General features: G+C 40.3%; 2 protein-coding genes across 6 annotated transcripts; both read right to left on the bottom strand.

The window, feature by feature from the left end:
* Window positions 1–4984: 4984 nt before the first annotated feature.
* Window positions 4985–18080, bottom strand: SH2D1A (SH2 domain containing 1A). Its single transcript, XM_051630296.1, has 4 exons — window positions 17944–18080; window positions 7008–7071; window positions 5363–5498; window positions 4985–5088 (listed from the first exon to the last, which is right to left on the bottom strand). Exons 1-4 carry the CDS (start codon window positions 18078–18080, stop codon window positions 5048–5050), a joined length of 378 nt encoding a protein of 125 aa, XP_051486256.1. The 3' UTR covers window positions 4985–5047.
* A 46443-nt stretch (window positions 18081–64523) lies between these two features.
* STAG2 (stromal antigen 2) lies at window positions 64524–140952 on the bottom strand. 5 transcript variants are annotated; one of them, XM_051630048.1, is made up of 34 exons: window positions 140752–140952; window positions 102146–102290; window positions 100230–100308; window positions 98968–99129; window positions 96998–97094; window positions 95777–95853; window positions 94361–94565; window positions 92131–92282; window positions 91334–91407; window positions 91097–91220; window positions 89882–89980; window positions 89704–89783; window positions 89074–89181; window positions 88180–88291; window positions 87672–87789; window positions 86867–86970; window positions 85899–85991; window positions 85620–85709; window positions 84379–84582; window positions 82558–82628; window positions 82118–82205; window positions 81934–82014; window positions 79065–79157; window positions 77150–77324; window positions 76618–76757; window positions 75514–75615; window positions 72986–73134; window positions 72322–72450; window positions 71896–72101; window positions 71325–71514; window positions 71126–71239; window positions 69713–69839; window positions 69297–69374; window positions 64524–68033 (listed from the first exon to the last, which is right to left on the bottom strand). In XM_051630048.1, the coding sequence occupies exons 2-34, from the start codon at window positions 102187–102189 to the stop codon at window positions 68022–68024; spliced, it is 3777 nt and encodes a 1258-aa protein (XP_051486008.1). In that variant the 5' UTR covers window positions 102190–102290; window positions 140752–140952; the 3' UTR covers window positions 64524–68021. The 5 variants fall into 5 exon arrangements, with proteins under 5 accessions (XP_051486008.1, XP_051486010.1, XP_051486007.1 ...); XM_051630050.1 differs by having other exon boundaries at window positions 64524–68021; XM_051630047.1 differs by having other exon boundaries at window positions 64524–66433.
* Between the last annotated feature and the right edge of the window lie 3227 nt (window positions 140953–144179).

Raw genomic sequence — 144179 nt, 5'->3', positions numbered from 1 at the left:
ACTATAGGAAACTAAAAAAAGATTTTGTTTTGAGATGATGGTGCTAAAGTGTTAAGTTATTGCTGAAAGAGCACTGGAGACTGAAGTTGTAGCTACACATGGGCCAGGCAGCAGTGATGCTTGAGAACTATCACAAATAGCTTTGGACCATCTTGTTTGTGAACAACCTCAGATGAAGGCAGGGAATATTTCCGAGTCATGAGCCCAATTTCTCACTGTTAATTTTCTGGTCTTCTTTTTTCTTGTCCTTTTTTTTTAATTTTGCACTATAGCCTAGAGACCCAAATGAGAAAAGAGAAAAAAAAAATAAAAGTAACTACATGGAAATTTTTACTGTTATTTAGGTCAGTTAATTTGATGGTAGTGTTCTGCACTGCAAACAAGGTTTTGAAAGCAGAAAAAATAAAATACAAAATTAAATTAAATATTAAAATAAAATATAAAATTAAAATTACTATTGCACACTATCCTCTTGCAGAGTACGTACCATGAGAAATGCGTGCTATATTTTTTATGACAGCCAAACAAATAGTGTGTACAAGTAATGTCTCCTTTGCTTTTATATTTATTTAGCAAATCTAGAACATTTCAGAGGTATAAATATATATATATAGATATCTATGTAGAACATAGCCAAATAAATATATATGAACTGATCAATGTGCAACTTGGTATACACAGCCCAGCTGGTTGGTTTGCGCTCTGGAATGTCCTCTCAGCTGCACACTAGTAGGTAGAGGTGGCCTCTCCATGGCCCCGAGCTCCCCAGCCCACCGAGCCCCGGCTCAGCCGGGGCTGGGCTCACCTAGCAGCAGCCTTTCCAAGGTGACCATCGGCCACTGGTGCTGCTGGAAGCCCAGGGACAGGTCTGAAGGTGAGGGCAGTTTAGGCAGAGGAGCTCCTGGCTGAGCCAGAGCCAAAGGAGACGGGCAGATCCCTGACAGGCATTCGCTTGCTCCGGGGGATTCGCTGTGCGTGGCTGATCCGACGCGGCCACGCTCCGCTCCGGCTGCCACCGACAGCCATGAGGGTTTTCCCTGTCAAACACTGACTGTTATTTAAACCCATCCTTGATACAAAACATCACCTGGTGGAAAGCATCCTGACTGTCAGAGGAATCAATTCTTGGCAGAAACCAGGAATGGTGGAGTCGGACTCACTGTGGATTTGTCCGGGCATTTCTCACCTACCATTATTTGTCTAAGGAAATGTGTTTGACAGTTTCCAGTTTTTCCTTAGATCTCGTGGTGGACTTTAGCCTTTTAATAAATGTTAGTATATCAGATCGTGTCCTTGACAGTATTTTACTTGTATGAACCATGGTAACACATTAAAAGCTTCATACTCTTCAGGCAGAAGTGTCAATAAATGAGAAAGAGACGCATAGCATACGATATATGTCAAAGTAATGTTCTTTTTTAGCTTTCTCATCAACAGTAAAAATGTTTACAATGTATGCCAAGATCTTCAGTTTCTGTCTAACACCAGTTAGAGGTTCTGATCTTACAGAAATTGTGTTATAATGGCCTCAGCCTCGTTGCTAGGAAACAATAGATCCCAATTTTTTTATTCCTGCTCTAACTCCTGTGCTGAATAGTGACTGGATACTGTACAGGTTTATGTTATATGGCTGCAGTTAAATGGTCTGAAGCATTTTGCTCTGGGTTTCAGACCAGAAGCATGCATTTTCTACAAGAACATCCCAGCAACACGCTGTAAATATTAAAAGTTAATATATTATGTGTCGATATTTGCAAAAGAAAGTACTTTGACTATTTCATTTTTTAAAAATAAAGGTGCAAACTGATGAGGTGTGATATTGTGTTTGTTTACACCAGGTATTTGGGGTATTCCAGGTGTGTCAGTAAAAGGTACTTCCATACAGCTAAATGAGGGCTTCAGGCAATATTGGTTGTTTCAAATTTGTGGGACAGGGTGTTGCGAGCAAGATATAATTTTGCTTCTGATTCACCAAAGTTCATGTATATAACTCTGCAGGTTTAATTGTGGGTGAAGTCCCAGGTAGCTTCTGTGCACAGATTATGACATTTCATGAGAAGAAATATGAGAGAGAAAAATAAAAAAAACCCCAAACCTCTGCTAAATGCCTTTGCACTCCCAAGAACTGAGTGGGTGAAGTCAATGGTGGTGTAAAAGAGAAGGAGCAAAGTTTAAGTACCTGCATATTCTGGAGAGCTGACTCAAACAGAGGATGATGAACGACTCTGTGTATCATAAGTGCATATGAAGAGAAATAAAAAGCCTAGCACATGCAGCAGGGAATAGGAGATAATGAACCAGAGGGGCAGGAGTGTTTAAGGCTAAAGGAAAGGTGATGTGGTGAACAATAGGTGGGAGTAGCTGGGCAATAACCAGCATGAGGGCTGGGGCTGCAAGGGCCGTGTTGGCTGGATGAGGAGGAAGTGAGGCCAAAGGGACATTCCATGAGAAAAGGGAAGGAACCCATCCTGGGAGTTGGAATTGATTACGTGCTGTGGGATGTCTGTCACGGGCAGCTGGGCAGGACTCAGTGGAGGCAAAACCAGAGCTGAGGCAGGATTAGTTCCTGCTGGGGAGAAGGCGGAGCAGGGAGGGCCTGACCAAGGATCTGAGTCCTGCAGCAAGCTGCCAAGTCAGCTGTGGGAGCTGGGGCTGCCACACACAGAGGAAGGGGGGGCAGGAAGGTTGTGGGGCAACAAGGCAGAGAAGACACAGCAGTGAGGGGTTGCAGATCAGTGTGGCTGCAGCAGTGGTGGGAAGGAAGCAGCAGGTGATAGACATTACCTGGGAAGTCATGCCCAGAAAACACAGCTACTCCCCTCTGAAAGGATCTATAGCTCCTCACACTTAAGTCAATGCATCAAATCTATACAATTTCCATATGACTATTCCTGTAACCAAACATCGACTCCTTGCCCCACAGGTTTCATAAGCTTCTCTTTGTTTCGACCTTGTTGAAACTTAGAGAAAGTCCAGAGCCTTGGGCACCCCCGACAGAAACAACACAAACAAGCCTCTGCCTTAATAATTTACATCAGAAACTGAAACAACATTCTCAGCTTTAACCAAAAATGGCATCCCCTCACCTATTTTATGGTGTTGTTTTGTTTGTTTGTTTTTGTTGTGTTGTGGGGTTTTTTTAGAACAGTAGTACAATTCTGGAGTCAATCATAGTGACCCCCAGTTATCCTCAGCTCACTTCACTGCTCCAAGTCAATAGAACATTTCCGTAGGAACCAGACCTTGGGCCATCTCCATCTACATTTATCCCCACCACAGGTACAATCATCCTCCAGGGACCATTTCCAAGAACACCCTCTCCTGCTCCCAGGAGAGTCCAGCTAAACCAGGAGCTTACTCCATGCTAGCGGTAGGCAACTCAGTGCTTCCATGGCTGATCTTTGCTGACTGATATAACAACTGAGAGGGAACCAAAATAAACAAAGAACAAAACAACAACAACAGCAAAAGCAAAAACAAACAAAAAAAGGTTTTAAGGTATTTTACCAAAAAAAGTACATTATGCTGGATCTGCCACCGTCTGGCACTGTATTAAGATAAAACCCTTGTTTCCACCAACAAGCATATATAACGAGGCACAGAGCAACACATGCACATACATAGTGTGAAATATGATGTGACTGGTCAGGACAGGACATTTCACCACAAATGAACCTTGCCCAAAATCAAGAAGTGAATTGAAATTGTCACAGCTTTCCAGAGTTCTTGGTTCCTGTTACCATGGGGCTATTTATTGCATTTATTCCCATTGCTGGGCTACAAGAAACATCTTGGGCTTCACAGGAAAATGTTTTATTGCTTACACTCTCTCTCTCTCTCTCTCTCTCTCTCTCTCACACACACACACACACACACACACACACACACACACACACACACTTTCTCTCTCACCCTAGATAATCCTTCCAGGTGTATCAAATGCATAACATTGCTGAATCCTTCACGTGCAGCATTGCCCATTAGCTCTGCCACTGTTCATATCCAGTTTGCCTTCAGTGAGGAGAAAAAAACAATCTGGGAGACCAACAATTAAGTAGGCTAAGGGTGGAGGAGTTTTGAACATACGGGGAAAGGAGGCTACAAGCAGGAGATAGATATATATCTATCTCTACTACCAACCCTACACAGCTGCCACGCCTGTCTCCCTGCCCTACAGTTTGGCCATGTCTAGTGGAATTTGGGTTGGTTGAAGCACAACTAACAGTGGCCCTAACCTACCAGCCAGACCAGATGCTTCCCTCTCCCAGCCAGAGCTCACACAAACAAGGCTGGACCAGGACCGGGGTTCCCCTCGCACCTCACAGGATCTCAGGCAAGCCTGCCCAGCAGAAATCCACACAAAGGGAGCCCAGCCCATGTCTACCAACCTTTAACTGTGGTGCAGACATGGTATGATGCTGGAGGACAGCCAAGCTGTTCAAAAGTATTTCCTACTGTCTACCAGCTCAGGCAGGACAGTGTGGTCATGGTTGTTCGCCCCTGCGTGTAAAAGCCCCGTACGCTGCGTTCACCAGGAACCACATGCTAACCCTGCACAGCTGAGGAGCTCTGTAGATACAAACCTCAAGAGCCCAGCAGCTTAGAAACAAACCGATAGCTAAAGAAAAGCAGAGAACCTGTCATGCAAAAATAATTTATTTATATTTTTTAACGGTATGCTAGGATATGTCAATTACAGAGAATATCTAAAAGCAATAACTGTTTCCACTGCACTGGGTGTTCTCACTTACTCAGGGCATTGCTTAAGTTTTTGGTCATTCATGCAAACCACAGCTTTTGTACGACCAGGCAGTGGTGACCAATTTTGCCAAGAAAATAAAAAAAACTCCCTCTAAATTCAAAACATTCAAAACTCAAAATTTCCTCCAAATTTTGAGTTAGAAATTCTAGAAAATACACATTTCTGCAAAATGTTACAAGAAAACTCATGGAGTTGTATTAACTATCATATAAATTGTTCTGTTCTAGAGCATGGACTAGAGGAGACACTGGCAGATCTGGTTATGGCATTCTTGGAGAAACAGCTTCATGACGGCTGCAGGTGGAAGTCATGGTCTTCAGCTCTCCCTGAGAAAAATAATCACAAAGATATCAAAGGGTGAACACTGCAAGAAAATGGACCGATAAGAAGGTTTGTACCTACATGAGCAAGGGCAAGATAGCACTCAGGAATACATAATCAAAATCTATTTTCTCCTCACACTGACAGACCCTGTCCCCAGTGAGCACCCAAGTGCCAGCATAGGCCACATTTTTGGCAATGTCACCCTGCTGGCTAGTTCAGGTCAGAGATGCCAATAAGCCTCCATCCCAGCTGAAGCTCCCTCCACCCCACCGGTACCTGTTGGGTATTTGGCTTTCGCGTGGTTGACAACTGGGTGCTGCAGGGGTGTTACGATGCCTTGGTTGGGTTTCTGGAAGGCTGAAATAAGGTTGTGCACTTTCCGAAAGAGTCTCCGGTGGACCCCGGGCGCTGTCTGTGAAGCAAAGAGGTGAGGGGTGAGAGGGGTGCTGAGCATCTGTGCCGGGGTTGGGGAGCTAGCACAGAAGCCTCATCCTCAGAAATGCACACAGCTCCAGGGAAGGAACCAGCTGTTCACTTGGACCCCCTGATGTGCCAACTTCAAATGAGTCACCGAGCTGTACCGCCCTCCTCCTTCCCCAGGGCACTGTGGCCTCCCCAGCTAACAGCCATAACCAGCACTGTGCTGATAAAAGGCTGGAAGAGGGAGGAGTTCTGAATCACTACACAAGAAACCCAGAGCCCACCGTGATAATTAGACAATTCCCAAGTGACCTTTCACTATTTCTGACCCTGATTTATTGCAGCCAGTGATTTAACCTCCAGCCTGCGGTTTTGCTTTTCCCAGGGCTCATACATAGGAAACCAGTGGAAGTCATGGGGGAGGAGTTGTAGCATGTCTGTGTAACAGCAGAAAAACCTCACTGCAGATGCTGACGTTACCTGGGGCCAAAACAGGCTGCAGCTTCACTAAGGGAATTATCCTCCACGGGGTGGAGGTCCCTGGAGGTTCCGGCATCCTCCCTGAGACACCAGTGCTTATCCTAGCATGCCAGGTGCACTGCCAACACCCACCCCATCCCAAAAACCCATCTGCTTGGGCAATGCACATCTTCAGTGTGCTTCTGATGCCTCACAGCAACAACTGAGTGAATTCTTCCTGAGTACTGTTCCCGAGAGTGACAGATAATTTACTCCTCAGTAATATGAGTCACTTTTACTCCCCCATCTGCTTCTGAGTCACCCCAGGAATCAGTCTTCTCTTCCAGAGCACTGCAACCACTTCTAATATAACAATAGTCAAAGAATTATGCCTGTCTATAAGTGATTTAATTTAATCAATCACTAACATGCAAATAGAAAGCTAATTATTAGTTAATACACAGGGTACATCCATAGAACAAGACTTTCATAAAAGAAATACAGACTAGTATCCCAATTCCATCAACCCAAATAGTTGCCCGTATTGCAAATGGTGTTATTCTACACTTGAATTACCAGTTTCTTATCAAATGGGTGAGAATATATTTTTGTATTAAGTTTTGGTTCCCCTATATATGTTTTGCACCAATGATAAATTAACCTGGATATAAATTAATTTTAAACCACTGAACATTGAAAATAATTTCCTTAAATATTCTGACATTTATGGTATATGGAATAGGAGGGAACTGATTGTGCTTGTCTAATTATAAAAACACAATATTTTTACATTTAAAATGATGCAAAATAATGCACTATTGAATTATGCAACAGCTGAAATGTAACAGGGAATTAATTTATGAATTCAAGACTGTCAGAAGTGGCACCAAGACATCCTAGTGATGGACGCATTCAAGATCGATTACCTTTGATGAAAAACAGACTATGCAGAAACATGAATAATTTTAATATATTTCATTAAATCAATACAAACATCAAACAGAATGTAGACATTTTCAGAAGAGAAAAGAGAAATACACACCTCAGCACTCCAGGACCCAGATTCTGTCTTGGACACGCGGTAGGTATAAATGTAACCCTGATGCCTGTTGGGGGGGGGAAATTTAACAGAAAAATCAACAGGTATTTTTTGCTCATTTCTACTGTCAGGTTTCACAAGAGGCACACTCTGTTATGGGGGAGTCAGTTCATCTGCTAACCTTTCTTTAAAAATATATTCACCCATAAAGCCTCTAGGTAGATAAAAAAGCCTGAAGCTCAGGTCAGATGCAGTTCAACCTACTAGGTTCCTTTTGGATGAGAGGACTCAGTCTGACTCAGACCTAGTTTAGCAATGACCACACACACCTCAATCATCTTTTCCTTGGAAAAAGAAGTGTATTATTGGCAGGCAACATTGCTGAATAGTGATTTATTTAAATGCAGATGTTCCCAAAAGCACAAGTATAATTTATTTGGAAATCTAGACCCACAAAAGCAAGGCAAATTACTCTTTGCCTCTCCTGTATATTCCTAATTCTCAAATACTGATAAAGGAGACTTATCAGAGCGTAGAAACTTTAACCTTTTTAAATCTGAGTCATTTAAATCTAATAAGGAGTCATACACTAATAACACAAGACATACTCATTTCCAGATTCAGTCTTGCTCCTCTTACAAACCCAACGCATGGAATGATTTACATGGTAGATTATCATACCAATATCCAAAATGTAACTCAGAAGCAGAGACAACTAATCGTAGTTCCCTGGGTGCAACGTTAGTTTAGACGGTATCAGATAAAACGGATTGTATTTCATAGCACATAGCTTTACATGAAACCACAGCAGGATTTTAAAGACCATTCTCTATTTCAGCATCAATTCTTACTCTTAAGAAAGCAGAAAAATACTGTATTTCTTTCCAATAATACATGGTGTTACAGTAGTTAGTACAAAATACCAGAAACCATCAATGACACAGATACCATATGATTGCAATTACTTACACTCCGTGTCATGGCTTCTGGATAAATTCTAGTTAAAAAGTCATTACTGCACCCTTTGCAGAGCAGTGTCTGATATAATTTACCCAAGCAGGAAGTCGTTAACAGTTGTCACACTGCTACAACCCCACGGAGCAGGAACATAAACGCCTATTGTGATTTGTGAGCTCTCTCCCCCGCACTCAACTCCCAGTGTGATTAAATGCGAGGGCAGGAGACATGACACCGTTCCCTCCCATCAGGGCTGCTGGGACAAACCCCCTGGGCTGCACCTGAGGCACTACCCTTCTCCTTGGTTGTGGGAACACACCTCACTGAGTCTCACGATCCCACCATGACTTCATCCATCTCTTCCTGTGGATTTCACAGGTGTGTATATATATATATATACACATCTGTGTATTGGGAAACACCAGAGAGATCCTGGCATTTTGTCCACTCTCTTTGAAGTGGGTATCTGACCATCCCCACAGTGATTTTTTTTTTTTTTTCAAGCCTCAAAACCAACAGAATCAGTATATAATAATCTAAAACTCACTCTCTTGCCTCCTGTTTTTAATAATACACAGTGCATATTGTTCTTGGTTGTCCCAAAGCATTCTGACTGCTTCAGTTCCCTTTAAAAATCTGATTTTTCCACAAGTGGTTCAGTTGTCTGGAAAGGGACCATCTGTTGTTTCTTTCATCGTTTTCTCTACCCAAGTGATTGCATGACATGAAATGGTTGAGGGGTTGGGGTGCTGCCCTGACTCTGAAATATCTGATGGCTTTCAGCACTCTGCCAAAAGGGTTTGCTAAGCCGGACAAATTGAAAAATAGAGGTCAGATGAAGTAATATTCAGGGCCAAAGCAGGGTGCGGTATAACACAGACACCAAAAACTTCCACTGTAAGATATTTCAACTGATCCCAGAGAAAGAACAAAGGATATCTCAGATTAAAAACCCATGAGATACAGAAAAAGGATGAAGAATTCGGGAGCATAGACTCTTTGAGCACAGAGCCGAGAATGGGAGGAGTATGACATCACTGTCACAGCATTGCAAGGGACAAGTAAGAAACACCTAGGAAATGTAAATGTTTTTCCCAGAGGAGGGAAAACTGAAAAGCCTGAAGGGATTCACTGTGCATATGCTGAAAAACACCATTTAATCATCTGGTTTTGGCTCTGAAGCCATCAGTAAACACAGCCACTCTGTCGATGGCAGATGGCCCAAGACCACCACACCTGCTGCTTCAAAGGAAATGCACACAGGAAAGAGGACATATTTTGTTAAGAAGGTGAACAGATAGATCTTCCCATCTAGCTGCTTTCCACTGGGATCTTTGTTTCCACAAAAATGAATTACAGCTCTTCTGATAATTACTCTCCCAACGAATGTGATCTTATCAAAACTTTCTGTTAAGCAGCAGGAACTCACTTCATTACCACTTCAAGGAGCTTTTTACCTTCCATGTACAAGTGACATGATTTTGATGAGCCAAGTTCTCTTTACTTCTTTGTACATGGGCACAGCCTCCTGTGAGAAAGATTTTTATGATTTTTAAAGTACCCAACATGAACTGAGAACAGTGTGGACCGAAGGAAGATCAAGGTGTTCTTAAAACAAAAAAATGCTGGTAGTCAGTTGGGGCCTCTCACACACATTATGCTTTGAAGCCATTCCTTGGTGACATGCAGACCAAATCCACCTCCAAGTGACCTGAACTCCACTGTCTGATGGACAAAACCAACAGGAGAGGGATACAGGTCACTGAGAGAAGGATTTCAGAGAGCACTCTTACAGTGACACTGGCATACCGGCCCATCCTGGAGGAGGATCAGCTTTCAACACCTGGGCCAAGACCCAACAAAGGGCTTCCCCATCCCTTTGTCTGGCCTGAGGATGGCCACAAGCCCCAGTCGTGATTACAAAGCTCCTCTTTTATGCCAGTGAAACTCAAGGGACAGGAGTAATAATGAATTAAGAGCTTGATGAATGAGGGCCTATAAATTTTTTATCAAAGGCAAAAAATGCCACCATGCTGATGAAAGGAAGCAGAAAACAGTCATTCCCATAAGGACAGTATTGGAGAGCACTTACAAAAGTGTGGTTTGGTCACGACTGATGATATTTTTATGTCATCTCACTTATTTTTTCATCTCCATAACAAAGGGTGCATTATACCACCTGGGAACTGCACTAGCACAGCCTCTACTGCAAGACCACCATTGAGAAAACTTTGTCAAGGGAAAAATCAAGAAAAATTTGCTGTTAGAGTCCACGTTATAGCTAGATAATTCCTCCCAAAGTACTTCAAAGGCATCATTCAGAGATGACATATTGAGACAGCATCTGTCTACCTGTCCTCTCTACTCCTCCTTTTCAACTGTGATCAGACTTGTTAAAGCCACATTTACTTTAGCAGGTGAACAATCTTCTGCACCACTGAAATAGCCAGAGGATATTAGCTGCATGCTGCAGATTGAAATTAACCATGACATTTCAGCTGCATGTCATATTTTAAAATAATTTCCAAATACTTTGCATCTCAGCTGGGAAATTTTATTAAACTATTTTGTATTCATTTCTGGGTCCAAAATGGAAAAAAAATATATATAAAGGGAGAAAGACAGAGAGACGGGAAAATCATATCAGCAATAAATGACATTACTTTATTTCTCTTTATATAGCTTTCTTTTCTGACGTCTTTGCACTATGTCAATCAGCTCTTCTTACCAGGTATATTTGTATTCTGACCTTATATATTCTGACCAATATTGCTTAAGAACCAGAGAGTGGTGTGGACCACAAACAGTGGTCCTGAACATATCCACTGCCTGTACTCAGTTTCCTATAGCTTTGCTACATATCAGCCTTTCAGACTCAAATTTTATTTTTTCAGGTGTTTGCTTCAAGCTGCAGTAGTGCCAAAAAAAGGGGACATTGTAGGCAAATGATTTTTTTTCCTATGTTTAAAAAAAATGTATTTCAATCACTGGTTTTTTTTCCCCAGTTTTTAGGGTAAGATGTAAGATTTGTTTGAAGGGAGATAAAGCATAAAGCAGTGGTGGCTGTCTAGGCTGCAAGAGAGGTGTTCTCTAAAAACTGTTAGCAATTGTAGCTGCACCGTGCCTGGGGTAGCTTTACCAGGGGCACTCAGCTCAGCAGCGTCCACCATCTCAAGCCACGAGCAATGTATGGATATTGCCTGGCCTGGATTAGTGGGGGGGGGGGGGGGAAAAACAGAAGGTAATTTAGATTAGGCATCTTGAAAAGGAAGATTGGGACTGAGTGGGGGGTATGCAGAAGGGAAGAAAAAGGGACCCATGTCTATCAAAACTGGGCAAGGAAACAGCTGTGAAAATTGAACCCCTGGGAGACAATAAGACTAAATGAGTAAAGAAGGGGATATACAAAGGTGAAGTATAAGGGGGCTTGAACTGGCAGCAGCGCAGAATGCTGAAGGGCTGAAGAAGCCACGACTAGAAGATGGGTGGTTTGGAAGCAGAAAATGTATGAAAGGCTGTACAGAAACACAGGGTTGTCTGAAAATCCATTCCCATGCCCCTCACATTGGGTACTGCAGACCTGAGCCTCCTTTCTCTCATCTGAAAAGGAGTTAAACTCTTCATCTCACAAACTGAGATAATGCTTAGAAACCACTTAATAGTATGGAGATGCGTACTCCTAATGCTATGGAGATGAGAACTACAGGAGCTCTGAGTACTCTCCAGCTCATGCGGAGTGGGGGGTCAAGGATCACATAATGAGGTTGAGAGGTCAGGCTGCAGCCAATTCTGCCTTATCCAGAGGTGTCTGATGCAGGCTGAGGATCTGCTCCTGAATGTCCTTTCAGAGGGACCAACTTCAGGCAACCCTAGACCAGGAATGTGGATACTGGCATGGGCACCACAGTAGCTACAGAAATGGGAGATGGCAACCAGAGAGCCAAAACTGGTGAGCTCAGGAGAATCCACAGCAGTGCTTGGGAACCTGCACATCCCACATGTATGCTCATCAAGGTCTCCCCTGCCCAGGGTACCCCTGAGCTGCATGGCCTCCCCCATGTCACAGCAGTGACAGCTGCCAAAATGATGCAAATGGCCAGTCCAGCTGTCCACTTCAACTTCTTTATTTTTCTTGCTTTTTCTTTTTAATTGCTATATTTCTGCTTGGTTAATTAATCACAGAAAGCCCAAAAAGTCTTGTTATTTAATGTAGGAGAAAATCCTATTTAAGCTTCAAGCTCCTCAGTCTGTCCTGGAATTTACATTTTCTGGTTGACAAGCAGCCTGTTTTCTGCCTTATTTAGATCTCAGACATACAATCAAGGTACAGAAATTTAGCAATTACCACCCATCAGCTAACCCAAGCTGAAGAAATAGTATTCACATTGAGATGATGTGCAAGATAGAAGCTCTATGTCAGCAAGTGTGAATAAAATAGTTTAAATCAGTGTTTGCAACAGCTGAAAAGCCCCACAGAGTTACTGTAGCAGCACTCTATACACATCCACTAGAGTTTACACTTCTGTACTGATTCCCCTACCAACACTTCTTGTGGCAAAAATTTCCCCATGATAGTGAGTCAATAACTAGTATTAGCTTGCTGTGATGCTGGAGCAGTATAAAGCAAATGCATTATCTTGATTTTCTCTTCCGAAATTAACAAAAGCTTGGAAGATCAAGTCAAATCTTGTGAAATTACTCTGAATTTATGCACAGATTTCTGTGGAAGATTGTCAGCATCTTCACCCCTTGAACACTCCTGTCCATCAACAGGAATGCCACTGATTTACCTACAGAGTATTGTGTAGCCTTTCTGAGCAGGATTTATGTTGGTCTGGTACAAGGTGATGCCAGCCAAAAGCAAGGCTCAAAGGGAAGTTACTTTACATTTGGCGAAAAAAAAAAGAAAAAAAGAAAAAAAAGAAAAAAATATATAATTTATTCAAACCTGAGGTGCTAAATAGAAGGAAGTTAATTTGGGTAGGCCAGCAACTAAGCTTCACAAATCACCATGCCCTCCAGACAGGCCTCACAAAGGCAAAACCTCATGAAACAAGGTTAGCTGGTGAAATTTGTTTCATCACTTTGGGCAAAACCCACAAGAACTGCAATAGATAAAACACTGTCAACAGCCTTGTACGTTACTCTTCCATATTGCTGTGAAACATTTCTTGCTTTGTTTGGGAATAATCAGTGTGGTTAATTTTCAGATTTCTTGTTTCTCTTTGAGCAAGGGAGGCACAGTCTGACCATAAAATCCCTGAACCTGAAATCGGTGCTTCAACTAAAAACTCAAAGCTTAAGCCTACAAAACCAGGATAGAGTTAATCTAGGCTCTGTTAGCTAATGGTTGTAACCATTCTGTCATCTATAGATTCATTAGTGTAGCAGTTACCCACTAGTGAGACTGTTTACCTTCCCAAAATCTTTCCAGGAAAACCCACTGGAATATCTGAAGGCCATTAGCCAAGTTATTCTCAGCAAAGATGAAGATCACTCTGATTAGCAAGGAGCTGAAATATTCACCTCAGAGAGTTTACTTTTGTGCTGTAGAAGACTTCTTTTAAAGCATAAAATAGTGCCTGATATTTACAACAGGAATCTTGAATTGAGGGGCTCCTCCTCAGACAGACGCTTTTGTTCCAAATTACATTTAAAACACTGATGCTGTGCAGTGTTTTAATAAATGCAATTACTCGCTATTCCCATCACAGATATTACATGGGAAACAAAAGAAATGCTAAGCTGAAGCCAGCTCATGATCCTGTGTCATACCCTTATGCTGCACAGCTGATACCTCTGCCGCATCAGAACGTTTCAGCACGTTGCCTGAACTTGTGCACTGTGCTTATGGTGACAGAAAAAAATAGCACACATAAAACCTGATAGGACTGCAGGCTATCCCTGTTGCCATTACTGTTGCTTCAAGAGCTCTGAACAGCTTTCTATTCCAGCTTTTGATTATTCCCCACAAATTGAATGCAGCAGAGTATATGAATGGCTGGTTTCAAACAAATAATCTGAACAAGCAGTTTGACAAGTATGTCATGCTTAGCCTACTTAAAGGTCTGAAACAACTACTAACATTCCAGATATTTTCATGCATATAAATTTTAAGACCCAAACTACAAATGCTTTATCTTTGCCAACGAGCTGCTTGTTTCTGCATGTGTATGTCTATATCTGTGGCGGAAAGCAGTGCTTTTGGCACTACCAGGCATTTTTTTAATGCATTTTTCAGGCACAGTTTAAGAGGCTGGTTCTCAAACCAGGCACTGGCATTGTATCCTGCACCCCCCCCTTGGGTTCATCAGGAGCAATGTGCACTGAGGATTTCTGAGGGTGCTAAAAACATTAAATGGGATACTGAACAAAGAGGAAAGCAGGCCAGTAAAGAAAGCTCCCTGGGACAATCAGGCATTGGTACTAAAATCTTGGCATACTGCATGTAGTGTCTAACGTTCACAGGTAAAACATGTACTTCGTTTGAAGCTTATCCACTTCTTCTAGCCCAGTTTTCAGAAACAAGGAAAATCTTCTGGCTTTTCAATGTAACCCTAAAATTTCCAGGAAAAGATTGTGCTGTTCTGTTGACACGTTCAAAACTTGATGAACAACCTCCTTGAAGATTTATTACCAATTTAACAATTAAGACCTTGGGAGCATCTGATATTAAAAATCTTTGCCAAAATCTGCAGGCAGCACCTCTGTTTGCAAGAGCCCACAGGACAGTGTTGCAGATCAAAATCTTGGTACTCTTCAGTGCATAGTTAAATCCTGGTCTTAAAACATATGTGAAAGCTGGTGCTTTGTGCTTTGCCACAGCCACACCACAAACATTCTGTCTTTGCAGGCACACCATGTGCACACTGTGACTTCAGACAGCAGGAAGGGGCATTCAGGGAAGATAAAGCAATACTTCAGGAGAAACAAAGAAGAAAGAAAGCAGAGTTTTCTAGCCAAATACTAGAGGCTTGCACCCAGGGCTCGCCTGTCGCAGTTACCCATCTCTGTAGGTCAGGTTTTATGCTACTACCTGTCTCTTTTATGCTTGCCCTGTAAAATCAGTGTCAGTCACAAGGGATTCATGAAGTCTTTGACTCTTCCTTTTTAAAGGTCAGGGCTCCACTTTTTAATTGGAAAAGCAGAAGGTGAATGAGTCTGACTGTGAACGCTGCTGCCCTTATTATGTGCCTTAGGAGGTTCAAACTCTGGCCAAATATATTAGGGCTTCTTGGGGGTGTCCAGAGGGGAAGGAAAGGGGGGTGGCATTACAAACCTATGCAGTTTGTTGGAAAATAGGAGGTGGTGGATGAGCCTAAGGGAGGGGAAAACAAACAAACAAACAAAAACCCTAAGAAGGCTTGGAGCTGGGGATCTGGACAGTTTTAGGTTTGTTCAATTTTAATTCTTCAAGGAGCTACAGGCAGAGGGGAAAGGAGACAGACTGAACATGCTTTGATTTTGGAAAACTTCACTATTTTCTCTTTTTCTTTTCTAAGAGCAGTAAAAACATCACTGGCAGTATGAAACAGCTTCACTTCTGTTAGTAATTGTCATTGGAGAGATGCAGTGAATGCAAACAGTGCATATTTCTCTTTTAGTTTTTACCAAAGCTCTCATGCACACACATGCTTGCCACCTGTTTCATCTCTGTGCATGATGTTCAGACTGGAATTTGGGGGCAGGGGTGGGTCCATTGGCTTATTTTGCCCAAGCCAGACTTTAGCAAGCAAAGGTTTACCAGAGCAGAGCACTTGGAGGAGCAAGGGTGGAAGGCATGAGAGACATAGATACGGATTCAGTGGAGGATGCTGTGCCAAAGTGCTTCTCCAGTTTATGGGTCACATTTCTTTAAAGTGCTGTCTTCAGTGTGAGACTGTTTCCTGGTATGTTTATGATAACTGTCTCCAAAGTTATTGTGTGGTATGTTGTTTACTGTATCTGCTGTTCCTTACATAATGTTCTGAATTGAAATATTACGAAATATTGGAACCAAGGTTTAGCTCCAGCATTTTTCAGTCACCTTTCTGTCTACATCAGATCATGCTCATCATAACATTTTTCACTAATTTTTTAATCTAGATTCATTGAAGATGCTATTGAATACTTCCCTTATAAAAGAAAACTTGGAGATCTGTATTTTACAAGAAGCCTGCATAACATTCACTAGTAATATTTTTTCCTTTTACCCCTTTGCTTATCATATATATGTTTGAATGCAACATAACTTGAAGACAAGAATGGCCCCTAATTTCCAGAAACAATTAGGTAGGGTTCTGTTTCTTACTGAAGTCTCTTTTCTTTTCTTTCAAAGACTGCAGAACTTCATAGCTAGCGATCTTTTCTGTTCTTTTTATTTTCATTTTATATATTTTATTTCCTTCATGAAATTTCTTCTGAAGGATGTAAATTACCACTAATACAGCAAAAAATCCAAACTGATTGTGTGAAGACAAAAAACCTTGTTATCTCTCCACCCTGGTTTAGATTAATGGTGGACTAATTTTAGGATTCTCTATTTTGTTCAGCATTGTAACATTCTGCCTAACCCCTTCTCTAAAGTCTTAAGTGTTTCAGCTGCACTGAATGACTTCTGAGTGTTAAGGAGATATATCACCATTTCCTCTGATGGTTATTTAAAAGAGATTCTGCTTTTATTGCCTATTCCTATCACAGGAATCATAGCACTGCTTACCTCTTGCTATGTCTATTCCATTTTCATTTAACTCAAGATGTTTCTTATTTCCCATTTTTCAACTAGCTGTTAAGGTGTTTGTTAGCAGTGGTGAATATCTTGGTTCACCTTCTGATTTCATGAGAGAAGGAAAAATACATCTTCTGCCACAAAGATCTTCCCTGGAAAGAAGGTTGTGTATTTCTGGATTGCCTATAACCTTCTTGCATGCCTCCACTTACCGCTCTACAACGGGGAATAATAATGCTCACCCGGGGCTTCATTACATACTGTTGGAAATGTATTCAAGACATTTGGGGAAAACCTGTCTCAGAACTCTTCTTCCTCTCAATTTTTTTTTTTTTTTTTTTTTTTTTTTGCCAGGTGCCTAAGTACCCTCTGTTCACTAATTTCTTGCTGGCCCTAAAATGGTTTCTCTTGTATTTTTTCCTAAGGAAGTAAGGCACAAGTGTTTGTTTAGCCTTGGTAGACACACCTTTGTTCTTTCAATATGATAGTACTTCATTGTGCAGCTTCTCTCTCAGGACTTCTGATACTTATGCTTTTAGCAAAAGCAGGGTAATTAAATTGCCTCATTAAGACAAGGTCCTATGACTATCAAGTCCCCCAGCCCTCTCAAGGAAATCTCCCTACTCTGTCTCTGACAGACCTTTCCATCAGATCTTTCCTTTCACCCTATTTGATGAAACATTACCACTTACTCATTACCCATCAGCATTTTGAGTACTTTACAGGTAGTTCACTCCAATTCTGACAACCTGTGGAACACACAGCCTGACCGAGAGTGTCCTGAAGCAAAGGCACATCTTGGATGGCCACAATGCCATGCTTCCCTTCCTGACGTCAGGGGACAATGTGGATGTTGCTAAACACACTCATGAGTGCATTAGAGAAGCAGAAGACAGTGGAGGGAAAGCAAGAGGACTATCCAGCACAAAGAGGCAGTGCACACCATCCTGAGTCAAGTTGCCTGTCTCTTTTCGATGACACCTCGCTCATCCTTTCATCATACTCCAGGCCCACCTACTCTTTTTGTGGGTTCTGCAAGGCCAAACCTGCTCCTCTTTGCTCTGCAAAGGACCCCACACCCTTATGCACCCCTCTGCCTTAAGGTGAAGGAGGCAAAAGTCTTGCATGTGTCTGCAAATTGTAATAGTAGGACATACTCTGTCACTGTCATGCGGGAACACTCCATACTGTGGATGCAAAGGTTGGAAACCAACCAGCAGCCGCCCAGCCCTTCCCGTGCCCTGCTCCCAGCCCGTGCCCCGGGCCCACACTCACAGCACGCAGAGGCAGTAGACGCCCGGGATGCTCTCGCTGTCCCGCAGGAGGTAGCTGCCGTCCCTGCCCGCCGCCAGCAGCAGCTTCTCTCCGGCTTCACGGCTGATGCCCCCATGGTAGATGGGCAGCGCTTCCATGCCGGGGCCGTCTCCCTGCCCACAGCAGCTCTCCCTCCGCACGGCGCTGCCTCCAGCTGCTCCTCAGCCGTGTGCTCCCCTCAGCACCTCGGTCTCGGGGACAGATGTAAACAGGATGTGTTCACACCTCTGAAGCCTCCGTATGGGGTGAGAGAGCACTGAGGGAAGAGTGAGGAACGAACACAGCTTTTCAGTGTTGGTGTTTGTTTTTTTTCCTTTGCCCCTTTTTGTTCTCCTTTTTTGTAGGCTGCGACGTCCTCGCAGCACGGCAGCTGCACACAGAGGTGACATTTCACAGCCCTCCCTCGCTCGTGTGGCTTCCCGCTTGGAGGGACATGACAAGGTGCATGACCATGGGGCTGATGGCTGCCTTTGGTCAGTGCAGGGAGGCCACTGCCATGGCACCACTGCCAGGGGTTGCCACCAGGCACTTGCCTCAGGTCAGGGGCTTGGAGCACAACCCCACCTCTGTGGTGGCTGGTGAAGCACCCAGAGACAACTGGACCCAGATGATTTACTTCAGGAATTGTTATTTGCATAGGCTCTGGTGGTGTTTAACCACTGTTAGCATCAGAGAGCTCATTATGTCTGCTTGGAGGCAGGCAAGAGCCTTAGCACAAGCAAGGAGGCCCCTCACATCCTTCCTGACACCATGGGTGTCACTGCTGCCTTTCTGTGATGCTCAAGTGGGCAGCCAAGATGCACAGACATGTCTGAAAAGCCATTTCTCTCACCTGCTGTGGTCACAGACATTTCCTCATGTGCTTGTCACTCAAAAGCTCCCATGAGCACATGCTGGCAAACCAGTCTGCAAACAAGCTGAAAATATGCTTTTATACCCCCAGATATATATTTTCACCCATAGGAAAACTGACCATGTTTTCTGGAGCTGAGTGGCATGGCACAGCAGTGACAAGGTGACACTGTCCCTGCGACTATGGCCACTGGCCCAGCCCCTCCGTGCTGCAGTGAAATCAGGGCTGAATTCATCCCTGATGTGAGACCACTGCTCTCCCGTGACAATACACCCCAATGTGGGTGTACGAGGAGTAACTCACTAAAACATAGTGCTAAGTACAGGTTGTGCTTGTGATTGATTCATTTTAAATTGAGCTTGCCAGCAGGGCAGGGCAAAAGAAAATAACCTCATCCAGGTGTTCACAGAATGCTGTATCCTGGCTGAAGTTGAGGATGGGTGAAAAAATAGCTCTCTAGATGCACACATTTCAGAAACAAAAATTAAACTAAAAAAATCACCAAAAAGAAGTGCTGTTCTTTTTAAGTTTCAATCAATCAGAACGTTTTCTCTTGACCATTTCACAGTGCATGTCTTTCAGTTCTGACCTTTCATATAGTTTTTCCTTGAAAATACATTTTTTAAATTGCTTTAGCTTTTTATTTTGAGGGACAAGCTGTTCTGACCAGCAAAGTCACAGGGCAGCTCATGCCTGAGGCACTGCACCAAAATCTTTGATGGCAAAGCTGCAGCTTTTGGAGGCACCATGAACCTCTTGCCCTACAGCAAGACCCTGCCTCCCTGCCCAGCTCCTGGAGGGCTGAGAAAGCTTCAGAAAAACCTCAGTTGAAGAGAGACTGAAAACTTCCAGCACCATGTTTATGGCTTTCCTACCTTGTCATGCTGGTGTTCATTACCCAGTTTGCACCACTCTGAGGAGCAGCCCATCATACTCATTTTTTTAAAACCAGGTGTTAAAGTATTTGCACAAAGATTTGCTGCCTACTGCAAATGTGATTAATGTGGATGTCAACAAGGTGTAAGCAAAGCACTATTCCCTTGCAAAGCTGCTGCCTATTTCTTCTCCTTTTCCAAACTACTTGTATTCCTGGGGATTTTGTCTAACTTTCCCGTTCCTTAACTTATTCTCAATGTTAACAGATGATTTCAGAAAAAAAAAACAATGTGTGTAGTTAGCCGGAGAGGAAAAACAACCAGAATCTTTGAATTCTGCAGATTTCATTGCTCCACTCATCAGATTTCAACTAAAACCAGGCTAGCCTGCACACTCCCAGCACTTTGCTGAAACAGAGTCTATTACTGTAGAAGTGCTGTAATCACCCAATTTTGCCATAAAACTCCAGCTACTAGCCTCCAAAGCCCAGGCTTCCATATAAATCCCTTTATGGCCACTTTGACAAGGCAATACGCAGCTTTTAACAAGTAATGGAAATGCTGGATTTTGGAACAAGGAACACTAAGCAAGCACTGAAGCTCCAAGCAGGATAAACCAAACCAAAGGACACTGGTGCCACTTGAGAGAAACCACAACACTGCTGGCACATCTCTGCCCCACATCACTGAGGCTGGAGAGATCCTCCCTTCTCCCAGACAAACCAGCTCCACTGCAGCTTTGCACTGCTGGCACCCAGTCAGACTCACACCAACTCCTCCATTTTTTATCCTTTGATAAAAAAATGTTTAAAGTACATTTAAATTGTTGTTTCCCATCCTATTTTGTACTGCTGCATATGTGCAGCCCGGCTAAGAAGGTCAACTGCAGCCTAGAGAAGGAGGCTCAGGAGAGTAGCAGAAACAACACAGAAACAAGCCTCAAAAGAGTGCTGCTCCTGTTTGGACCTAGTCCCCATTGCTTTCCACTTAAATGTGTGATTTCTTGAAGTCAAAACAGTGATTTAGCCTAAGCCTTGCTCTAAAGGATTCTGGACACTTCTCTTTGCTGTTTGCTTTTTGGGTTGTGGGTTTTTTTGAGAGTATTCTGGACACCACGGTTCTGTGCCTTCCCTAAAACAACAGAGCTAGCAGTCCCTGCAGTACACTATGAAAAATTTATCTAAAAACACATGAAGGAAAGGAAGCACTTGAAAGTGCTCTGAAATATTTGGTCACAAAAAACAGGCTTAGAAAGATAGGCCTGCAGAGACATCTTGCTTTGTCAAGTCTACTTCCCTGCTATCTTAGCCAAACACATCAGAAACTCATTATACACCATCGTAAAAGTAGCTTGGGGTTGTTTTTTTGTTGTTGTTGTTTTCACTGTTCTTTCATTGGAAGGCAATTGCAGAATATTGCTACTCTCTTGTTTGGAAACCTGCTTTCAATTTTCATCCTAAATTTATTCATGACGAATTTATACTCATTTGTTCTTGTGCCAGTGTTTTCCTTTAGTTTAAGCAGACGCCTTTCTCTTCCTTGAGCTTATGCCCATGCAATATTTATGGAGGCCTCCCTCAGTCTTCCTTTCGCCAAATTCCTCTCACACTTGGGCTCTCTCTTTCCATGGTCACTCTAATCGTCTTTCTCAGTAGCTTCCTGAAAATGAAGTGAATCACTTGTTGCGGGTCTAACACGACAACAAAGAACTAGACATGTGGCCACTCACTAAACTACCCCCTCCCACACACTCTGAGATGAGGACAAAGGCCAATTAGAAGCTCATGGGTCGAGACAAAGGACAAGGAGGGTTCTTCACGGATTGAGGTCACAGGCAAAACAGACTCAACTTGGGGAAAAATAGTAATTTAATTTCACAATAATCAAGTGCACACAGGACACAGACAACACAGAGAGCAGTGCTTGCATATGTTACCCCATCCCTCCCTCCTTCCTGGGCCCAAATCACTTTGTTCCCTCCTTCCCCAGAGCAGCACAGGGGGATGGGGATGGGGTTTAGAGTCAGTTCACTGGCTGGTGGTTCCTGCTGCTCCTTTCTCCTCAGGAAGATAATTCTTTACAGTCCTCCCCTCTCCCATGGGAGAGAGTCCTCCACAAACCTCTCCTTCATGAGTCCTTCCTAGAAGGTACATCCTCAGGAGCAAGCTGCTCCAGCATTAGATTCTCATAGAGTCATGGGCTGCTCCAGGAACAGTCACAGCCCCTGGCATGGGGTCTTCTACAGCTGCATAATCCGAGTCCACTGGTAGCAAATCCACACTCACTCCTCCTGGCACCTTCAGGGAATGTTCCACCACGTTCCTCCATGAATGCAAGGGGACAGCTGCCATCTCACCATAGGTTGCAGGGAAACTTCTTTCCCTTCTTCCTTACCAACCTCAGGATCTCCACCCCAGCACTGCTTTCACCTCTCCAGCTCAGCTCTTTTCTAACTGCTCGCTCTGCTCAGTCCTTTTGTATGTGCCTCGTACACCTTTACCAGCATTTCATTACCTGGTGAAAATATCTTGCTTTATATGTTCTGTTCTTTTTACATGTGAGTAGAAACCTGGTTAACAAGATCCAGATGCAAGCATCTGCACTCAAACACTTCTGAATTTCATCCAATTTATCCCATCCTGGTCCTCAAGGTCATTCAGTTCTTCCTGAATGATTGTTTTGTTCATCTCTGCAGTGACAGTACCTCCCTCCCTTATGCCACTGGTAAATTCCATTAGCACAAGTATATTTTTTATGGGATCATCATTAATAAAAAATGTTAAATAAAACCAGGCCCAAGACTGGTGCTGGTAAGCTCTACTACCTCACCTCAGTACTGATCTTCTCCTCCTACTATTCACTTTCTTATTCACTTTTCAATTTCTATACTAATCTCCCATTTTAGATAATAATTTCCCACATGGCACTGTACCAAATGCTGTACTTAAGTTTAGATAATTAGCTGTAAGAACTTACTTGGTCTAGAAAAATCAATGAGGATGATATTTCAGGCAGCAGAACTTGTAGAAGTACCTGAGAAGTGCAGGTAGGGGAGACAAAATGAAATTACCTTAAGTTCTTTGAACACCTGCAAAGATTTAGGCTGATTTTCATTTTCAGATGAGCTGCTTCATTCATCCTTAGCAATGACATTTTCATACATTGGTGAATTTTATAACAATTCTGAATATTATATCACTAATACAAGAGCATCATTAAAATTCTTGGCTATTGTTATTTGACTAAAAATAAGAATGACCTCCAGGACCTTTATGAAATTAATGCTGCTGGAGGACTGTTATAGGAAGGACTTGTATAAAGGGCTATAAAGCCAGATAAAAAGTAAAATACCTGTGTTGGTAGTTTTGCTGATACAGCAGTAGTATCCTAAATGCCACCCCCATACAAGTACTGAAAAAGCAGCTTGGAAATCAGCAGCTATAGCAACGTTTTAAAAAATATTTAATTGGCAAAATGCCACATTAAAACACAGCTAACTTTAAATATGATTTTCATTATTTCGTGTCACTTTCATTTTTAGTGTAAACTAATAAAATATTCAGAGCAACTGTATAGAATAGTATCTGCAAACAGAGACTTGCTATTCATACAAAGCAATGCTGAGATTCAGTAAAACATTGTTTAGGCTACAGAGTACCTGCAGAGTCATCATCATCATGCTTCCTTTTTGAGCTGAAATAAGAGGTTAGAAAAAGCAGGCTATAGTTAGCAGAGGTGCAATTAGCTGTATGGTTCTCAGTGTCAATACAGGAGAATCCAAATAAATTTTATCTTAAAGAATCCAAATAAATTTTATCTTAAAGTTCATAGATTAGCTTATACTTTTACATCCTCCATGTTAGTCATGATATTCCATGTAAGTTGTTTGGGAAGAAAAAGGAAAGAAAATGGAAGGTGATTATAAGTAAAGTTTGGATGCAGATGTGGGTTCCACCTTTATACTGCAGGGTACACACATTGTTCAGATCTCATTCTCTTTCAGAAAGGCCAACCTGTAAGACTGGGATAGTCACAGAACTGCTTAAATGTTTGGGTAGTTGTGAGGGTGGTTGCAGATGCAAGCTTTTGCCTGTTCAGATTAAACATATAGCCCAGGGAAAATCTCCTTACTTCAGAATATTAAGTCCTCAGGTGGCACATCAGCTACTGCGAGGGTTTCTGTGCACTGCTCAGAACCTGAAAAAATGCACTTTCTCATCACCTAGAAATGGGGATTTTGGTGCCATCGGTCAGAGTTGATTCTGGGGGAGGACTGAGAATCCGAAAGGTTATGGAGCTTTATGAATGAAACTCTTTAACCTTATCAACATTTATCTTCTAAGCACAGGTAAATACACACATACCATAAATGACGACATTTCACTGAACTTTAACAATATTATTTCCTCTGTGTGGTCTCACTGCTTACCTGTGCAGTTGTTTTGAATGCTTTGCGAGCGAGGTAACACTAAAATTGAAAGCTACATGATATGGTGAAATTCATAATAAAAGTTATCTGTGTTTTAATGCGGTTTCTTTTACCAGTTAATATTTTGTACTTCTTTCTCCAGAAGCCGTGAGACAGCTGGCTATTTTGCAGGTGCATGTGCATTACCAAGCAGAGATGCCATTTGCGATAATGTCAGCATAAGCAAAATTACCCATCAAAATTTGCACTTTTTATTTTCTGCTGTTACTCTTTCAACAACTCTTTCCTGTAAAATTTGGCAGTGCGTGGGTAATTATAAGCATCAGGTACCCAGCTGCTTTGGGGACCAGGACATCCATGTCTTTATTATTTAACTGAATCAACTTCAAAGTGGACAGGGTTAAATCATACTATATCGGGTAGAGAAGATCAGGAGTGAAGCTGAGCCCAGAAAGAAGGGAGAGGTGGGGGGACAGTGTTTCAAGATTTGGTTTTATTATCTCTGATTTGGTTGGTAATAAATTAAACTAATTTCCCCAAGCTGACTCTGTTTTGCCCATGATGATAATTAGTGAATGGTCTCTCCCAGTCCTTATCGCAATCCATGCGCCTTTCCTTATATTTTCTCCTCCCTATCCCGCTGAGGAAGGGAGTGATAAGAGAAGCTTCAGTGGGCACCTGGTGTCCAGCCTTGGTCAACACACCACACATATAATGACACTCTCAGAGAGGAGTAAATGTCCATTCTGGAGCTCTTCATGGATCCATTCCTGTGCAAGCAAGTTTGGAGTTGAATTTAAGCTTTAGAAACTAGATTTCCACGCAGCACATGTACATGGTTAAACTTGATTTGCTGACATCCCATCTGAGTTCCTAACAGATATTTATCTGAATTACAACAGCACCATGTAATTAGGCATAAATAAGGGCCTTTGTTCTGAAGGAGAGGAAAGTTTATCAATTCAGAACCTTATGCAATTGCGTGTCTAATCTCTGACTGCAATTATTTCAAATGCACATCCAGAAGACAGTATTTGTATTCATTCAGAGATTCAGTGAGTTTCAGGCCAGAAGGGATCATTATACCATCTGGCCTGACCTCCTGGATATCACAGGCCATTACATTTCCCCAATTACCTCTATATCGAGCCCTGTAACATGTGTTTGACTAAAGCATAACTGCTTTTGACTAAAGCTTATCTCCCAGAAAGGCATCTAGTCTTGATTCAAAGCCATCAAGAGGAGAGAACCACTACTTTGTGGGCACTTTATTTCAATGGCTAATCACACTCACTATTAAAAATGTAGGTCATGTTTCCAATTTGAATTTGTCTGGCTCCAGATTCCATCCACTAGATCTCATTACACTTTTCAGAGTTAAGTTTAAAAGCCCATTGGTACCCATTATTTTTCTCCCTGGAGTTGAGTGGCCTCTCAAATATTTTCTTTTGGGTTTTGTTTTGTTTTTTTTTCTAATAGACTTCACTGACTTCTGAAAACTCACAGGGTAAAGGATTTTCTCCGGTACTTCCTGTCTGTGTATTTTTATTTACCTGGTATATACTTCAGCAGTGCCCAGCCCCTTCTTCTGGTGCCAATGATGCGCTCCAGGGGACAGGGTTCTCCATTGCTCTGGAAGCACACACTGCATTGTTTTCCTGTTTAGAAACCTCTGGTCTGTAAAAACTACTCTCCTTTCCGGTACACAGCTGTACATGAGGCAAACTACACTGTGCTGAAGTTTCATAAATACAGAGTTCAGTGTGTACCATCTGATCCCAATGGAACCAGTTTATTGTATAATCCAGGTTTCTTTTATGGCTGCCCTCATTTCATCATCCTACACCATCAATTTGTGATGATGCACAAACTGCTTCACCTGAAACCAAACATTGCTCAAGGCAAAAGAAAAATGTACCGTGTGCACATTCCTGTTTTCAGCTGGAGCTTCTAATATTTTGAGATTCCAATCATAAATCTACCTGTAACAGCACAAAGGGAAAATATACAGAGGGGTTTTTTTTAATGTTTAGGTTTTAGATGGTTTATTAACCTGGTATAAACTAAATGTTAGAGCTAATAGTTCAGTACAGCCCTGCATGTATTCTCTCATCATACTAAGGAGAGATTTTTCATTTAATAAATCATTCAAAATCTATTATTGTGTTGTTTCATTGGTCTCAGTACAGACACACATACAGACACTTCCACTCTGAGTGTTTCGTACAATGAGCAAACTGGCAGTGGAAACATAGAATCATGGAATCCCAGAATGGTTTTGGTTGGAAGGGACCTTAAAGATCATCTAGTTCCAGCCCCCTTGCCAAGGGCAGGGCCACCTCCCACTAGAGCAGGTGCTCAACTCCACTGCTTGCTCATTTCACAAGCCAGGATGTCAGCAAATCAGACACAATCTCAAGATGGAAAAAATAACCTATTCTGGTTATACTTTGAAAGTTTTGCCCTAGTATTTTGGGCACAGATTGCTTTTCTGGCCTGTATCACAGACTGCAGCAAGAAAAAAATACATTTTTTTCCTAAAAAAATACCAGAACTGAAGTATTTGTGCTGCTTATGTATTTTAAAATACAGGTGCATATTACATTTCTTTCTTTTTCCTGACAGATCCTGAAAAATGTCCTCATTAAGCTTTATCTTTTCCCACTGCTGAAGGACTGCAGTAGAGCTCCTTTGCTTCAGCATGGGAAACAAAGCTTGCACTGGACTCCAAGCCAGGCTGTACCATAAGCTACACTGATAGTAAGATGATGAGCACTTCTCAACCTGTTCTGACTGCAATCAACAGCAGCACTGTCCTGCCTGTAGCATGAGCAGGTGAAGTGCCTCTCGGCAGACAACAGGAAGCTTGTGTTTTCGGAGAGCAGCAATCTCTGGGCAAGGACTACCCAGCCTTCACCTCCTGGCTGGCCCCTTACCACACTGCAGGGCATGGAGCACAGAGGAGCAGAACACTGCAGATCTGGCATCTCTGAGTAGCACCGTGGAAGTCTGTGGGTGGACTAAACCCCGGTCCTTTTCATTTCACTATCAATTGCAGACTAAATCAAATACAGAGAGAGAAAAGAGCAAATTAAATTGAGCTGGCCAAGACAACAACATTTACATGCCAAGAGAAGCTCTTACTCTTCATAGCACTGTCATGGCTCTGTGCATTTAAGGCCATTCCCTAAGGCAGACGTGGGTTTTCCAAAGGTTAGAAGCTAAGCAGATGAAGTCTGGGTGATGCAGAGGATCCACGTAATCCTGGGTCACTGCTTTCAATCCATACCAGATGGGTGCCCTCTGAGAGCCAGCACTCTCATGCAAGTGCCTGCAGAGAACCATTTCCGCCTGGGCTGGCTTCTTTGGCAGTCCTATTGGTTGGGAAGCCATGTCCCAAGCATGGCTGAACTCTCCATGTCAGGGTCAAGGTGAGTCAGAAGGACAAGATGAGAAAGGCTGCATGTGGTGGCTTGCCATTCTATTTTAAGATAAATAAAAATGCCTCAGGCACCAAGGCATAATGTTTACAAGGCTGAAAGGGAAGCCTTTGCCTTCTCTCCCTGGATGGGTCTCTTGGCTCATGAGCTACACCCAAGTTGATGTGTCAGTGGCCAGTGGGGAGAAGGAGAAAGCTTAAGGCACCACAGATGTCATCCTCCCTAATGGAGATGAAACTTGCTGCTTGACTTGCCATAACACACCCAAGAAAGGTTGCTAGGTTGCTAGCAGGTCTACATGAGGTGGATCCCAAGTTCCAGCTAGGATAAAGAGCTCTCTGCAAGGCTTCTGCCCCTGTGGGATTGGGTCCTAAAAACCAGCTGTGAAGTAATTCACAATTGAGTCTTGTTTTGTTTTACTTGTATATAGTCATCATGGTTTCCATGGGAATGATGTCTAAGCACCCTGATGGTGTTTGGGGACAGCATCCTCATCCTGACCTCCTTGCCTGGGTGAGATCATTCTCTTCTCTCCCTGGGACCTCATATTTACAGGTTCCAACAGTCCTTTTTCTGCGAAAACTACCCTCTAAAATATAACTGAAAGCCCTCACTTCTAGTGGTACAAGAAAAATGCTTATGAAAAAATGAGAGACCAGATTGGTTAAATACAATTTTTTCCCAGTGCTTATCAGAAATCCCCTTACAGCAAAAATGTTACCTGTGTCTGAACAATTTGTACTCAGGCTTTCCAACCTGTAGTTCAAAAAATGTAAACATTGGGCCATTAAGATTTAATTGCTTTTTATATTGTCAGTGGAAGCTTTTACTATGAACTATTCATAAGCACGCTCAGGCTGTCCAAAAAATGCATCAGGGCTTTTCTTACAGAGGAATGTGCTCAGGAACATTTTCAGGAACCAGGTTGCAGTAACCTGCCTGCCAGAGGGACCCCAGCCCTCTGGATAGACCCCAGCTCTCCAGAGAGAGCCCCTGAGTGAGAAAACAAAAAGCAAATGAAAGTACAAGAAATGAGATAATGATAGATAGCATGTTTCATTTAACAGAAAAAGGAAACAGTCACCAAAAAAAAAGAAAACCAACAGAACATGCAGTTTTCTCTTGACCAAGCCATGTACAGACTATAAGCCAGAGAAATGTTACTCTTAACTTCCAGACACTTGAGGTCAGATAACTTCACGGAGTAACACATTTCTAGCCCACTCCTTTTTTATCGGTTGTGTCCACTTGAACAAGTCATGTCTTTCTTTTGTAAGGTTGTAAAAATGCCCCCCAGTTTGACCAAGGTGAAAGTAGTAACAATACAATCCTAGACATGAAACCCCTTCCAATTCAGCATCTAACACACTCATCTGCCTTCATCTGCAAGAAGAAAGGACCAATGCTTTAAAAAAGTCCTCATGTTTCTAATAAATCACAACAAGGTTAAAGTAACTTTTATGGAGATAAGATTATGTGCTTCCTTTACATGAGTTTAAATGTCATTCTTCACTTCCAATGGCAAAGCTAGGCAGGGACAAAGTATTTGTAGTTCCACCATTTAAAAAGTATCATGATGTATTTGTTCTACACAGTTGGTGCTCTCTGAATGCCACATACTCACTGCTGCCTTGATTGGTGGAAATCTAATAACAGGAAATTAGATCACTGATTTTTTACTTCTTACTTCTCAGATTCCTTCAAGGGATAAAGAGCTGTCTTACTGAATACTTTCTAAATTACATTCACTGAAAATTATGCAGTAAAACTCATTCAGAAGATTATTTCTTTATAGAGAAAATGTGAAATTACCTAAGCCTAGAGCAGCATCGGGAACAACATAATGAGCCTTTAGTACTGCAAGCCAGATCATCTGCTAGGAGATATTACCATTTCTCCAGAAGATAGCACCCACTAGTACATCATGTGCATCCACCTTTGTACCACCCAGAAGTAAGTTTTGTTTCCTTCCCTTCAGCTCATTTTCCCTGTTAGCACAAGCTGCTGCTCCTCTGTCTCTCTTCCCCTCACTGAACGTTACCTCCCACACTTTCACTGGGCTGTCCTCAGCTTCACAGAAACAGAAACGTCCAGACAGCCATAAGAAATAAAGTCAATCATCCAGGAATAGCTCCTGGTCTACCTGCAGTGGTGGCATCAGTGTATTTTCTCACTGCATTTAACTTCCCTGGCACTTCCCCCACAACAGGCAACGTGTCCTCTTCCACGGTGACGCACTGCAGCCAGGCTGAACCAGCACAGAGGTAGAAGAAGGTGAGCAGAGCTGAGGCACTGTCGTTTCCTCTAGCCCTACCTATTTATCAAAGTACTGTTATGGTCCCTGTCCAAGCAGTATCTAAGCACTACAGGCAATTAAATGTTGGCTCTACAGGAGAAGGATTTAATTTTGCAAGAGGACAAGTAGAAAGTTGAAACCTCTCACAGATTAAAACAACCAACCGAGCCAATGCTGGGCATATGTCCCTCACCTTCCTGATCATATTTTGTACAATTGGACAAAACAGAGATCCAAACTTCATGCAGGCCAATGGGTGAAGGCTGCTGTATCACCACCAACTGCAGAAGGAACAAGCTTTGGGTAAAACAATTCTGAGAAATATGTGTTTGTGAAATAATTTAAGAATGCTCCATGTAAGATGCAACACATACAACAATTTCTAAATAACCTGTATTTCATATAGTGATTTCAGTTGTCACACAGCACTCCTTTACAGCATGCATTTCTATACAGGAGTCTGTGGCATTTTTCTTTTGCTACAGGTACTCCAGAGTCACAAGCTCAGCCTGATTTTACAAACTGATCTGTAATATTCTCTCTGCAAACCACATAATTTCATATGATGACTAAGAAATTATTTCAGCTATGAAACATCTTGCTGGAACCATTCTTTTGTTTCATTTCTTCAGCTTCCCCTGAAATAGTCTTTTGGTCCTTTTTGTGTGCAGGTCTTCTATAAAAATGCAATTAAACACGAAGTTGAATCTCAAATACATAAGACTTGTCTGGTCTGGCTGCTGGGAGATGTTCATCTGCAACATCCTCTTGATTGCCTGGGCAGAATATGTGAGAAGAGGGGGATCTAAGGTTCCAGATCAAGTACCAAAAATTGAATAGCAGCCCAATTACTATCCAAAAATTGGAAAGGTCAACAGCCCTGCCCTAAATGTGCTATTTTTTTTTTTCTTGAAGCAGCAGTTCAGGACATAATTTGCCGACTATCATAACCATAATGTTATTTAAATTGAGTTCCTTCTAAATGTAGTTTACTGCCAAAGTTTATTGAACTTATTTTAACACCATAGAGGGAGATTAAAAATTAAACTATCATTTTAACTATTTTTATAAAGGTTACATTAGTACATTTCATTTCTTTATTGCTTTACTGAATGTCAAGGTGCAGAGCACTCAGTGAAGCCTGACAGTGACTAAGAGATATAAAGGTCATGTCGTGTACATTTGCTTCAAAAGTTCAACCTTTGTTTTACCTAGAAAATTATTCACAAATTACTGCCTACAACAAAATTAATAAAAAGAAGAGGTCATCCACACCAAGAGCATATGAGACACCACCAGAAATTCTGACATGGGGAAACTCACCAGTCCTCAGGGCTGTCATTCCATTTTCATGTCAGTGGTGGTCTGAATTCACACACAAAGCTCACCTCTGCCTGCATGGAGCAACATGATCACGCAGCAAGGCACTTCGCTGGAGCATGAGGAGTTTGTCAATGCTTCCTTTGATCTTCAGAGTCCTGGAATTCTTTTGAGGACCAGAGCAAAACTTAATATTAACATGCAAAGTAAGTATTAACCATAATAAAATACATGACATATAATACCACAATAGGTGAAAACAATAATAAATTCTCATTGAAGAATGTGTCAGCCCTAGTCTTGCCCTGAGCACCCCCAAACACATCTTTTCTTTATCATTAGTGTATCTTAAGATAAAGCTTTAAAAATGAAATTAAAATATGCATCATCAGTTGAAAGTATTTTTTGGTCACTTCGAAAGACTAAATTTGTCATAGCAAGGTTTAAATTAAATTAAGAAATGAAGTATTTGGTTAACAGGGCACTTGACTTTTATTACAGATTAGTATATCACTGTTATTACAGTTTTAATCTTCTCAGGGTTTTTTTCTGGAGCAGCTCTGAAGTCATTAGTACTTGGGGATGTTTTAAAATTCAGGATGTGAGTAGAAGCAGGGCAGGGGCTCATTTCTAACAGGACAGGGAAATAAGTGTTATGAGGTGCATCCACAGCCAGCTTGGCTTTCCCCACACCAGTGGCAGCACTTGGGCTGTTGGCTTTCACTGGTGAGGCTCTGCTATGAGCTGTGCAAGCCAAGCTGCTCACCACTGCATCAAGCAGCACCATAGGGTCTGGCATGGAGCTTCACATGAAGGAAGGAGTCATCTGTAGTGGCTGCAGAAACAAGTCTTCTGTCAAGAGAAAGAGCATGGTCAACATGGGCAGGGAAACACCATCTGCCTCTTTTTCTCCAGCCTTTCTGCCCTCCCCACCGAGTCCTGCATCTTCAAGTCCCCTACCCCAGTGTGAGCAGCTGAGGTATCAGGGCTGTCTTGCAGCTCCACTCCCTTTGGCACCCACCTGCTGAAGGCACAAGGATGGTTGCTTGCAGGCAGCCCTCCTGCAAACCCCAAGAGCAGAGGAGCCATTGCTGCCAGTGAGCTGCCCTTTACATGGGGCATCGCAAGGCCCTGGACAACACCACGTGCCTGCAGCACCTTGAGCAACCAAAGCAATAGCCCTCAAACAGATCTTCTCAAGCCCTGATTTTAAAAAACAAGAGGGTTTAGCGATAGTGTTCACATCGTGGAAGCTGAACAGGGAGGAGACCCACTGGCACTCCTGGTAGGATGAGCTTTTCAGTCACTTCTCCCATGGTACCATCACTGGGGAGTAATGGAAAGCAGAAACCAGAACCCATGTGAATTCTGTGCAACTGGCTGAGGAAACAATTTAGCAAGATGTAAAAAAACATCCGCCTGCAGGGCCAGGTGGCATTTCAGCTGTGCACTGTGGTTGCCTGTCCATTGCCCATTACGTGCTGAGTGGTCTCACACCTTGCTCTTCACGTGGTGTGGTTTATGTTAGTTTACTTTTAATTCTGTTGACATGAGGATTGACACAAGGGCAAAGATGATCAACTGAAAACCAGCACATCCTAACGATGGGGCTTGCAGAGGTTAGGCCCTGTGAAAACCAGGGTGCTGCAAGCTCTTAGCGCGTTCTGCAGAAGATGACACAGGATCTTCTCTGAATGCACCGAGCCTTGCCTTCAGCTAAACCAAAAATTTGTTGCTCTTGTAATTTGAAATGGGGTTTTTCTCAAGTGAGGAGGAGGGAATATGTTGTTTTTATTTCTTATGATGCCTTTTTTTGGTCTCATTTCTTTAGATAACTGGCTTATCTTCCTATTTTTCCTGTCTAGCCTTCTACGTAAGCTTCCTAGGGCCCTAGACATCTCTACGTTATCAGATTCAATGGCCTGCTACTCTTGAATGTGCTTAAACTTCAGAAGTTGTTCTCAGTTGACATCCCAAGTAAATCAAGATAATGTTTAGATCGAGAAGCTTTTCTTTTTGAATTTCAAATATATAAAAGTCCTACCAGTGAAACCCACTGGCCTCATAGAAATGCACAAGGCATAAAGCTGAAATTCAGTAGGTGCTTTTTCTCCTGTACAATTTGTTCTTCATTACAACAATGTAAAATGCTGGAAATAAAAATGAAGAAGAAAAATCAGAGTCTGGTTAGCAAGGGGGATATAAGCTAATACGAGCCACTATTATACTTCTGTTTGCTGCTCAATGAATCAGTGCTGGAAGGAAAAAAAGATTGCTGCAGCCTGAGGCACTTAATAACAGCGTGTAACTGAACATGCATTTCCCTTTAGGTGTCACTTTTAAAAGTTGGTATGTACAATTTCTAGTTCTAACATAATGAGAGCAGAGGCTGATGCTGTCAAGATAAGAAATTTTGGCAGCCCATGCATCAGGCAGCCAGACAAGCCATCCAGGCACAGTGCTGGGGGCAGGATGGGTGACCCAAGGCTCTATGCTTGTCAGTGAGGGCAGGAGTATCCTCCCCACTGTGGGCAACACCAGAGATCTGCTGCTACCACCAGCCAAAGAGATGTCGGACTGGTTTAGAAATGAGGCCATGAGCTGCTCACGCAAGACATAACTGAAAGCAGGCATCAACTGCTCCCATCAGAGCCTGCACAGCCTGGAAACAAGAAGAGAATGAACATTAATAAAATGCAGTGCATGGAAATGGTTAGCAGAGATGCTGCAGGTGCTGCACAGCACAATTCTTAGCATCCACCTGAGAAAAACCTGAATATTGGCCCCATCATTATGAAATATCACAACTGACATATTCCTCCCACTGTGGGAATTTTGACTTTTCCTTGGCCTCCACCTGGCAGCTTGCCCTGGACAAATTCAGCACCGTGTTGATGGTGCGATCACCTCTGAGGTGCCATCATTCCTCTCCATCTGTGGCTGCCTCCTGTATGCCTGGATGTGCTCTCCAAAGCATCCTCTTTGGTATGTACAGCCTGTGATCAGCAGTGAAATACTTCAGGATTCATTTCAGTGAAGGATGTATTATATTGTCTGGTAATTAATACTAAGAAGAGATCCTGTACAGTGTAACAATAGCTATAAAATTGCTTCAACTACATGGAATGCAGAGAGAATAAATGACACAACATGATCATTATTATTATTTTTGGGTTTTTTTACTTCTGCTCTGCTAATCTTGCAACATCCTTCATGAACTTACTTTCTATCAAAATGACTTCTTGCCAGAAAATGGAACTAAATCGCTAAACAGGATATCACTTAATTTCAGAGTGAGTCAAGGTCAGCCAGTTCAGTTTTGATCTACAAAACTCCTAACTGCTCCCTGCTAGCCAGGGAGAAGCTGCCTGTGCTGCTCAGGCTGCCAGATGCCAAGTCTGTGCAAAGATGGAAAATCAACAGGAGCAAGACGAAGAGTGCAACAGAGCACCAGAAACCCCAAGTGACCTGGTGCTGTGGGAGGATCTGGTTAAAGACTAATTTCTCATGAGCTGCAGTCAGAGAATCTTAATAATATTGGGGTGGCAGAGGAGCAATGCCCGGCCACAAATCTCCTGCGCTCTTTCAAATACCAGTTCCACGGTGGCAATAACAGCAGCCGCTGGTTTGTGTCCTTTGACTAAGAGCCAGTTTATACAATTAATAACACATCTCTGCCCAATCAACAGAACAATCCGTCCTTGCCCCCAGGTCCTAATCATGTGTCAAGATAATTAATTGCAGCGATGTACCATGTGAGGAAGGTTGCCCTCATTGTAAAATGTGGCGATTTTTCTGAAGGGCCCAAGGCAACAATTGTCTGAATATCCTCCCTCACAGTAACACTACCCTCTCTAAATGAGACAGGAGAACTTAGTCAACTTGAGACCTAAAAACAAACCTTCCTTTGGATTCAAGCCCATGAGATTCAGAGCACCCTGCCACCTCCCACTAAACCAGATCTTCAGCAAAGGTTACAATTTTCCATTTAAATTGGATCAAAAGTCTCCTGATGGCTAAATTTACAATCTGATCACCACAAAGGATCTTTAAGAAGATTATTTTTTTTCCTTACACTGACAAGAAGCATTTTCCTTACAGAAGCTTGGTTCTGCACCAGGGAAGGCTGGCCATTGATTTTCACAGAAAGATGATCAGACCTTCCATCTTGCTAGGTGTGTAATTGAGTGCAGATGAGGGGGGCTAGTGAGGAGCTTGAGGACACAGATTTTGGGCAGAAAATGAGCCAATATGCCAAGACACTCTTTGTTTCACTTTATCTTCTCTTCCTCTTCCCAAACTGAGAGGTGAAAAACAGACTGGGTCTGCCCAAGGAGGGCAGAGCTGCCTCCAGTGACCTCCTCCCCACCTCAATCTTCCAACATTTGCTTCTTGCCCTGCTCTGTCCCACACACCATGGCAGTGGGACATCCCCTCTCAGGTGTGCCAGGCAACTCATACAGTTGTGATTTGACAAGGAGCACCTTTGACCAATCTGCAACAGGGACTACCTGGTTGTTGGCTGGATCCCTCCTTTGGGGTGGGAAACAGCCCTAGCAGCAAGAACCAGGGCAGAGGGCTTAGTGACCGAAGAGCTGCTGTCTCACCACTGCCTCATCTTGTATTTTGATTTTTCACTTTGACTCATGGTTCCCAGTCATCCCTGTTACAAATCACAACAGATGCTGGGGGCTGGGACACATTTTAAAAATACATATGCTTAATCATCCTGATATCTGAGAGGAGCCTTGTAGAAAAGAAGGACTGTTATCTCCATTTTGCAGAGGCAATGTGAACCCTCCAGGGCTGCACAGGATGACTGCAACCACACAAGGCACCAGCAGCAGCAGGTAGACATCCCATGGTGCAAAACCGAGGGAAGAAAAGCCCTTCCAGTGCTGCAAGGGGTGGGCTTAACCTCACACATTGCTCCAGGACCTGGTCAGTCCCACCACTACTGTAGTTTCAACCATTCCTCACTTTGTCATACCTCTCTTTGGCTCATCCCCACCAGCAAAGACACTGTTGGCCTTCTTCACTGCTTTGGTTCATGCTATTGCCAGTCAGACCCTGCCTGTAAAGCGCAGTTCTCCTCCTTGTCCCACCGTGAAAGGCCACCTGTTCCCTAGTCATCACGTTCTTTCACATACAACAAATTGTACTCATAATGGGAGAGCCCAGGCAGAATTCCCCTGAGGGTCTGAAATGACTTTTTTCAGAATCCAACATAAAACACCACTTGTGCTCTGCCTCTCATCTGTTCACCCTTTCTGTTAAGAGTTCACCCCATGCATTAGAGAAATGAGTCATCTTTACCTTCTCTCATGCACTCGTATTGTCAGTACCTTACCTTAATCTTCAGCTTTTCACTATCACCTGAAATATATGCTCCTTAATCTCTAATATTACTTTATGGGGGAAAACCACAAAAAATAAATCACAGTTATAATGAGAAGCTTCCAAAGACTCTAATCCTAAAATGCACTCCCATAATAACACAGGAGAACCTCCACACTCCGTATTGAAAGGATAATTTTTCAGTGCATCCCCAGCTTCACAGACGCACACAGCTCTGAAAATGACTCCATAGATTAACAGAGAGACAAAACTCAATCAAGCATGTCTGTCATTGTGATTATGGCCTGGCTGTAAAGCAATTTCACAGAATGGGAGAGGACCATGATATACCTATCACAGCTTAAAAGCCTTCCTCATCATGCCAGATTTACATAACTTCATTCAGTGCTGTAGATTAAAGGTTCAAAAAAATCATGTTTGCCTGCAGGGATGGGAAATGAACAAAGTGTAGATGTTGGAGATAGTTAATAATTTGAATTGAGTCTTGCACCTGCAGAACTCCCCTCTTTCTATTTGGTAATACTTGTAGCTTGCACAGCCCTGGTGACTGTAAGGGACTATTTGTGTATTTGTATCTTCTATCAAAGAAAAAATAAAATGAAGTTGGGAAGACTGAATTAGAGACCCTGGTATTCCAGTCTGACTCAGGCTTTGTAGTTCAGAGGGAAAAATGTAGCCCTTAACTCTCTTGCAAAAATAAAGCAAGATCCATGCACTTCTCTTCACCGAAAGACCTTCCAGAGTGACTTCAGCACACTTTCCAAAATCCCCCACAATGGGAATTTTAAAGCCTTTTCTAGCAATGCAGGTTACCAAGAACAACCATTTTCACATACTGACATCCTCTCAAATCCTAAATCTGACTTAAGAAATTTTCAAGCATTTTCTGATAGTTTAAGCTAGGAACTTTGACTTTTAAAATAAAAACTTCAATTCTCATTTGTATGAAAACACTAAATGAGTTGACATCTCAGTCATCGTGGCTCTAGAATGAGAGTTCATTCTTATTTTACTAGGAAATTTCCAGATGTGAAAAAGCTCCTGCGAATGCTGCAGAGCTGATGCAGCTGCATGAAATAAAACACTCCTTCAGTCACAAAAACCTGCCCCAGCCCCTGCAGAGCTGCTGGCTTTGGACTGTTCATGCCCAGGCAGAACAGGTTGGGCAATGCTACACCCAAAAGAAAAAAGAGAACAGGGCACGAGTCACAACATGAGACTCTCCACACTGGCAAATGGAATGTTTTCCCAAAACAGCCAGCCCAGATTTGATCAAATTAATGCAGCTGAAGGCAGTGTAGAGACTTTCAAAAAGCATATAATACTTTATGAGGAACGGCTTAACCATGCCATTTACAGAGAGAAAGCCCCAACAGTTCTTGGTAGTGTGTAGCTCGTTCCCATGAAGGCACAGGAAAAACCCTGGGACAGGGCTGCCTCTCCACTGGAGCTGCTCCGAGGTGCTGCTTTTTGTTCCTTATGAGAACTTATTTTTGCCCTCTTCAATAAAAGATGGAAAACTGATGCTCTTTCATTTTCCAGGATCCTGATTTTGCAAGGCTAAAGCAGAGCTTCCTTGAATGAACCATGTTCATAAGTACTTTGTTGAATCAGGCCCCCTTAAACTACACGGAGGAAGATATTCAAGCTTTCTAATCCAGCAGCACAGCAGGGAAACTGCTCGTCTCTGTGTGATCGTGTAATTGCTTTTCAAAGAGAGGAGTGAGTTTCTCTATCCATGTAGCACTGATAAACCTCAGGAGTCACTTTGGTCTCCTAGTCTAACTTTCAGGATTATTTGTTATGGATAAAAGGAAAGACACTTCCATTTCCATAGCTGACAAGCTTTGCTTCAGGGCATGCATTTATTTTCCATGCTGTTGATCTCTTCCTCCCTGTATCAGGCTAATTCATCATATTAATAAAGGACGATTTTGCTTCCTGCAGGGTGTTATTGATCTCTCAGGGAACGTGGCAGTTGTTTGCTATGCCACCTTTCCCCCGAGCAAAGAGGATGATTTTTAAATATTTCTAATGCTTGAAGCCTGCAGCTGGCTCTCACCAAGCAACTACGGATGAGCAAAAGGCACCAGCAAAGGGGGAAATGCAAAATGTAACACCTCAGTCCCTCTGCTTTCTCCCTCTCTGTTCTCACCGGTGTGCGTGGAGCACATGGAGCCACAGCCAGGATGTGGGACCTTTACCAAAGCTCCCTTTCCATATGCCTCTTCAGGGCACCTCTGCAAGGCATGAGGAGCCTGGTCGTGTTCGGGCCCAGGGCAGGGCCCAGGACACCAACTATGCCAAGCACCTCACACGCCCCTCATCCACTCCCATGGCCAGCCATTCACAACAGTGGCCACGTGGCTCCTTCCCTCTCTGCCAGTCAGAAACCACAACACCTGGTGCCCTCCCACCTCCTCTAACCACCTTCCACAGCAGCAGTGGTTTTCTTAACAGACCAGAAGCGGACACATTTCAGAAACATCCGTGTCATCCAACACAGAAACAGCAGTATCTCCTTCCCAGTGCTGCAGTAACCCTCTTTATTCGACCAAAACAATTCCTTTATCTTTAGGATACAGTGCTGGATGAGGAGCATTACTTCAGCATTATCTTACAGTCACTCCCTGGCTCCCTGCTTGTCTGGGCAGAAATCCCTGCCCTGCAAACACAGCGTGGCTCCTGGCTTCCAAGACGCAGGGCTTGATGTTTGACCTTATTAAGAAAGAAACACTGTTTATTTGTGCGTAGCTGCAAAGCCCAAATGCTCAGCCTCAGTGACTGGCTACCTCATTCTTCACCCTTCTTCTGGTTTACTGTCATCTGTGAATGTCCCATTTTCACCCCAAAACCACTGACAGATACATTAAACCATGAAAGAGCAAGCCCTGAGCCCCACCAGAGCTGGGTGGTCACAAGCTCACTTGGTCACCTTTGCAGCTGTGTTGCAAGGCTTGAAATCCACTCCATGTGTACTATATTAATTTAATATAATTCTAATTCCTTAATCAATAGCTTTGAAGACTCAAATATCTCTAAATTACAACAGCATTATTACCTTTAGCAGTCTAATTTGCAATCTCATTAAAAAGGTATCAAGTTCTTTTCTGTAACCCTCCAGTGATCCTTCACTAGTACCCTAGCGTGTTTGTCTAGGACTAGTGTCAAGCTGGGCCAGCCCCAGCTGGTTTTCAAATCATGGCACAGCAGGATTTTGCTTTCATTGTTGCCCAACCATGATGACCCAAGTGCCACTGAAGATCAGTAAGACCAGTTCAGAAAGTACAGAGCAGTTAACAGTGAGTGGTCCCTTAGACCTCTTGGTGCACTGGTGGCCCCAGACCATGGGACTCTCTCCCACAGTATGACCACAGCTGGGACTTGTTTTGCCCAAGCATGACACATTCACTGAACATTTCTGCATGCATCGAGTGCCTTCCCCGCATTATCAGGGGCTTTTCTGCAATTTAGCAGACCAAACAAATTACTTTTCTTCCCAATATCTTCTTAAAATTACTGATCTCTGCTTGTATTATTTTCCTTCCCATACAAAAGGAAAACCCATTTTCTTGAATGGAGAAGAGTTTCTGAGCCAGAATTAGACAAGAAAATGTTTCAAGACAAGGCATTGAGGACTGTTTTTTTCCCAGCAGCCGGGACTGGCCAGCAATCTGGGCAAAGTGGATGATTAAAGACTGGACCCACCTTAGGAAGCTGCCCCACAGTTTCCAGTCCCACTTAATAAGACTGTGTTTATTTATCTAGCTTTTGGTATGACAAAAAAAAGCTATGCCAATTTCAGTCCATAAATCCCAGTATGCAGAGTGGATGGGCCAAGATAATAAAGGACAAAAATGAAGGGTCTTAAAACTTATTTGCTCCCAGGGTAGACCTTGATGTTCTGCTTCTATAAGTGGGTTATCATTGTTCTCACAAATGCAAAATGTCATGCAAACATATCTGTCATGTCTTGCTGCCTCCAGTTTTATTTGCCTTTTTCCTAGTTTGCTTTTTTTTCCCCTTACCCTGGAGTTTCCCAGGAGTTGATAAGAAGCGTTTGTCCTGCATACAAGACCAGGGAGGAAGAGAGTAGAAAACAAAAATACCCTGCATTCTACCTCTTCTGACAGGTACAAGTTTCCTGATGGTTTATGTCTACATCATGAGACAAAGGGATTTGTTTCTGCCCTTGAAGACAACATACATTCTTCCTTGACAATTTTTCACTGGGTTTGGGAAATACAGAGAGTTTATAGTAGGCCAATGTCCTTCCTACTGTGAGAGCTTTGCTGTCCCACGTGGTTTGGAGCATGCAGGACTTACCAGAACTGCCAAAAGGTCTTCCCCAAACCCAGAGCAATTGCAGCATGAAAACCAGCAATGCTCTCCTACAGGAAGGAAAATATAAGGTGGGGCTTTTTCCCCCAACTCACAGCTATGTGTTATCTTTAGGGGCCCCAAAACAAGATTGCACCCAAGCTGAACCTCCATTCAAAAATCATGGAATTTGTGCCTAGAGGCTGATCTGACAAATTTGTCCCTAATGAGGGAGCAGAGGAGCCTTGGCAAGAAGGCAGAGGAGCCCTGTGCCAGGCTCCTCTCCCCACTCAGGGGGATTTTCCCCCATGGTGGGTGGGTGCAAGGGGGGTCCCCAGGTTGATCTCTGCCTTGCAAGGGCAGCTGGTGCTCAGGCTACCTCGGGGAAATGCACGAGCAGCCCTGTGGGAAGTGTCTGCTGCTCCTAATTAAGCAGCAAGAGATCCATTCCTGCTCATCAGGCTGATGGCAATAAGCCCTTCTCCTGCCTCGGGTGCTGGAATTAATGCTGCTGTGAGACAACATAAATTGCAACTCAAAACCAGCAGATCAGGCATACACTTGCTGCCATTAAGAAGGCTTTAAATTGGTTTAGAATTGAAAAAGAAGAAAAAAATCTACCAGAAAAGATCCAGATATGGCTGTGAAGGGCTGAAGGCAAACAGCAGAGGGAAGCTGGCTAAAGATGCAGGTGCTTTAGCACTTTGTGATGCACACCCACAACACTGGCCCTCAGCAAAGGATGCAGAGCTTAGCAGCTGAGTTTTAAAGCAGTGTCAAATTAAGAAACCTGGCTTTTAAACACTGGGTGTCTCTTGACCAACTTTAAGCCCATTTTTTTTTAATGTAAGATCAAAGTATCTACAGCTTTAGGCCAGGTTCAAACTGCAGAAATTTTGGACACCCTACACCAAGAAGGATCTAAGATCTGTGCTGTTAGTAATTATTAATACACGAGTAAACTGTTACATGACAGCACAGTGGATATTCTACACCCATATTTTTATATTTTTCTGAAGATCCTAAAGTTCAGTCTACACTAACAATACTTCTGTTTCAAAACCACCAAATAGGCATTGGTTAAAAATCTGCAAATAATCTTGACTTAGAAGTCAGAGCCCAGATTGCCATTCTTCCAGGGCAGCCTGAGCCCACCAGCCAGGTGGCCAGCCCCTCCCAATCGAATGAAACTCCTCCTGCCACTGACTGTGATGGCTTAGATTGTTCATTTGCTCATGGCCAGAGGAGCCCAGAGCCTGACAGCAAGGGACATCTCCAAAGACTGCAGATGTGGAACTGAATAATCTTGGGCAGGAGTATATAATTGATGCTGGGTGTCTCACCCCTGTTATAAACACTGGCTCATCACTCATGGGGGTGACAGACCAGTCTGACCTCCTCAGTCTTTCAAAGAAGTGCTGTACCCTGCACTGTGGTTTTACCCAATTTGTCTGGGAGATATACACTTTTTTGGCTATTTTGCACTTTGTGAACCCTTTTTAATATCTTCCAGCTGAAGAATAGACCAGCTTAAAGTGAACAAAACCCAAATGACCATTGATTTGCTCTCCTACTTCCCTTTCACGGAAGGGTGGGATGAGAAGGCAGTGCAGGGAACTTAAGGCAGCAGGGTGACGGAAGTCTGGAACAAGATGCTGAAGCCTCCAGCTCTTTCTGCTGCCATGAAGAAAGGTCGTTCAGTCCCTCAGAATTCTGAGTCAGTACTAGGGATCTTCTCACATGGTGGCCATGCCACCAGCTTTCCTCATAACGCTGCAAAATACATCCTAGGGAGGATGGGATTCGCCTTGGGGAGCACTGCAGGAATAGCTGTATTTTACTACAGAAACAGGAAGCAAAAGAGAACAACCAGGAAAAACCATGAGACATCAAGGGAGAGAAACAACAGCATTACAGTCCCAGTCCAGCACCCATTAGCCGGATGCTGGCATAACAGAGACTAAACAATTCTCATATAACATTTTCTTCTGAAACATTAGCTGCAGACTAAGATCTTCCTCTGTATGAATTATGAAGTATTATTTCATGTTTAATTGCATTGATTTGCATTGAAAGCTTTAAACATCAGCCTAATAATTATCTTAAACCAATTTGTCATCCAGAATACAATAAACCATTATCTACGCTAGTGCTTACAAGATGATGCTCCTGCATCAGAGGAGCTGGAAGAAAATAAAAAGAAACCTTTAAAATGCCAGAGCGTGCATCCAGGTTGCTGCATTTAGGGGAAAAAATGGTCAGAATGATTGCCATTAAAGGTGATGGCAGAAAAAAACCTTCAGAGCCAAGAATGGAGCTTAATTATGGATAAATGTCCAAATGGTGGTCAGGGCTGGCACTTGCTGGCAACAAGATGCCCTGGCTGGAGACACAGGCCACTTTGCTGCCCTTATACCTGCTGTGGAACTCTCCTGCAAAGCCACAGGGAGACTTGTGTCCCAAATCCTCCTCTCTGGAGCTGAAACCCACCCCAAGAAGGGTGGGTGCATGACAGCTGTGTTGCTGCTGGTGGCATCAAGACCGGCTGCCTTCCTGCCTCCGCATTCCCCTTCCCTCCAGCACTGACCAAGATGATGCTTCTGCTAACAGAGAGAATGTTAGCAAATAGTTTTAATATGGAACTTCACACTGCTCCAAACCCTGCTCTTAGAAAAGGTCCAACTATTTAAAACCAACACTAAAAAGTCTGGCTAGAGGTATGAAAAAAATATTGGACAAAGCAATTATAGTATCAGTAGGTACAAATACCACAAGGGAAGAGCAACACGAGACACGTTACAGGGAGAGCTGTTGGGCCTGGGTTAGGGAACAGGGCTCCCACCCAGCCCAGCTTTGCCAGGGGTGAACAGGCTACTAGTCCCCGCAGCCTGGAGAGGGGGTGAAATTCCCAAAAATTCCTGCCAGAGTGAGAAGGATGAAGCAAAGGAGAGCTATAACAGGATTTGAATATTTCAAATTGCTTTGACAGCCATGCACTGTAACACATTTTATCTGTGTGAGATCTTGCAGCAATTGAGCACTTTACAGCTCCTGTCCCAGGGAGCACACATTATGCAGGGCTCAGCTTGCAGCATGGTGCCAAATTTTACTACCACTGCAAAAATTCCCCCCTCCCTGCACAACAAGAAGTTTCAGCGTAATGGTCTTTCTTTTACACAGAGTGATCTTGAAACAAAATGTGGTGGTTTTGAGAAGCAGGATGAAAGCCTGCTGTGACTCACCATGGTGTTCTCCAGGGTGTTTCCAGGGCTCCCCTCCAGGAAAAGGCAAGTCACAGAGCTGCGGGCTGGAGAGGCAGTGCCCCAGGACCCACCAGCTTCACTTGCCGCAGGCATGTGGGTGCTCAGCCAGGGGACAGGACACACACCAGCTGTGACAGCCCCTGCCCTGGCCATTTTCACCCTGTGCTGCAGGTCTGAACTCTCACACGGTGTTTCTTCCCTGGCTGGGAAGTTCTTTCATTGCACAAATCCATCACTGTCTCAGGATTTTTTTATCTGATTTTCTTGAGGCATAGCCTGGCTGGAGGCATCACCAGGCTGGGCAGCAGGGCCATGCCACAGGATAACTGGGGTGGAAGCAGCAGCACAGGAACATCTTCCCCTGGGTTGGGTCTCTTCACCACTTCATTCCAGTCTATAGACCTTCCTGTAAAGTTTCATCAAATAATTTACAGTAGGTGTCAGCTGCAACCTACAGCCAAAGAGAAGCTTTATTTAAGATACCATGTGGATTATCATACAAGATCCTGATGGATTATTCCTATCTGAGAATTTACAGATACTGCAGGAGCATGGCCAACAATTTGGATTAGTTTAGATTAAACTCCGACTGGGCTGGCTTTTCTCCCTTAGGAAATCTCAACACTAGGTCTACAGGTTTTTTTTAAAGGAAAGATATAGACAAAAACAACTTTCACGCTTTCTAGCAGGCACCTGAAGTGCTTTTCCCTTCAGTCACCTCTGATATACGGAGGCAGAAATGTGAGTTATTTCATTAAGAGCACTCACACATAACTGGGTACATTTACATATTAATCAGACAGCTGAGCTGCTAATCTTTCTATCTTACAAGCATCTATAACCATTAGTCAAAGCTGAAGTGCTGTTAAATGCTCTGGGTACCACCAAGTGCTCTAAAATCAAGACAAGTGCAGGTGACAGGGGAAGGCTCATATTTCCAATGGTCCTGGAGAGCTGAGCACTGTCAGCTCTGCAATGCTCATATAAATACATATATCTGACACCAGGAACTTTAATCCAGCAGGAACGCTAAGCAAGGCGAGGCACTCCCAGCACAAGACCCTGGGAGGTGCTGTGCTCGGGGGGGTCCCTACAGGCACCAAGAACTAATGGAGCAGCTGATGGGGGTTTCAACCAAATGTGCTGCATGCACACAGGGGCTTATGACAAATTGAAAGGTGCCGGTTTAGGGATGTTTCTCTGTTTCCCACCTTCCCCGTGTTTCGGAAATACTGTTCTGTGAAACTCACCTGTGTGTAATGATGGTGAGGGTGGCTGCACAGCACTGCTCACCCACTATTGCTTAGTTTTTTTACTTTACCTGTTCTCTTGCCAGTCCAGGAGCTGCAGATCTGGGTCCTCAGCTCCCCGGCTCCCTTCTTCCTCCACCTCTCACATAGCTCTTGACCTGACATGTAATAATCACCTTTGCTGAGGAGGTGATCTGTGGTATCACTTCCTCTTTGCAAAACTGTCACAGTTTATGTTTCCTAGCTTTAATTAAACAAAAGAAAAAGAATGTGGGTGGCTGCAGCGATAACATAGGCCTTGCAGAGCACTCTGATGTTCCCTGCTATGGGACTTCAAGTTTTCATTTGCCACTTTCTCTGGATTAAATGGCTTGCAAGGTTAGCCAAACCCTGAAAAATGGCTTTTGTCATGAGGTATCACCTGGGTTATCTGCAGTTGTCTGATGCTTGATACAGGGTTGGGCTGGCTTTGTTGCCCATCAGGCTAAGTAACCCAGCTGCACTGGCCACACAGTCACCCACCCCTCAGCACCGCTGCCACCCAGACACCTCTGCCCCGACCCTTGATCACCAGCACCGAGCTCTGCACTGCCCTGCCCACCCCCAGCCCACACAGCCAGGAGGGTGCTGAGGGGCCTGGGGATGCTTTGGAGACTATGGGCCTCTGCACAGGCTCAGTCATCGTTCTGGGCCCACAACCAAGAGGTTTTGCAAAGGGTTTTGGTTCCTACATGAGAACTTGGATGCCCCACTGATGCCATAATAGGCCTACACACCCCACCCCAGCAGCTGGAGATATGAAACCCTCCTATTCCTCACCCCGTAAGAACAGGTGAATTTTGGAAACCACTAGCAATTCACATTCCTCATCCAGAAAGGGTGTCAGTGGTGGTTTACAGCCCATGGATCTCTCCTCCATTCTCCAACGCTTTATAAAAAGTTTTATTGATTTGTTTTGTCGAACTGTTTTATTGATTGGAAGTATTTCCAACCTCTGCACTCTGGACATAAATATTTAAGAGGAGATGAGGGAACACAGGCTTTATGATGGAGCCCTGGCTCAGCCTGGTCGGGCTGGAAGCCCAGTCCCAGCCCAGAGGCCTTGATTGGTCAAGACCCAGAAGTGGGAGGAAGAAGCTGGGACACAAAAATATCCATACCCATGTTTCTACCTGTGGCTGGGGGTCCTGGCAGGTGCCTGGGCAGTGGCAGTGTGAGGCCACAGCCAGAAAAAAATAACCAACCCAACCTGCTCCCTCTAGAAAGGTATGGGGAGTTGCTCTGTCAGCAGCACATCTCACAAGCCCAGGCTCATCCCCTCTCACCAAAGGTTTTTCTACCATAAGCTATTTAATCGATGTTTTTATCTATGGGCTCCCCACATCCCCCCCTCCTCACTTCCACTGCCCCTTGCCAGCACAGGCAGAGCAGGCCCTCACACAGCCCGGGAAGCCATCACCTCCCCATGACACCAGGGACACAGAACTGGAAACACGGCGAGGTTACTGTCTGAAATGCCACCCTGACATCTTACCCTTAGCACACCCTTCACCCCCACCATCTCCTGTCCTCACCACAACGGCAGACGGGTGTTCTACCTGCTCACATGGCCACTGCCTCATTACCCCCCAGTCACTGGCCTTGCTTGAACATCCCCGTCAGCGCCAAGGGTGACACGGTGCTCGGTTAGCCATGAAGGGCTCATGTTGGTCTCCACTCTGGGATGCAGCCCAGTAAAGCCTAGTTTGTCTGGCTGAAAACCAAGAGGCACATATCATGCAGCTCATTTTATTTATTCCTCACATTGTTTTTACAAAGTAGCTTTTCAGTTTTGCTTTGACTTCTGGCGTTTGCCTCTTCTAAGAGCGTGTGAAACAGAAAAACCTCAACAAATGCAATAGGGCAAAACCTTCAGCCCCTGCAACACCAAAGATGGACTCCCAAAAGATGGACACATTTATCACATTAACACAGGGAAGAATATCTCTGTTCCTTCCAGAGCCACAGCAGTAGGCATCACCATGAGGAACACCTGGCTAGACCAGAGAAGCATGCATGATGTCCCATTTCATACATAAACCATCAACAAATACACAAAACAGACCATAAAAAAAAGCACGACTGCACCACTGTCTCATGCAAACCCCTAGCTAGAAGGTTTTAGCTTTGCTGTGATTTAGTTGTTTGGTTTAAGCAGTAGAAATAACCTGTGTTAAGATGAGCCCATGCCTCTGGCTGCTGCTTCATGCTAACAGCTTATGCTGATATTTCCCTATAAAACCAAGCTCACACAAGCAAGTCATGAGTTTTACTGTGGGTAAGCTCAGCACAGTCAGCCACAGGGAGCAGCTGGCCCTTAGTTGCCTGTCTCATGGGAAAACTATGCAGCTTGTTTCCACCTGGATCCTACAGCAGAGATCTGGTGGCCTTTTCCACCCCACAGCAGAAACCTCCATCTCCTGCAGGACAGCAAAGCTGAGACCTTTGCTCTTATCACGGAAACTCCGGTACCTGAAGGAGCTACAAGAAAGCTGGAGAGGGATTTTTTACAAGGGCACGTAGCAATAGGACAAGGGGCAATGACTTCAAACTGAAAGAGGGTAGATATAAGTTAGATATTAGGAAGAAATCCTTTACTGTGAGGGTGGTGAGACACTAGCACAGATTGCCCAGGAAGCTGTGGATGCCCCATCCCTGGAAGTGTTCAAGGTTGGATGGGGCTCGGAGCAACCTGGTCTAGTGGGAGGTATGCCTGCCCATGGCAGGGGGGTTGAAACTAGAGGATCATTAAGGTCCCTTCCACACCCAAACCCAAATTTCCATTTCATTGGCTCTTCCCAGCCACAGGGATCAGTTCCCTCCTCCACCTGCCCACAAGCCCTAGCAGTGCTGCAGAGGGAAGGAAAGGTCCAACCCTCATTTGCAGGAAGCACATGGGAGGGTTTTTTTAAATAATTGTTAAATGCAGCTATCTAATAGCTTCCAAAAGCCCTTAAGCTCCGATTTTACTCCTGCCCCTGTCAAATTAAATTTACACCAGCCACTGCTGGAAAGGGTGAATGAAGATCTTTTTCTTATTTGTATCAGGAAAGAACATACAGCCAGAAAATGTAGTGGCAAAGCCAGCTGTCCTTTAGGCAGCTGATTTCACAGATAAGTTACTCCGCAGCTGTGCACAGTATGGATCTGATCTTGCAAGTGGCCCCATGGGGACATGTCCCGCAGGCTCCTATGGGGAGCAGGGCCAGTACAAGACAAATCAACGCAGTGCTAGGGTGAACAAAACTCATCTTAACACACACAGTTTTTAGCCTTGATTGAGCCTCTTGAAATCAGTGGAAATATTTCCTTTGCCAGGTGTGTCTGCATCACACTGATCCCACAGCCTGTGGGGCCTTCCCCTTTGGGCTGCACAAAGCCCCCCCTGCTATTTAGCAGCACACAGGGGGGCCCAAAAGGCCCAAAGCTGGATATTGCCTCCACAGTGGGTAGCAGAGTTGCTTTCTTGACCAGCTCCTTTCTTTCACCTTTTCCACTTATTTATTTAAAGCTTCCTGGGGCTCTACCAAACCGTGACTTTATCCATGGGGAAAGCAGACACAGCTGCTCCCCTTCCCGCTCCAGCATCTGGCTGTGCCCATGAGAGACCCAAAGCAGAGGGAAAATGGCTCTGGATGTTCCTGAGGGCTGTGGGTGCCCGGAAGGGTCCTGGGATGGTCGGGAGCCTGGGGGCTAGGTCTTAGCTCCAGGAATACACAAGAATGCAGATTTGGTAAGTTTTTCTCCATACTAAGCTAAGGTGAACTATACTGCATTAGTGCATGTTACTTCACTTGTTTTATGTAAATAATAAAAACCTAAACATTCCCCCTAAAAGGAAGCTCCTTTTGCTACCTTTAATTTCTCAGCAGAACCAAAAGCTTCAAGCCCTGACACAGTGTGGGCAAACCAGACCTTTCCACGAGTTCACAGCCAGCCCAAACACACATGGGACTGCCCCGGAAAGCACGAGGACCATAACCCAAGCTGCATCCTTGGTCAGGTTTCAGCAGAGTAAGAACTACGTTGTGACATACAGAAAAGTGTGATTTTTCTGTAAGGTGCAGGAATCAAAGAGGAAGCAGTGGCTTTCTTCTCAGCAGCAGACCAGGGAACGGCTGGATATGGGAAACTTCCCTCTGTCCCTCATGCAGCTCCTTGAAGGGTGAACACGAAAGGACTGAGCTGAACCTGCTATGGGAAAGCCCTGCTTGGAGCAGGGAAATAAACAGAAGGATGAAGAAGAGTTGAGCTGTTTTTTCTCTCCATCATTCTTGCACTCCAAACGTAAGTTAAAGATGCTAATAGACTTCAGTGCTTACAAACACCTTCAGAAAGTGAACAGTTTTGGGAAAGGATCGCACAGCTGATGTGCTGCTCTGGGCAGAGGGCTCAGAGTTGCTGCTGCTGTGCCCAGACCCTTCGTGCTCCCCTGTGCAAGCTTTGATGGTAACTGATGTTGCACTGCTCCTAAAATATTTTTAATGGCCCAGACACCCCAAATGCCTTTGCAAGGAACAAGGGGCTCACAGCACTGCAGACAGATCACGCTGCTATTTCTGGGCTGTGCTATAAACACCCTGTTTCTCTGGAAACAGCAGCTCTGAGGTGCAACCTCTTCCCAGCACGTGATCTCTCCTCTTTGGAGCCAGTCCCTCTGCTTCCCTAGAAAATCCCATCCTGGATTAAAAGCTGGTTTTCCCAAATACAGCTGTGGAGAGCTGGGGGCAGTGGGAGTCCTGTCTCCCCAGCCTCCTCTGACATTCCACCACAAGCCACGAGAAGCCACTCCACCATTTTCTGTTGTGTGCCACACAGCCCAGTGCTTTCCTCCCTGGAGTGTGGCCCACTCCATCCACAGCTGGGGAGGGACTTCTTGTAAGGGCATGTAGCAAAGGGATAAGGGGGACTGGCTTTAAACTGGAAGAGAGTAGATTTAGGTTAGACAATGGGAATAAATTTTTCACTATGAGGGTGGGGAGACACCTGAGGCTGCCCAAGGAACCTCTGGATGCCCTATCCCTGGAAGTGTTCAAGGCCAGGTTGGACAGAGCTTGCAACAAGCTGGTTTAGTGGAAGGTGTCCCCACCTACGCAGGGGCATTGGAACTAGATGATCTTTAAGGTCCCTTCCAACCCAAATCAGACTCAATGATTCTTCTCTATGACTCCCATGTCTGGGGAGGTTTGTGTTTGCTGCTTCCTTCCTTGCCCACTGGCTGGTCTCTGCAGCCAGCTGGAGCTGAGGCATCCTCCTGCCACCTCCTCCCTCTGAGACACAGGGCGTGTGGATTTCCCACTGAGCAGCACCTGGTGCAGAGTCAGATTTACACAGCCTGAATCCTTATTTACACTTCAATTTTGTCACTGCTTGCACATAAACACAAATCACACGCTCTCACCAGCAAGGCTGCAAGCGTTTTCTCCCCTGGCATTTAAGAAAGGAGTGCAGCCCTACTGGCAGATAGATATTAAAAATAAATACACTGGGAAAAAAACCAAACAAACCAGAAGCTAGCAGCTCTGATTGAAGATGAAGACATATTTGGATTTTCAAAGAGATAGTGCTTTGACTTAAGCACACAAATGACTGATCACATTTACAAGACCGTTCATCAGCTTTGTACTTGAGTTAAATGATGCACTTCTAAAAACCCATCCCCAGGCAAGGGATGGGCCTTTTTGGAAATCTGACACAAAAGCAGGAGGCAGCCGTGAGCCCCGTGCCCAGCGATGAAGCGCAGCCACCGCTCACCAAGCGCCACCTCCTGCGCCCGGTGCTTTGAACTCAGCTTGAAAGAGAAATGCAAATATCTGGGGGGTTTTATTAGTGACCTAGCTCAAATCACTTCAGTTTGACTGCAGAGATACAGCCTGAGCAATTCACCAAAATAAACATTTACTCAAGCACCTGAAGGGCTGGAGTATCTATCCCATAGGCAGAAAATAACTTTTTGACACAAAAATGTCACTTTCCCCAGGACCCCTCCCAGAACTGTCAGAAAAGGCCACAAAACCTTTGCTTGGACTTTTCTCACAAACCCAGAGGATTGGAGGCTTCCTCACCAGTTGGCCATGTGATGGTTGGAATATTCACATCCAGGCTCCAGGGCACAACAGGAAGACAGATATTTGTGGTGGACCACATGGGACTGACAGATGGACACCTACATGACAGAGCTCAGTTGGGTTGAGTACAAGTGTCAGGAGGTACATGGTGGGGACTGATCTGCACAGCCTCACTGAATACTGCACCCTGGGGACAACACCCTCCAGCCTTTCCCAGTTGAAGCCTTCACCAAATCAATTTTTAAGTAATCTTAATACTTTCTTAAAAAAAATCCAAAACCAACAACAAAACAACAAGAAGCTGCTAGGGTTTTGTTGGGTTTTTTTCCTTGTACCTGGAAGCAGCAGCCCCCTCAGCACAGTGCAACCAATTCCTTTCCCCTGCTGCCAACATAGGTATGAGAAGAGGGCAAAGGCTCCTGTATCCCACAGAATGAATACCTGAGTTCCCTCTCAGTGTTCTGCAGCACCAAGGAAAGGTCTTGTTCACCTCACTGTGAAACAGCAGGTATTACATTAATGTGTCTTATTATACTTAATCCAAAAGGATAAAACAATTCATTTAGACCCAAGCTGGATTGCTTATCTGATGCCATGAAATCAGACAGCTAAAATTTAGCATTTGATCTGAGCTCATCTATGGTCTGTGCTGCTCGGAGAAAACATCACATCTCCTATCACCCTCCTGGCATTCCTGTATTCCCATATGCACTTGCATTTTAAGCAGATCAGTAAAACCTGCTGATCCCACACTGACATGATCCCCTGAGCTCTTGGCACTTCACAAGGCTCGTTACAGGGTTGAGGGTTTGCAGAGGCCACCTGGATCTGTGTGGCAGAGCAAAGTGGACGAGCAGGAACAGAGACACTGCAAGGGGAACCAGGAGCCCCTCTGGCTGCAAGCCCTGCACACTGGAGATCTGCCAGCTCTGGTTTCCACCCAGTTGCCTGCCCACATGCATCAGATTGTAGGATCAGGGCCACCTGCAACCACAGCCCTCAGTTACCAGCACCCAGAGACCTTCCAGGAAGAGCCCCAGGAACCAGCCACAGAAGGGGCTGTGCCCATGGGCCCCACAACAGCAGCATTTTGTGCTGAGGGAAGGGCCAAACTTCCATCTACAGGATCACATGGTATTGGGAGCTTGGAGCAGAGCCAGAGCCCTGCACAGTTCATCAGACAAGCTCTTCTCTCACCTGCTTGGGTTTGGACTAAGACCTACAAGCAATGAGACAGCCCTCACATTCATCTGATACAGGTGGGATTTCTAGGAAGAGCTTCAAAAAGCTCCCAGAGACCAACCACGGTGAACATTACAGCCCCACTCCCAGGGGAAGCTTTCCCAGCCACAGGTGCCTGTTCTTGTGCAGGCAGGAGCTGCCTTTCCTGCCTTCACTTACCTGAGCAGGGCTCCTGCTGCCTCAGCATCAATGACCAGGTTTCTGCAGAGATTTTTGCCTCCTGTGGAGCTCTGAGGCTTCCTCTTCCTTTCCATTTTAGCAACTTCAGATTTTCCACCCAACACTGCAGTTTCCTTCAAAGCCCAGATTTTACAGAGCAGCACCAGCAGCTTTCTCCTCGAGCACATCTCTTTCCACTTGCTGGCAGGTTCTTTTTCCTTAACAGCTTCTTTTTCTGGGATGAGCACAAATTCACCTGCTTGCCAGATAACCAGGTTGACTGCTATTAACTGATTTCCCATTAGCCCCCCCCCCGGTATTATTTTTTTTTCTAACCTCTATCTCATTTTCTCCCTCTTTGGTTCCCATCCCTCCTCTTCTCCACTTCCAGGTTTTCACTCCAAACACAAGTCTCCAGCTCCCTGCAACCACGCAGCCCAGCCCACAGCTCTGCTACACACTGTTTTTTTAGGTAGATGCCCTGTGCAACCTCTAGCACTCCCCACCTTCATTTGTGGGTGCAAGATGAACACAGAACTCCTCTGTGCTGCACAAAAGCAGCAGAAAGGAGCCCAAAGGCTCCTAAAGGAACCAAGCCAATTGAAAGGTGAATCTGCTTCTACCCTTCTTCTCTTCTGTTTCTTGTCCATCTGTCCTGATGGCATGCAGCTCTGGCACATCGCTGCCTTCAGGCTAGGTGGGCTCCCAGAAGCTGGGAAGCCAATAGCAGGGAGTTGTAGCATGTAGGATGCTTTTGTATGGATGTGCCCAGATTTTGTGAAATAAAACCCAAACTTGGAACATTTGTGTTCTTCTCAGCTGGGAGATGCTGCATCATTCAGCTGTACCCATGCAGCACTTACTCACAAGGAAGGCTGGTTTTAAATTGCATGTAAAAGTTGCAGAGGGTGGGTCTTCTGTGATACACTGAAAGAGATTATTAGTAGTGACAATTTAGGTGAGGGGCTCCATGTGGCTTCCATCAGCCTTGCAGAGAATCACAGACTCCACCAATACTACAACATACTCTAACAATTCCAGCAAACTTGTCCAATGGCTTAGACACTGTTCTGGCACTGGAGAAGACGTCTGTAAGTCAGACACCTGCTCAGCAGTCCCCACAGCTCAGCCTTCTGTCGAGCAGTTGCAGAGGATCCTGCTTTTGCTAAAATTCCACTTTGGAGCATACCAAGCAGCTGACATCACCTGTCGAGCAAGTACCCAACCCTCTCCCCACCAGAGTCTGAATGTCCACATCTGCAGTGCCCAGGCAGAAGTGCTCTGCCCGGGGCAAGATGGGGCAGCCCCAGACCTGTGGTCCCACTGAGACAGCCCATTAAACCAGTCTCGGGAGAAGGTTGAACCCTCACCCCTCCCTCCAGCACCTCCATCTCTGCTGCACCCAGAGCGCTGCAGAACCTTCCATGTCCTACTGTGAGAAACTGCCTTGCCTAACACAGAGCACTTCTTCAAACAAGATAAGCAGAAGCCTCTTCATCTCTGAATTCAATGTAATGGGATGGAGAGAATTCACCTACACAGAAAGCTTCCAACACAAACCCTTCCTAGAGCACTACCAGTGTCTTGCACATCCTTTTGAGGAGGGCAACAAGCAGCAGTTTGAAGACCCTCCAACCACACCCAGTGTGAGAACCCACCAGCAGTCGTCCTCTCCTGGACACAGCAGAGGCTCTCCTTGACCTCGGTTTCCCCTGCTGATGAAGAGGACACCCATTCCTGAGCTGCCACAGCCCACCAGCCACTCCTGGTCTATCTCCAGTAAGCTGCTCTCCCTCCTCCATGGCTCCTCAGCCCCGAGCCCTCCCCTGTGCTGGCCCCAGGGAGCACACGGATGCTGAGTCCCCAGCTCAGCCCCCACGGACACAAGGCCCTGCACTGGTACTGCAGGGATGCTGTAAAACAGAAATCAGGCTTATGGAGCTAGTGACATCAAATGTAAAATGGAGGCAAAGAAAACAGATTTATCCAAGGTTTTATGATCATTCCTTGAGAAAGAGGAGGGTTTAGCTCCCACTTCCTCTAACATTTTTTTTATCATGGCAATGATGATTGGAAGAAGAGCCTGCAGAGTTTCAGCCTGACTTAAATCCATCTACAGCACCAAGGAGACTTTGACTAACACGGAGAGGGCAGAGACAGAAACATGCGTCACTTAGTGGAAAGCGTATCCAATTTGAGAGATCCTAAATTCCTTTATAAATGACACTGATCAGTCCTAATTGGTGCAGGAGTCAGCATTACCTAGGTCCTGACACCAGCTCAGGAGCTGAATGCAGTCAAGTAAATTTCAGCTTTAAACTATTCAAATGTCAAATAAAAGTTGTTGGGTTTTTTTGTCTTCCACTATGCCAGTAACACACTTGGCAAATAATTGTGCAAATGTCTAAGGAGTTAAGAAGCAGTAACAATTTTAGGAGAAAAAAGGCTGAAATAAGGCAGTAAAAGAGTGAAGGACAACTTTGGATAAGCTGCCCATTTCACACCCAAGGCTGAGAAGAACTGATTAATGAAACGGTATCATATGTCATCATCTAATATGTAGCAGCAGCCGTGGGCTTTCTCATGTTACTGCTGTTGTGCTCTACTGCTCTCCACTGCTCCAAGACATCACTGCTGGGACCAAAACAACTGGTGCTGGTGGCAAGGGCGGGCACTCCCCACCCTGCCAGGCTTCCACACGCTGCTAAGTCAGGTAACCACAAAAGGGGAAAAAAACCAAAAAAACAAAAAAACACAAAAAACAAAGAGAGAGAGAGAGACATTTGGGGGGAAAAGGGAAAGTTGGATGACTGGGTTCTGTGGAATTTCTATCCCAAATTCCTGCTGACCATGCTCAGACCTTTGCATTTCTTTTTCTGTTAGCTGGAGGCCCACTGAGAGGACACAGTAAGACACGACAGTAGAGAAAACAGTCCAAGAAAGATTGATGCAGGCGAGTGGGGAATTCATATTGTGGTTTCATTGCCTGAAGGGAGAAGCCCTTCTGGTGGCCTTGCTACTGGAGCAGATAACTTTATGCTGTGGAGTCACAGGCGTCTATCAGGCTACTGGAGGATCTATAAGGGGAGATAAAGAGTATCTGCACAGCATAATGCACCAGCACTTAAGCTTCTGGGCTATTTCAGGTCCTAGAATAAATTTAGCTACATTTATGTTGCACTTAAGTCTGAACAAAAAGTACTTTCTTCCCTCCAAATTTCTGGCCAAACGAGAGAATGATGAAGTCCTCTCCTCAGGATGTGAGTATCACCTGCATGACCTGGGAAGTACAGCAGTCTTCACCACAGTGACACTTCAGCACTTAAAACGTATTTTCCATTACACAGCTAAACCAGAACATCTGTAAATCACATCCTGACAGAACTGAAGTACAATCTGTTCTCAAATTTCTTAGTCACTAAAACCACACAAAAATCTCCTGTTCTGCCTTTCTACTCTGTCAGCTCCCTTATTTCTACCAGAGGCTCCTGTAATTTAGTATTTTCCTAACATATTAATACTTTCCTAGGACAGTGAACTCAGCCCATTATATTCTAGCAATTAATTCCTTTCAGCTCCAAAAGCACTTGCCATTTTGTTCATTAACACCGAGGTAATCCCTCATCAGCTGAGAGGAGAAAGCCTTTGGCAGAGGTGAAGGCTGTTGGAGCACACCATGGAGCCTTGAATAAAGCTCTCCTGTCTGTCAGACACCTCCACACACACACACCCCTTCACACTGTCCTCCAATACCTCCTGGAGCTCAGGTAACAAAGGAGAAAGATGAAATCCAAACACACAGTCCAGTGATAGGACAAGGAGTAATGGATACAAATTGTAGCATAGGAGGTTTAAGGTGAATATCAGAAAATTTTTTTTTACTGTGAGAGTGACAGAGCACTGGAACAGGCTGCCCAGAGAGGTTGTGGAGTCTTCTTTACTGGAGACATTCAAAACCCGCCTGGACGCCTTCCTGTGTGATGTACTCTAGGTGACCCTGCTCTGGCAGGGGGGTTGGACTAGATGATCTTTCGAGGTCCCTTCCAACCCCTAGGATTCTATGATTCTATGATAAAACACGGTGAAGAAGTCTCAGTCCTGCTCTCACAATACAAACACTGAAGTATCCTCTAGGAAGGTTTATCTTCTTCATTGCTATTATTCTTCTCAATGAAAAGCCTTGTTAACCAATTCTATCTTTACCCTGAAGTGACCTTTTTTCCTCTGAAAAATGGATTATTTATTACTGTAAAGAAACAAGAACGACTCTGCTTATGTATGTTCCTGTAGGGATCTGTAGCTTGTCAAGATTTTCAAGTACAAAGGAAAAAGAGAGGCGACAAAAAAACCCCAATCTAGAGACCTTATTCCAGGCTGCAGAAAGCCAAGAACCTGGCATAGCAGCAACATACAGAAGCCTCCACGGAGACCTTATAGCAGCCTTCCAGTACCTCAATGTCAGGAAGGACATTTTACAAGGACATGTAGTGACAGGACAAAGGGTAATGTCTTTTAACTGGAAGAGGGTAGATTTAGCTTAGACATTAGGAAGAAATTCTTCACTGTGAAGGTGGTGAGACACTGGCAGTTTGCCCAGGGAAGCTGTGGAAGCCTCATCCTTGGAAGTATTTAAGGCCAGGTTGGATGGGGGATGGGGCTTGGAGCAACCTGGTCTAGAGAAAGCTGTCTCTGTCCATGCAGGGGGGTTGGAAACAGACGATCTTTAAAGTCCCTTCCAACCCAAACCATGCTATGATTTCTGTGATTTGCATCAGAGGGGTCAGATCAATTCTAGCCTGGGGAGACATCCTGGCTCTGTAAACGCAGACACCTGGGCCCTGCAGAAGGGGCCATGCCACACCATACCTTCCACTCTCTGCTATCCTAAGGTGTGATCCTTGCAGTTTACAGGAGTATCAGAGTTAATGGGAAATGCTTGAAAGAAAAAAAGATATTTTTTACCCACTAAGTCTTCCAGTGCTTGTTAGCCCACTGGCAAGCAGGCTGCCGTGGGGCTGGGAAGGCTCCACAGCTCCCCAGACCAGCACCACTGCTTCCCACCGAGTCCATCTCTGCTCATGCAAATCAAGCAACTAAGCAGGCATACACGGAATATTAAATACTCCCACAAGTAGTGATATATTAATACAATGTACAGTAAAATATATTTGCCTCATAATTCTGGAAATGCCTGCTGAGACAGCTGAATATGAAAATTGCTTGATCCTGGCTTAAGCAGATTAAAGATATCTTCCCACTCCTTTGTGGCAGCCTGCTGGGACATCGGGTGGGTCTTACAGTCCTCTGCCCCTGCAAGGTCATGCATGTTTACGGCTGGACCCCCAGTTCAAGAAGGGGGCAAGGAACTGGGAAAGCCCAGAGAACTACAGGGAGAGTCCAGGCCAGCAGATGGGGGCAGCTCCCAGCAGACCACCTCCTACCAGAGGGTCAGGCTCCTCCTGGCTGGGCAGGGATACTGACAGGCCAAGAGCTGTGGCTGAGGAGGCTCAGCTGGGCCATGCACAAACCTCCCAGGCCAGGAGGGAGGTGCAGCAGGTCACTGACATCTTCCACAGTTGTTAAGGCTCAGGTATGAAACAACTCTTCCACTTAGGCTGACTTAAACTGGCTGACTTTACTTTCCGAGGGACGCTGAACTAGATGGTATCTACAGATTCTTTCCAATCAGTATTTTTATGATTCTGCAATCTTATTAAAAAGTAAAATTATAACCAAGTTGGTTGTTGCAACAAATATTTTGTTGATTTAACAACATTTAGGATGTCATTAACAAATACCTGCATTTTTTCCTCAATCTGGCTTAAGACTAGGGACTGTCCTAAACAAAACTCTCAAGTTAACCTTTGTATTAGCAGACATCTTCACTCAGTAATGTGTCAGGTGTCTAGAGCTATACTGACAGAGTTAAAAAGCCCTGGTTCTCCCAAGAGGATATATACTTATAAAAAATAGGGACTGAAGATAACTAGAAAAGCTCCCTGTATTTCAGAGGGGTGGCAGAAAAAAACACCCTGAATCTCAGCCACAGATAGCAGCACCAGAAATAAAAGTAACTGAAAAAACACCCAATGTTTGAACAAATAAAAGAGGCAAAATTCAATGAATAAGTTACTACAAATTATCTACCCAGATCCAATTCTCATACAAAGCCAGGGAAATCTCACCTCTAAATGCTATGGTACCAGAATGAGAATTAATACCTTAATTTAACTTTTGCAAAAGTTACAAGGCATCACTTTGAAAATACCATACTGATTAGAGCTGTATGGTTATTACTAACTTGAGCTTTACTTTGCATAATTGCTGTCACTGTCCTTTGAAAGCAGAACTCTGTGTAATCGCTGCACCACGAGCACCAGTTTGCTAAACAAAGGACAGGGCTGGGTTGCCCAAATAGTTCAGGCCAAATTCCTGTAACACAAGCAGGTGAAAGAGGGTATCATGGCATCTGCCTGCCATTTCAATTCCCCAGAACAGATACTTTTGCCCACTGTCCGTCACCTACAGCAGACTCTGGGGATGGAGACATAACAGACTTGTTTTCTGACCAGTTACAGTGGTGTAAAAGGGGCCTTCTAAAGGCTGGCTGAGTGGAGAATAGAAGCAGTAACATTTTCAGATCTCATTTCAAGAGGATTTCTTAAAAAACTAAGTAGAAACAAGTTAGGAGTCCTCATCCTCTGAGTTTTTTGAGAAAGGTGTCCCTTCTTCTCTCCCCTAGCAAGTCCTACAGGGATAAGAGGCATAATTTATGCTGATGCATCAAATCTGTCTCCTTATTCCTAGAATACAACTGTCTGAAAGCTCAAACCAAGCTGGTTTATTTCTCTAACATTTCTTCTGATAAAAAAATTAATTACTTCACTTGCCAGGCCCAGCTCAAGCTTACCACATAGCCAATTGAAAATGAACTGGACAACAACAGTAACTGCTTTGGCATTCTGTTTGGTGGAGTCAGAAGGTGGATGACCCAGGGTTACAGGACTGACAAGTCACTGGCAGCCTGGTGACAAACTAATGTACAAACAGTAATTAATTACCCCTTCTGAGAGAGGATGAGCACCACACACATCTGAAAACACAGAGCCTGAGGAGGAACCGTGTTGTGGCCAAGCTGCCAGCCAGGGCCTAACACGCTGGCTGGTCAGAGTATCTTGCTCTCCAGATCCCTGTCATGCAGGTGGAAACTAGACCCAGTGCTGTGATCTGTGTGTACGTGTTTGTATTTTGTAGAACAGGAGACATCATCTGCCCAGAAGACCCAACCTGCCAAGTTAACACATTTTTGAATATGCATCACTAAGTGGTGTGGTCTGGTTCTAATCGTTCTCTACACACCATGTATGCCTGGTCAATGAATAAGAGATGAACAGCAAATAAAATAAAGAAGAAAATCTGACTTTCCTTGTGGGTGGGGGTTTAAGAAAAGTCTAAGAGACATCTTTTGAACTTTAATAATGGATCAAGTGACCTAAATCTAATTCTATTAACTAAAGGAACAGCATGTGAATAAACGATGCTTCTGAACTGTCTCAATCTACAAAATTTGTGGATCTCTGACAATCAGTATAGCATGCTACAACAAACAAATTCTTTGCTTAAATTATAACAAATCCCAGGAAAAGAACGTTAATGCCAACAGCTGAAATGATGTTCTTGGCAGTCTCTCCTTTCTACAGGGCTCCACTACAAATCCAACTCAGGTGAAGTAGAGAACTGTGGAAGGTAAAAGCCCTTCTGAAGCAGAAGATGAAGTGTTGCAAGGTTAAAAAAAAATCTAAACCAAACCAACAACAAACAACAGAGAGATTGCAATGAAATCAACTTTAAAATAGGACATCTGTTCCTTTTAGCTTCCTGGCACTTCAAACAAGCTGCTTTCACTAAGTACAAGCTATTGATATAAGCAAGAAAAAAAACACAGTCCCTTAACAAGGAAAACTATCAATAGTACAAACCTGCAGTCTTCTCCCATTACCAGCATTTTACACAATATGCCCTTAAACCATAACAGCATCAGTACCTCAAACAGGATGGAAGTGACAAGATAGTGTTTGCACTTGACAAAGCCACTTCCCTGATCCACGCTCGGTTTCAAACAGCACTTCAATTCCTGGCTGCAATGGAAGACTTCAGTTAAAAAACCGCCCCCAAAAAATCTGCTTTTCAAGATGCAGAAGATTATAAGCCAGCAACAGAAGTAATGAAAAGACAGGGTTTTGTCAGTTGATATGCAAGAACAGTCACGTAAGAGCTCAGTATTTCAAGATGAAAAATACAAAGAGTAGGATAAATGTAAGATATGCTACATCTTATAGTGCTTTTGTATACGATATGAAAAACAAGTGGATGTGGTTTGCTTTTTTGCTTTTGGTAGAGTTCAGCAGTCTAAAGAGAAGAAAACAGAATATAAACCTGTGAACAGTGTGTGTTGAAATAATAAGAGATCTGCACATACGTCACTCAAGAATTGTGGTTTAACTGCTATTTAAAAAGCAACAGCAAATTGCATGGCTTCCTGGAATGGCCATGTGGTGTGGTAAGTAAGGTTTCACTTGGAGCTGCCAACATAGTACTGAAAAGCTGAAACTTTACCCACAAAATACTCGGGCTGAGCAGCATAGGATCAGCAGGCTGGCCTGGAGCCGTGTCACTCACAGCACAACTCCAAGCCCACCCAAACCCACCATTACCTGCATTAACTACAGCACAATGGTCACAGCAATTCCCAAGGCCTTATAGTGCCTGTCAACAGATTTTACAGTCTGACAGAAAGGTACACGGAAAAAAACAAAAAATCTTAAGTTAAGGTCAAATGCATTGAATGAGCAGTCCAGAGAAGGGCTAAATAAGCACAAGGACACAATCTCTGCTAAAACTCTTGACAAATAAATTGCAACAATCTCAGTATCCAGGAAAAAGCTTTCTCAAAAAGCACTTTAAAAGAATGGAAATGAACAGGACACTGGTCTCTTAATTCAAGAGTCTTCTGGGTGCAGCCACAGCCTATCAGATCTGAAACAAAATGCTGCTGCTCATTGATCTGACCAGTCATCACTCACCTCAGCATACCAGAAACTGTCTTCATCAAACTAATTAATCAGTTTCTTCAAAACCTTGTATTACTTGTATGTTTCCATTAAGTAACCATCTTTACATCCCCTTCCATATTTGAGATGTTCTAGGACGCCTAGAGGTTTTATTATTTTGATTTATAGTTTACAAAATTAATTTTTAATAGCTTTTTTGAAAATGCAGAATTCAAGCTGTTATCAGCTGAACACATATTTCACTTTTATGACTGGTAACTAACTGCAGCCCTTGCTTTGACAAAAACAGTTAATATGATGGCTTACCTCTTCTTTCCAACCAAAAAATGCTTGGAAAAGCTCAGAAGAAATAACACAATCTGTTTTGGGAAGCACAATGACAGTGCAAAGAACTGAACCTATTCTCTAGAACAGGGACGTTTCCATAGGGGGCTCCATCAGCCATCCATCTAATCTTTAACATTCTTGGGATCATTTTTTTGGGCATGTTTATAGCTTCTTACCACTGTACTGCCACTATGATTTATATCTATAAAATCAGACAGTAGCTACAAAAAACAGAACAAAAAAAGCAGCTGAACTGCTAGTTGGAAGGCAGTCATTTACAAAGAATCTATTATGACTCACAATTTAGCTGTTAAAAACTTAAAAAAGAAAATTAAGATCTAATCAAAGAAGTACATATTCAAGAAACTCAGCAACATGAAGAAGGGCTACAGGAGAGACAGGAAGCTGAGGAAAATGACAGGCTCAATTGGCATTGACGATTTACTTTTTAAATAAAATTATAGAGTAGTATTGTCCTACATTACCTTGTTTTCCAAGTATGTGTGATCACCCACCTCCGTCAAAGATGTGAACCCTTTTGGGTGCCAATAAATATCAGAAATGAAACAATCTCACTACTAAAGATTGCTTAGGATTACGAAAAACGAGGCAATGACATAAGCTGCATTTCAGTATCATAAATTGATTGAAGAAAATTAAGTTAAAGCAGTTAAGTAAGAATAAGTATATTTTTAAAGAATCAATTTGTGTTTGATCAAAAGAATTCTGAAGCATAAATTGACAATTTTGACAAATACTTCAAAAAAAGAACAAGCTCATGACATTCATCAGATCATTAGATAAAAAATAAGTGATATCTATAGGCTGAAAAGCAGCAGAACCCTACTGTGAATCAAAGCATCTTAAAACCTCAGTACTTTTTATGCACAGGAAGGTAAGTTAATCCCATGCTAGGACAAGTGTATGTGTAAACTATCAGGAAAACAGAGAGGAATACATTTCAAAATGGCAATTATTTAGTTATACTGAGAGAAGATGGGGATTTACTGGTTCTAACAAGCTACAGGAACCAGCACCACAGCAGCCAGAGGGAAACAAACAAACAAACAACAGTAATCACTAACTTCTTATGTATTGTCTTTGGTTGTTTAATAGCAAGAAATAACTTTTTACAGAGTATGTGAAGACTACTCCTTTGACTTTCATTCTGTGTCAGCATCTTCTCTGTGGCCTCCTTGGTAAACTAGAGGACAGGCTTTACTTTCTCTGAATTGTTTATTGTTTTCTACATTTTTATCACAATATCTTTTCAAAACTCAAATTTCTGTAATTTACAGGCTTCTGTATGAAAATGGTATAACTAGAACAGAATCTACATTGTATAGTGAAGGTATTTTCTTGTGTTATAAACTTAGAACCTACTAAAACAATTTTCCACAAGGTACTATTGAACTTACAACAGGATTTAGAGATAGGAATGAACATTTGTAATAATAATGAAAGAAAAAAAACCCCAAACCATCCAAAGTTACATTAGCAAGGATTAGAAGTATTATAGCTATGATTTTAAAACAACTCTTGAAAAGCCTTGTAACAGAAAGGAGCTTTCAAGACACAGCCAGGGCTGCTCAGTAGTGGAGGGTAGGGGAAGCGATCTTTAGGGTTTTTCCCCTCATTTCCTTGCTCTCTTTCCATTTGTTCTGAGCTGAACTGGCAAGCAGCACTTTCACTGGTACTCCTATTGGACTATATACAATACCTCTCATCTCCGAATCAAAACATTCTGAATAATGTCAGATAAAAGTTAACAGGAAAAAAGAAACCAACAGAGAGACTACTGATACACCTTTAAAAAAGGTTAACACAAAAATAATTAACCACTGATTTCTTGGCATGTAAAAGTTCTATACAAATTTTAAAAATTTTATTTGCAGGTACTAACCTCTTGAAAAGCTCACTCTGTATTTACACTAATTTTTTTAAACAAGTTTATCTCAAATTAAAGCATATTTAAAACAACCATGATTGCATTAACTTTTCTACTTTAAATTATTACCCAATTAGTGCTTTATTCACATTTTAAAAACTTGTACAATTTATTACAAATATAAAACAGTGCAGTTTTCCATACATTATCCCAACTCTGAGACAAACACTTAAAAGACATGGAAAAAGATTTTGATTTCTATAAACATAACATTTGCATTACTTATACCCCATTCTTCACTGTCCTCCCCTAAACCCGATTTAAAAAGATCAAACATACAACATACTGTAGGTTTATTTTTATTCAAAAAGTTACTGTCTCAAGACATAAATACAAATCAGAAAACAGTACAATTAGGACAATAGAATGTGGAGGACAACAGGTTAAGGTAAATATATAAAACATTTTTAGCTGGTTGAAAACAAAGCTGTAAGAACTGCTTTCACAAGGAAACACTCCTTCAAGAGTAAGAAAAATCAACTTAAGTTTAAAATCATATATACAGTCCTCTCAGCAGTTCTATTAAATGCAGTGGTGTGAAAAACAATATAGGCAGTACTTTTAGACATGAGTATTTATTTACGTAAAATGAGTTAGGCAGATCTAGTTTTGAGTTTGTTGTTACCCCATGACTTAGTAAAATAATTATATTTTATCATGATCCTTTAGATAATCTATGGTTTTTGGCTACCACAGCCGAATGTTTAATTTCTGAGTCTAAAAACAGGAAGCCTTTTTGTATTCACCCATTTGGGGAGATTCTTGTATTGCAAGCATATTAAGGCATGGAATGATTAAAATAATATACCTCGAGAACTGAGAGACAACTGACAAAAAATATACATATGTAATATAAGTTAATATTTCCTTTAAAATGATGTCTAGCTGCCTAAGCCTTGCAAATGAGTCGATGTCAAAATGGTATAGATCCACTTTCTGTTTTAGACCAAATTTAATTTATTTGTGAATGGACACAAAATGAAGTTTAAAGCTTAGCTTTTAAAGAATATTATGGGTTGTTTATGAATTTCTATTATCCAATCTAATTTACATACAGAGGAAATGTACTGTAACCTGTTAGAAGTATCTTTAACCTGAAGACTGCTTGCAAAGACAGATAGATAAAACAATATAAAATACAAATTTAAAAATCATTTTTAAAGCATGAATTCTCATGCTCTTCTATTTTTAAACATTGTTAAACTTTCAATATATTTCTGAAACCTCATAATTTTAAGTTGGAATTTAAAAGTAAGAAAAAACTAAACAAACTGCGCAATTATAAAATCAGCACCAATTTATATATATATATAATTTTATTTAAAATTTAGATCCCTATTCCCACACTCTAATAAGCTGTATAATTTTTGTTTAGAATTTTTCTGCAAACATACTACAATAAGCTTCTTTTATTTGGAAACAAAATACAGTGGCACTACTGGAAGGAATTTCACAACATTACATTTTTCTTAAAGGACAAGCAAACTTTCAGGGTTGGTAATGGGCAAGCATGACTGAGATCTGTTACCTTCTGGTAGTTCATAGTTTATGGACCTTTCTGAGAAGGCTAGCATGAAGCTTTTGGAATAAAAGTGTGTTTTAGACTAAAAAGCTGTTAAAATTCTGCTTTATGTAATTTTGTCCATGATTAAGTAATACAAACCTTCTGTTGCCGAAGTTTGCATTTAATTTAAAATACTGACACTCCTCTGGTTCTACTACTGTAAGAAAACCAATCCATCTATCATTTCAGTTCATAGATGTAAACAGCAATCCAGCAGACCTCATGATTATTTATAGTATAGCCAGCAAGTGTATAGAGAGGGGCTCAAATCTGTACCAAACACCTCTCAGACTGTTAGATTAAAACTCAAGAGGGAGTACTTCTTATGATCCAGAAATAAACTGATAGCACATAAATAAAATATTGATTATTTTTTCCCAACAAAAAGTGTAGCTTATCCTCTAATTGTTTACTTGTCCTTTACATTTCTTTTTTTTCAGGCAAACAAAACTGCCCCTTCAATGCACTTGATCTTGAAAGCATGTCATTCTCCTTAGAGAAAAATCTGTTCAGAATTTCACTGTATCTACCACAATTTTGTAATGAAAAACTTCCTCTTCCACTTAGAAAATGACTTCACCACTGATTTATTTGCTGCTCTGGTATTAAAACATTGACACCCCAAGAACCTAAAAAAAAAGTTAGAAATGGTGTCAATTTGTAGTCTACTACACATTTAACAAAAACAAAGCAATTAGTATATGATTTAAGATTAAGACACTTCAAGATAAGTTAAGGCATTATAACTTTATTTTCTTTCAAACCAGATTGACCACACTTCTGATTTATGTAATAATATGAAAAGGGCACCTCATTCATTAGAAAATACTTCCCCCACACTTGAAATTAATTATATCCAGTCGGAATGTGATAAAGACTGTGCTTTAAATATTTTAGATAATAATTGCAAAATAATTTTTATTAAGTTGTCTAACTTAAGAGTTCTTTGACAATAGCATTCTACAGGCCTTAGCTTGAAAACAACAGTGTAGTTTCCAGTAACTAAGCCTTGGGAGAAACACTCTATGCACTGGCTGCTGCTGCTGCATTTGTAAAAACCCACAGCCACAGCCAGGACACAAACTTAGTATTTCCTATTAAATATATCAACTCTGTCAGGAAGACAGCAAAAAATCAAACAATAATCAGGTAAAATCGAAATACTGTCCTTCAGGAGACTGTGTGATTAAGTGAAGAAAAAGCTTTCCTGAAACAAAGAATCAGTTTCCATTTCCCATGTGGGAGCATGCCATATAATTCTCTATGCCAATGGAAATAGGCACCACAACTGATGTGCCAAAAAAACCCACCCAAAACCCCAGGAGATCCAGATCTTGTGACTGTCTTAGCTTTTACAAGACTTTATAAAATCAGAGAGAGCCATGAGAGACTTAATTTTCCTGAACCTTAACACTGCTGTTCACATTTATCTGTTGACAAACCAGTTTTTACTGTTCTTGGTATCAAATTCACTTTAGATGCATCATACAATACAGCACACTAAGACACAACTGCCTCTGGTGCCAGCAATAGCTGGACACATCAAAAAATGAGATGATACACTAAAATTCTGACCATAAATCATGTGCACCTGAATAAATAAACAGCTTTATTATGTCTATTTCTATTAAAAACAAGTGCAAGAACTCAAACAATAATGGACTTCTGAAATAAATTATATGAATAAAGCAAAGTAACTTTATTCAGAGAAATTTTTTCACTTATGAAATTATTCAAAAATTCTTACATATAAAATACTGATTGATAAATTAAGCTCTGATTAAATACGGATTCATGTTGTCTCCTAAACTGTTATCAGAGCTGCCCCCAATTCATTTAGGTGGGGGTTTATGCTAAAGAGCAGCTGTGTTCTGCGGTACAGCTGTTTTCTGCAGTCCTGCTTCCAGGATCCCCACCCTTGATGCACCCTGCCTGGGAGCAAGGTTTGCTAGTCGGTGCCCCCTTGACCGTACCAACTCATTTTTCAGTGCTCCACTGCTCGCTCCTCGGAGAGGAACAGTCTGATGCCGCCGGTTGTGCCGGCACAGTGAGGCAGGCACCGCTGGGCTCTCAGGACTGGCTCCAAAAGCTCGCAGAAAATGTGGCTGTAACCTGCTGCCATCAGGTGGTGACACTCCCACACTGCAGCCTACCAAGTCCTGGGCTCTCGTGGGGATGATCCATGAGAAATAAAGTATATAGGAAAGATACCTAGAGCTAACAGTAAAGCTATTAAAATTATATTTGATCAGTTTTAGAAACTGAAAAGCCAAAAGGTTTATGAATTCAATTAAATGCATCTGTAGAAAACCAAATTTTCAGCACTGTCAGAATAAAAAGTATAGGTACTTCACAGATGAATCAATTTAAAAATCAAGGGGAGGGGAAGAACTATTTCAAAACAGAACGTCAGAAAACAGATTATATACTTTCTTGGCGTTACTTCAAGAACAGAACACACAACAGCTAGATGCACAACCTGATCTGATTCATTATTACTAAAGCAAAGGCCTACTAGTACAAAATATATGGATTTTCATTTAAAACAGTATTTAAGACTTCTTTCTCCCATAACAAGAACAGGTTCACGCTGCAACAATACTGTAAAAAATACATAACCGTCTTCCAAAATCCACCAAGCTGTCCAAGATTCCCAGGAAGCCTTGTTGTACTGTCCTCTGCTGGCTTGCTGCAGTTTATTATTTCCAGTGTAATTTTGTACCAGCTACACAAGGTCAAAAATGGCTGCATACATTACAAGTGGTTCAAGACAGAAGGAATCCCTCATGCAGATTTTTAAAAGAGAATAGAGACTGCAGATTTATCAAGTCGGAAAAAAGGGCAACTGCAAGCAGAAACTACAGACTTCGGATGGTTTGGACCTAAAACTTTATATGGAAAGAAAAAATACCTCTCATCTCTATAAATAGGTATCTCTATTATCTCTATTATCTATTTTCTCCATTATCTTACTAATGCACAAAATTAAATATGCCAATTAAAAAATACAAAAAAACCAACCACCAAAAAACCCAACCCCACAAAAAAAAGCAAACCATCCAATGCTGACAATTAGTAATGACATCAGAGTCACCCAACTAAGCTCATCACAACAGGAAACTTCCTTTTAATGTTGTGTATGCACTATTTCTAATATTTTTTTTTAAAGCTCTTTCCTATCAACCTCTGAAAGGGTCTTTTCTGTACCAGATGTGATATTTTCTCAGATTCAAAGCCTTTTGAGTTTTACATAGCTACATATAAAGTATTAGGAACGAAATTCCTACAAACTTGCAAAGAACATCAACTACTTTAGAATTTATGAAGCTAACTTACAGCATAAATTATCCCACTGACTGTACCAGTCTGCTAAAATAAGCTAACAAAGACAACCTAAACATTGCATTCTTTCCATTTTAAATTTGAAGTAAAAGAATATCATAACTTTATGACTGATTTTACATTATTTTCCTCTTATGTAAATTAACCTACCGATTCATCCATGATTGAAGCGGGGTCAAAGAAATCTGGTTTTAGTTCCGTTCTTTCTCTCCTGTTCTTTGACGGTGGCTTTAGAAAGCAAGCAAATAAACATGTTAACTGTAATTTCAGAACAAAACAAAGTTTTTAAACTGTAATACATGAAGCTGAACTCTCAAGGGGTAAGAATTTATTGGGGATAAATGTTCATCATCCACATTGTTATTACAGGCAGTGTTCTTGCTTTTGTTATGGCAGTTTGAACAGATGGCACTTGTATACAGACAGGGGAAAAGCCACTGAAGGATGCAGAGATCAACAAGAATGATCCTTCTGTTTCACAAAAATGAAAATTTGATTCAAATATCCTACTTTAAAAGCCAGAAAACAAATCCAAAATCCACTAAAAAGGTAAGTTAATTTCTTACTAGGTCTATGTCCATGGTGTCAAAATCCATGCCTTCATTGAGATCTTCAATCCGCCCTTCTGATGACATCATCACATCTTCAACAATTGGCTCTTCATCATCTTCCATTAGACTTGTGCCACGTCGACTGAAATGAAAAGGAAAAATGTATTGTTTAGCACTATGTCAACTGAAATCAAAAAGCGTATTTTTTAGCACTAAATAAAGTTTTATCTGAATATTGAAGAAGCTTATGTTCAGTAAGTAACTGCCAACAAATTATCATTCCATTAGACAGAAACTAAGTCATTAAATAAATGCATAACTACTATTAAAGAAAGCTGGTATTTAACCAGCTAGAAGATACTAAAGAATGAGAATGACTAACAAAGATCAAGTTACGGAACTTGGTGGCACATGTCTAAATTAAACCACTGAAACTGTATTACATAAAGTATTGGTAGTGAGGAATTAAAAAAAAACAATGGTAGGGGAGACACGTAACACTCCTCAACATATATGTCCATGGTTTTAGTTCACAACTTGTACTCTTTCTTCGGTAGAGTCACAGGGCCTTCAGTAAAGCAGAGAACTTTTAAAAGTAGTCTTCCCCTCCTCAGCTAAGCTAGCTCTACAACAAAACTTTATTAGTGTGCATGTCAAAATGCACATGTGATAAATCACAGTGAAGTGAATGGCACTACAGTAAGAATGTATGACCTCTGAAGGACAGCATTCATTTAAGAGACTAATTAGACTGTCTTCATCTTTGGTCACAATATGGAGGACTTTACAAGGTTTTTGTCGTTTGGGGTTCAGAAGTTCTATTAAAAATGTTACTGCAGGATTCTTCTCAACTTTGGTGTCAGTTCAGGTCAGACAAAATCTGTATTGATCATAGAAATGCTGAAGACAGCAGTTTTTTCAAGAGGAATACTTTTTTTTAATAAAAAACCAGCTGAACTCCAAACTAACAACTCACAGGTCAATGGAGAAATAGTAGAATTAAGCTGAGCAGAAACTTTCTGCTTCACAAATTCAACACCTATTTTAAAATTAACTTTTAATGTTGTATTTCTAAAAATTATTCTACAGTTAGGAATAAAGATGTTTCACATGTTGCATTGATTATATATACCTCCCATGGACAGTATTCAGTTCAACAACTAGTTTCCTTTTTTGCAAATTTCACTACTATTTAATTTTTCTGGAAATTAAGTTAAAACGTAAGCAAGAAATCAAACAGACCTATCCTACTAAATGCACGACCACGCACCTTTTATCCTGCAACTTATCTAATGCAACTTAAAATTTTAAGACACCAACCACTGATCAAGAACTAGAACATGTATACCTCTTAAAAGATACATAACACTGCTTTCAATAAACTCTCCCCTCCCCAAACCACGGAAGGAGTATTTCCCTCTCACTCACATAGCATGTTGCAAGTTGGTTCTCAGCTTGACGTAGTTCATCGCTGCCCTCTCCTGTTGCTGCCGCGCGGCTTCTTCCTGTTGCCTTTGAGCCAACATCCACGTTACTTGCGTGCTTAAAAAGACCATTATTCTATTTTAAACATGAACTGGTTTTGTGTATGAACACTAACACAAAGCAGACCTACTCATCTACGTACTTGTAATCGAGCGGAGCTTGGTGGTGTTCGGGCTGCATAGGATAGACTCCCATGTAATTTTCTTCAGGTCGCAATCTCTTGGGCTCCCTCATTATTGTGGAAGTAAGCTGAGGTGTCTGCATCATGACTGGTGTGTGCATTGTCTGCTCCCTGTTCAGCCACATACTGTCACTACTGCTGCTTTCTTCAGCTGTAAGGACATCAGGACATTTTTTTCAAACTAGTCTAAAATTGAATGCTTAAACATGACTTAAATGCATGTACTTTCTGCTTACTGCAAATCGGTTTCTTTACTTTTTGCCATTAATTCCTACATGTGCCCCCCCAAAGGCCTGAATTTATAACCACTGGTTAGAGCATTTAACATACTTTCATATTCTGTGACATAACACTGGGCAATGCCTTTCTTTCTTTTTGTGAATCAAAATGTTTGTGTTGTGTTACTCACTCTTCAAATAGTCTTCTCACAAAGACATATATATACACAGATATAAGCTAACAAATAGAAAGCTACACGTGTGGCTTATATCAATGTCTACTCCAGTAAACTTCAAGATGAGAAAAGTTCTACCTTCAGGTACTTTCCGTTTCCCTGTTGCTGGCTTTGTCTTCTTATTTCTGACTGTAGATCCTCGACTACTAATTCCACTAATCACTGACATAGTATCATCATCCCCACCAGCTAATAAAGAGTTTCGGTAGGACATGAGAGGAAGCCACACATCTTCTCTCCGTAGAGACATCTGAAAGGTCATAAACTTCTCCAAGTAAACATACCTTTAAAAGGAAAAAATAATTACAAATATGTAAAATATACTCAAGATTTTAACATGTCAAGATAAGTAACTTCTGAAATTAACACTCCATGCTCCTCATCTAGTCAACAAAAAGGCCTGACAACAGCCTTGAATGCAATACACATAAATATGTATTTGTTAAGAGGCATGTCTTTTATGGTTATCATTACAAATATTAAGAATATCAGGAAAATACTTACACTGTTCTTTTGTCTTGTCTGAGAAGTTTGGAGGAGAACTCACTCAGAATATCAAGAAATGCCAAATTCAATGGTGGCTGGCTCTCACCTTGTGGATTAGGCTCCTTAAAAGCAAATTCTATGCCATCCCTAAGAAAAAGTTAAAAGTTAAGTCATGTGAAGTGCACACTAAAGAAAAAGTTCTAAGCACTGGGAGCTATCAAAATTGAATAGCTTTCCTCTACATCAAGAATGCAATAATTCAGTGTTTCCATGCTGGCAAAAAAAAAAGTGAGCACTAGTCACAATCTGAATCTAGATGCACTCTTTCTGTCATCATCTTATTACTTTGTATTTCAGGCATTCTGCATGAGGCCGATGTGACCACCACTGAATGATCAGTTCTTACTGCTACACATAAGACATTAAAATTACTTTTTCATTATAGCATCAACACTGCTACCATTAACAGGCTTACACAATGATGCTGAAGATCAACGTTATTTTAACATTTTGGTTTAATTCAGGGACAAAACTGCAGTCATCTAATTTACAAATGGACTATGTAGTCTCTAGTGCTGATGCATCTTTTAATAACAAACTGGTTTTGAAATACTGAAAAGATATGTTAAGGTTAGTCAAGAAGTGTTTACAAAAAGGGAAGTAATACAAAGCACACAATTACTTGTGTAACATAGCAATAGCTTCTCTTGTTTTCAACTGATCCAGTCCAAATGTTAAAGCAAAACGTCGAGCAAGTTCCTTTATGCCACTGAACGTTGGCGATGATCTGTCAAAATTATAACCATTTTCTTGAATCATTTCATTGAAAAGCTGTACGAAAGGAAAGGGGAGATTTTACTTTATTAATATATTTTGTCAAACCTTGAAGCAGTCTACACAGAGCTAAGTTTCAGTTAAGAAGTATTACAGCTCTTTTTTAATTTGGCAACCCCAAAACACTAACACGAAGGTTTAGGGAAGCACACATCAAACTGTATGTAAGCTGAATGACAGATTTCAGCACTTCCCTAAAAGAGGTGTTCTAGAGTTGAGAATACTGAAAATTTGTAGGATTTCTTGATATGTACACTTAAGTGAGAAGAACTGAATGGGCTGAATTTTCACCTGGTCTTGACTACTAGATTTGTTAAACTACTACTCTCAAATTATTTTTTGGGATCTTTTCAAAATACAAGGATAATGAAGAAATTTTTAAATGGAAACGTCTTCAGAAAATCTGCTAAAGACATCAGGAACTTTGCCACTGATGATCAGACTCTAAACTATGCATGAACAGTATGCTATGAAGACAGGCTAAGGAAGTTGGGGCTATTCAGCCTGGACAAGAGAAGGCTCGGAGGAGACCTTAGAGCACTTTCCAGTACCTGAAAGGGCTACAAGAAAGCTGGGGAGGGGCTTTTCACCAGAGAGGGCAGGGATAGGACAAGCGGTAATAAATTTAAACTGAAAAAGGGGAGATCTAGGTTAGACATCAGGAAGAAATTCTTCACCATGAGGGTAGTAAGGCACTGGAACAGGTTGCCCAGCAAGGCTGTGGATGCCCCCTCTCTGGAGGTGATTAAGGCCAGGTTGGAAGAGACTTTGGCTCCCTGCTCATAGCAGGGAGGTTGGAACCCAATTAACTTTAAGGTCCTTTCCAACCTTCACCATTCTATGATTCTATTAATAGTTGGCAAAACCACTCTGAACTTCATAGTTCTTTTTTTTAATTTGATCATTATTTTCTCATCCTACTGAATTTGACTACAATTCTCTTCAGCAATTATTTTAAAATTTAGTCAAACTCATCGTTCACACTCGCATACAACACAGAATAAACCAAAGCCACAAAGACTAACAATGAACCAAAGTATGAATTTTAACTTTTTATTTCTAGATGTGCTTTGGCGCACAGCTGCATGCTTCTTTTTTGTTTGTGTAGCTCACTGCAACTTAGTTATTCAGTTTATCAACTATCACTTCTAGTGTTTCTTCTCATTAGTTTCCTTTTTAAGATGTTTTCCAGGAAAAAATGCTACTTACACGTTTAACTTTACATGTGGGGTTTTATTGTTTGTTCTATAAAACTTGGGTCCCCTCAAGTTACTAGTCTTGTTGCCGTATTAGGATTGTGTAACCGTCCCCTTCTTTGCTTGTGTAATTGGTCTTACTATATTCACTTCCTCTATCTGCCCTTTAAAATGCAAGGGGCTGGCTATTCATGACAAAGAAAAGACTAAGTCTTTTGTGAACCCTGGTGAAAAGTCAGCAAAAACTGTAGGAGTATTTAGCTGCATATTTTATGTTGCAGTTCCACCAGCTATTTCAAGTCATGCTGCTATTAAAAGGAAAGGTCTCACGCTCCTTTGTACTGGCAATATCCATTCAGATAAGTCAGCTTAGGGGCTTAATTAAGGATTTTTTCTGGTTACTACTCAACCAGGATCAATATTTAGATCTATATATACTATGTGGCTCTATGACCTTTAGTCAAAAAGAAAAAAAAAAGTAAAAGTGTGGGGAAAGAGAGGACAAACTGGAGTACACTGGTACAGTGGTTTTCAGGGATATATGGCTTTATCATTCTGATCCTGTAAATACAATTAATTAATATGACTGATATGAGCAGATGAATCCAAGTCTGACCTCGACTGAATTCATCAGGTCTCCAGAGAAACAATCTCATTTACTGAATCATTTTTTAATGTCAAAGATGAGTGGAGCCCTTACCAAACACTAGGGAATACTGAAGTACTAAAACTTCCCATTACTTCTCAGAAGAGCTTAAAAAAAAGGAGTAAAACCCAACCAATCAGAAAACCCCACAAACAACACAAAACTCCACTGTACAGGCAGGAAGTGTTTTCTCTTGTTTATCTGTTCATGATTAAATAAACAAGCAGTTTCACAACACTTTTCTGAATATGTGGCTCACAACTATTGGCTTAGTTATGAATATATCAGAGTTATATTCATTTTGTATTTATCAACCTCTTCCATTACTTTCTTTGTAGCACAGTATTTGCTAAGTACAGGATGACTTCTGGCAGTTTTTCAAATAGCTGCAGAGAATGTGTTTCAATTCAGAGCTACTTATCCCCTACCTTCCATTAGAACTTCTTCATTAATACCTCACACTATCTATTAAACAGCAGGATGTGACCTATAGCATTGAATGTCATTCGTAAAAGTACTGTAACTCGTTCTTACCTGCTGCAAGCTAAGAATAAGTGTTTTAGCACACTGGATTTTGTCTATCTGTCTTGTTTTACTCATTGTTTCTTTAATAATATCACCATAGTCATTGTAATACTAGAAAAAATGAAGAAAAAAAAGGTTAACTTTCCATTTTAGTTGAAAACATTACAACTACTCAGTTCTTCAGAAAACAATATTGGAATTGCTATTAAAAACAAACAAATCCCAAACATAACATGTTCATCACCAAAATTATATACTAAAACACCTCCATAACAATAAAACCCCCTCAAATCAGTAAGAATATATTCACTGCTTTTCATTCTTGTTGCTAGCGTTAATTTAGAAGCAGAATGACCTATTTATCTTCAAGGCCATGACACATTTGTTAATGACACATGTTCACCCTTCCAGGGTACAAGATTAGAATCTAATATTTTTAGTAACTCCTATAACTCTTACGGGGAGTCTTCCAGTTTCTCTGTCGAAAGGAAGCACATATTGATATAGTGTCAGAGCTGTAATTTTTCCAATTAAGACAGTTGCCTATTCAGCCCTAAGTACTTCAGGTTCAATAAAGACCCGATTAGTTATTTAGAGACTCAAAATATATACACAGGGCACTCACACAGACACAAGTAGCCTGCCCAAATTTTAATTTTTGAAGGTAATCCCTAAGGAGCAAAGCTTGACTGTGTTCACAAAATGAGAAGTCATATTATTGTACAGCTGTGAATCCCAGGAGCCAATAAGAGATTTTAATATTTATATATTAATATAGAAATAGAGATGACTTGGGGCGGGGGTAGCCAAGCAGTGGGTGGAGCTCACAAAACTGGTTTTCCCCTGTCTTCTACAAAGTTTAAGCTGAAATTATTTTTTGAGGCTAGACATCATAGGATTCAAGATGGAGAAGATTCTGAATAGGCCTGCTAAACTAGTAACTGAATTAAAAATATATCATCAAGGCTTACAACCTACCAACTCTGAAGTTTTGAAATCTTTACATTTTGAATCAGCTATCTTGTAAGGTAAAAAATAAACAGTAATACAGAAATCCACAACTACTGCATTCTAGTAGTTTTATGAAGTATCACTACTAGGCTTCAGATTTACCTTCATATATTGCTTGAAAATGTCTGCAGCTGTATTCATTTCCACCACAGTATATACAATGAGTTTACAGAAAGCTGCAAGTAGATTTCTTCTTTTGTGCAATGCTTCAATTTTGCTAGCTTCATCATCCTGCTGTCCATCTAGAAAGAGTTCAGAACATGAAAACTGTCTGGTTTAAATATTCCATATTTAAGCATTTACATATAAGTTGACATGGGTTAATGGTCAGGATTCAGAAAATCAAATCTCAATGCTGACAGCAGTGCATGTCACTGCCCACTGACTAGTCCCTTTTCCTGATACAGAGTTGTGCCTACTAACCCAAACCTTTATCACAATTACCCTACATGTGTGCAAAACATAAAATGCATTAATCAGGTGCTGATGATTGAAAACACAAACCTACCTCTGTGCCCACGCAAAGCTCTCAATGCCAAAAAGGAAAAAAACCCACCACAACAAAAAACGTAAGTAAACAAAAATATTAGTTAGAAGGCAAATAATATAAAGCAAACATAAGCTTTGTACAAACCTGCACTATTATTATCATCATCCTGATCAATGAAGACATGATCTAAAATAAAACTGAGTAGTTCAGATTGCAATGAAGAATCAGGAGTGTAAACAAGTGGCTCCAACATGTCACGTCCTCCTGTCATAATCTGATGACTGAAGATCATCAACACATCACAGAGAATTGTGAAAGCCTATTAAAAAGAGACCTTAGTAAATAATTGCTTGGAAACTGTGCATTATTTAGAATAATGTATTTCCACTTAATAAAATACTCAAGAGCCAAATGGTGTACACAAGCCACTTAAGACCTAATCAGCTACACAGGCCAACTAAAACGTGCAGTTTTTTTACAGGAGGTTACTGAATTAAGACTTAGTCTCCAAATAAAAATATTGCACAGATAAAGCCAACTAAGTATCAAAACACTGTGAGATTAAAATGAGGAGTCTGAAATTCCCAAATTCTGCCTGACGGATACTACATTAGGACACTGGAGAACTTTGTGGACACCAACCATAGTACCATCTTTTATTCCTTTTTTTAGAATTGCTTTGATCACATTTGTAAAACATCAAATAGCTGAGGTAATTCAATCCCTTTAAATCCTAAAATATGTCTTGCTTCCAAAAAAGCAGCCACCTCTTCATTTTGCTGGCTAACTTGTGCATCTGACATCAGATTTAAATGTCTGTACACAATCTCCCTGGAAAGTTCAAATGTATCACTACCTAGACTGACATTCTTCAAATTAAGAGAACAAAGCATCGCACTGCTTAATTATGCACCTCATCTCTTTGACTCTAATCTCTTAAGTACTTCCATTTTAATGAACAGATCTTCTAACTCCTCAAAGCAAATATTACTAATTTCCTGGTCACAAAAATACAGATGCTCCTCAAGTCCCTTGTACCCTTTCATGACATTAGAGAAGGAAAGAAGAACCATGGTTCATGGTTCAGTCATCATATGTGACTAAGGCCATTAGAATTTCTAGAGCCTTCACCTGAGACTTGTACAGCACTTTTTAAAGAGACCTACTAAGAGCTTCAGTGATTTTTGTTACTCACACATTCACACTCTATACCTTGTGATATCTGACACTAGATAGCTCTCTGACACACAACATGCCTATTGAATTCAAAAAATACTCTTCTTAAAGCAAGGGTTTCAAAAGCTGTGGTTGCGCAACTCAGTGGACCAGATTTTCATCTTTAAGCTAAACCAGGTTATTATTACCTTTAGGAGCAAAAAGACTCCTGGCCTTCTATCTATCTAATTAAAAAGTATACCCAGAAGATAGTCTGACACCTCCCTCATAGAGACATACTTAATTTTTTTCAGTTTAGCATTCTAAAGGATTTTAAAGGCATTTGCTCAGAATTTATCCTGCTACCAGTAACCTGTGCTCTTCACTGAAACCCCGAGACTCCTGTAAGTGTCCTACCTAGAGAACTATTTGACCACAGAATGCAAGAGACTCTGAGACTCTACAGTTTAATCTTCTCCTTTGACCCTGGTTACCCTTAAAACTCAACACAAGTTATTTCCCAAGATGATGTCTCAATTCTTTTTGAAACAGAAGAAAAATAAACCAACTCCAAACCTTCACACATGCATTTTTCTTCAAAAACAAGCAGGACTTCTATCTCCAGCCTGCAATATCAGAATGTACCTGCATGGACTAAATAATTATATACTCATGGCTGAAAGGATTAAGTCTGAATTGATTATGAAATCCTATCTAAATTACCTAAAGGAGGGCAGGCATAGAAAGAAGTACAGCACGTATTCAGACTCAAAGGGCATTCAGGCTAAACATCCACAATACACCACATTCCCACAAAGGCACTAGAAATACTAGCAAGAGAAACTTTTCAACTGCTTTTAAGAATAATACCAGAAGACTACAAGGACAAACAACAGTCACTAACCTGTTCCTTAACAGCAGTGTTTACGTTGGTCAGGTAGTGTTGACAGATTTGACAGAACACTCTCATCTGTTTCTTTAGACATAGAAGATCCTCCTTTAAAGAGAAGGATTTAATGTAAGAGTTTTGCTTTTTATAGTCACATTTAGTGTGTGTTTTCACAGAGCTAGCCATCACAGACCCCGCATACAGTCATAACATTCAAGTCCACTGCATTATTCAAAATCATTATCACAAATAAAAATAGCAAGTAGCAATTTTCTCAGTTTTCTCAGCCTGTGTATCACAAAAAGAAATGAAAGTTCGGTGAAAATAGTGAAGTAACTACAGTAAAAACCTCCCTCCCAAAACCGAACTTGGAAAACCCTCACCACCACCTCCCCTTCAAAAAAATAAAACAACACACCTCCAAAAAATCCCAAACAAAAATCCCACAATAAAACACACTCCCCCCAAAAAAAACCCCAACAAAACAAACCACTCAAAATATGCCTGAGGAGAAAGTAAAATATGAGAGTTGGGGTTTTCTTCCCCTACTCCATTGGGAGGGGGGGCAGGAAGTAGCTTTAGAAGTGTTGCAATAACTGCAAGAAGAGTGGATTATTGAGCAAATAAAGTATCAAATTGGTGAAAAAATACCATTGGTATGTGCAGCATAGTTGGTGTCCTAACTTCTAGTTACTCAATCATGGGAAAATTCTAGCTCAAGCAGAGCTGGGGGAGTGTCACATCACAAAAGACCAACTACATAACCAGCACCAGGCAAAGAAGAAATACCCCTGAGAGAAGTCAGGTAACACACTGGTACAATGCATCCTTTAATCTTAGCAGTAATCACAAAAGCAACTGCTGCTTTTTGACAATGAGTTTATGTATAATACGATTTTGAACACCTTCACTACATAGAAACTTTTCTCTCAACATTTACCATTCAGATTGTTCTGCTAATGTTAAGAGAATTACACAAGGGAATATTTTATTTCCTTTATTAAGAATGATTCCTTTAAATTTTAATAAAAATAGAACTATTAATATAGTGGGGTTTTTTAGCAGCCTTTATGATGAAGCTAACTCCCATACTTAACCATTAACAAACAGAATGCTGTTAGAAGTTAATTTTACCAAAGAACAAAAACAACACCAGAACATTTTTTAGGCACATTTCTGTCACTTCTATTTCTACGCTTCAGCTTCTTCACTGTTATGTTCCATTGTCACTGAACAGCAATCAGTGGAACTTCTGGAAATACCTAGTATATCTAGCAGTAGTCAAGCAGTTAAATGTAATGAAGAAGTTCTGGTTCAGAAGTTAAACCTATGAACACTTTATTACCAAATTTTACCATACAGGAGCAGAAAATAGTCTCAATAAAGGACCACTTTTCATATAAGCTTCTTTTAATTCCTGCTGAAAGCATCACCAATTACTATTTATTGCAAAATAGCAAAGTTAATCTTAATTTTTAACCTTCAGTATTTAAGCTCAGCTTTTGCTGTCAGGCTTATGATAGAGCTTAAATCACTAATACAAAAACCTCAGTCTGCTGTTTACCCTTTAGGGAATGAGGTACACAAAGCCTCCAACTGGCGACAGGACAAGGGGAAATGGCTTTAAACTGGAATAGGGTAGATTTAGGTTAGACATTAGGAAGAAATTCTTCACTATGGGTGTGGCAAGACACTGGAACAGGTTTAACAGGGAAGCTGTGGATGCCCCATCCCTGGAATGGCCAGGTTGGACAAGACTTAGAGCAACCTGGTCTAGCAAAAGGTGTCCCTACTTATGACAGGGAGGTTGTAACTAGATGTTCTTTAAAGTCTCTTCCAACCCAAACCATTCTGTGGTTCTGTAATTTGTTCTCAAAAATGTATGGTATTTTTGGTCTTGGAAATGTTAAAAGCTGCTAAAACCTAGATGGTAAACTAGCTAGCCATTCAGTGGTGAAGAAGTTAGTATTTATTTAACTGACCTTCAGATTCTAAGTACTGAATCAGTAAGGCCATAATTATCAGACTATCGAAGTGTTAACATGATAGAAGAAAAGAAAAAAAACCACCATGATCTCACTTAAAAATATACTTATTTCATAGTTATTTTTATCTTATTTTTGTTCAAGAAAGTGTTTCAGCACTTAAGAACTCCATTCTAAACTGCCTGGCCCTTCTAGAACCATCTTCCATTAGGCAGCTGGCACAGCAAACCACCTCATTGCCCTCTCTAAGAAATGCTGTTCCATGGATACAAGAAACCTTAATCCTTCCTCCAAGACTTTTCAAGAAGTGAAATTAGTAAGATGACATTTGCTAGAGGTTTGCCCTTCAAGATTACTATACATAGAACAGGACCTCTTATTATTCCCTGAGAAAGTTTGCAGTTTAACTTAATCTTCTCATGTCTTTAACATTTAGAAGACTGATGAAGAGCAAAGTATGACTGTATACTAAGCAATAAGAACATAGTGTGCAAATTCTTGTACCTTATTGATTTGTCACTGATACTTCAGTTTGAAAACAAATTCAAAATACTTGAGAGTAGCAAGACTGACTATATTGTGTTTCATAGCTGGTATTCTATGCCTCCTTAGCATTGTTACTGTGCCAGACTAACAGGTACTGCATTTATTTACTACAATTCTGTCAAACATAATAGTGACATGTAAATAAAAAAATATAAAAATTTAAAAAAATGTTAGTCAAGCATTCTCCTACTAAAACTATAAATTCTGAAGAAATTCTTAAGAAATGCAGATTTAGGCAGGTCTCAGTATAAAAAAATAAAATTCTCGATCTTAATTCCACCACAGCTCCCACTTGATGACACTGCAGACATGTACAAATATTTATTTACTAATACAACTGGAACAAGGCATACCTTTGTGGAACTACTTTCAGTAACTTTTGCTAGCTGCCAAAGGATTACATAATGAGTACACTGCAGTGCATGAATAACAATCTGAAATTAAAAGGAAAAAATGCATTAGATGACAAAGGCCAATAAAAGACAGTAACAAAAGCTATTTGTTGTTGTACCTAGAGAACACATTTTAACTACAGACCTGTTCTGGCATGTCTCCATTTTCAATGCCAGTTTTCAGTAACTTGTAATTGCAGCCAAACAAGTCCCATCGTGATAGGTCATGAGCACTGGAAGCATTAGAAATGAAGCAAAGATGTAATTTAGCTAATACCATTTCTGCAATTCTATGTTAACAACTACTGTAAGATTAACTGGTTTAAAAGAAAACAAAAAACACACCAAAACCACCAGAACATCAAAACCAACAAAAAAAAAACCCAGTGAAACCCAACCAAACACCAAAACCACCAGAAAGCAAAAAAATCCCAGAATTCAGTTCTGTGTTTCTTCACAGCCATAATCCATCATATTCTGCACAATCCTCCGTCATTCAAACTAACAAAGAACTTCCAAGTTTCATTAAAAAGCTGACATACCAAACTGGAAACAAAAATAACCCCCACACCACAGCCTACTTACTTGTGGAAAGCAGTGATTCTCTTCAGAGTTGACAAGACTTGATATGCATCATCTTCATCAGGTTCCTCCCCCTATTAATAATCACACAGCAAGATACTGAGATATTCCAAGCAATGTCTGCTAAGCAAACTAAGGAACTTACAAAGTAAAAAAAACTAACCACTGAACCCTAAATCATGGTCTCCTTCCTCCCAGTCCAACCAACAGCAACCAGAGTAAAAGACCACATAAGAACTGTATCAAAATTATTTCTCAATGGCATGTTTGTTTTTCAGATGAGTTACGGAGACAGAGAGAGAAGGTACCAGGTCAGGTTTAGAAATATAGCAGTACAAGGAGAAATGGGGGAGGAGGGCTGCGAGAAAGTAAAAAAAGAGTAAAGTCTAGGACACCAGAACACAATGTATTCTGTAGGTGCTTCAATTTTTTCTGAAGAATCCAGCAGAGGCCACTGTCAGACAATAGATACTGGACTAGATGGGCCACAGGTCAGTACCTCAGTCTTACTTGAATCACAGAAAAATAGTCTTTGAGAGAGGAAAGGGCAGTATTTTGTTCTAGTTTCCCCATAAGTTCTGACAAACTTGCAATTGGAGAAAGAAAAGGTGCAAAAAGGAAATGGTCCAAAAAATATCTATTTTAGTACATCGGACAAATTATCCAAGGTCACTGTAACTCCTCCTTAGTGTACCAGAGATACTGCAAGTCCAACGTGTTTCCCTGTTCTGTAGTTGCAGCACCTTATCAAAGCACTATGGATTTAAACACTCCCACCAGAGTATTTTCCTTCAAGCCAACTGTCTGATATTTCATTCCCTTGCTTTACCTCTCATTCTTTTCTTTCTCACAAAGGGAGATATAAATAGATTACTGGACACATTTCTTCCGTAGTCTACATACACTTAGGGTTTCTAGAGTGGAGGTCTAGTTCAGGCCAATACAATAAACAGGAGCAAAGCTTGATAAAATAAGTCTGCACCAAGAAGTGAAGAGAATGAAGCTGTCAAAAAGACATTTCCCATGCTCCTTATCACAGATGAGGAGGAAGAGTTTTGTCTGAATGTCAGAGATCCCACATAGTGAAGTTAAATCCTGTATTAGAAAATTCTCACTCTTCAGATTAGTACAGTGTGGGAACAAAGTGATTTTTAAGCTAATAACGACATCTGCTTGGATTCAGGAAGGAAGGGGGAGTGTTTTCTACAGATTCTGATATTTATCAACAGCAACATACAACCAGAGGCAAGACTAGCCACACTAGTACATCTGAGAAGAATCCTAGTAGAATTACAACGCTACATCCTCAAAAACATGAGCCTAAAATGAAAATCCATCATTTATCTGAAACTTACCTCAAATTTCCCCCCTCCAAATTTGTAAAAAGGTGATTAAAATTTAAGACTCACTGTCCTAATATAAACAGTCTGACTACACATAATCACAGCAATAAAACTGTTGTATTACAGCACTTGATTTAACCGTTTTGAAAGCCAGAGGGAAGTTTCCATCCTTAACTCACTGACTTTAACTTACTATCTTTGTAAGTAATCTATATGATGGGATCAAGTGTACCATGACAAAGTTTGCAGATGATACCAAGCTAAGTGGGGAAGTGAAGTCATCAGAAAGGAGAGTCATTCTCCAAGAAGACCTGGACAGGCTGCAAGACTGGGCTAACAAGAACCTTACAATGTTAAACATGGACAAATGTAATGTCTTGCACCTGAGAACACATAATCCAGGAATGCAGCACAAAAAAAACCCCAACATACTGGAAGTATTTACACGGGCAGGAAAAGTTTATCTCGCACATTAAAATACCTCTTGCAGGAAGTCTTCAAGAAGTCGATTAAACTTGTCTGCCAACTCATCTATTAACTGACTTCTTGCAATGTCAACCCTGTTAAAGATTGTGAATTCTTCATTACAGAGAGCATGGTATGTTTTTGAACAGGCTTCCAAAACATCTATATCTGTGTGCTTCTCCACAATATCCCGGATTTGTCGCAGTAAGGCATCTAAATGCTACAAGAAAGATAAGGCACAGAAAAAAGTACGTAGTTTTTTTATATATATATATATATATTTTATATACATATGAAAACACATTCATGCATTTTCAACTAACCTTAACAAATTTTAAAAGGTAAACTCAATGTATTACTTTTCTAACTATGATACAGAAGACAAAGCACTTCCGGAAAGCTGGTGAAGACTGCGAGTAAATTTAAAACCTATGTAGCAGAAATGATGTAGGAGCTTTTCAAAGGCTTAAGATTCGAAGCATTTTTAAAAGTCATTACAAACTTACAACTGTAGGTATGCTTTTACCTAACAACTCAATTTGCAATGACAACTGAATACAGAAGCATTTATCTGCCACTCACACAAATGTTTAGTCATGGTCTTAGAAGCTGCATAATTGAAGATTTCATTTCATACTGAAACCAAACTTCAGTTGTTCTTATACGCCTCCCTAAACCTGAGTTACTCACTGCCAGGCTATGCTGTCAACTAAAGGTTTTATTACTTTTTGGACCCTCATGATTTCCAGCTACTTGCTTAAAAATACAGCAAAATATTGCACCTGAGAAGGAAAAAACTGAGACAAGAACAGCTTACACTTCATCAGCATAGCAGACAAAATGAGAGCAGTCACCAGATAATATGTGATCTAATAGTTTTCCTCTTCATGTAATGAAGATGGTGGCTTACTAGTTTCAGTGATCTGAAACTCATCAAGCTATTTCTACAGGCTTTCTCTCTCAGGCAGCATCCTCAAACATTACCATAACCCAATAAAGGCTCCTGCACAGAGTTAATCTAACTGGCAAGATTCTTAGGACTTGCCAGACAGGCCTCAGAAAATCCAAACTTCCAGTATCTCCAAGAACATCAGCCCATCACAGCTCTCCAGTCCAGGTCTCATTCTCTATTAGGATTACAATAAATGAAGTCTCACACAAAAAACTGCATCTACAATGGTGACTGAAAGCCCAATGACTAATTCTGAATTCTGGGGTTTCTCCTTTTGTGTTAAGTGTTACTGAATGTTACCTTACCTTTTCTAATCGCCCTGTTGTGTAAATTTCCAAATCAAAGTACTGTGGCAACTGCAGTAAGTTGGTGACTTTTTCTGCATCTACAGAATACTGTAAGATTGACAACAAAAAAAGTTTAAATGAAAACATCTTAGACAACACAATTCATTATAGATCAAACGTTACTAAACATTAGTAAGACAGAAGGAAGACTTTTGTGGGTCATACAGGTAATCAGAGAAACTATACTCGTTAACATTACACCAACAGTCCATCAGCATGAAACTGAATTAAACTCACCTTTGCTAGCAACTGAGGAAGTGCCACGGCAAAAAGTTCAGTAATTTTTGTCCTGTCATCCAACTGGGTTTTCTTTTCCTTTGCTGTCAGCACCTAAAACATTGGTATTGTGAGGATTTTACAACTGAAACTTTTGGTGCAAAGTTTCATTATCTTTACTGAAATGACAATTAGGGACCCACACTTCCCAATATCACCATAAAATATCAGTTAAAAAAAAAGCGCCAATTAAAAAAACCGCAAAACAAACCAAAAACCAAAAAACACTCAGCACTCAAAAAATAAACTCAAGAGTTACACCTAATACTACTGAAATTACCTTGAAAATAGAAAGTGACAGCCTAGAACAAAAGGTTTACTTTCCCTGCAACAAAATATCATGAGCAGAATGCTTTTTTTGACAATGCAAGCACAGCAAACCATTTCAGCTTGCTTACAATTTTTAATTAAATTTACTCAATTCATAGGTCAATCTGCTCTTCATAGAAGTTTTCCATCTGTACCTAAATGGGTTTCTTACCAAAAGCTGCACCACTCTTGAAAGCAGATCACTTTCCTACTTACATTCTATATAACCAGAAAAAAGCGAATTGGTGAACTGTCCTCCTTCCAAAGAGACTATGACATGTATTTCCTTCCCTCATTTAGCTCTTTAAAATTGGTAAGTTTTAGCTTTCCCAAACACTGATTACTGTTCTCCTTTCCAGCCATTCTTTCTTTCAGAATCAATTTTGTATTATTTTAATAGTAAAAACAAATGCAGTATCAAACACTATTAAGCACATGCCAAAACCCAAAAAAGTAAACTAGCCAGGGAAGTCAAGACACTGGAGACTGTGAAGACCAAAGCTGAATTTCCAAATTCAGTCCCCTCAGAAGCAGTATCCTACAACCTTTTCCTTTTTCCCACACTGTCCCCCCCACGATGATTCCCACATCTCTAGATGAGTAGCTTTTTTACTTCCTACCCTTTTCCCTGTTCCTCTTCCCACAGGAGGATGACATTCAGCTGCTTGCCGAATGGTACAAAGCATTATTTCAATCAGTGCGCTCTCCTGTCTATCCGTTAAAGCTGAAATATAAGAAACAGATGTTAATATACAGCTTGATTTTTTGTTTTCAGCAAGTGTTAGTATCTTAAGAATCAAAACACATGTTTATTTTTTTAAAGGAAAAGAAAGGACATTTATGCCAACAGCTGATTTCTGGGGTGTGTGGCACAGGGGATAGAGAGGATAAGCACCTTATAAAACAACACAAGAAAATATTTTAAATTGCCTGAGTGTCACTGTATAAGAGTCACAGGATAGGGTGAAACAAATAAACACATTTTGTAATAATTGGTCACTTCATTTTTCAGAGATCCATTTACTAGAACCCATGAATTACTGATTAGTTTGGTTTTACTGTCTCTAACGAAACAGTAGCATTTTCCATATGGTACTTTTAACACTCATTAAATGAACCAGTTTCTTAGTTTCTCCAAAGCCAGAAGTGCAGCCTGAACCATTGGGACAACCAGGGAACCAGACACTGCATGCTTACTCTTATGCTGTCTTTTCTTCCTACTGTTGCTCTTTTGTGTCTCACTTCCACACCAGAACTGATCTCTTTCAACTCTTCCTCACACTTTTTAATTAGTACTAGTGATTTATTATAGTAATGTAAAAACAGAGAATATATGGGGACTCACAGATGCAAATATATTATCTCCTTTTAAGTCAAGGCTGAAAGAAATTGTATAGCAATAGGAAGATCTACAAAATCTCTTACGTTCTTCTCCATTGAGAGGCTCCTCCAACAGAAGACTGTTCATACATTCCCAGTCCTTCAAGAGGTCTGTTGCACAGTCCCACATGCTGTCCACAAGATAAGCAGCATGTTCATGCAACTAAAACAAGAACAGATTATGAATTTTTCTTGATCAGCAATAAAGTTCATTACAGAACTTGCTAAATACAGGGTATTATTCTTACTTGCCTCCTGTCTGTGGCAAGAAAATAGAAAAGTTTGTGAGCTCTCTGGTTCAACAGAAGACTTTAAGACTTTTTTCTTTAATCAACTGGAAAAGATTAATCCACACTAACTGCTACAAAGAGCAGTGCGGGGTGGGCAGCTGTGGGGATTTTTGATTGGGGTTTGTTGTTTTTTTCCATCTCTCCCTTTAAAATCCCATAAATCATGGTTTTCTTCCTCCTATATATTAGCATTAAGAGTGGCAGAAAAATATTTGTTGGAATAGAGTTCACAGCCTCTTTCAATACCCTGAAACTCAACTTACTTCACTTTCCAAAAAGAAAAACACTAATGTCTTCACAAGATTAGCATTCGGACTTTGTCTTCCCCTCCTTTTTAGTATTCCATCATCTTCAGGATCTCTGCGGCTGAAAAGCCTAGAAAAAAAAAAATTTCAGATTAAGTTTGCTACTGTCAATTCACATCAGGATATTGCTGTTTGCAAACACACACTTAATACCCTTCTGCTTGGATTCACATTTTCTTTTGAAAGGAAGTAATTTGAGACAAGTATCAGTTGAACAATCTCATATATGCTGAGTTGGTATTTCAGCAACTGTTTGCAGTGGAATGCATAATTATAGCAAACATCAGTGATAACTGCAGGTGCTCGAAAGTCCCATGCTCTTCTTCAGCAAACTACACTTTCTGAACCTCCCCACAGGCAACTTTAATGCAGCAAATAAATACTAGAAGAAGTTCTGAAAAGTATGAGATGGATTTTATTTTCCTATACACCTGATAAAGATGTTGATTCACTGTTTTGTTTATTTAATGAAACAGTCACATTACCCAACTTGAAGAGTGGGGTGGGGGCATGGGGAAACTATGAATGGAAACCTACTATTTCTAGGCAAGCACATGCTTCATGTATCAAACTAAATGAGAATTTTAAGACATTTCACAGAACAAAGGAAGGATGTTTTTATTATATTTCCTGTAGGTATAAGCTTTTAAAGAGTGATCTTCAAACTTAGTATTCTCCATTCAGAAAAATGACAACAGTTAAGACTACAGTAGTGTTACATTTTCTGTAAGTTATTTCCTAAGGCCACTTCAGAATTTGGTTTTCCTTTTCTTAATTAAAACTAATGAGAATCATTAATGCACACATGAAAATCCAGAGAACAAGAAGTTCATTATTATTTCTCCATCTTACTTTTTATAAAGAAATTCCCCTGCAGCAACTGCTACTGGCCGATGAGCTGAATAAACCAGATGGTAGACATTTTCACAGTCTTCAGCAGTCAGAACTTCTTCACTACTCCTAGGGTTGGGATGGGAAGAAGGAAAAAAAATACTGAGTCAATAGATTATGAATTCTAATGAGGGAGACAGAAATTAAGGACAATCTAAATCTCTTACTTTAACTGATCATCCTAAAACCCAAAACAAGACAGCTCAGTTTCAAAGTCTTCCTGAAAAAAAATTACTGGCAAGTATGAGCATTTGTTAGAAGGTTATGCTCAAAAATTTAGCTACTGTGTAATGTTCAATGTATTCTGTATTTCTTCAGTTCAGATATTCCACAATTGCTTCAAATTAGGGAGACAGAATTTAAAGTTTCTTGCCTTTACAATTACTTTACTGTGGTATAAAGTAACAGCACTATTCTAGCCAGATTATTTTTGAAATTCTGATTTGTCTGATTTTAAGATGCATAGACATTTCTTGAGATGTTTGATTATCTGAATTCTGTCAAGCTGGTGTCCTTGCCCACAGGTATGAGAAATACCTTTAAGTTTTATTATCTGTTTTAGGTCAGGTAAGGAGGTATATATGTACTTACTGTAAAACAAGAGTGAGTAATTTTATTGCTTGGACTGCAACATCATATTCTTTGTCAAGAGTCATAGACACAATTCTATCCTAAGAACACAAAAGAAAGTATTTCAAGGAGGGGAAAAAAAAGTGTAACACATTTTTAAAAAATTAATACATACTTAAAAATATGAAGTTACACTAACCTTGAACCGGCTCGTGAAGAGTTCCAATTTGGAATTAAGCTCTTTATTATAGTAAAGCCCTTGCAAAGCAGTTAGGCATTTGAGTCTTACTTCCCCTTGCTGAAATAAAATTAAGAATGGAATGAAAAGTCAAGTATAGGATACAGATGTGATCTTCAAATCACACAAGACTTTTTTGTAGTCATAATTCAACAATAAAGATTAAACACTGTCAAGATACACTACTGATAATCATGTTTGTAACAAGGCTATGAAGGAAAAAGAAAAAAAAAGCCAAACCACAATACAAAACCAAATAACCTCAATGTCTTACTGCAGTTAGTATCTCTGTAAGTCAAAATACACTAGTCCCATTCATTAAAGATGTACTCTAAATATTCAAGGTATGTACAATTTTGTTTCCTTTCACTTAAAACTGGCAGCATCTACCTCATTAACAACCATCTCGTTAGATCAGCATTACAAAATAGAGAGAACTATTCATTTTAAAGTACAAGATCTACTTAGGCAGCAAAGATGTTTTAAGATATAGATGCAGAAATACTTTTCAAAAGTCTAGGACAACTTCATGCAGTTGATTATCACTCCACTGCCAGAGGTTATTGTTTTTTTGATACCAAACCCATGAACAGCAAGGAATGAGTGAGCATCACTTATTTGTTCCAATTCAAATTCCATAGCTTAAAGTCTCCAATTTTAGAACTGAGACAAGACTCAATACTGAAATCAAGGATTATTTGTAAACTCTATCTGTCGACCACTCCAAGCAGAGAATAATCTCTAGATGGTAGCAAGGAAGTAACAGCTTGAAGACCTCATCAGCACAAAAGGGGACTTTTGAGAGCTAGCTGAGAATGCTAAAAAGTTTCTTTACCTGGCAAAACAGAGAAACTGTTAGGCTATATGACTGGATTACTCCATGTGAAATCCTTAATTTTAAATAGTTTAGTATTATCAAGTAGAAGTCTGTATCAGCAATAAATAAATAGAAAAAGCCATTTCCTTACAAATCTATATATATTTTCTAAAACCATTCAAATTATTAAAGTCTAGTTTATATATCTGTATGTTGAAATGCCGGTGCTTCAGAGTGATAAGAAAAGCACTGACTGATTAAAATAGTTTAAGAGATCAGAACTTAGTCTGGCAAGATGAGCAACCAAAAACGTGCAGTTATGCTTCATGATTCTGTTTCTTTTCCTCAAGGCAGCTTACCTTATCATGCATAGTCCACCCTACATATTTTAAGTAGCTGTCATTGAGAAAGGCATCACTGTACATCTTCATCCATATTCCAATCTCTTCAATACAGATAGCTCTTATTTCAGCAATTGCATCTCTGTAGAGAAAAGCAAGAAAAAGGATCAACCAGATGAATAATCAGAAATATTCTGTCACCAGGTTCTAAAATAAGTTAATGAAGCTATAAATTACTTACTAAGAAAAACTTACCGGTATCTATGCACAAAAACACCTTTAAATATTGCATTCATCATGTTTTCTATTTCATCCTGATTCTCCTGAAGCTGAAAGAATGAACAGAGCACAAACAGTGAGCAGCACTTTCAGTCAGATCAGATGGTGCTGATGCCAACTAAATTAACATTTGCAAGTGTGGCAATTAAATCCTTTCCTGAAATACTCTCAAAACTGTTTCATAGTACAATATGCTATTATTTAAGGAATTTTATCTACCACAGCATACAAATTTTAGTAATTCTGACCACTGGGAAATAGCTCTTCAACTGTGACAAAGATATCTTAGGTTTCCACGTGCTCCTTAAATTCTTTATAAGAAGACTTGATTTAATTTTCCAGCAACTTTTAAAACCCTTACTTTTTAAGACATCTATTATGGTTTTATGGACATGTATTATTAGAACAATAACCAATCATGTGAACTCCTTTACAAGGACTCTTTCTTTACATTAAACTTTATGTAATCTAAAAAGAGATGATGCAAACGAAGAACGGATCCTGAGTTCCCTAGAAGCCAAAACCAGCCAATGTATGGTAATTTTTTTTTTCATGTTTGAGCTCAGTTTAGGAAACTAGTCAACAAATACAGTTAAGACACTAACAACTTAAAGAATGAAACAGAGGGACTAAGAACCACCTTTACACAAACAAACCAAAAAACCCAAACCAAACACAAGCCAAAAAGCCCAACCAAATTCAAGAACAAGATCAATTATTGTCATTTCTGAACATTCATACTATGCATACCAGCCACAGACAGTTGCACTAACCTCCTTTCTTTTTTGTAGTAAGAGTTCCAGCCTATCATTAGCTCGTTTCCCAATTATTTTATTTCGTTCTGCTTCATACTGCCGTTGTGTGTTGTCCATGTTAATACTAAGATTTAATGCCACATTCACTAAAGCAGTCATCAACTTCATGGCTACAAAAGAAGTTAAAAGTGTAAGGATTATTTAAAAGGTCACCCGATCTAAGAAAAACTGTAAAAATCTTGATATCTCCTCCGGTTAACCCTTTCTGCATTTATGAAAATATATTCACTGGAAATTTCTTGACACACAAACTTTAGTAGTGTTTTACCAAACACTGCATTATTACTTATCAACACAACAGATAAAACATTGACATTTTGTTCTTTTCTTTCTTTCAATTTTTTAATACTATAAGCATTACTGTTGAATTGAGATACAGGATATGCATCCCCCAAAAAATGAAGGTGGGATTGAAGACTTACAAACATAGCCCAGGAAATATTAAAAGGATTCCATTATGAGAATCAGTAGAATGCCATTACTAAATCATTCAACCTCAAATATGCCAGAAGTTTTTTCTTCAAAAGGTTATATCTTAGACCAGGAACACCATCATATCAGACCATTCCTCTCTCTCAATTTAATTTTTCTTTAAATATTCCTCTATTTGCAGCAGCATAAAAAAAGCACATTAGCCAATTAGAAGCCAGAGGACTGACAAAAATGTAAAATACACTTGCATAGGGTTTTTTTGTGCTTTTATTTCTTAATCAAACCTTTTAAAAATGGTGCAGACAAATATGCCTATTCCAGGAGGTGGTCAGCAGTACACTTGCTTTTCTTATGGACTTTTGTAACAACAAGGCATGAAAAGGGCTTGCATCAGCAGAGTGTACACACAACATTATTAAACGTGTAACACTAGTATTAAGTTTATAAGGCATATGACATGAAGATATATAAAAACATTGTTGCACACTGTTATGTCCAACGATATAAAGATGAAAAGATCAAATCTGAGTGAATCATAGATGCCAAAATTACTGTAACAGTAAATATGGATAACAAGGACTTTGTTTCTGTTTTTATACAGTCTTGAAGAATACAAACTGTAATCTCATATCTGCAACTTTAACTCAGGCACAACTTAAATGAAAGAAAATAGTAAAAACTTGTTTTTTTTAAGAACTAGCACTTGTATTACTCCTATGGTACAACAGTCAAGTCAATGGGTGATACAGCAAAAACAGTATATTCTCCTGAAATAAAAAGTTTTGTTCCTCTCTCAATAGTAGGAGTCTCACAGCAGGAGCTTAATGTGCAGTGTAGTCATGTATATTCCAGAGAGATGATCAATGAAACAGAACAACTGATCAGAGCCAGAACTGAAGCTAGCTGTCAATCAGCCAGTCCCACTGAAGCTAGTGAGAACTATTTCCAATGTGGCAAAAACCTCAAGTTTCCCATACAGTCTAAATTCACCCTGTTCAGACTAAAACTGCTGTAATAAGCCTTACATAAGTAGACTGCTGCACAATGCCATCTGAGACCCTTCCTCATTAATCAATCTGAGTGTATGACTTCCTTATCCAAGAAGCTTATCCTTTGTCCATATACCGACACACTTCTTCACAACAGGCCATACTTCACTCCTAAGGTATTTCTTAATTTAACAGATATGGGGGAAAAAACCTTGCATAAAAAGGACAATTACTTAAGTGACTGGACCACCAGTGACGCATTCTTTAAAACTATGGATGGAAAAGCAACTTTGAATGACATTGAATGACATTGCACCATGACCTCAATATACAGCACAATTTAAATTTGTAGTAAAAATTGCATCCAATCTAAAACATGACTCCTGTTTGAATTAATGCATAGCATGAACAGCCTCAACTGCATCTGAGGTTAAAAAGATACCTAGCACCTTTACTGTGAACAAAGACAAGCTTGTAGAATCAACTTAAAAGTTTCCTTCTATTTACTTTCTCCACTAGACTTAAAGCTAAAAAATCCTAAGTAATGGACAGCAGGTAAAGAAGGTTCAAAATAATGCTGTCTTTTTCAGTACTGGAAGCCAATAAAGACAAGGTAAGAGAGCTGTACCAAAATAAGTTACATAAGATGAAAACTGTATCACACAATGAAACTAAGTTCAATGTCAAATATCAGGAAGTCCAACCAGAACAATTATTTCCTGTGTAACACAGAACATAATATACACAGATAAATATAATCCACTGACCTGCCAGGGTGCTAGTGTGCCGAAATGCTCTGACTTGGGAGTCTGACAGCCCCGTAAGCAGTGAAATGACAGTATCCATCATATATTCATCATATATGATGCTATACTGACATTGTCGGACAAGTACTCCAATGAACTCACAAAAACTGGATTTGAACTTCTTCCACTGGGGACCAGCCATAGTTAGTGGATAATCTCCACTATCCTATTAAAAAAAAAAACAAACAACAAAAAAGGAAACAGGAAACTCTTTCAAACATCTTAGAAGTTATTTAATTATTTAATTAACAAGAGATGATTACAACTTTAAAGCCAAAATCTTCAAAGCCATAAAAACAACACATTAGGAGAATGTGATTACACAAATACACATCCATGTTGCAGCTCAGGCTTGTTATTTGTAGAGACATTTACACAAGTCCTACCTTAAAAACTGCACATAATCAGATATAGTAAAGTAACTACTAATTTCTTCTTTCTGTCTTACTGCCTTAGAATTCCTACCTCTTACAAATCTGCTTCACGTTACACTAGAACAAATGAACCATCACATGGTTAGATAACATGTTCAGGAAAACTCAGTTCAGAACCATGATAAAGTTTGCATATCAGACTGAAAATCCTTGAAGTCATGGGATGACCTACTGGAACACCTTGAATGTAACAAATGTGACTTCCTCTCCTGATTTGGGAACCTTTACAAATAATGGTGAAGTGATGGGGGGGAGGGAGGAGGAAATTAGAGCATCACAGAATCCTAGGGGTTGGAAGGGACCTCGAAAGATCATCTAGTCCACCCCCCCACCCCCCCCCCAACAGAGCAGGATCACCCAGAGCACATCACACAGGAATGCGTCCAGGTGGGTTTTGAATGTCTCCAGCAACGGAGACTCCACACACCCACACATCTCACATCAACACACTCAGTGGAACAAAAAGTGACAATTGAAAGTAGAAGTATTTATAACCTCCATGAAAGGCAAAGAGTTAGTCTTCAATTGGAGAGTAATCAAATTCGGATCCCCACCATTTGCAGATTAATGAAAGCACAGAAATAAATTTAGCAACCATTTTAAAAATAAAAGATTACTTAAAAGGCCTTACATACACAACAGGAAGAGGGAGGCATCCCACACAGCTCAACAGCAGCAGTAGTTCCCACTGTTCACAAATTTAAAGTTGGCACTGATTTCTTAAACCATTAATTTAAAAAGTTATACACATACAGAGCTTTATTCCCCGTTCTTACAAATCCACTGAAATAAGGAAGTTCAAGATTTTCATTCACAGAAGCCTTGCCATTTTTGCAGCTGACTTTACCCTTGAAAGAAACCTGTAGCCATGTGATCCACTAAGATTAGGACAGATAAAATAAACAATTTGTATCAACACATTATCAGCACTTCATTAAATTACCTCATCAAATTCTTCAGTCATTTTTCGGATTATTTCAGAATTCTGCATATGTCGGAACATCTCTGCTGTAACAACTCCTGCAATTTAGATATCAGATTATTAACACTTTTAATATGAAAGAGGCAGATGACAGATCACATCTCCTGCTACAATGTACAAATGATCCATTTTCAGCTAACCTACAGATTATACATGTATTAAGAAGGTACACATTTTTTATTTTAGCATCCACGTATAACAAGCACTCGGCATCAATACTTTTGTGTGTGCTTGTACACACACCTCTAAAAGGAACTCATTCACTCATATTCAGAGGTCAAAGACACTTGTGCCAGACCTCTTAATACCTGAGACACTACACTAATATAAAGTTACCTTTCAAGACTCAAGTTTCTAAGCGGTGTAAAACAATTTTGAACAGTACTATTGCTATTTATTATCTTCTGAACTGTAATAAGCACTGATTTCAGGCAATTTCTATTTTTCTTAGCCTCAGATTGTTAAAAGTGTAAATGGTGATATAAAAACAAACAGATCTTCTAAGGTTTACTGCAACTATACTAAAAAAATTCATGGCAAGGATAATCTCAGTCTTAAAAGTTTCTCTAGTTCTACTTGGTAACGATAATCAAAAGGTCACCGCTTTTGAAAGCATGGATAAACTCTGAGGAATGCTATTAGCTTTCTGGAGATTTATGCACTTTAGAAGTTTATCAGGACAGAGAAACACTTGAGCAGCTCAAATTGCATCAAGTCCTACTCTTACCAAGCACAGTGACACTGCAGGGTAAGTGTAAGTTACCTTCTCCACTTCAAAAGAAAGTGAGGAGAAAAAGAATGGAGGATGTGAAAATGAGGAAAGAAAACCAGAAAATAAAGAAATAAAATATGGAAATACAATCTTACTGTAAACACGCTACCATGAAGTTGTCCATATTATCTTTTAAATAAAGCTTCTCTACAAATCTTATGAAACACTCTTAAAATATGGAATTAAAAGAAATAGGCAAATCCAAACTAGAATTCCAAGACTGAACAAGCCAAACTACTAATGTTTAAAAACAGAGATGGTTTTCTGAGTTACCAGCAGGAGCAGAGAATAATAATGTAAACCAGCTGGAGGGATGGACCAGTCCTACAGTACATGTCGTATAAAAGCAAAGAAGGAGAATCCTACTGAAATATTACTTATATGGATGATTAAACACTTTGGTATCTTACCTTTGCAGCCTGAACACTGAATAAAGAAGTTAATGAGATCAAGAAGTGCTATATCTCTGTCATGTTTGTATGACTCTATCCAGTCATCCACTACAGACTGAAAAGAAACAAATATAAAGGCACTTTTTAGTTGTCATATATCAAAGACATTCAGTGCTATTTAACTGCTTTCCAGTAAGTGATTCTTGTGCCTTGGTTTTTGATTAATACAGAACAAAATTTTTGAACGATCCCTTGCTGCTATAACTTTAGTTTTCAAGAAAAGAATAAACATATTAATGTATGAAATTAACACCTAAACATAAGCACATGAATACCATATAGTCCTGTAGTAACATTTTTTTAGGAAGAATGCCAAAATAATTGGTATACTTTACAGAAACAGGTTTGGGTTTTTTTTTTGTGGTTGTTTTTTGGTTTTTTCTCTTCTAGTGATGCTTCTCTAAAGATATTGTTTAGGTGTTCAGTTCCAAAAACTCCCAACACATTAGTTTCTCCAAATATTTTATCTCAGTGAATGAAAAGATGCCAGAGAAAAGATGCTTACTCAGAAGAAGGTATGGAACAGAATTTAAAATAAAAGTTATCAAAATCTTTTCAGGTAAGAAAGCACTGAGGGCCACAGAGAAAATGTTTTACACTGAGTGCTGAAGTGTAGTTACCTTTAGAAATACAAGAATCTTTTTTCCTCCTTAATTTTGACCCCCCCAAAAATTAATTAATATTCACTCTATTACTGAGGTATTAATTATCCAATTCAACAGAGTAATCAGTCCTAGCAAAGGTCCATTTTACTCTTGGAAAGCAAATTTTTGTTACTGTATATCACTTTAAACAGTTAACATGTCACAAAGATACAACTGCTGACAACTGGCTGAAAATGTAGCACACACAAAGTATACAGAAGTTTTTTCCACTTGCTTTTAAATACAGCAGAACAAAACAAATGATGGAGGTATCAGAATTCTCTGTGCAAATACACCAAAGTAGTCTGTTCTTTTTTAAAGTCTGAATTAAATTTCTGCCAAGAAATTCAGGCTTCAAGGTTCCCAGCTCTAATGCAGGAGCCTACAAATGTTGCTAGAACTGCATATGGACCCTGCTTCCTGCAGGCGTATCGGAAGCTGTAAACTCTAGATTTTCAGTCCCAGATACTGTCTTCAACGCTGCTGAGGAAGTCACATGAGTGAGTCAGCAGGAAGGCTTCATGGCTGACAGGCTTACAATTTAACTCTTGCTCCACTGAAAGATTCACACAATCAGGCAACTGATGTACCCATGTAACTAATTTTCTGAAAAAGTGCTACATTTCTCCATTGACTGACTTCAGTCCTGTTAGTACATGCCGTGAAGACAGTTCCTAGAGCAGAGACTTCAAACAGGTTAAAATTTCTTTAACCCAAATTCCACCCAATTAAGAGTGTCGTAATATACGTTAGCAAGTCAACTTAGGGGAAATTTAAAGAGTAGTCCTGATGTTGCAGCTAGTGATTTTACTTTGGGTGAGAAAAAAGAAGTTATTTCTTTTCAGGTAATACCAGATAATCCCTGGGAGCACCTACAAGAAACTACAGATTTCTTGTTAAGTTCTATGACAACTATTGGCATAAACCCCATTTGTATTTAGTTACAGCCACAGAAAAAGGACTTTAAATCATGTAATCTAAAATAATCTTTCTTCAATTAGGATAGTGAAAATTCACTTTGAATCATAGTTTGAATTTCGTTATTGTATATGTGATTATTTATGCCTGACATTTAGAAATGAAAAAATCCGTTTGTTCAAATTCAAATCTTAACAATAAATTAAAAAAAGATAACTTTTTAAACAAATCTTGATCTGGAACTAAAAACAAAAAATTGAAGAAAAAACTACTTTAGGCTTTGTTTAAGTAATTCTTACATACAGGGAAATATTGCTATATTGAATTGAATATTTATCCAAGCCATAGAGATATCCTAAATCTTACCTGCATAGCACTCTTGCCCATTTTAACTACCTCAAACAGCATCATGTTTTCCACACCATTCTGTTGATGATGTCCATTCATCCGATTTGGACCACCAGGCTTCCCTCCTCCGTTTCCACCTTTCCCCTTCTCTGCTGGTCCTTTTTTTCCTTTTTTACAGGTCTGCAATCACACACATGCACAAGAAGTTTTAACTTGGTATTATGTAGTGATTAAAAGAAAGTTACTATTCACACCATGACAACTATACACAAGGCCTTTCATTTTCAGGAACCAGACTTAAAATCCCAAGTTGAAAATCCTGAGTGATACAAAGACCAAAAAGAATTCCATGGGTTCCATGTCCTCCTTCCCTCATTTAAAATCATCTAGCAACTAAAAATGTGATTAGCGATAGTAGATGACACAAAGATTTTTCTCATATTTAAATTGTAAAACAATTATACAGATTTTATTTAAAACTGCTATGGCAATTCCCTTAACACACCTCACAAAGTCTCCTTTGCAACTCATTAACCTTTTGGTTTTTAATTCGAGCACACATTGGCAAGCATGGGTGAGGAAAAGCAGACAGGTGTCTTGTATTCGATTCCCCAAACCAAGTATGACTTACAGAAAAAGATTAAACAGAAATGAAATTACTGTTAAATAAAACTATTTATCACCACCTCTTAATAGCTGAACAGTCTGTACCAGTTCAGGTAGATGGGGTGCCCAGCAAGGTGGTCACAGCCCAGGCTAGCCATGGCAATGGAATAACTGTGGTGGGTGCCAAGCCCATGAGAGGGCAGAAGCCACCACCCAGGCAGGGAGGACACCCATCTGATGAGGGGAGAGAAGGGCTAGTAATGGGGTTTAGACCTCCCATTTGGGCAATGTGATCTCCTGACAGTTAATAACCAAAAAAAAAAAAAAAAAAAAAAATTAATTTGAATTACTGGCTTCTGTTCACTTTCCCAATTAAGAGAGAACCAGAATTAATGATATCAACCAAAGAGACTGTATTAGCACTAAATTTAAGTATAGGATGGACCAAATGCAGAGACACTAAACAAATCAATGCTCATCTTTTTCTCCTCCACCAAGGAAATATCATGCAAATACTCCAGATGGAGCATTTCAATGCAAATACAAATATGAACTCTCTTCACAGAACACTTGCATTTTCAGAACATATTCTTAGCTCATTCAGCTTCAAAGCAAGTACTGAACTCTTAAGTTCATAAAAGAAGTGTTTCAGTATCCCCATAAACTTCACATACTTTTCCTTTGCCTTGTTTTTGGTTTTTTCCTTCAATATCCTCAAAGTCTGTATCGGAAGAGAAGTGTGTTTCAGACTCCCTGCAAAGATAGAAAGACAAATTATTTATACATTTAAGCAGAAACATTCTTCAATATACGGAATGAAGTCACATCATGCTCTCAGTCCAGTAAGTCAACCCTAACAGTGAAATTGGTTTTTTTAAGTCTACTGCTAAGGAACAGGCAAGAGCATATCCGTGCACCCACACCCCACCCAGCCTCCCCCAAACAATCTACCTGCAAAGAAAGCCAGCTAGGAAGGTTAAGAGATGTCAAGCTGGCTAAAAAATAGAAACAGAATGGGAGCCTTGCTTTTGGCTTTTGACAAATATTACACCATCCCAAAAAGCACGGAGCACAACAAATATCTGCCACAAATACATAAACAAAATAAGAGAATAAAAAGCCCAACAGGAAAACAAGCAATCACCACCTTCCCTCATAACCAATGTGTCTCAGCAGATCTCTCCATGCTGTGTTAGGAATTAAACAGTTAGGAGGTATGTACTTATGTGGAAAGGTACAGAAAAGAAACGTAGGTGAGGTTTCTCCACCAAAAAGATAGCCTGTAGTTCTGTTTAGGCTTGTAAGATAAGGAGATGTTTAACAATTTATGAACTTTCTCATTTAATTTTCCCCATTTATTAAAATATGCTGCATCAATATACAAACTCTCTCTCGCCAACAATGATGGGGTGTAGATGTGAAAACACCTGAATTATTAATAGAGAATGCTTTGCTTATTTATTCTCTATTTCTACATTTCCTGTAGAACAACACTTGAATGATGCTACTAGATCTTGTTTTAACACATACATACATGCAGTATGATGAATTCCAGGTACCATCACAAACTTTTGATACACACTTCCTGATTAAATTTATCAATGCAATCATAGAGATGACATGGGGCACAGGAGACCCATTCCTATGTATTTATTTGAAATGCTCCAAAACAATCCATAGACCTAAGGTCTCTCACTATTGCAAATCTGAGACTGTAGAAACTGTATTTCATATTAAACCATCTTCCAATTTACCTTTATTTCTCATTAAAAGGAAAAAGAGAAACCACACAACCTCATTGATACATCACATCTTTGTGTCTTTTTAGACTGTATACCAATTTAATCCATTTCATCAGTCTGTTGAAATGTATTCATGCCAATTTCTTGACAGTTAGAAGGTCAGAATTGGATTCATTTGGTCTGCTTAAAATAACTAATTTTTAATTTACTTTTTATTTTTATAACTAAAATGTAATCTATGCCTCATTTTAAATCTTGGAAATTCAAATGCATATTTCTTAATAGCTGTAGGAAGACAAGCAAGCTAATAAAATTATGTCAAAAAACACCAAGGAGCAGATGCCTGGGGGCAGCTAAGTCTATGGCTTTAATGAAAGCATTTGGTGTTGGGTATTTTAAGTACCAGGCAACCTGCCCCAGTTATTAAGGGCAAATACCTCAACCACTTCCTCTCATTCCATAATGAGTCTTCAAAGAAGAAACATTTTTTGGTATTCCTAATCAAAGACCTTCTTATTCAAACATTTAATTTTGAAAGACAAAATAGTGAGTAATACATCACATCAACCGAAAAGTTTATTGTCACAATGGCTTTCTACCAGCAAAGATTAAATATTTATTTAAAGTAACTAAGCACTTCCAAAATCTTAATTTTCATTAATGCTATATATTCAAGGAAGAATTCAGAAAACGCTTTATCAACATCTCAATAGCAAAAAAAAAAAAAAAAAAAAATCCTATTCCCTTATTTTATTTTCTCATTTCCAAAAGAAAACCAACCATATGTGTTAACACTAAAAACACACGCTACATTTAAAAATGAAACTACAAATTTTTAAAACACTTACTGAAGGAGAGTAAAATCAGTTGGTATTTCTGGAGCTGCTATCATTTCTTTATCATCTTCTGGAACACCACTGTATTAGAAAGATATTCAAAAACCAGTCTGAAGTACAAGCTTACTTTTCCTTCTTCCTTTGTAGTGGACAACTTCTGTAATAAAGTACACAAATAAACACAGTGAAATTTCTTCTACATACAAAGGGGTAAAAAAGTTGGAAACAGAAAATTTAGTTCACACCACCCGCTGTTTCCAACCAAGCGTTTCCCTGTTTAAAGACAAAACCACCCAGACACACAAAAAAACCACAAACCAACAACAACAACAAGAAAGTTCAACAAGGCGATCCCAAGCACAAATACAGGGTGGGCAGAGAATGGACTGAGAACAGACTTGGGGGGTGCTGGTTGATGAGAAGCTCAACATAAGCCAGCAATGTGTGCCTGCAGCCCAGAAAACCAACCGTGTCCTGGGCTGCCTCAAAAGAAGAATGGCCAGCAGGTCAAGGGAGCTGATTCTTCTCTATTCTGTTCTCCTGAGTGTCTAGGTTCTGGAATCCCCTGTGTTAACAAGGCTATGGAACTGTTGAAGGAAGGCCACAGGAAGGCAATGAAGATGATCAGAGGGCTGGAGCCCCTCTCCTATGAAGGCAGGCTGCAAGAGTTGGGGTTGTTCAGCCTGGAGAAGACAAGGCTCTGGGGAGACCTTAGACCACCTTCCAGTACCCAGAGGGGCTACAGGAAAGCTGGGGGAGGACTTCTTACAAAGACACGTAGCAACAGTTTTAAACTGAAAGAGGATACATTTAGATCAGATCTTAGTAAAATACTCCTGAGGATGAGACACTGGCACTGGGTGTCCAGAGAAGTTGTGGATGCCCCCTCTCTGGAATTGTTCAAGGCTAGGTTGGATGGGGCTTGGAGCAACCTGGTCTAGTGTCCCTGCCCATGCAGGGGCGTAGGAACTAGATTATTTTTTAAAGCCCCTTTTAACTCGAATAATTCTACTCCATTCTATGATTCTATGTTTCATATCTTTTACTCCTCTCATTATTTTACTACAAAGTACCTCCACAAATCTTAAAAAGTATCACAGTAAAATACAATATCAAAACATTCGGGAAGAAAAAAATCTTCTGAATAGGATAAGCAAACTGGAATGGTTTTTGTTAATACCTTGCAAGTACTAGCTTTTATTTCTAGATATATACTATATTTAAATTTGAACTGTAATACCATGCAACACAGAGCCCAGACTTACCAACACTAGGGTATTTCTGGTTAACCAAACCAAATCCAGATTTGACCATAAATTTAAATAAAGCACAGTATGTGTACATTTAAGACATTATGTTTATCAACTTAGTACATCCGATTTGTAAACTTCCTTAACATTTTCCACAAAGGTAAGTTCTTCTAACAAGTTCTTATAACGAGCTGTTTGACAACTCCCTATCTTCCTGAGTTGATAAAACAGACTTAGAACAGTTTTAACATTTAAAGCATTTGAAAAGCCTAATAGCAAAAGATATTCTCCACATGTTATAAAGAAAAAGATCAGAAACAGCATGTTTTATCAGAAAAACAAGATAGTTAAATACTTGGCTTTTCAACTTAATTATAATTATTGCCACTTACTTATGAATTTTGTTATTTAGCTAATTTTCCTGTATTTAAGGGAGAAAAAAAACTCACTGTATACTTTAAACACTAGATGTAATCATGCAGACTAAAGTTTTCTATGTCAATGGTCTGCCCCAGGATAACCTTTATAAGATTAAATTAAAAAAGCATGATGTGCAGGTACTTTTAAAATAAAATAGCAAGGCAAAAACCTCCAGAGTCGAAGTCTGCTGACAGCTTTGATTTGAGGGAAAGATTTAATTTTGGCATGCTAAGCACATGTTGCTTAATGTCTGGTAGGTATGCTTCAGAGACTGCATTTCAATTGAGCATGTAGATAGAAGCTGCATATTTTTCCTGCAAGTGCTTATTCTGAATGATAGGGGCCACTGTAGCTTCCACAATTTAAGAGAGCTGAGAGAAACCATAAACCCTGAACTCATTAAGTTGTCTTTCTTCACATTTCACACATTCCACCAGAGTGGAAAGAAATAGTGGCAAAAAGAGAGGAGGTTCAAAATAGGCGGGTGAATCTCAAGATAGCCTGCAACTACTAAAGCATGTTCCAACCAGAACACAGCAGAAGATAAAAGCTTTAAAAACATTGCTGCTGCAGAATGGCAGCAACCTCTGTCACCCCATTCCTCCTTTCTCTAAAACCACAGTGGCACATGACCAGCACGTTTCATCCCTTCCTGCTCTGTCTCTACACTCTTTTTAGCAAACATTAATTCATGGGCACGGTAACACCCCTTCCCCAGCCATTTATCTTTGTAAGCTCTGCCACTCACCATCACCTGATTCAACTCGGCAATAAAATGGGGAAAATATACCTCAATAATTTTTTTTCACTGGATTATCAAGTTGAACTGGTTCAACAGCAGGTATCTGAAGTCAATGCACAGGAAATGCAAGACTGTAGCCATGAGCAGGGGAGGGAAGATTAAAACTCCCTTCTTTGGTGGCAAGGAGGTAGCATGCCATCCAGGCTGTCTATAAAGCTATACGCACAGTTGGCAACATATCAAAATGCCCTACATTTCAGATTATTTTTTTAAGATTTGATATGGTTCCTTTCAGCAACTTTAACCTGGAAAAATACCACACCACACTTCAGTGCCTTGGTCAACCTTCTCAGAGGGTGCACCTCTGGAGGTGGGGAGAAGAAAAAAGAAACTGGAAAAAAAAAATCAGCTGAAAGTTCAACCAACCAACATGTTATTGGAAGTTTTCTAGTTTACATTTTTCATAGTTAAGAAGCAAAACACATACTAATGTGTCAATTAGGATGCTTACATGCCCATTTTGTATTGTCTCATTAATGCTACCCATTTACAATACTAAAAATTACCTATTCCATAAAATTTGAAAGTACTGAAAGAGAAGGTGAGTAAACCACAGTTAACACATTCTTAACTCCCTTTATGAAAAGCAAATCTGTTGTCCTATCAAATTCTGCAAAAAAGTCTCAATAAAGACTCTTACTCTTATTTAAAGAAATAAATTAGAAACAAAGCTATGAAAAAGGATGGTTAAACAACTAAAGTATATATTCTCTACATCAAACAAGCCAAATAAATCAGTCCACAAAACTAGATGTCTGCAATTCATATCAACTTGAATTTCTTGTAAGAACTGCTCATCTTAGTACAAAGCAAGCATGAGAGGAAACGTGGCAGTTTGGTCAGAATCACCTCATAAAACAGGAACGAAATGGCAAGCTCTTGCAGGATGCTGAAGTGTTATGCTACTAAGGTATGTTTCAAGAATTATTCTTCTTGAAGGAAGAAGAAACTTGGCCTTCATTAGTGCAACTATATACTGGATTATGAAAACTGGTAGCTACAGATGAATGCCTTGCAAGAATATATTGAGGCAAGACCAACAGGTATAGGGAGGTTCTCCTCCCCTCTACTCTGCCCTGGTGAAACCACACCTGGAATTCTGTATCCAGTTTCGGGCTCCCCAATTCAAGAGAGACGGGGATCTCCTGGAGAGAGTCCAACAGAGAGCTATGAGGATGATTAAGGGACTTGAAGATCTTTCCTATGAAGAAAGGCTGAGACAACTGGGCTGTTTAGTCTTGAAAAAGCTGAGAGGGGATCTTACTGATGTCTATAAATATCTAAGGGGTGGGTGTCAAGAGGAAGAGGCCAGTCTCTTTTCAGTGGTGCACAGTAATAGGACAAGGAACAATGGGTATAAGCTAGAACATAGGAAGTTCTACCTCAACATGAGGATAAACTTTATTGTGAAGGTGTCAGAGGCCTGAGACAGGCTGCCCAGACATTCTGTGGAGTCTCCTTCTCTGGAGACTTTCAAAACCCACCTGGATGTGTTTCCATGTGGCCTGCCCTGGGTGATCCTGCTTTGGCACATGGGTTGGACTAGATGACCCAGAGAATTCCCTTTTAACCCTTAACATTCTATGACTCTATGAACACTGTAAGGGATCTTCAGTGTCAAACTCCAGGAATGACCAAAGAACCCCTTGCACTTGCCCAGTAGAAGATAATTTTAGAGGATTTACATACATCCAGAATGTGTCACAGCAGGGCGAACAGAGCCCAGCATGCCCAGCTCCTCTGGGCAACAGAAGCTGCTCCAAGGAAGAATAAATTTGCTTGCTCATTAGCAACATTTTCGAGGAATACCTTTTCCAGCATCCAGAAATAACTCGGGGTTTGTGGTGTTTGGTTTTTTTTTTTTTCAGTCAGAGTCCCTATATTTTATAATCCCTTATCAATATTTATTCCACTGATATTTCCAATTATTTTTTGAACTCAATATTCCAACAGCAATGGTATTCCACACAAAACTCTCACAGCCAAACTCCATGCTGCTGACAGCCATGTTCTTTGCTTTGAATTTATCACTTTCCAATTCTGATGTTCTCTTGCTTTGGTAAGGGAAAAGACTGCCATTGGTCACTCCCCATTATCCTTGACCTCAGTAAATGCTTTCTGGAAATTCCAAGACTAAGGTCATGTCTTCTTTATGCACATACTTGATGACTCAATTCAAAGCACCCAGTTTGGAAAGTCAACAGGCAAGTAAAATGGTCCATATAAGCATCCTATCAGGACTTTTAAAATATGTCAGTTCATCACTGTGCAGTCTGAAGAGGCAAGTAAAATTCTTGCAGATGCCACTCCAAATGATGGAAGTCTACATTATCTACCAAATGTACTCTACTAAGCAGATTTTAATAAGTTGAATCTAAACTGAAGTAGATTGTAAAAAGCAGTTCCTTTTCAGTTCTTTTTTTCATGTTCACAGATCCCAACTTTCATTTTCCCAAGCAGATACTGAAACCTCAAGTCTGTGAGCACTTTCCAAAGTCACTCAACTTTGTGAAATCATAATTTAATTATTAACTATAAAAAAGAAAATGTATCCTGCTGAAAGATCACAAGGTGGAGCTCTAGCCTAAAGCTAACAGAAGAAACTCCAAAAGACAGGTCATCCAGAGGTTGACCTAGTTATTTCTGTGCAATAAACTTTGCAATAAACTGCTAAAATTGTAATAATACTGCAGCACATTTCCTTTAGATTTCTTTTTAGATTACATAAAGACACCACAAGATTCCTGTGTCTTTTTGGAAATAAACACATATACATTTGATTCAATGACTTTTCCAAAGATATACATGCATACAGCTGCTGTACTATTGATAGTCTCAGTATTTTGTTCTCAAAAGCAAGCAGATGAATTTCAAAATACATTTTAATATCAGAAATAATGTGTCCCCTTATTATACCTCACCATGCAAGATTTTGCTAACAGAACTTTAATGAACTAAAAAAACACTGGAACAGAAGTAGTACAGGAACACTAATCATATGTAATGTTACCAACTCTAAATGCAACAGGAGTTTCTATTTAAAGTAATTGACTGATAAACATGAAAGTTAAACATGAAACACTACAAAGAACTTAAATGTGTCTTCAATGGAAAACAAATTTGTATTTTAAAATGCTATTTTTCCCTAATACATTAATAACTAATTGAGGTAGGTTGTGATTAACTCAAATATACTGGCCAAATGTTGACATCTGGCATAAGTTGACAACATTCATCAGCATAATTCACACAATAACACATATGGAACCAGCAGCTGCTGAGTGCTACCTGTTCTCTCACAATGTCTACTGCATGCACAGATAGGTTAAACAAACATTAGTGTCACTCAGTGTGCAGTCTTTGTTAAGGGAGTATGTCTATATACATGCACACAAAACATAATGAATCATGGATCTCTCCCAGAAGCTTGTGCTTCATACTTTTCTGTATGTGCAACAATACAACTAAACATACAACTAGATAGATAATACAACTAGAGTATCAGTTACCATGTTCACAGTGAGGCGTTTCAGGTAGATCGGGGTTTTTTTTTGTTGCCATTGCTTGACATCTATTATCTGGAAGTTTTGTAAGGCAGATTAGTAAAGCAGCTATTTTTCTGGGCAAGACAGAAATGCAAAGTTTTAAAATGGCTATATGGGCAGGATAAAGATTGTGGAAACGTGGGATAGCTGTTCAGAGGTATACTGATTTTCTACCTGTAATTCAGTTAATTGCCCGTAAAATAAAGGACCTCTCTTTCTTAATTCAGAATATTAGAACTTCTAAAATTGTGATGCTGAAGTTCATCCCTGAATTACTTATCTATCCATGAGAGGTGCTGATGCCTCAGAACCACTTATGCAGCAGTTAAAATGCTACTCCGATAAAATTTAAATTGCTATCAGAAGTATGTCCAGTATTTTCTCTGAACTATTTTAGAAGAAAAAGCTGCTACCAACTACATTATAAACCCCACTCCTTTTCTGAGCAACTAAATTATGTCTAAACTTTTGTTTTATCAAAAAAAGTTTGGTTGTTTGTGGTTTTTCCCCCTCCAAATAAGCATGCTTCTTCATATTACTTTTGCATTCATCTTCATAAGCAGATTTTTAAGCAACATTTTGAGCAACTGCATGGTATTCCTCCCCTACAGGCCTGAAAGAGTGTGTTATTTCTACGTGTTTGAGTTCTGCTAATATTACACAGCCTAATATTTCAGCTGCCAACAGGCTATAAAGTAATTCTGTAATTTGAGTAAAATATAGAAGCCACACTTCAAGTAGCATTCCATCTTGCAACAACTACACTTCAACATGATTTAGTTATAATCACATCAGCAATTTTGATCATATTATGATAGCATAATCAAGACTGAACTGAACAATAATACAATTAATACCTTTAGATGTGTGGTTATTTTTGTGCTGTTTGCTTAACAAATGAGTCCTGTAATTCTTTTACAAGAAGACCTGGACATCATCAATCAACATTCTTACATCTACATGCTTACCAACAGAGACATGGGCTGTATACACAGTTTGTGGCAACGAAGTCACCGAGCAGTTAACACTCCAACAAAGAATCTAACTGACCTAATTTATACAGGTTTTTTCTTCTCAATACCTTTCTTCACAATTTATTTTTTTTAACTTTCAGCTCTTATACCCTTCTCGACACATCTATCTTCATCTTTCAAAATAATGAAGAAGTCATGTTACAGTGGCTGTTGATACTATGCCCTCACAGTATCATTTTTACTCCATGGCTTGCCCTTTATTCAGTTCTTATGGTATTTGCTTTTTAGTTCATGCAACGAGTCTGCTGATTAAGTGGGAAAGAGCCATCTCAGAACATGCTTTTCAGACACTGTAGGCTGGCTGCTGAAAGCAGTACTCTTCCTTCCCACTCTCCAAACACAACACAAAAGCTTCTGATCCCTTCTAGCACTCAAATGAAACAGTAGCAAGCAAATTAGGAAAACGAATTATTTCTTCCCCCCATGATTAGATCTCTATTGGATCAGCCAACTGAATCAACTCCTGCTGCAGCCACACAAGATGCAGTAGCTGAGGCAGCTGAACTCTACACCTTTACAACTAAGCCAGTGAAGAGCTTTGCCAATGTCAATGCATCATCAGCAGAGGCAGAGCTCTGCTGAGATGCAGAACCAGGTATATCAAAGGGAGGAGGTAAACTGGAGTCCTTGCATAACTAATGCTACTATTCCTCTCCTTGCCTTGGGAGGGGCCACAGCCAACAGCCTGCTGTTCTGTGGCTGCGATGGGGCAGAGCGAGCAGCAACATCCAGATCAGATCCCCAGCCGGGCCCCCACTGGTGCATCTGGCTGCCTGCGAGGGGAGAGGCAGCCCTGCAGGTAAGCACTAACCTGTCGCCCACACCATGCAAGAGACAGCACCTTCCACCTGTACATTCACCAGGCACCTGCTGAGTCTTAGCTGTCTCCTCAAAGATTTCTCCTTACTCGTTTTCACACACATTTCCTCCATTTTCATTATATAGCAGACTGCACATACACCTACTTTCCAGCCTTCAGATGAGAAGCCCAACTAACAGCTGATAGTGACCGCCAGAGTCTGAGGAGACTAGCCAGGAAACAGCCCAGCATATGGAAAACACCAGTTCCCAGAGGTAATGTACACATCAGCAAAGAGAAAGCAAAATTTGTTTTCACACTTTAATGCTGTGAAAGCAAAAGTTTAATATGGCTTTACGGGGAGGGTGCAAAGATATGTAAAAGGCATACGAAAAAATTTTAGCTAAAACCTAAAGTGAAGTTTAGACTTTACAGCAAGTTTAGTGACTTGAGAAGTTAATAACATACAAGGACCTCTGTACCACCCCAAGAACTCTGCCAACCTCAACTTCATCATCAAATAATCCCACTCTCATTAAAAGTGTTTTTTGGACCTCTGCTGTTTCTATTAAATAAATAGGTGAAACAACTATTATGAAAGGAAAAGAGCTTGCTGCAATGCTTCACAGTCATACAACTACAACCACTCACTAAAGTACCATTAATAACATCAACATATTTAATATTAATTAGTAAGTTAAATACTATTTTGAAATACAAGTATACTGTTATGGTTTGAATTGCATAAATTTTTATATTGGCATTCAGTAATTTACACTGTCCAGTAAAATGAAGGCTTAGATCCATAAATGCATTACAAAACACTGAAAAACCAAATCAACTGTACAATAAATGCAGCTACTACCCTTATTAAAGACAAAATACCTGTATTACTCATTAATGGTTCTGCCCAACAGTATTCCTGAGCATTGCCAAAACACACTTGAAATTCTCATGCATCTTTAAAATTGTTTCGTTTTAATTTATTTTTTTAAAAAGGTAAAGGTAAGTTAACAAAAAGTAGAAGTTATACCTCATTGTGCCTGTAACTTCTTTCCCTGCCAAAAAAGAGATGGCTTCCAGATGTTGCAGTCTGACCGCGTGGAAAATGAGGCTCTTAGGAAGAATAAAAGCCAAGTCGGATGTCAACCAAGATTTTTAAAAATTAAATAAATAAAAAAGCGCCACATATGCCTACTTAAACAAGCCAAAAGAGGAGTACTAGGTCATTTATGACACAAGACAAGCACACCTCTCAGCTGCCTAAATGCCCTAAATTTCAAAGCTTAACTACAGAATAGATCACCATGCCTCTTTGCACACTAACTTTTCAAAACTTTGCACATCCCTTCAGAATTCTGGCTCTTGTAAAAGCTAGGATAAAGATGCACACACATTGTCCAGAGCAAGCAGGTAACCAGCTACCTAGTAAAATCCTAGAACAGAACTAGCATTGTTCAAATGTGCAGCCAACTGCAGCAAATTACTTCACTGCACACAGCAAAGGTAGAGTTTTCCAAACAACACAGTATCCCATCTGGCAAGTTCTATTTTTTGTTCTTCCACTGATCAATGTTAAGTCTTCAAGTTGTCTTGCTTTATAGCGTCAGCTTCCTCTCTTAACATACAGATTTTCTTCTTTGAAAAGTCCAGGTCACTGGGGCTTTGTGCCCAAAATTTTGCCTGGGCATTTCAAAGAACAACTGCATTTGATCATAGATTCTGGAGAGAGGGACTACACTGTACATACTACAATAGCATCAGCTGCTTCTGTAAGATACAGTCAATATTAGATTACTTAAGTAAGGGAAAACCCCATAAAATAAACCTATCAAGGAGGGGAAAGTAAAGATCCACAAGAGTTTATTAGATGGGAGCCTCATACTGCATAAAATTATCTCCTTCCAGAAAATAACTGAAGAGACTTAAGTCCAGCACAGAAACAAACAGGAAATAGTATAAGCACAAGTCAAACTACATTAATCTTAACTAATCTTTAAGATACTTCATTACATAAAAGGCAAAAGAATAAAGCAAAACAAAACAAACAATCAAAAAAAAACACCACAGAAAAGGGTGGGTGGGGGTGGTTGGTGTGTAAGAATGCTTCATGGCCTGTTTCACCCTGCTTTCTTACCCTCCACCAGCCCATCTTTTTTAACAGGTCTGGACTACAGAAAGGGCATCACTGTGTTGGATTCCCCAGGGGCCACCTGCAGAAATGGAGCTGCTCTGCACCCCAGCATAGGACACTCTCCCTCCTATCACCCTCTCAGTTGCGTAACTGCCTTCAGTACTCAATGGAAGTATAAGACACTGTTTATAGTGATGCTCCAGAAACTGCCATTACTTTAGTTTGTGTAAACGATCAAGAGCAGTCGGCCATCCTTCCCTGATTCAAATGAAGAATCTATGCAATCAAAAAGGAATATTTAAGAGAAAAGGAATAAATACTGTGTTGCATCCAAACCAAGCAGTACAACAGCTAAAACCTAAGCCTTTCGTAAGTGGATTATGTCTTTTTCAACAATTAATCTAAATAATAATCCTTACAAAATAAAATTTAAGCCACTGCTTGTGTGTGCAAAACTTGGCTTCATCTCCAGAGTAGAAGATAAAAACCTTATCTTTCATTAAAAAATGATCTTTGCAATTCTGTCAATCTCAGAACATCTGTGTGCCATTTATTCTCAGCCATAACTTAAAAGATTTTTAATAGCCAACATTTTGTTCTTGTTCTCCCTCGTAACATTTGGGCTAAAATCCCAACTGGTTTGTTCAGAGATTGGCAGCACTGAATACTAATTTTATATGAAACAGCACTTGTGACGTGCATGGCTTTCCCCCACACAATTTAGAGAACTGAATATATCCACAATACAGAATGCTAATCATCCATTAATAAATTCATTACCAGATGGAAAAAATAGCTATTATCATCACCAAGTCTAAAATTCACCCTCTCTTTCTTTTTTCATCCTACAACAGCCCTCCTAAAAGAATTTTGTCGGAGAGACGACTGGTCCTGAAGCTTCTTGTATACAGACCTAGTTAGTTACTGACATTCATTAAACATCCAGACGAAACCAGCATGCCCACTTGTATAGGTCCTAGGAATATAGCAAACATACTGGCATTATTCAAATCAGTAAGTTCTTTCAACTCCGTAATTGCTTACTCGGGGAAGGTAACAAATTACACCAACTAGAAGAGCTATAACATGCTATGTTTGTTTTATGAAAGCTAACATGAAGGAAAAGTATCAAGAGCACCTTTTTAGAGACTAAACTCATTTTACTAAACAAGCTGAGAAATACTGAGAAACTCTTGATGTGTATAAAATATTCTGATACAAAGGTTAGTGAGACTTGTCTTTTTGACATTATCTTCCTTTCTAAGTCTCTCTAAATGCTATGCATCAGGTACTGTAGGGATACAGATGCATCCATTCCACATAGATGTAAAATATGAAATGCACAGCTTGTTAAATCTACCACAAACTTAGGTTTCTTAATTTAATCTAAAAAGAAAAAAATCAAAAAGCTATACCCTCACATTTGTTCTTGATTAAATTCATTGTGTAAATAAGGCTAGTAGGTCCCTCCTCCTTCCAAAGGTAGTTAGAGCCAACAGCTTAATTTGGATTTGGTTGAAAATTCACTGGTCATATTATCCAACTATCATAATTTGTAGTAAATATTCTACAATACACAGAAAATATTTTTAAAACAACAAATATTACATTTTAGCTCAGAAACACATTAGAAGCTATTGAGATAAAGTAGTTACTTTCATCCTTTTTTTCCTGCTTTTTCTTTTTAAGAGAGGAAAAAAAATATGAAAAATCTGAGCAGTAGTGCCAGATGTCTCTTAAACAACCTACATGTGCTATGATTCCTCCCCCTTCCCCCACTCTAAGAGAGGCTTTTGGAACAGGTTGTACCGTATAGCATCAGTTATCTGCACTGGGAGAATTGCCCCCTACTCTTGGAATTGCACGAATCTTGGAGCAGATTTCTAGGACTCCAAGGTACCTGTCACTAACAAACACCCTCACCTCCAGCAAATGAAACAAGCTTCATATGCTAAAGGCTAGTTTCGCTTCTTTCTTCTTCTTTATTACAGCTGAGACAAAAATGCAATCTTGGACACAAGCAAAGAAATTAAACTATTGTTTTTACCATACTTTAAAAATCAAATCCTTTTACCTCTCATAATTTGCTAACTCATGTAATACAAGGCATACCAACAAATTCTTTTTCCCTGCTAAAAGTTAGGTGTTAAGTATATAAAAAAGAGTGTTTCATTGCAGCATTGACTGTATTTACAGCAGCTATAGTTTAATTCATACAGTGGTTTAATATTTGCAATTTTGTATGGCAAATTCAGATGAACTTACTGCTGAACAACCCTTTCCTAGGACTCTTAATGGGCTGCTATCCAGGAGGGGAATCTAACTAGATCAAGTATTATTCCATTGGGAGAGGGAGGAAAGAAACCTCTACCAATAAGAGACAAATGGGAACAAATTTTCACATTTCATATGCTCTGGTTTACAGTCAGATCTATAAATGACAGCTCATCTTCACTGACAATTAAAGCTAATATTCTGAACTGCAAATAGGGAGGACTAGAGAGCTGACAAATCCCATTTTATTGACTTTGGTTACAGAGGTGGTAACCTCCAATAAAGTGATGGAAATCTCTCAACTGCCACGGCAGAAGTCAACAGAGGAAAACTATCAAAACCTATAGTCATTCAACAATTGCACAGAAAAATGTTTCAGTGATCCACTCTAGTTTCAGCTTTCAATTTAGTATCTGACCTGTATCATCCTCATGTGGTTTTCAGGTGATTATCATATCTGACTTATCAGTTTGAAATTACCTCTAATTATTTAAACAAGAATTGCTAGATTGTGAGTTCTGTATCTGTCATCACATCTTCCCAACAATTGTTGTGGTTTCATAATTAACTGCATTCCTACTCTTAGCACAGGCTTCTCTTCCTCTGTTTTCTACCAAATATCTATCCCCCATCTCCCCACACTCCGATCAGAGATGGGTAACTCAGCAGTTTAGAACACAACATGCTGTTACAGCACAGGGGTCCTACTTCAGTTTCTCTGACTTATCTCAGTAAATAGTAATTCCAACTATTTTAAACAATTGAACTGGGGAGATTGTTTAAAATAGGCGATAACTCTTTCAGATTTATTTGATCTTTTTATTCCACTTTATGTTGTACAATGATGCAATGCTGAAATATGTCAATATACTTTCTCTAAGCCACATATTTAAATTTCTGAAATACAAAATTATATGTAGTTGAATTCCCAAATATAAAATTACTCAGTTCTCCTAGTTAGTTATTCAAGAGCAGTGCTTCTGTGACTTAGTTAGCCATCAATTACATAATTATGTATTGCTCCTGTGTTGAACTCAGCAGACTCTGCTCTTACTTATGGCTAACAGATTTTGTTCTCTTAAATTACTTTTACTTGTAATCATCACTCAGGAATCTAACATCAAATCACAACACCTAATGGCAAATAGGAAGTTTTTCACCTGGGAAGAATCTGTAGAATTATTTACTATTTACAGCAAGTTCACAGCTCCTGAAACCAACATCTACTTAGGAAAAAAAAAAAAATTCAATTACATATAGTTTGTTATTTCAGGGCAGGCTATTCATTATGCGAAAAAGGAAGAGACTAAAAAGTAAACTAAATGGATTAAGACTCACATATATTTTAAATACTTTTATACAAAAAGTTAACCTAGCATACTAATTACCAAGTAGCCATTTCTTTCAAGTAATTTTTTTAATGCACTAGGCATTGATTTAATAAGAACACTGGGATCAGCAATAACCTATATTAATGTCTTTACATTACTAATAAATCAATAGTATAGAATTATGGTGTCACACTGCTAATCAGGATTACATCTGTAAAATCTTGTCTCAAATACATTTATACTCAAAATTTTCTACAACTCAAATGAAATTCCTATACAGTCATGCCACTGGGCGTTATGTTAACATCAGCTGACAAAACAGCTACACAATATTCTGTTACGGTAACACTGATTGAAATGTATTTACAGTCTTTACTTTTGTTTGTCCACATACAAGTGCAATAATCAGTTTTAATGTTTCAGAGTAAGCTGGCAAAACAAATTACTAATAGATCTGAACAAGTAACTGCAAAAATCCTACTGAAGCATACTTATCAGATCTGTCTTGGAGGACTGACATGTAAAGTATCAAAGAGGTTACAACTTTCCCAGATTTTTTTTTTCTTCCCATTGTTTTAGCATCATTGCTGCTTTCTTGTGGACATCATATAAATAAAAGCATTCTGTTTGGACTAAGTCTCCTATCCCCTATACAGCAAGCAATTTAGAGGCCATTAATATGGATACTAAATCCTGCGTGATATAAATTTAGGTGAGACTAACACTCCATTCAGAGGATGCTTTCCTGGCATCTAACTTGTTTTTTAAATAATATAAACCAAATTTTAGCAAAAGTTAGGGAAAGAGGTAATAACATTCAATCTAACTGCTAGACAAGAACATTTTTATCTGAGTGTAAATTAGGTCTGGCAGTTGTTCAGCTTGACCTCCACTTACTATAATCTTGCCCTAGGGTATGAAAATCCTAGATCATTAAATGCTACGAATTTAGTCTTGCAAGCAACCTAAAATGAACCTGCAATCAGAGCTATGGTTTTCAACTGCTGTTAGGAGATGAAGAGACAATAGTGATAATAGATAAAACCATGTCAAGATGGGCTTTTTGTTTGTTTGGGTTTTTGTGGCTTTTTTTTTTTTTAAAGAAACAACAACTATCTCTACTCTTAGTATAACATTTTCAATTTCTGGTTTTGACATTAAGGGAAAGTAATTACTCATTATATTCAAAGGTCAAGAAAAAACAATCCACCATATTTTTATTTATTTATAATAATATATATATATATCAGTTGGATGTTTGGTAAGCTTTTCTGAGAAAAGATGGGTTAACATAAAGCTGCCCACTTCTTTCAGTTATGAGAAACATTTTTAAATGCCAGCTTTCCTACAATTCTCTAGACAGTCAACAGACATTTTAGGAACTGCTACCAATTCATTACTGTGAAACAGATGCCTGCCAAAAAAATTAATTACAGAGCATAAATGATTACTATGTGAATTAACTTAAGACTTTATATGCTAAGTATAAAAACTACTCTAGAACCACAGAATCTGGTATAATACACAGCCTGCTAAGAAAACAAGGCAGAAAGGAATGTCAGCTCTTCTTGCAGCTGATCATAGCAAGATACACTCGCTTGGCCACAAACTAGTAAAATTCCTCTTCTGCAAGTCTCAGCTGCAGGGAAGGAATAAAGGTAAGAACAGCAGACCAGCAGAGAAGGAGCCAGACAGCAACACAGAACCTCTAAAAAGGTCAGAAAAGACTGGCAATGGATCACAAAATAAGCAATAATTACCTACTTGTGAACTGCACTTAGATGGCAAGGGAAGGTCTAAGAACACGGCCACAGCATTTGAAGGACTAAAGCACAAGAATGGCAGTCATAGCTGTGTCAACAGCAAAAGAAGACAAAACATAAGACCATGTGAGAATTAAAAAAAAAAAAGCTTTAGGGACCACCAGATAGATCACTCTGTACATGTTTCCCAGATAATTAAGTCCAACATATTAAATGTTAAAATTTAAGTATCAAGTCTTAACACAGAATCTGCACACACCTCATGCTTACTACCAGTGACAAGCTATAAAGACGCCTTTTAACCCTCCTAGTAGTGACACAAAGAAATAGCAAGTACTCCATCAAAACTGTTGTTCACTCAGCTTTCTCACAAAGAAATGCACAAAATGCTTAACATCTAGAACATAGTCAAGGATGCAATTCCTGCATTTTACACTGACCGCAAAAAAAGCCAACCCACAAAGGACACCTCCCAGTTTAACAGAATGCCATCAGGTTTCTCTGAATCATATACAAACACTAGTAACTTCTTCCCAAGTACAATAATTGTATGACATTCTCTATCAGATCATATAATGATGTTTTAAACTGTATGTTCATTGACTACAAGTAACATACTTCAGCAATGAAGGCATAATAATTATTTACATTACAGTACTTCTGTATTTAATTATGTATTACAGACAAACTGAACATACACATTTTAGAATTGCAATCAGTTAGGCCTCTCAAAACCCCAAAAGAACCCATTATGGAGAAAATTAAAGTTGCTTTGACTCTGATAGATGAAAAACTGTGTAGTATAAACTGAGCATTTTAATGATTTCAACATCTTCACCTGACTTCCCAAAGAATCAATTTCTTTAAGTCTAAATAGAAGGACAAAGATAATTTTGCAGACAAAAAGACAATTGTCCAGTATTTCAAGAAGCAGACACCAAAATATTTTCACTTCCCCCAATAACTCTGAATAAAGTGAAGTACTCATCAAGCAATTCACTTAACATATGAGGTGACTCCTAAGAGCAACACAAGCAGCAATTTCCAGCTCAGGAAATCTCCAAGTACTTACTGGATTTTTATATTTACAACCCTCAGGGACTATCATAAAATGATGCCACTAAATGGCTCCCCTTTACCAAAATAATATCCTCGTTCAAAATGGAAGCTAGTATTTGTCAAGAGAGAGACGACAAAGAAAAACCTTGGCTGCCTATTTAAACCAAATCTCTCACAAATTAACAATGGTCATGCACTATGATGATTCCCTATTTTGAAATGTAAAGAACAAATTTAAGTTTTCATACTTAGCATTCCCAAAATTTACATTAAATTAACAGACTAAGAAAATATTTTTGTTGTAATTTATAAATAAGAATCTCAATTATTTAAAATTGTTTAAAACTTGTCCATCTCCAGCACAGTAATGGAATGTAAAACTAGTATTACAATATGGGTGTATGCAGTAAGTAACAAACAAAAACAAGCAAATAAAAAATATTTAAACCATCCAGGTTGAAATACCATTTGATGTTCCCATATATCACACAGCCTCTAATGTGCAATATGACACGCTACTTCTTAACTGGTTCTCCTGTAGGCAACACAAAGGCAAAACCAAAAAATTCCAGATGAGATTTTTCCGTTTTCTGGAGCACACATACAAGACTAAAAGGGGGAGAAACAATATAAGGAACCTATTTTAAATATGTTTTCAAAAAGACTGACTGATCAACAGGAAAAAAGAATGAGGTTTTATCTATCCTAGGAGAGTGAAGGGGAAAACATTTTCTAGAAAAATTAATTTTTAAAAGATCTACCAACATTTCTGTCAGCAAAACTAACAATTATACAGTACCTATACTGGAACGATGACTACAGGAAAAAACCCACAGAGTATGAAAGAAGTCAACAAAAACTAAACTCACTAGAGAGGATCTTTTATAATGGACAGGATAAGAAATCGCAAATGAGAAGGGAAACACTAAATAGTGACCATGCTTAAATATTCAGTACTAATGGCCAATAATCATATTCTGTAAGCAGCAGGAACCGAGGTGTGATGTTGCAAATGCAGTAAATCCCCAAGGAAACAATGTCTTCAAGATGTTCTCTAGAAACTGCTTACGGTTGATTAAAAGCAGCATCAATAACACCTCTCTAGCTATGCAAAAGCAGGTAACAATCACCTCACGCTGCCATTGACAGAAGAAAAAAAGTAAAAGGCCACATGCATCATGTGTTAAGGTGTTAACCTTAGCCAACAAAAATCAAAGCAGTAATATACTGCAGTATTCTAGTTCCTCAATCATCTGAAAGAAGGGATGCACATGCATTTTGTCATGAGTGAAGAGAACTATTAAAAACATTTCTTAAGCCCCAGTTAGCAAAACTGCCCTCTTTAACAGGAAATACTGGTATTTGACTGTTTGTAATACAAACATAACATCACTCATGAAGATGAGTATTTTAAGAAAGATGGAAAACAATATATTAATTTCCAGTCATTTAAAACAAACCTTTCACAGATTTTACACATGCAAAAAATTTTGACACTGAACACAGATTACTTGTTTTCCAATAAAACAGCTTGAAACCACAAAGAATAATGAACACCCACAACCTAAGGTGAACTGCAGAGCTGGAATAAAATTATTCATCTCCCTGATCTTCCCTCAGCCATTTTATAGTAGAAAAAATTTCTGCTACATCTGCTCCAGTGCTGCCTGTACTTTCGTATGTGCGGAGAAAGAAAAAGGACAATGCATCATGTAAGACGATATCTAGATCTCGAAATCTTCTTGAGTATTAACATACAAACGACACTCACACATCTATAATAACCAATGGCACCTGCCCCTGCAACACAGGCTCCCAACATCCTTTACGATCCTTACTGATCAGAAGGAAATAATGAGCTGGGCTTTCTTACAAAATGCTTTAAATCTCACTTTAATCTGTGACAATTTGCTTGCAACTCCTGGAAGGCCTCCACAATTCTTCTCTAGTGAACTAAAAATCCTACAAGTACATGGAGTCCAGGGCAAAGTACAAATCTAGGCAGTAACTCATCAGCTGATTTATCAATGGTTAGTAAGAAAAGTTCTGTCACAGTGTTAACGCTACAAGCAAAGTGATGTTCAGTGACATTCATCTGCAGAATGTGCTTATATTAAAAAATGTTGCCCAGCACAAATAACTAAGAATATTATGGAATCCAAAACATTTTTTTTCTAGAGGCTACCCTACTTGAATCTCACATGCTTTAGTTATGTGAATAAAACATCAAGAACCCACATACATAAAATTTCTTACCCCACAACAGGACATTACTGTAGATTTCAGTAAAATGCCAGGACACAAGATAGTGAGAAGAATTCAGAGAATTTCTTAGAATTGTATTAGTTCCAAAATAGGTCTTTAAGCTATGCATGCTGTACACATAAATGCAGATAAATACAGTTGTCCAACACATAAGGAATCGAATTACTACCTTATAGTCAACCTACCAAGGTGTTTTTGACTATAAAGAACAACTGAAACACTATAGCACATACCAGCTTTAAGCTCCCCTCACTAAAACCACATAAAACAAATACCAAGATCACCAACACTCACACATTCTTTTAATATTCCTCTCCTTTGATCTAGTGCAGGAGCTACAATGTTCATCTAACTTAACCCTATCAAATCCCATCGCCCTCAAGAACTCTGCAACATACCTGTTCACTGATTTACCTGTGGCTTTCAACTACCAGTTTTAAAAGCGTAGGTATTCACAGCACAGTTTACTGTAGCTTGTGTTATTGTATGTCCAAGTTAGATTACAAGCAGTATATATTAAAAAAAAAAAAAGATAGCTATGTTAACACAAAATTTCTTAGAAATATTTCTTCAAGAATACAATACTGCACGTCTCGCTCCAAAGTAGTTGATGGTTTCATAAGAAATGGTCAGTTTTTATCCTCTCCAGCCATACATACAGGAGCAAAATTAAATTTTACTGCAAGAACTGCTTTATGAACTTGAATTTATTACTAAATTCATTTTGGGCCTTCACATTTCTACAGGTAAGGAAAGCTACAGAAGCCTAACCTTTTTAAAAAGAAAAAAACCTTTGTAATACTATACATCTAACCAAATAAGTAACAAATTTCTCCCTTTCCAGCTTTTTGCCCCAACTGGTACCAGGTGATCAAGTCTACTGCCATAGATACACACAGTGTTCCCCCTAGGCTTTCTTCCACTTAGCAGGTTTCTTCAAAAGGTCCTGATGGAGTTTCCTATGCCTTGTCGCTGGTACTTCCTAATGTAGACCCATTAGCCTACATCTCCATTACTGACAACTCCCCTGTTTCTACTTGCTACACGGAAGACTGTTTACCTCACAAGAATTACCAAACAGCATCGCAAGAAAAGGTTAGGGTTCTTTACTGCAGTTAAATAAGACAGCACTACCATGTCTTTCAGAGAATTCTGAAAGAGAGAGGAGTTGCCAGTGTAAAAAGACAGATGCTATTCAGAAGTCTAAATAAGTGGGGGGAGGCATGAAGGGGGAGAAAACAAATGAAAATGGCATGGATAAAGAATTACTTCCGGAACTGGTACCAAATTAGAATACAATAACTAATATGCAGCCATTATGAAATTGACAGTATTTACCTACCATATAATTTAGTTTTTATTAAGCAAAATTAGTAGCACTGAATTTCCTGCAATATCTTGTGCCTTTGTTTTAATTAGGCTCTCAATGAACCTAAGTTTAATAGTCTAGTAATAATTCACTACTATATGCTTAAACAATAATTTATTAATTTCATTTTGTGGCCCATAAAACAATACAAGGTAAATAACACCCATCGACAGGTATACTCACTACACTCACCTACACACACTCCTCAAGGAACTCTCAGGGCAAGAAAAACCCAGTCTACTCTAAGTAACTATATGGCCTTTTCAGAATAAATAATCGTCTTATTCCACAATTAAATCACCAGAGAAAGAATCTTTATTTACAGGACAGTCAAAAACTGCAGAATGATACTTAAATCACACCATCTTCCAAGGTTCCTTTATAAACACCTGCCTTCTGTGCCAGCTGGACATAAAAGTACACTGCAAGAGCTCTTTGATGGCAACACCACAATTCTTAATACTTAAGAGTAGTACCAGATCACCCAAGTCATGAAAACTTGACATATATTAAGATTGATGCACACAACTACATTTCCGATAATTCTGCACAAACAATGCCAGATCTGTCCTGGAGAGAAGATACATGATTCATCATTAAGCCCATTTGAGAACTACAGGGTTATTTTATAAACAGGCAAAGTTAGCACCTTCCTAACAAGTAACTGTGGCAGTTTTGATTCACTGACACTTAAAGAGTGCTGCCAGGCATTTTTTTCCACAGAGGATAGGTACCAAAATATGATTGTTTTTACAAGAACGTTAACCAAATACTTACCAAATACCTTCTACTATGTTTCCCTTGAATACACTCCTTACTGCCTTAAGTTTGCATTTCCTTCAATGCTGATTTATCATTAAAATATTCTAAACCAGAATTTTCTTACAATTTTTTGACAATTTTATTTCTTTGTAATTTATATTTCTCTCAAACTAAGCATTTTCCTCTCCTTTTGATCTCACTCCATGTATATCCAAAGACATTCCCTAGCATTGCTTTCTCAAGATTTGAAGATCTAGTAACAACACTGGTGAAAAATAGTTTCCAAGTAACTTTTTTTACATGGCAGTAACATTTTTTTTGCTTATTGTCATGAAACAATATTACCTGTTCTGATTTGCTATAAAGTATTGCTTCTAAACATGACAACTGCCAAAGTTAAGCTTTTGTATGATGTCCAAAATAGCAGTATTTTTACACCAATGCAGCATATAGAGTTTGACATGCCTAACTGATTAATTCAGTCATCTACTTGTTCCCTGAGTAAACTGCAGACTCTTCCTCCATTTTATTTGGAATTTAATCTATTCTCAGACTAGTGACTCCAAAGAACCACTTAAACAGAAGCAATAATATGGTAAAATTTTAGCAGTCTTAGAACAGAAATAGTGCAGATTTCTAACATTCTAGATTATGCTCTACTATACTGTCATGGACTAGTCCCAATGTACAACCTGCAATACATATCCTTCAACAGTAAATGTCATTATTAAGACTTTTGTGCCAAAACTAGTAAATCTTTAAAATTAAATCTGTATTTAAAACAATTGTGCTCTCCAGCAGTTAAAGGTTTTACACTACTATTGAAAACTTAGGCTATAAAATGCATAACACATACATTATACAAAATCCATTTTTAAAACATAAGAACTTCCTCTAGATCCATTTCCCTATTTCGCAATCTTTGCCTTTTATATGCCTCTCAAATAGTCATTCACTTTTAGAAAAGGAAGCTGTCCAATGGCAAGAACTTGGCCAAGTACTAGTAATGTAAATTTTTCTAGTATTCCTTTCAATTGTTAATTGAGAGCACATTTTAAACAATTTTGGACTGCATTACCTATATATATCCTGTTTTTTGCTAAATATTCAATGAAACTACAAACAATATGGGTTTGTTACTACAAGAGACTAGGTGGGTTGCTACCAGTAAAAGGAACAGTCCCACTGCCTCCTCCCTGCATTTACTTCTGGCCATATCTCAAAGCCAAGGGCACCTGTCAGACCTTTTGTAGCACAACAATCTGTTAATTTATTTTTTAATCAATTAGCTTTCCAACAGTTTAGTAAGTTGAGCTGGCTCAAGAAAAGAGACCTTAGGTAGTGGAAAACAGCTCTTTTCAAAATCAGTGAGACACGACAGCAGACATGATTGTCAAATTACGTCAAAGAAAAAAACCCATCCATTCTGTTTTGGTAGGCTATGATTGCTTTAAAAATTGCAATACACTGCACCGGCTATAGGACTACGATGCATACTTAGCTCAGCACCCGAAAGCCAGTAGCAAGGGTTATCTAGCCAGCTATGAAACATAGTAGCCTGGGCCCTATGTATTGCCTTTCAAACAAAACCAAAAACTCACAACTCACTGTTTTGTAGGGTCTGAATAAATGTACTGACAAGTCAATAGCTGATCACCTCTGTGTAAACCCTATATAAAATGGCAATAAAAGTAGCAGAGATGTGAAAGAAACGGAAAGATTGTTGCATCTGTGCGGAACAAAGAACCAATCACTTAGCTCATTTTACCAAGTACAGCCAAGAGTGGCCTCATTTACTTTGTATCATCCATTACTATTACAATGTTTCTTCAGCACTTCAGGCATGATTAGAAGCTGCCATTACCCTCCATAAAGGCAAGACCACTTTTATTTAAACACATACACCATTGCCACCGAGCAGTTTGATATTATGAGCACATAATGAGAACTAGTTCCATTTCTAATTATTATCTTCATTGATCTGTGTAGCTTCTAAAAATCATGCTATTACCAGAAAGCCAACAAATATTTTTTTTTTTTTTACTGTGGTCGTCCCCCAGTTGTTTTGACCAACATTTTTTTAAATTATAATCAAACAGCAATACATATTGATTCAATTTTAACTAAGACCAGAAGAATTCTTAGAACAGTACTAGGTCTAGCACACAAGATACTTACTAATTTTTGGAAAACAATACTCTTCTTAAAAAGCTATAATTTAGACACGTGGTAAAAGTCAAGACTCCCAGAGCCATTTAATTTCTAAAGCTACTGAAATTCACAACAAAACAAACACATCATTAACTAAAACTCAACAGCAAATTAATACATAAACAATTTAAAATTGGAGAACTGTTTCAAAGTCAAAGCGTAACAAGAAGTAAAAAAGTTTCTTATATAGACTTTTTCTCTCTGAAATTTACAGTCAACGTTTAAGGTGTTGCAAGTCACAATTCAAACTTGCTTAAAGACTAATACAATTTTCTTTTCAAAATTCTGCAAACTATATATACCCAGACACTATACACTGTCAGACTTGATTTTTTTTTTTTTACATTACTTTAGGAAACTTCTCTTTCAACTCTGCTAAAAGTTTATGACTGATATGCTCTATCCACAACTTCATTTTCCTTAGCATTCTGTGCCTCCAAGATGCAAGACAAGGCCACAAAAAAGTATCCAGGCCATGAAAATGTTCATGTTTTAACTCCTCAAGAAGAAGTTGGAATGACAAAATCTTGAAGCTTAAGTCAGAACTGCTGAAGCTTCTCTTTAAAATTATGCATTAGATGAAAATGAATCCAATCCGATTTGTGAAGACACACATTTATAGATTCATGCATATTAGTTACAAACTAGCTGAAGAATGTAGTATTTTACAATCTCTTCAAAACAAAAACAAGCAGTAGAAAGTCTGGGTAATATAATCTAGAACACGTAACTACGTAACTTTCTGTAAAAACTGCCACTCAAAAAGGGGCATTTTTATAAATTATAAATCTGTGTTTTAAATTCACAGGCTGATTTTTCAGACTTTGCAGAATACAACACACTAGCCATTCACAGCTGATCAGCAGCATAGACAAAAGCCAACATAAGAGCAATTTTTGAAGTACAGTATGGGATCCTAGTAAAAATGTGCATAGCTACTTTGATTTTGGCGAGAACCTTACTGTAATTAAAAGACTAAAAGCCTTATGACTTTCTCATAATAGCTATATTTAATAAATAACAGTTAACAGAAAACTACCCTTTATAATGCCAGAACACAGACAGGAAAAACCTTAACTTTTCAGTACAGGTATACAGTATATAGTATTAAAATAACTTGCTACTTAAGACTAAGACTACATTTTAAGAAGCATGACAGAAAAATTACTTGACAGAAGCAAACTCAGACTGAACATGATTCTCATAGCATTATTTTTTATGAATATGCTATGGCTCCCCAGACTAGGAAGAAATAAACCATAATATAGCAGAAACAAAAACTAGCACAGAAAAGCTTGAAATAACACACAAAAAAAACTGAACTAAATGCCATTCTTTCCAGCAGTCAGCATCCTACAATGCACGGACCTCCTGAAGAGTAGCACTATACACTATTCATAACTATTTTTCTACACCATGCTAAGCCAGAAGGATAGAGTGACAAAAATGCTATGTTAATAAGATGATAAAGATTATTCTTAAACAAACTAGTTACAGCATTTCATTCTTTCGACATCAAAAAAGTAGGGGTTATAACTGGCTGTTACTGATTTATACTGACAGAAATTGGGCTCAAATGTTAAAGATTAGTTAATATTTGCAGAAGACTTTGAACATACAAAATGCGATGTAAGTAGCAAGTATTAAGTCTTCCCACACACTCATTCTGGCATGCCTCCAAGCAGGGAAGTCCCACAGAAACATTTCAACAGCAGTAAGGAGAAACGGAGAGATAAGGCAACTACAGCTACATTCACAACAGTACTTCTAAGTAGCACCTGCAAAACTGGGAAGAAGCAATGCCCACTAGCCATGCTCACTGCCTTCTACAAATCCAACACCAAAAAATTAACTCCAGATCCAGTGTGGCTTATATAAATGGATACTGAACAACATAAAAAATTTCTAAGACAAAGCTCCAAAAATTTTGTAAAGGTATGTTTCCCATTGTCTAGTATTTCTGACCAACTACAACTTCACATTGCAAAATCACAGCCTACACTGTAGCTGTCAGTTTGATTATTCACATAAAAGTGTATTTTCAACAAATCACAGCTTCTGCCTAGAGCAGAACACTTTCCCCAGATCTAAATTCTAAAATGGCGAGGAATTAAGCAATAAATTATGTAATAATTTCTGATCAACAGCCAAGTTCCTCCCCAATGCCTAAAGAAAGCCAGTATTTTCTTAGCTAAAGAAAAAAACAGGATTCCATGTTGGGGGGAAAAAAAAAAAAATAAAAAAATCACACTCTAAGTTTTCTTCAAAGATTGGAAGAAAGCAAAATGGTCTGAGCTGAGCTTAAGGTGAGGTAGAAAGGAGAGGCAGGCAATGTGTTCAGGCATTACTTGGCCTATTTCTTAATACCTCTGAAGGACAGCATTAGTATTTTATGAGATTAAAAAAGGTATGTCTGGTTTAATTACCAGGAACTCTCTGATGTCAGACCTGTAGCCTCAGTATGCCCTCAAAAACTCAGAAGCTAGGAGGGATATGAGTTGGGAGAGATGGGACTGAAGATGATCACATAGGATGGTCCATATTCTGTAAAAAGGCCAAATGTATAGAAGACCTCATGTATAGAACTGGCACTGCAGCTTCCACAAACCACAGAAAACTCAAGAGTGCAAAGGCTCATAATAAGATCTAACCACAACAAGCTGGTAAGCATCCAACTGAATGAGGAGGTCTAGCAGAGGTTTGACAACAGCAGCTGATTAACCATGCTAAGGCTGGAAGAAAACCTTGAAAGGGAGGAAACTTTTCTGTAACTGTTCCTTAGTCCTCTCTGCCCCTTCTGTCTCATTCCAAGTGAAACATGCACAACTTCTAACTAGAACAGACTGAAATCAAAGAAAAGCGTACATGATCTTCCTGCCTGCATAAATTAATGCAAATCAACAGCAGTCCTGGATTTCCTTGCAGACTCTAATTGATCTGTGACAGACATAATATTTCAGGGGGGAAAAATGGAGATCACTACAAAGATTAAATTATTACTTTTGGAACTGGCATGTTGCCCAAACATGTTGGGGTTTTGTTGTTGTTGTTTAAGATAAGATCAGGTAGAAAAGCAGCAGACAACAGCAGGAGTAAAGTTTTATTTTCCTGGTCCTGCAGTTACATAAAATACTGCCACTAATGTTGGACCAGGCAAGCAATACACCACTTCAGATACTGAAGTCCCTCTCAATTCTATATTCTCACTGGCCAAAAGCTCCTGTGTCCCTCTTCCATAAGCACCCACTTGACTCCAGAGAATCAACCCACAGAAAACTACTCTTCTTCCCAGTTTTGTTCCTTAAGCCTCTTGACCTATGGGGTTCAAATGGACAGAAGACACAGGCAAACAACAGAGACATGGGGTCAGGACATAAGAGGCCAGATAACTCCACTAGCAGCAGCTAGAAATTGAACTGATCTAGTTATACAGGGAGGCACATCTCCTCCTATGAACAGGTGACCTATCTGGTGGATGAGTGAAGAGCTATGGATATTGTGTATCTAGAATCTAGACTTCAGTAAAGCCTCTGACACCATCTTTCAACAGCATTATCTTAGAGAGGCTGGTGGCACACAGCATAGACAGGTGCACTCTTTGCCAGGTAAAAAACTAGCTGTATGGCCAGGCTCAGAGAGTTGTAGTGAACAGATTTAAATCCAGTTGGAGGCCAGTCACTAGTGGTGTTTGCCCTCCTGTTTTGGGGCCAGTACCTGGGGGTGCTGGTTGGCAGCCGACTTAACACGAGCCAGCAGTGTGCCCAGGAAGGCCAACAGCATCCTGGACTGCATTAGGAATAGTGTGGCCAGCAGGAGTAGAGAGGTAATCGTGCCCCTCTACTCAGAACTGGTGAGGCCACACCTCAAGTACTGTGTCCAGTTCTGGGCCCTTCACTTCAGGAAGGATGTAGAGTTGCTGGAGTGAGTCCAGAGAAGAAAGGTGAAAGGTCTGGAGAATAAGCCCTATGAGGAGAGGCTGAGGGAACTGGGATTGTTTAATTTAGAGAAGAGGAGGCTGAGGGGAGACCTTATTGCTCTCTACAACTACCTGAAAGAAGGTTGCGGGGAGGCGGCAGTTGGCCTCTTCCAACAGATGAATAGCAACAGGACCAGAGGAAATGGCCTGAAGTTGCACTAGGTGCGGTTTAGATTGGATATTAGAAAGAATTTCTTCATGAAGGAGTGATTAGACAGTGGAACAGGATGCCCAGGGAGGTGGTGGAGTCACCATCCCTGGAAGTACTAAAGAAACGAGATGTGGCACTTCAGGGCATGCTAGTGAGCATGGTGGGTTCTTTGTGGGTTGTATGTTGTTGTTGGTTTTGTGGAGAGTGTGGTTGTGGGTTTTTTTGAAACACACCTCCCTCACAACCTTCTCCTGGGAGGGACAGTTGAACTAGGCAATCTTAGAGGTCTTGTCCAACTGGCCATTCTGTGACCATCAGTAGCTTGAAGGAAGCAACTACGTAAGGAAAAAAGACTATGGAAGAGGGAGGAAACACTCTCTGTATGTGGAGTATGTTAAAAAATTACTTTCACTTACATAACTTCCAGTTACAGAACAGATGTCCTTCCACATCAGTTACTATTTTCTCCACCAACTACCTTTACAGTAAAAAAACTTGATTTTCAATGGATCACCAGCTTCATTTTTCTCCTACAGATCCCCCACAAGACTTTAAAGATTCATTTTTTCAATAAAACATTTAAGACAAACATTTGCACCTTCCACATCTAACAGAACAATGCTTTCCAAGATTACGGTTTTACATAAAAGCAGTTATACTCTAAGTAGCTAATAATGCAATGCCAACATACTCCATAACAAACAAAAAAAGTGAAGGTGACACAACTGGACACAGAACATACTTTTGAAGTGGTTCTAGAAATTATTACACTTTCCTATCTTCCTTGATATAATTCCCTTCATTCTGGTAATCCTAGTTCATTTTCTGGCACGCATAATTCTTTATATACAGTCAAATAGCCCTTACTGTAAAGAAACTAAAAAACTTCAGTAAGTTTTCTTAAATCCCCAAGCTACAAAGAATATGGACTCAATCTTACATCCAAAAGAACTATTAGAATTTTTCCACGCTTTTCTTCATTGGAGACAGGGGAAGACTAAATCCATTTGTAGAATTATGTAAGAATGTTTAAATCCCCTCTGTAAACAAAACTTCCCTAACCAGTTTTGAACACCAGGTACACTACCCAGTTTATACCCTCTTGGCACAAATGGGAAAGACCTTGAGAAATCAGTTTTACAGGTTATTAATGCATTTGAGGTTGAATACAAAGAATCTTAATGCTTGACCTACTGTACATGAAAAGCATGACTTTTTCTATTTTCTTCTATGAACAGTGTTTTTGAACTGAAAGTTTCTAAAAATTTTTTTGTCATCTGTACATCATACTGATGAATACAACCTGTACCTGGCCAACTGTTAAATTTTGTTCTTAGCAGTGATTACTGATGAGAGACACAAATACACATACCCAATTTTATTAACTTTCATAGAACTATCACATCACTAAACAAAAATTGAGCAGTATAACCAGAAAGACAATACAAAGCAGCAAGAGGAAGAAAATGCCTAGAGGCTGATTTTTCAGATTATTTTTCAGCTGCCAAGCCACAGGTCTTCTAGTTTACAAAATCCATTTAATTTCACAGTAGAGTAGTAATATAGCATGTACACACTGGTACATCAGCAATACTTTTTAATTCACAAACATTTAAACATTAAACAAATATCAATATAAATGCATCAGTTTTGAAAATACAGCTTATCAAACCAAGTTTACTGGAATACTAAGTCAACATGGAATACTGAAGACAAAAATGAAATCCAGCAGCACACACAAAAAACCCCAAACATTCCTCCATTAACACAGAAGTATTTGCTTTAATATACGATTTCTGTTGGGTAAATCCATATGCAAAAGCCAGCTTCACACTTTTTTTTGGCCCATTATTCATCAGGCAAGTAATGACAAACTTATGCCACAGATTCAAGATACTTGTGCAGCTTTCCTTTCTGGTTAACATAGCCTCAAATGAACTGTAGATTTCTAGAAATAATACTTATGAGAAAGAATAAAAACATCCCTGCTTAAGTATGAAAACTGCAAGAATAGTTTTAATTGGACAGGTAAACGCTTAGGAAAGGAAGCTTTATTTGCAAAGCCTCTGTCACAGACACAGCAGTCTAAGTTTGAAGGTGGACAGCAGGGGAAAAATAAGGAGAGCAAATGCAGCTAAGAGGAATAGGAAAGTAGCCACCTAAAAGTAGTTTCTGTTCCCATTCACTTCTCTCAAAAATTCTCCATAAAAACCACAATCAGCTCTAAACCAGGTCATTAGCTTCCTAAGCCTCCATCATCAAGGAACACTTAACAAATACATACTGGGGGCGGAGGGGCATGAGTCTTTATAGGAATTTAAGATTACTTTATGAGCTGAAATAAAATAGACTTTCTAATAAGAATAGCGTAATAGGTTGCCTGAGAGACTCTGGAAACTCCATTCTCTGAGATGCTCAAAACTTGGCTGGACAAATTCCCGAGCAACCTGGTCTAACTGGACAAGCTTTAAGCAGGAGGTTGGACTAGACCTCCAAGAGGGCCTCTCCCTCCTATGTAATTCTGTAACCTAGAACAGAAGTAATTTTTACATTGTGGCACCATTTGTAAGAAGCAACTGCCAATCTAAAATGCAAAGCTGTATTTTACGTGGTGTCAAAAGAAAGTATTTTGGAGACAGTTTTCGAACAGGTACACAAAGCAATGATAAAATTAAAGCAGTATGTGGCAGCACACCAAACTTGAACTTTCCTATAAGAACACAGTTTAAATCCAAAAATAGTACAAAATACCAACTTTTTAAATACTTGTGTTATTGATCTTAAATTATTTTAATATCAGTGTCTTTCCTTTTCAACTATATTTAAATTGTATTCTTTACCCTAAATGAAGATGCAATGAGCAACAATTCTATTTCATATTTGCCATAAGCATAGCACTGCCAGATGTAGACTGCACCCAACAGTCATTTTTGTTTGGAAAATTAAGTCTTTATCAAGTTTCCCCCGTTTTCTCCCTTTGAAAAAACATCATAATTAACGAGTTCTCTGTTTCTAAGAAAATCTAAAGTTAAACAAAAAATATTGCCAGTGGTCAGGACCAGCCTGTTAGTCAAATTAAATTAGTTGGCCACTATATCCATAACTATGAAAAAAATAAAAACCAACTTACTCCAAGGCTCATGCTAGATAAAAACATCTTCAAATTAAAAACTAGACACATACTAAGAAAATAAAAGCAACATGTAAGAAAATACAGATATTCAATATTCACACCCCTACTCCACACCACTTCTACTGAACACTTCCTGCTGGGAGATTACACTCTAACAAATAAAACCTGACAATTATATTACTTGCATATTATCTGCTTATTAAGACTTGGTATGGCCCAAATTTCCAAAGTCAATCCTTCTTAAGGGATGAACTGGGAGTTTCACTTAAAGAAATAACAGGTAATTGCATGAAAGGCAGAAAAGCCTGACCTTGAATAGCTTATTATTTTACTTGCAAGCTAAGTAAAAGTATTTTTTCCCAGATGACATGATGCAAGGAAGACACTATTTCATAAAACTTGGGCTGAAAAATCTACATTTAATAAAAAAACCAAAACAACAATTCAGCCATACCAGAAACTGCTACACTACCTCCAAATCAAAACTAATTTCTTTCTAGTTAAATCGCAGGTGTTAAGCAGTAAGAAAATAACTGCATGAAGACCTCTTTGATATGTGACTACAAGTACTACATCAACACATCTTCCCAGGAAGCAACAAACTGACAAGACCGAACACTAAACGATACCTGTCATGCACGGGGAGTGGGGTACTACTGAAGAAGGGATAAACTCAGGAGAAGCCTGCAGGTAAGGTTAGTTGTCCTGCAGATCAACCAAAGCCCCCTCACTCACTGGTCAGAAATTCGGCAGCTTTTCACCAAACCCTAGGAGCAACTTGAAGCAAATTTTGGAATGTAATACCATCTAAAGAAAACATGCATTCCTAAGGTTTGTTGTTTCTTTTTAAGTGGTCAGTAGTTTTGGAAATGTTTCTTAAATAAATTGACTGAAATGACAGGATATTTATTTTAATGACTTTGCTAAAAAAGCCCTGAAATTTGGATTCCAGCTATACTGCTAATCAATCTAGACCACTGCAGACACATGTATTACATACGTATTACATGGCAATATTGCACTATTTGAGACATTTTTCAAAATACAAGCAAAAATCACTGGCTTGTCCTATCAATCCTAAAACAATGGGAACAGATACAAGAATACTTTCTAGAAGCCACACAGAAGCACTTAAAAAAAAAAAAAATACTGCAGAAAAAATATATCTTCCATTGACTTCTAGTGCCATACAAGCCCCCTTGCTCTAATCCAGTGACTAACCTTTACTGAACCAAAGGCATAGAAAAGTAAAATGCACAAAGGGCTGTGTAAGGCCAGGGCTAGTAAGCCATCATATTCAGAGCCATAAGAAACTAAAAAATTCATCTATCAAAAAAAAAAAAAAAAAAAAAGGCAAAAGCAAAAAAAAACCAAACCCAACAGCCAGCACATGCAACACATGCTCTAATCTCTTAGATACTTGGTTTGGGATGTGTATAATGATTAACTTTATCACAGATCACAATCTACCCTCCAATATATGTGAATCTTCTTACATCTACTCACTCTTCTAATTTTATTATTTTTCAAGACTAAGCCCCCAGGAGGGGGAAGCTATAGCTACTTACACAATCAGAAGTTGTACAGAGGAGACAACAATAAAGCACGTACCTGGATAAGCAGCGCATACTTGGTTAAAGCAGTTACATAACAAGTAACTTAATTTCCCTCTAAAGTCACAGTAAGACAAGAGTTTACTGTATACAAATGTAGTCCTATACACCCTTCATCTCTAACTCAAATTGGAATAAAGAAATTTAAAATTAAACTATGCCTGTGTTCCTCCATGCAACTCTGGCCAGCAAAGGCTAGGAAAGACCTAACCGTCACAAGAGCCAAAGGGGCACCTTGGGAGATCAAATTTTCCCACATCCCTATCTCCAAAATTGGATGCCAGATCTCAGAACTATCAGATGAGGGAAAATGGTTCTGAGATGAAAGAAAAGAAACACCTCATTTGCCCTTTTTCTCTATCCAAGATCTCATGTATTAGAGATTTTCTTAGGAGTGCAAAGCTTGAAATTATTAAAAAGGGATAGAGTGTACTGTGAAATATTGCCATGGCACGACCCATCAAATTAAGGACTGTGGTCTATTCTTAGTGATTCTGGCCTTCAAATGGAAAGCAACAAGATAACACAGTTTTTGCATTAATACCTGAACAGCAAAATATCTTCCTTAAGACAGAACTCAGACAATAGCCACTCAAGCTTCCCAACTTGAGGAAGTCATCATTAGCCCTACATTTGTCTGTGGCGAGCTACATGAGGGCTACCTTAGGAAGTTTCCCTTTCTTTGTATTTACTCTCTTTAAAAACAAAACAAAACAAAACAAACAAACAGAAAAAAGAAAGCTTCACCAGATTCTTACAAACTGCAACATAAGAAAACAAAGAAAACAAATTCTTATTCAAACATACAATTAAACGTACATTTTTAATCTCCAACTCTCAAAATGTAAGTTTTCACCGTATTGCTCAAATAAACACGTGACCTCACTAAAAGTCATGTCACATTTCAGGACCCACCCTTAAACCACAAAGATACTCAACTTCTGGAAAGCAAATTTTTTACCTAATACAAAAAGTCAACTGAAGTCACTGGACTAACCTTCAAAAAAGCAATGAGTTCACAGAATAGTGGAGATTAACTGGTTTACTCCAGAAAGCAGTACTTTGGAGAAATGCCGGAGCAAGAGCTTCAGTTATGCTGATGTAATACTGCAAAAGTTACCAAAAGGTTCTTCCTCCCCCATCTCCCTTATCAAAGTAAAGCCCCAGCCCACCCTCCTCAGCCATGGAACTCCCAAAGGCCCCCTCCCAGCACCCTCCCGAGGTGCAACCCAAGACCATCTCACTGCCATCCACCCAGCAGAGCCAGACCATGCTTCAGGAACCCAAATATGAACAGACTATTGTGAGTAACCCGGCATGCAATGAACTCCTTCCTGGCAGGAAGGACTTTTAATACCTTAACACGGATGTTTAATCTGCCTGTAGCCCCATTTAGTTTCATCTATGTCAGCAGCCACCAGGACAGAAGGGTCAGGAGGTGCAAAGAGGACCAGTGCAGATCAAACCGCAGGACTGCCAGGGCCACTGACAGAAATGCTACAGGTCCATGAAGAATTCCCATTTTTACTTACCCTGTAACAGTTGAATCCTAACCAAGGCAGTAAGCCTGTATGTCCCATTTATGTTTTTGTGATTTGTATGAAACAGAGCTCTTTCCATTCCTCCACAGATCTGTCATGCATAAGCTTACTATTTTCAAACCTCAATCTTCAATTCACTGCTCACTCCAGTTTCCCAAGTACTAAGTTAGCACTTCATTCTCTCTTCTTCAGTCAATGATACTCATTAAAGGAAGCTGAAGTTTTCAGATGTGAATGTTTTAAGAGACACTGAGAAACTGAGCAGAGCTTATTTAAGAATATTAAACTGATATGTTGATGGCTGCTATCAATCACTCCTTTCCATCACAAGACAATTACTGAAGCAGATGAAGCTCTTGGAAATTCTAGCATCAAGCTGACAGAGACACAAATCTACAACACTCTTGTTCCGGTATGTTTTCTTAATTCCTCACACACAAATACAGAAGAAAAAAAAAATATATATACACCACACACCACCAAAATCCAACAGTACCATTTGGGAAATTCACACCTACAATATTCTCATAAGTTTTAAAACTAATCAGAGAAGAAATGGTCACACTGTAGGCAGAACTCACACCAAGTTCAAAGACTCATTTGACAAAACACAGCATTCCATTAGGACAACCAAGAAGCATAAGTAACCAGCAGAAATATTTGTTTACTTTTGGAGATTAATTTGGTGAAATCAAGCAAAAAAAGTGTTTAGGTTTCTGTAAAACATACACCCCGTTTATGCTGGCATGCAAGTTCCAGACAACCTTATCTCTCCTATACTTGCCTGCAGCAAAACAACTGAGACAGTAACACAAATGAAAATTATAAATGAGGACTCTCAAATCATTCTAAATTTGAACCATAAGTGACAAAGAGCAATCTAATTTTAAAAGTTCATAATGCCCTGATGCACTAGCATTATTTCATTATTTGACTAAGTCTAATGTAGTTGCTCCCACCAAGGGTACCCACTTTCAAGTGGTCTGTTGCCAGCAGCTATTTTCTACAGGAGACTGTAGCAGCATGTAATATTCAAGAGAAGCTGTCTACATTACTTTTTAAAAAAATAAGTCAGTTGCTGTTGATAAGTTATACTAAAAAAAAACCTGAAGAGAGCTTACAATTCTATTTACACTCCTTCAAATGGAAATTATTTCATTCCACACATCCATGCCTTTAAAGACTTAAACATGTAAAACTGGAATGCAATATATTTAGAGAATTTGAGTTCTATTAACTGCCAGCTAATTGAATACTCCTATTTTAAAAACTGAATGCTCTTCAGGTAGCACACTGCATTTTTAAGATAAATATTTTAATAAGCTATAAACCTACCAATTTTTACCATCTCACATAACTCAATTTTAAAAAAAATATATTAAAACACCATTAATTTGGACAAAATTACTCAAATAAGTAATTTCAGCTATTGGCTACAAAACATCAAGACTCTAAAAAAAAAAAGATCTGTACATAAATTTTAACTAGTCTTCTTGAATACAAGTTTAATGAACCCTTACACTGTTTATTGACTTTATACAGGATTATCTTCTTGAAACTGTAAATGGATAAAAAAAGCTCCAAAAATATAACTCTGGCCCAACTACATAACTTAGGAGATATCTGAGTGCCAGGTAGTTTCATAGGAAAATTAAAGTCTCCCCCATTCCCCAGTTCCATGCCTAAATTTTTTTTTGTTGGAATTTAAACTTATACAACTGCCAACCTTCAAGTTTACTACTTAAAGTTATTGCATTGTATTTGTGCTATACAATTGTAACAACAGCAACAAAAATCCACTGATTTCCCTCACAGGTTGCATAAAACCCACCTGCAGACACCATAAAAACTCCTTTTACTACAAAGGGCTCACACAAGCCCCATTGGTTACAGAGGAAGATCTATCCATTATAAACAGGAATTATTATTTTTCTCTTTTGTAGAACTTTAAAGTTTTCTTAGTCTTTGTTTAATTACTCAGAATGGTACGGGGATTCCACCCCATTAACCTCCAGTGCTGAAAGCAGCAAAACGAAGATGGTTTATGCTAACAGCATGGTGGCTGTCTTCTCACACTCCATTTTATTTTGTAATGAAACTGTTAATCACCCTTTTAAGGGAAAAGAAAGTGCTGCCCAGCAAAGAACTCCACACAAGACTTGTGGCATTGTAATTCTGCAACTGATCCCGATACCAAGATTTGGGGATAATGATACAGTAATACCAATAAGCCAGAGATTAATGTATGTTAATTGCACAATCACCGGTGCTAATGGCGGTACCTGAATACAACCAATCGGTCCGCACACGAGTATTTTCTAAGTTCTGGACAGCTCAATACCAAATAAACACTCCAGAAATAATAATAAATACATTAATGTACAATGGATTTAGGAAAATATGCTAGAAGGGGGAGAAGTTGTTTCAAATGGCGAAACATTATAAAAGAGGACGAAGTCGTGAACCGTAAATTGAGACTGAACTGCCAAGAATAAGCAGTGAGCCCTACGCTTTGGAGAACATCTTACTAGGAAACGCTAAGAACTTCAGTTTCTGGTCATTTGAAACAGAACTGAACTCTCAGACAGCATAGAAAGGGTCGTACAACGGCTCCGAGGGAAACGATCCAAAAGGCGTTTTCCTCCCCTTCCACTTCAACAAAACAGAACTGAGAGGACGTGGAAGCAGTTTACACGAGGTGACCTTTGCGCTGCCGCCAGCTCTGCAACAGCCGCGCTCCCAACGCACCTCGGGCAGCGCAGGCTGCGAAAGCCCCGGCTGCTCTGACGGAAAGAGCTCCCCGCCGGGAGCGCGCCGGCCGGGCCCGCCCGGGCCGCCCGCCCCAGCCGCGGGAGGAAGCCACCGCCTCCCGCGCGGGCGCTGGCCAATGGGCGGCGGCGGGCGGGAGCGGCGGCGGCGGAGCAGGCCCCGGCGGGGCCGCGTGTGACGCACTTCGGTAAAGCCGCCGCCCGCCCGCCCCCGGCACGGAGCGCGGCTCTGACACGGCGCCTCCTCGCCCCACCGAGGGACACGGCGGCGCGGCGCGGCGCAGCGGCGGCCGGCGCGGGTTACCTCCGGGCACTCCTGCGGCGGCCGGCCGGGACGCGCGCTGCTCCCGGGGGAAAACGCGGGGTCACGCCGGCGGATAAGGCGCCTGATGAGACCGGACACGCCAGGGTGTGGCTCCGGGGAGCACACGGGAAGAGAGAGGGGGATAGGCGGGAGGCAGAAGTCTTACCCGCGCTGCCAGAAAGTAATTAAAAAAAAAAGGAGCCAACACACGGCAACTAGAGCAGAGGACTGGGCGGTTATTTAAAGTTTGTGTTAACTCCAAACACCGCATCCCGTGGGAAGACAAGAGCAAGAGCCGAGCCAGGGCAATATCATAAATAAATAAAAAGCAGCGAAAGAGGCAGCCGAGCACCTTCATTCCCCGTTCTCGGTGGTGAGAAGGAAAGAAAATAAATGAATTTAAAGATAAAATTAAAAAAAAAAAAGGTCGGTCGGTCCCGGATTTCCACGGGACAGACGGATGACCCAAGGCTGCCAGCAGCACGGGCAGGAATGGAGGCAGGGGCAGCGGTGCAGGCACCCAGAGAGAGCCCGGGCACCGGGGATGCGCTCGGGCTGGGAGAGGAACCCCGAAAAACACGACCGCCCAGCCCAGCCATCTGCTGCCGCTCTCCTCACTCCCCTGTCCCTCCAAAATCCTCACCACAGCAACAATTGCATATATACATATATATATATATGCTTTTTGTTTTTTTAATCAGTGTAGAGAAAATAAGCGCCCAGAAAAATAAGAGAAACACCAGGAAAGCTCTCGCTTCCTACCTGGGCAGGGTTCAGCTCAGTTCAGTGCGTGCCGAGGAGGAGGGGGCAGAGAAGCACTATCTAAAACAAAAGTGGCGCCAAAACCCCCCAGTAAGAAGCATTCTTCCTCCTCCTCCTCCTCCTCTCCCGCCCTCCCCCACGAGGGTCAGCGAGAGCCCAGCGGGGTTCCTACAACACGCGGCTCCCGGCATCGGGCGCCCCGGCACAAGTTGGCAAGCGCCCTTTCTTTACAAAAAAATAAAAAAATAAAAAATAAAGCAAGCCGAACGGAAACTGCCACAACTCTTCCTCTTAGCGGGCAGGCGCCGAAGGGCTTGCCCAAAGTCACTCGTAGGGGAAAACTCGCCCCACAAAGGCCTTCCCCGAGCTTGGCGCCAGGGGGTGAAGGGGGGTCGCCAACTCTTTTGGAGGAGATAGCGGCGCGGGGGGGAAGGGAGGGGGAAGGAAGGCACAGGTCAGTCCCCACGTCCTCACTTGGGCCGAGGGAACTCGCCCTCCCAGCCCTCCAGCCCAGTCCTTCGGGAAGAGACGGCCAGAGTTGCCCCAGCTCGTCCGAGGCGGGGCAGAGAGACGAAGCGAGATCCCGATGGCGCTTCCCTCCGCGAGGAAGCGGCCGGGAACGGGCTGGCAGTAAGAGCACAGCTGCTGAACGGCGGGAAGGAGGGAGAGCGCTGTCAAGGGTGGGAGTCCCCTCTCCCCGACCTCCTCCGACACTCCACCCCGGGCCACCGGCAGCCGCCCCACCATTTTCTCCTGCGCGCCGCGCGGCCCAGCGCTCCCCCCCTCCCCCCGCCCGAGCGCGGCCCGCTCCGTCCGCAGCGGCTCTGACCCCCCTTCCTCTCTCTCCCCACCCCCCGAGCGGCCCGGCCCGGCTTGCCCACACACACACAATGCCCGAGTCCTCCATCTTGCCAGCAGCCCCTGCTCGGCTCGGGAGAAGGGGGGAGGAGGAGAAGGTGGTTCTCCATTTTAGCTCGCCGAGCACTGGGCCCAGCCTGCCAGCGGCCGGCTCTGGGGAGGAGGAAACGGGGCTCCAAGCGGGCAGCGGGGGCCGCTTTCGGCGCCCTCTCGCTCTCTCACTCGCGCTGCCGCTCGCGTCCCCCCTCCCCGCCGAGGCGCGCTGGGAAGGGGGGGTGGGGAAGCGGGGGGCTGGAGTGTTTTCGCGGCTCGGCCCCGCCGTCCTCCATCTTGGCTGCGCGGAGTCCCTGTGGCCAGCCGGCCTAGCGCCCCGCGCCGTCCCCGCAGGCCCGGGGACCGCGGGCCCTGTCCCGGCCTCTCTCCGCAGCCACGCACCCTGATCCTGAGTCTCCCCTCCAAACTTCCAGAAGCTTCGCCGCCATTTTCTAACTTACCTTGCCCAGTGTCGGCGTAGGCAGAGAGCAGGCCCAGGCTCGTAGCTTCGGTCCTATATCCCCGTCCCGGCTGCCGGTTGCGCGTCCGGTCCGACCCGGCCCGAAGACTTGGCCGCGGAGGGGGGGCTGGGGAGGGCGCGGGGCGCGGGCAGGTTATTTAATTTGGCGGCGGCGCTGGGGATTGTTTGGGGTGTTCGCTGCTCGGCGGCTCGCGAGCGAATGGAGGGCGCAGGCGCCACCTGGCGGCCACCGCGCGAGGCCCGCTCTCCTGGGCGTGGGGCGACACCTGCCGGCCGCCCGCGGCGGCGCCGCGCCGAGCGGGGTAAACAAGGTGCGGCGCATGCGCGCGCCGCCCGGCCGCTCCCCTGCCGGCTCGCGAGCGCGGGGCGCGGCGGCTCCGGGCGGGGGGCGCGGGGGCGGGAGCGGGACCGGGAGCGCGAGCGCGGCCCCTGAGGTGGAGCGAGGCGAGGCGGGGGCACCCGGCGGCCTCCCGGGAGGCGTGGGCCCGGCCTCCTCCGTGCGCGGCCGGCTCAGCTGCTGGCTGCATTCTCGGGACAGGATCGGGTAACCGAGAGGCGAGGACGGCCTAAAAAGGAGAGCTGAGCTGGAGGGCAGCCGGGGGGACGCGCCTGGCCTCGTCCCGGCACACACCAGCGCGGGCCTGGCGTCCGGTCCCCTCGCAGCACAGAAGTAATTGGAAAGTAATTGTTCAGCGGAGTTCAGTCGTTCTAGAAATAACCCGTTAAGCGCTTGCCGTGTCTCCTCGCTAGCCAGTGCCCCCGGCTGCCGGGGGGCAGGAGCGGGGGCAGGAGCGACCAGCGGGACACGCGGTGGGGCTGCCGCCTCCCTGGGCAGCGTCCTGGGCAGTGCCAATCCCCCCCCGCTGCCTTTTGGAAGCCACCCGCAGCTGATCCGCCCTGTCTTCGGTCATTTTGCTCTCAGGAAGCAAAGCCTTCCTCAAGGGAGTCTATGGTTTTGAAGATAAATTTACAGTTGCCCACATGGACGCAGGATGCCTTATCTTGGGAACTCCAAACTTGCCTGGCAATACAAACAGAAGCAATATTGGGTGGCACTCGTGGTGTTTCTTGTGGTTTGGAACATTCTCTTGAAACGTTTGCTGCTTCTGCCCATCGCTCTGTGCATTCCCAGTTTAAATTGGCATTTGCTTCTAGGCTCTGACTGCAATTCCTTTTTAATCCCTGCATGAAGATTCGTATGAACCTGAAATGATCACATAGAAGCAGTATAGAATACTTAAAAGTAACCAGATACAAAAACTGTGATGCTTATTTTTGTAAACACGCAATTCAGGAGTTCCTTCCACGTTTTTTTTCTCTGTTGTGTAATGCTAAGTACATTACTCATGCTGGGTAGTTGCACGTAAGCTTATAGTTAGATTAGTCAGCTCAAGAATAGTTTTGTCCTGGCAATTAGTTTCTAATCATCCTCTTGTGTTCATCTACTTTTAGTTTCGGGGATAGGGTTAGCATAACTAAGCAGGCGCTAAGCCGAGTTCCGCAGCTCACCTGCCTAACAAAGGAAGGACACTTAAGAGAAGAGTACCCATCGGTGCTAGTTTTTTTCAAAACTAAGACGAGACATCGAAGAGCAAATGACACTTAGAATGGAAACTGATCAGATAAGGAATGTTTAAGGTAAAAAAACAGTGTAATATGAGTTGATGTCACCCAGCAATTCTATATACAATCTTTGTCAGTTGGTACATGACACATTTATATATTCTAAAGCTTGAATACGTTTCAGAATGTTTTTTCACCTCCTGTCAGGGTTTGGGAAAACATGAGAAAATTAGGAGAAAGATTCCCTTTTAGAGAACACTTAATATCCTGAATGCCTAGTCACAGAACTGTGTGCAGGGTTTCACTTACAGCTACAGATGCTGATCTTTAGTGGGAATCTGTGAATGTATGTCTGGAAATTTTAGAAGAATTGTAAAGAAAAGACAATATGGTTAAAAAAAAAATTAAAAAATAAAACCCCCAAACCTCAACATTTTAAACTTACCCATAATTTATATGATTGTTAAATTACACATAGATTTCAAGGAGCTGGATTCATTTGTGTCTTCCCCATACAAAGTCAGCTTCTGACAGCTGCCAGGTAGACAACTTCTCCATTAAAATAAACTACGCACTTCCAAAACTAACATTTTGCCTGCACATGCAATTCCAGTAATGTATCCTCTGTGACAACAGCGTTACTCAAATCCAAAACTTTGTAAGATTATAGCAGTCTACGGCAGGAGCTGGCAGAGGCACAACACTGAGGCAGCTTCAGAGTCAGCTGTGTGTAAAATCCACACGTTAGCTTGTGCATCAGGTATTTGGTCAGTTCCGAAAACCGTGTAGTTCACACTTGACTTCCTACCTGAGTTTTTTTCGGTGAATGTGTTTAACAGAAGAAAACGTGACATAGTTTTTACGGTGTGTTTTTGAAGGAGTGTGCAGGAGTTGACAATACCATGGCAGAGTTCAGCTGACTCAGACCTTGGAAGCCCAGATTTCTAAGAGTTTTGGGTGCTTTTTTAAACTTGTGATAACAAAACATGGAAACATGCTGGAGACCAGAGCCCAGGTGCAGTGGCATATTACGAACGGTTGGTCTCAGCCTGCCTAAGAGGATTTTGCACTCTCCAGTTAATTTCCTCCCTCCCAGTTGTTCCATTCAGCTGTTTGCCTGGCTGCTGTCTCGGCAGAACTGTTGCCTCATCAGAGAATGGGGGAGGGCCATTTGTTTCCTAAGGGACTGGTTGCTTTTTTTGTTGTTTTAGGGTTTGTTTGGTTGGTTTTGGTTTTGTGTTGTGTTTTGTTGTTTTTTTCTTTCCGAACCACATAATTTCTTGGTGCTTTTTAGAGCACAACTACATAAGCAATTCCATCAGCACAACTGAAGGCACCGAGTGCTGCTGTAGAGGCCAGGAATGTTTCTGCTCTGCTTCAGTGACAGGAAGATAGGAATTTCTTAAGCTAGCTGTGGCCTGGGAGGATTCCTAACACAGCACCACATGTAGATCATGCTAATAACCATGATAAACCAGTTTATATAGCACAAGGAGCAAACTCAACAATTCCTCAAACAGTGAGGAGAATATAGGGGGCAGAAAAGTGGAACAAGTTCCTAACTGTTGCATTTGCTGTCTTTATGAGGGACACAGCTGGCTTGCTGAAGAGCCTAACTACAGCATTTGCTCCATGAACTGATCATGCTTCTGGGACTGAGCCTTCCACTCGGTACAAACAGGGAAGAAAAGATGAAAGGCAGTTCCTTTGCTAGCACACCACTTCTTTCTAAGCTAACAATTCCAGAATGGGCTTCTGTCATCTGTTCAGACTTTGTGAAGAAATCAAAGAATATCCTAATGTTTCTAAACAGTTTTAGCACTCTTAGCATCCTTTCCAATAATA

Source organism: Apus apus, chromosome 12 (assembly GCF_020740795.1).
Source record: "Apus apus isolate bApuApu2 chromosome 12, bApuApu2.pri.cur, whole genome shotgun sequence".
Lineage (NCBI taxonomy): Eukaryota > Metazoa > Chordata > Aves > Apodiformes > Apodidae > Apus > Apus apus.
This window is presented reverse-complemented; position numbering and strand designations above follow the sequence as displayed.

What these genes read in the sequence shown, in the direction of transcription:
- SH2D1A (XM_051630296.1), bottom strand. Translation starts at nt 18,080, where the DNA reads ATGGAAGCGCTGCCCATCTACCATGGGGGCATCAGCCGTGAAGCCGGA. An exon ending in GTCTACTGCCTCTGCGTGCT is followed by an intron (nt 7,072 to 17,943) that starts GTGAGTGTGGGC and finishes CCCCCCCAACAG; the next exon opens with GCATCAGGGTTACATTTATA. An exon ending in GAAAGCCAAATACCCAACAG is followed by an intron (nt 5,089 to 5,362) that starts GTACCGGTGGGG and finishes TATTTTTCTCAG; the next exon opens with GGAGAGCTGAAGACCATGAC.
- STAG2 (XM_051630047.1), bottom strand. Translation starts at nt 102,189, where the DNA reads ATGATAGCAGCTCCAGAAATACCAACTGATTTTACTCTCCTTCA. An exon ending in GCCTCTCAATGGAGAAGAAC is followed by an intron (nt 86,971 to 87,671) that starts GTAAGAGATTTT and finishes CTTATATTTCAG; the next exon opens with CTTTAACGGATAGACAGGAG. An exon ending in TTGAAGACTTCCTGCAAGAG is followed by an intron (nt 82,629 to 84,378) that starts GTATTTTAATGT and finishes GATTATTAATAG; the next exon opens with GGGGAGGAACCTGATGAAGA.